Genomic DNA, 144,179 nt, shown 5'->3' on the forward strand with positions numbered 1-144,179 from the left:
TGATCTCACAGATGCCCACAATTAGCTAATGTTGCTCTGAATGACAGGTGAGAGAAAGTATACACTCCCTCCCAACCCCAGAGCATGGCCAGTTTTGCTCTCTTGGCTTCTGGGCATGAATAACTGTGGCATCGTTAGGATTCTAAGCTGTGACCCGTCAACTATAGAGAGCTTTTCTGTTGCGTCACTCAGGAAGCCCATGAGGTGTTTTGCATAATCAATTATTGACTTGTTTTACAACACCAAGAATCCTGACAGTATGCCAAGAACTCTGCCTCTAATGTTCTGTAATTCAGTAAACAGACATTTCTGATAGTGTATTTCTACTTAGAAAGACTTTCTCAGGAACAAACTTATGTGTGTGCGTGTGTGTGTGTGTGAGTGCGTGTGAGTGTGTGCCTGGCAGGAGAATGCTCCTTGTCAGCTAGAGAGTGAGCAGGAGAGTGTAAGTCTGGCAGCAGCGAGTGAGAGATGGGTGAAGCAAGCTGTCAGTCCAGCAATCTCTAACACTAATCACACACAACGACTCCAGCTACACAGCTTATTGGCCAATTCACACAGGTCACTTACCTTCTGACTTCCACAAACAAACAATATGTTGGAACCAGAGCACTTTTTTTTGACACTTTGTGGCATCGTGGAACATTTTCTATCCAGTTAGTGTACTGAATCTGAAAATTCATTATGCTGATTGATAGATCTATCAGCAATGCGTAATCAAAACACATTGACTCAAGCCCATGCTGAAACATTAAACAGTGAGAGTGCTTATTATTTCCTGTGTCGTAGGATTGATGAATAAACGTGTGGGCTTCATTACACAAGGTAGAGAGGGGGTGAGATGGACATGTGGGATTTCTTAAAGGGCACAGAGCCAGTGTACATTTAGCTCTGACTCAGTTGTGACTCAGGTTGTCTCAGATCCTCACAAAGAACGCAAGCTGAGAAACAGTAGCATGCACTCCAACTGTTACCATGGAGATCTCCACACCCAAATCTGATTTCACTTTATGTAAACATTTCTTTTCAAACAGTATTCTGTGCCTGGCAGCAGCCAAACCACCCGGAGACAACAAGTCTTATCAGTCACAGTCATTGTTCAGGTCATACAGCTCTGTAAAAGCTCTGAAAGAGAGAGTGAGAGAATCTGTTTGTGCTTTTATATCTGTCTGGTTTCCCTTTCTCTTTTCATTTACTCTGTCTGCTGCAGACGCTTTGAATCTGATCCTTTGAATACGGGAGTGCTCTTGTTCCCTGTGTGCCTTTGATGCTGATCCTATTTTGTGAAGATTAATAATGTAATTGTAAACCTTCACCCGCCTACAACAATGTGAATTAATAAAATAAACAGTATGACAAGAGGGTATAGGGATAAAGGTTTTTTTTTCTTCTTCTTCTCTTCCAAAGTTGGTAAAGTGCCTGCAGTGCTAAATTTACATTTATGGCATTTGGCAGATGCCCTTATCCAGAACAATTTATATTTATATAATTTATACAACTGAGCATACGAGGGTTGTGGGCCTTGCTCAAGGGCCCAGCAGTGGGAGCTTAGCGATGCTGGGATTTGAACTCATGACCTTCCTGTCAGTAAGCTGACATCTCAACCACTGAGCTACCGCTGTACCTTAAACTGTACCACTGTAAATGAAGTAGCATGTGGAAATAATTTGCACCTTTAAATATCTCTGTCTGTTTCTTTGTGTGTTCTTACTGTACATTTACAATAAGGACTTCTCTTTTCAGTGCAGGAACAATGCAGTGGAATGCGACCGGTGTGAATGCAGCGATGGAATCTTAGATGAACAGAACAAGATTTTTCTTATCGGTGTGTGGAAATTTCCATTCACTGACTAAGAATCTTCCTCTTCCTCGCTCCAGTTGTTTCGCTGTCCCAGAATGATGTAATAACAGACGTTTAGGAGAAGTCCTCTTTCCTAATTACTATATCGCCATCTCTTTACTGTGGGTCTCTGTGATTAGTTTTCACACCTCAGCTCCTCCTGTCTTCTCACTATATATATATATATATATACACACACACACACACACACTATCTATCTATCTAACTTAATATAACTCTAAGAGTTTGTGTGTGTATGTATATGTGTGTGTGTGTATATATATATATATATATATATATATATATATATATATATATATATATATATATATACAGATAGATAGATAGATACACATACAGTGAGGGAAAAAAGTATTTGATCCCCTGCTGATTTTGTAGGTTTGCCCACTGACAAAGAAATGATCCGTCTATAATTTTAATGGTAGATTTATTTGAACAGTGAGAGACAGAATAACAACAAGAAAATCCAGAAAAACGCATGTCAAAAATGTTATACATTGACTTGCATTTTAATGAGGGAAATAAGTATTTGACCCCTCTGCAAAACATGACTTAGTACTTGGTGGCAAAACCCTTGTTGGCAATCACAGAGGTCAGACGTTTCTTGTAGTTGGCCACCAGGTTTGCACACATCTCAGGAGGGATTTTGTCCCACTCCTCTTTGCAGATCTTCTCCAAGTCATTAAGGTTTCGAGGCTGACGTTTGGCAACTCGAACCTTCAGCTCCCTCCACAGATTTTCTATGGGATTAAGGTCTGGAGACTGGCTAGGCCACTCCAGGACCTTAATGTGCTTCTTCTCGAGCCACTCCTTTGTTGCCTTGGCCGTGTGTTTTGGGTCATTGTCATGCTGGAATATCCATCCACGACCCATTTTCAATGCCCTGTCTGAGGGAAGGAGATTCTCACCCAAGATTTGACGGTACATGGCCCCGTCCATCGTCCCTTTGATGCGGTGAAGTTGTCCTGTCCCCTTAGCAGAAAAACACCCCCAAAGCATAATGTTTCCACCTCCATGTTTGACGGTGGGGATGATGTTCTTGGGGTCATAGGCAGCATTCCTCCTCCTCCAAACACGGCGAGTTGAGTTGATGCCAAAGAGCTCCATTTTGGTCTCATCTGACCTCAACACTTTCACCCAGTTGTCCTCTGAATCATTCAGATGTTCATTGGCAAACTTCACACGGGCACGTATATGTGCTTTCTTGAGCAGCGGACCTTGCGGGCGCTGCAGGATTTCAGTCCTTCACGGCGTAGTGTGTTACCAATTGTTTTCTTGGTGACTATGGTCCCAGCTGCCTTGAGATCATTGACAAGATCCTCCCGTGTAGTTCTGGGCTGATTCCTCACTGTTCTCATGATCACTGCAACTCCACGAGGTGAGATCTTGCATGGAGCCCCAGGCCGAGGGAGATTGACAGTTCTTTTGTGCTTCTTCCATTTGCGAATAATCGCACCAACTGTTGTCCCCTTCACACCAAGCTGCTTGGCAATGGTCTTGTAGCCCATTCCAGACTTGTGTAGGTCTACAGTCTTGTCCCTGACATCCTTGGAGAGCTCTTTGGTCTTGGCCATGGTGGAGAGTTTGGAATCTGATTGATTTATTGCTTCTGTGGACAGGTGTCTTTTATACAGGTAACAAACTGAGATTAGGAGCACTCCCTTTAAGAGTGTGCTCCTAATCTCAGCTCGTCACCTGTATAAAAGACACCTGGGAGCCAGAAATCTTTCTGATTGAGAGATATACTTATTTCAAATACTTATTTCCCTCATTAAAATGCAAATCAATTTATAACATTTTTGACGTGCGTTTTTCTGGATTTTTTTGTTGTTATTCTGTCTCTCACTGTTCAAATAAATCTACCATTAAAATTATAGACTGATCATTTCTTTGTCAGTGTGCGAACGTACAAAATCAGCAGGGGATCAAATACTTCTTTCCCTCACTGTACATACACACACAAACCCTCCGAGTATGTGTGTGTGTGTGTGTGTGTGTGTGTGTGTGTGTGTGTGTGTGTGTGTATATATATATATATATTTATAAACACATACACACACACACATATACATATACATACACACACACAAACCCTTATAGAGGGTATATATATTAAGATAGATAGATAGATAGATAGATGGATAGATAGATGGATTGATAGATACACATATACATACACACACCTTAGAGTATGTTGATACGTCTGAGGAGATTTTGATGACTTATTTTAAAAGATCTTTGCTCAAGAAAGATAGTACTTAAATAATTTTCTGGTTATTCATTCTTTCAGTAGTCTACTAGTTCCCTAGGTTGCATGAGTTGCTGAGAGCTGCATGTGGATCTGCCATGGCACTAACAAGACAAGAATGAAATTGAAATCTGTGCAAATGAATGCATGTCTTTGACACAATTTATGCGTGTCACCTTAAATTGGCTGCTGACATCTTTTTAACATGTCCTAACAAGACACTGAGCAAATAATCGACTTGCCACATTTCCTCAGCGCATTCACACCCCGAAATTGTACTTTCCAACCTTCGGCCAGTCGTACCTGCAGCTCATACTACATCACACGCTTTTAATATAGTAACTAATGCCATGGCTGTATTTACACAACAAATATCTGTGAGAATGAGGTTCATGGTGTGCATTCTAAACTAACCTGTTTAACCTGTTTAAATATGTCTGTTTTTTTAGCCATAATATCACAAAATGTGACGCTGAGTATGTAATAGGACTTGTTTTATACCTAAAGTTAATATAAATAGTAACATATACAACTTTCACTAATAGCATACAACATAAATACAGGATAAAGGCATGCTGGAAAGAAAGAGAGAGAGAGAGAGAGAGAGAGAGAGAGAGAGAGAGAGAGAGAGAGAGAGAGAGAGAGAGAGACAAAACACATAGGAGTCTGTTTAAACCAAAGCCATAACTCAGTGTCTAAAATGATCAAAGCATTGCACGAAATGATCAGAACCGAAGCCTGTGAGAGCTGTAATAATAATATAATGCTTGTCTCCTTAAGGTGAATTTTGTTTACTCTAGCTAGTACAGAAGGATAAGAGAAAAGAAGCTTGCAGTGAACAGTGAACATGTGAGATATCAGGAGCGGGGAGAATGTCAGTTAGAGCCTGCAGCTGGAAGTTTGTTATCTCAGTTATCTTTCCTGACCTAGCAAGTGTGTTCCTGCTGCTGCTGATGCACTTCTGCCCTGGGCTTTGTCATAAGGGTTTGGAAGGAAGTGAGGGACGATTGGGAGTGGGCCACACACTAGATAAGAGAAGGACGCTGCAAGGGAATGTCTGCAAAGCCCCATCAAAACATCAGAATTATAACCACATCTGTGTAGTTCGTCATTCACAGAAGACATTTTACTCACAACATATTAAACTAAAAATGGCCGCACTGAAGGCTGACTAAGAGCAGCTGGAGAGACACACTGACGTACGCATTGTGCAGTATTTCAGTATATATTCTAGTTTATCTTAAAATGCTACCGGAACATATTAAAGCAGCTCATTTCCCAGCATGCAACCAAATAAACGTCAGTCTCGAGTTGTACTGTATCTAAGCGGTGTTTTTCATGAACATATCACAGCTTTTCATAGATTAAAAGCCGTCTTGCTGCCGCATTAAAAAAAAAGGAAAAAAAAAAGCAAAAACGAGAAAGAACGAGAGAAACTCCTGGAAAAACAGTTTAACACGGGAACTCAAGAGGTCATAGCTTTCTATGACTTTTCTATGAAAAGAAAAGGTTGTGCTTTCAACTGAAAAGTATTTTTAAAGAAAAAATATTTGCACGAACCTTCCAGAGGACCTTTCTCAGGACAAAGCTCTTGAGTGTTTAAGAACAACTGTTTCATTCATAAGGACTAACCTTCCAGCATTGCTTAGTGGAGAAAAGAGGGGGGAAATAAAGCATTTACTATGTATGAAAAACGGTCTGTACATTTGCTAGTTATTCCATTTTATTAATGTGAATAAGATATTTAACATGCTGACCTTTATGCTTCTTACACAAACAAGAGAAACTTGGTCTCGTTTTGTTTGTTTGAGTAGGGTGATGATTAAAACATACAAAGAGAAAATGTACCCAAGATATTTGCAGTGTTTTTAAAATACTGTTAGACTGCACTAAACAGGCCTGGACTAAACAATTCCTCTCAGTGTGTTCAGTGTTTATTTACTGTGATCTCTGCTGCAAACTGGATTGCTAGTATGTGAGGGAATGAAGCGCAGTATAGCTTTCGTGACACTCTTGGAGACAGCAGCACTATAGCAGTGTTATTAGTGTCTGTAAAGTGCGGAGTGTCTCTGAAGATCGGTGTCCCAGCTGCGATCTGATTCACTCAGACACTAAGCCCAATCCCGTCAGTGATGAAGTCTCTTGGTATTGCTCCCATGAAAGAGCAGCCGCCGGAGTATGCAAAACAGTCATCATTAATGAAGAGCAAGCATTATGACTTAATAGAGTTTTGCTATTCGTGCCAGCTGCCTTCCAGAAACTTCTTTTTAAACCTTGGGTCAGAGAGATATACTGGAAATTCTGTATAGTGTAGGAACTGAACACCATCATGTCTCCAGTCCCTATATTGATCCAGAGAACACAGAGCTTGACAGCGTGAGACATAGGGCAGTTAGCCCCTCGCTACCAGCTCTTCTGCTCTTCTGTCACACACCGTCAGCGTCCGCAGCTCTGTGATGGTGTGTGACAGTGAGTCAGTGCCTTGGCCTATGTGAATGTCAGCCTGATGTGAATGAATGCAGCAACTTCAGCTGCAGATGTCACCTTTCTCTACACATCAGCTCATATCTATCACCTCGTATCTGGAGGCTTCAGCAGGCTTCTTATTAGGTGAACTGAATTACCTTCACAAGCAATGTATAGAGACCGGTCTTCGGTGAATCAGGACAAATTCCGCTCACTTCCCGTGTTACTAGTGATAACGTGACAGTGATGAACTAAAATGCATGAGACAGGTAGGCCCTAGAGCACAAGTTTTGCAGACAGACTGTATATGTACAGTATATATGTTCTATAACTATCTATAGTGCTTCACATACTGTAAGTATTCACCCCCTTCCACATTTTGTAATGTGTCATGTCACGGCAAACCAGCGACTCTCTTTCCCAGAACTACAAACATGGCTGATGACTACAGCTTCATCTTCTCTTGAGAACTAATGAGACACACCTGTTCCCAATTACAATCTCAATCACACCACCCTACTTAAGAGACTCTCTCACACACACAGCCATTGTGAGGTATACGCTCAGTTACATTTTGTCTCTGCCGTTACCAAGCCTCGATACCTTGTTTGTTTATTGTTATATACCTGGTTTTGACTTTGTTGTTGTTTTCGACCTACTCTTTTTGCCTTGCCTCGTTTGGACTGTTTGCCTAATTGCTTGACCTCTGCCTGTCTATGTTTATTGATTTCTGCCTGATCCCTTGGATTTGTTATTATATTAAAACCGCCATACCTGCACTTGCTTCCGTCTCAGCCTACATCACGTGACACAATGTTACAACCTCAAACTGAAATAGACTTCATATGATTTGATTTACATGTGTCTAACATTTGAAGATAAAAATACTTCTTATTGTGATACAAAGGTTAATCAAACAATAAGCAGACACTTCTTGGTTACGTAATGATTCGCAGATCTAATGTGTTTCAAATGACTTCAATCCATTTGAGAATCTATGACAAAACAAGCTAGTTTGGTAGTCTCTCTCTGACAGAGCTTGAGCAAATTAGCTAAGAAAAATGGACAAAAATACTGTTCAGGATCCGGATGTGCAAAGCTGATACAGAAGAAGACTTGCAGCTGTGTTGTTTAAGCTGCTGATATCCTGGGAATTTCATACACGACAGTCTCTAGAGTGGTGCGGAAAACTAAAAACATTGAGTGTTCTGTGGTGGAAACGCCTCGTTGATAAGAGAGGTCAGGGGGAAATTGCGAGACTGGTTTGACCTGCCAGGATGGATATAGGAACTCAAATAATCACTCTTTATATCCATGTTGAGAAGAAAAGCATCTCAGCATGCACAAAACATCAAACCTTGAGGTGGATGGGCTACACCAGCAGAAGACCACATCAGGTTGCACTCCTGTCAACCAAGAACAGGAATGTGAGGTCATAATGGCACAGCCTCACCAAAACTGGACAGGTTGAAGACTTTTTCCAGTTTTTTCCCATGATACCTGTTCTTGACTGACAGGCTTGGAACCTGATGTAGTCTTCTGATGTTTTAGCCCATCCACCTCAAGGTTTGATGTGTTGTGTGTTCTGAGATGCTTTTCTGCTCACAATGCTCGTAAAGAGTGCTTATTGGAGTTACTCTAGACTTCCTGTCAGCTCAGACCAGTCCGCTCATTCTCCTGTGATCTCTCTCATCAACAAGATGTTTCAGCTTGCAGAATTTCTGCTCACTATATATTTAGTTTTTTTGTTTTTCGCATCATTCTGTAGAACCTCTAGAACCTGTTCCGTGTGAAAGTCCCAGGAGATCAGCAGTTTCTAAAATACTCAAGCCAACCCATCTGGTACCAACAACCATGCCACTACTAAATTTACAGAGATCACACTTTCCCCCATTCTGACGTTTGATGGATAACTGACTGGATAACTGCATAAATGAGCAGGTGTACAGTTGTTCCTGTTAAAGTGGCCAGTGAGTCTACAGTATATTTAGATTCAGGCTGTCTTACAACAAAGTAAAGTGTTCGGTGTGATCCCAGTTTGAATACTCCTTGCAGTCCCATTACAGGACACCAGATTGCTTATGTCTTACAATACACATCAACTCATACGAACACCTTTCTGCAGGCAAACTTTATAAACCGTACACATCTGTCAGAAGACTGCATCGCAGTTTATTACTTTGCTGGCTAATTACAGCGTGCCAAAAGGGAGATGCTTATTTAAAAACTCATGCTACAAGAAGGAGAACTAATTGGTGCAATGAGAGTATGTGGCCAGAAAAGTTGCAAGTCACTATTGAGGTCTAATGGATTATAATGAAGCTGTCAGTTTACTGATCAGTCTCTGCACTTGTCACTGCAGTGCACTTTATTGTGTTATCGCAGACAGCATATTACTCAGAGAGCCTGTTTTTGGAACCAGGAGTTGATAAATGGCTGAGACTAAAGCTATTTATGCATGACCGCCAGCTCAAACAGAGTGAGAGTGGAGCTTCATAACATTATAATATCAGCTTTTTGAAAGGTCACTGGGAGACATAATCAAACAGATCAGTGTAGAATCCATTTGATTAAGTTTCTCATGAAGAGTACACATTCAACTATGATATGAACGATACTGAAAAAGAAGTATGGAAAGACTTTTAATGGAAAGACTAGCACAATTTTACACAACCCTATGCAGACCCTCAGAAATCAGACAGATGGGTCATTAAATAATGATCTGGGGGAACTGACTCATGAGGTAGAAGAAACCATTTTAATCATACACAATAATGTGTATATATTCCATTGGCTGGACAAATCCCAGTATGCAGATGATGGCCCAAATGTTTTTCCAATGAGCAGTGTGATATCAGCAGGAAAAGTGTCTCGGCCCACTCTCGAATCACCACAGGGAGCGAGCCACAAAATGTCACATCAGCTGTGGCATTTCTCTCTTCAGCCCAGATTCATCTTTCAGTTGAAACACTGAGTGATTTGGCACCATGAAATAATGGGCTGTTGTCAGATAAGGGTTTTTAACTGAGGCAGCAGATGCAGTTGAAGATAAAACCTTCCCTTGTATGAGGATGAAGTGAGGCTTGTTAAGTAAGCACTGGGAATTGGATGATATATAATGAAAACAAATGCCTTTTTTTGTCATTTAATGTTTGATCCATTCTTTTCAAGTGTATTCTTCCTTTGTTAGATAACCCTCTCCAGTCTCTTGGCAAACTTTCCCATAGTCCTTTGAAGCACTTCTGATGTGCCGTGGTAGTGTCAACAAAACTTTAGCCATTTTTTTCCCCACCAGCATCTAACGCTTGTGTTTTTAACACTCATTGTGAATGATGCATAAAATGCACCACCGCAGCATTTGTAGAATGTGTCCTCATCACTTATTCATCCTCTCCTCATTCAGAAGCTACCATCATTTGTTTGTACAGGATGTTAGGCAATAATTTATTTAAGTCATATTCAGATGTATTCCTCAATATTATTATTATTATTATTATTATTATTATTATTATTATTATTATTATTATTAATAATAATAATAATAATAATAATAATAATAATAATAATAATAATAATAAATGATGGTGATAATGATTATGAATACAGATTTCACTACTGTTGGTTATTGTTCTCATTCTATTAATCTATTTATGCAGGTGTTGCATGACATTTTCATTTGAAGTAATTCCAAAGACTCAATATCACACAAAAGGAATCACTATACACAGTGGGGGGAAATAAGTATTAAATGCGTCCACATTTTTTTCAGTAAATATATTTCCAATGAGGCTATTCACATGAATTTGTCACCATCAGTATTAACTCAAGAAATCCACATATTAAAGTCCTTAAATGAAGTTCTGTGTAATAAAGAGGAATGACACGGGAAAAAAGTATTCAACACGCTAACTGAAATTTATTTAATACTTAGTGGGGAAGCCTTTGTTTGTAATGACGGCTTCAAGACGCTTCCTGTTTGAAGAAATTAACGGGCCGCAGTATTCAGGTGTGATTTTGGTCCTAAACGTATCGTCTTTAAATCTTGTTCAGTTGGATTCGAGTCAGGTGATTGACTGGGACATTCTAACACCTTGATTTTTTTTCTTCTCTGAAACCAATTGAGAGTTTCCTTTGCTGTATGCTTTGGATCGTTGTCCTGCGGGAAGCTCCACCCACATCTCATCTTCATCATCCTGGTGGATGGCAGCAGATTCTTCTCAAGAATCTCCCAGTAAAGGGCTCCATTCATCCTTACTTCAGTTATATGAAGTCTGTACCATGTGATGAAAAACAGCTCCACACCATGATGCTTCACCTCCACACTTCACTGTTGGTGTAGTGTTTTTAGGGTGATGTACCGTGCCATTTCTTCTCCACACATGGTGTGTAGTATGACAGCCAGAAAGTTGAATTTTGTTCTCGTCTGACCAGACTACACTCTCCCAGTATTTCACAGGCTTGTCCAAATGAGTTGTAGCAAACTTTAAATGAGCTTCGACATGCCTTTTCTTTAGTAATGGAGTCTTGCGGGTGAGCGTGAGCAGTGGAGAGCATTGTGTAATGTTTTCTCTGTGATGATGTCACCTGCTGCCTCCAAGTGTTTCTGGAGCTCTTTCTGAGTGGTCCTTGGCTCTTGGGCTACTCTCCTGACTATTCTTCTGACTCCCTGGTCAGAAATCCTGCCAGGAGCTCCTGTGCGTGGCCGGTTGATGAAGGAGTGATGTTGCTTCCACTTGCGGATAACGGCCCCAATGGTGGTCTGTATCCGATTCCATCAATATGTTTCGCAACAATAAGGTTGTGAAGGTCTTTTGAGAGCTCTTTTCTTTTACCCATCATGAGATGTTTCTTGTGTGACACCTTGGTAACGAAAATTCATTTAATAGACCATAAATTTCCTAACCCAGCAGATATTAATTTGCACAGATAGGGGGTATAATAACTTACAGATTTCAGCTGGTTCCTTGCCTTACCTTGCCTTGGAGAACTGCTTTTTCTTAGTGTGTTCAGTACTTTCCCCCCGTGTCATTCCTCTTTATTACACATAAATTTATTTATGGACTTTAATGTTGTGAATTCTTTATATTTCCATATTTCTTGAGTTAATACTGATGTCTGGTGAAAATTTCATGTGAATGTTGACGCATCCAATACTTATTTCCCCCAGTGTAAAATAAAAGTGTCATTGGTCTGAGGATAAGACATTATAGAAAGGCTCCTGAAGTCTTTTTTGTACCTTAATGTTTCATGATCTTTTCTTAATGATATTTACACAAAAAAGGCAACTAGTCAAAGCTGTCAGCATTAAAGGCACACTATATTAATACTTACGCTCCGTTTTTTAAAATTATTTATTTTATTTTTTTTCTTCGAATGTCTCTTCATATAAAGGAAGTTGGTTCACGACCTTGCTGGCTAATACAATGTGCATTTACCGTACCGTTTTGAGCGTACCCGTAGTGTATTCATAATCGATATCTTGAAAAACAGACCTTAACGTAGTACATTAAAGTTGTGAAGATGTGCCACTGTCTCCTCGGTTCGAATTTAAAAGTAGAGAACATGCCAGTAACAACAAGCAAAATTATTTTGATGCATAATCAAAAAGAAGAAATAATGAAATACACTCATATTCTGTTCTCCTAGCATATGCATATGATAGCTATGGAAGAAATCAAAAGATAATTTGATTCACTTCGGCCCATCGATATTTCCTTTATGAAACTGTCAAGCAGGATGCGTTAGATTTATGTTGATAAAATCTGGTTTTCATAAGCTGCCAGTATATCTCAGAAACAAAACAATCGCACTGAGGTAGCAGGTATTAAACAACAACAGCATGCAAGTGATGGTAAAGGGTTGCTACCCTGAATACTGCATTTGGTGGTAGGGGTGGGGTGTGTGTGTAAAAAGAAAGATAATGAAGAGGAAAATGAATATAGATATGAGACTAATTAAAAAGTGTAGATGGGCCCAGCTGTCTTCAGTGTAGATCATCACACTGACATTCTTACCATATTTACCATCGTTTTGTGTGAGGTTTTCAGAAACTTCAGCTAAATACACAAAGTAAGACAACATGTTTTGGCAATTCCCATGTCTTTATTGACCTCGCTTTGTGTTGTCACACTGGAACGTGTTTATACTATATTATAGTATAGTTTAATATTCTATATTAGTTGTCACAGACATTTCTAAAAGTTTATTCACTATATTTTATCATTTCTCTGTGTTGCACCATTTAGAGACTTTTTTTTTTAGTGCTATTGTTCTTTAGCATGCTCTGTCTCGAAGGATTCTCATCTGTCTTTTGTAGATTCTCCTTAAGGTAATAATGATCATATTTCTGCATCTACTGTATGTATAGATGCATGTGTCAGAAAATAAAATAAGAGAAGAATAGGATATACTGCAAATGACAATAAAAAAAGGTGTAAAAAATTAATTAGCAAAAAAAAAAATCCCTGAGAGAAAAATAGATATAAAAAGTGTGTAGGAAGAGAGAGAGAGAGAGAGAGAGAGAGAGAGAGAGAGAGAGAGAGACAAGGGAAGGGGAGAACAGAGCGAGAGGGGGCTGATAATGATTTGTGTTAGATGTGTGAACACACAGGTGTGAATATATATATATATATATATATATATATATATATATATATATATATATATATATATAAAATATAAGTGTGCGTTGGATAAATATCAGAAAATGTCCTTATTTGAAACCGTGTCAGATTGAAGAAGAATATGAGGCAAGATGCGAATAAGGGAGCACAAGATCACGATGAAGAGAGGAGAGAATGGTGAAGGGGTTGAAAAAAAAAGGAAAAGAAGGCAAAGCAGTGTGTGAGTGAGAAAGCAGAAAAGCTGGGGGATCAGGATAGTGGGAGGGGAGGGGGGGGTAGCTTTGATTTCATGCTGCTAAGAGTGTGCTGTCTCTTTGGAGATAGAAACTGAGGTAGCACAGTGCCATGGGAGCTTCTTCAGAGACACGTGAGAACCGTCTACCAAAATCAATCTCTTTCCCACCTCTCTCTTTTAATGAAATTACCAGCCACTTTGGTGTGCATCTGGAGATTCGTTTCAGCTTCGGTCGCGGTTCGATGTGCAGTAGATATGAGAGGAATATTTACTTTTTAACTGAACGATGCATTCACTTTAAACCCGATGTTGAGTACGTGTTACGCTCGATGAACGCAAGATTCGTTTTGTGAGGAAAAAAGTTAAATCAACGTCTATCGATAGATACAGAGTTTAAAATAAATCAAGAGACACTGCATATCTACAAAGTACAACCGTTATCTTCTGTAGCTTCATTCAAAACAACTCGGATATAAAAATTTAAAAAAGCATTTAAGTATCTGTGAAGAGAGGAATATAACACTGGTCCTAGACCGAGCCTCATGAGAACACATTTAACGTTCAGAAATTAATGAAAGAATTCGATACCTCATTTATTTTAGTGGCCTGGCATGCTTGGTTTTCTTTTACAGGTTAGAAATGGAGACAAATCCTGACTGAGCCATACTTTAGGCTCTCTAAACTCCTTCTTTGCACAAGGCTTTGTAAATGTGCCCTACCTGTGAGAGTCCAAACATTTATCCAACTCAGAGGGATTTTCTTTGTGAGGCATAATACTGGGAGATAGATAGTGAGTTTTGACCCCTCTGGCTTTCTATAAGAATATGGTATATATGCTGGGAGAAGATAGATCTGACATTTTTATTTTTTTTTTGTTACAAATCAAAACATGATTCCAGTCTCTACTCAATTCGGCAGCAAGTTGTAGTCATAATTCTGACCTGCGCACCCTGACCTCACAGTAACACAGCTCTCAGTTGCTTCACTTAATGTGCGTATAGATGTAGCGTATAGCTCAAAAGACTCTACCACAGCCCTGCTGAAACGCTACTGTAGCTTATGGCTGAAAAGGCACTGCACTTTTGTTCCTCAAGTGGATTCATAATTATAATATAGTCTCATTGGCCATACTGCAGGTATCTATTCAGAGCCAAAGGTCCAATTACTTCTAGTTAAATTCAAGGAAATAATTAACTGTTAGTGTAAAATAAAGTTCCAGAACGTAGAACCGAGAAGACTATAAACACCTGGGTATTAGCATAATTATTCATCGAGAAACAAAGAGCAGGATGAAGTTATCGGTGAATTCCTCAGTGCGTCCTTCTGGAAATGAATCTGCCAATATTTTTCCTTAGTAGTGGACTTATCAGAGCTAATGCTACTCAATCTGTCCTAATATACTCTTTACATAGTTCTATTCAGCAATTTCAATTATTTCTTACTCTTACATTACTATTAGGATTGGTGTCGTGAAACACTTAAGACTGCAGTGTGATAATGAATATGGCCTCACACTTGCCAACATGGCACAGGAGGACATATTGCTCCCAGAAAGACAATTCTTCTGGATGATGGGCCCAGAACATGCAAAACAATCTGTGTCCATCATCTAAAGAACAACTACAAAGCGCAAGGAAGAAATATGAGGTTGTGAACTATGAAGTGCACACCATGGGCCTCATTTATCAGCTGGGTACAAATGGATTTGTACGTAAATTCGTAAAAAGTACTTACAATCGCAATTCTGAAAAAGTTGGGACAGTATGGACATTATTTGATGTTTTACTTTTTTTTTTTTAAATATACACTCATTTCAAAGCTGATGACTGGAACACACTCCAAAAAAGTTCAAACAGGGACTGTCGACTGTTTAGCACCGTGTAACATCACCGTATCTTTTAATAGCACTTTAAATAGCACTAAGTTTAGCGAGCGGAATTTTCCCCCATTCAGCCATTATGCATTTCTTCAGCTGCGCAACTACATTGCACCACACATTCTCAATGGGAGACGGGTCAGGACTGTAGGCAGGCCATGCTAGCACCCGCACTCTCTACTTACGCAACCATGTAACGCTTGAATGTGGTTTAGTGTTGTCCTGCTCTGGATGGCAGAAGATGTCTACATATCTCCCTGCATTAATGATGCCCTCACAGATGTGCAAGTTATCCATGTAGTGAAAATGAGCTGTTTGGGTAAAATTGTTGTATTCTCCACCATTATATGTAACGAACAATTAGCTGTTTAAATTGAGCTATTGTATTCTCCACCAAATTTGCAGGATACAGTGAGACATCATTTGAAGAGCATGTAGCAGGATCGGCAAGTCAATTCAATGAAATAATTAGTGGTAACTTAGTGGTTATAAGAACAATAAGTACTGAAGGAAGCATGGCAGAAAAGCATGGCATGGTGGTTGCAATTGTTTTATAGATGTATTAATTTCCACAGTCATTGTTTCTGTGGAGTGCCTGATTGTGGAATGTGCTGATTCAACAAGGGAAGGGGGGGGTCCTCCCCCCTTTCTTCCTGCAGTTTTCACTTTATGGGTGAAGGACCTTGGGTTTTATCTGTTGGGTAAGCCGTCTGGTTTTGGTGAGTCCAAGAGAAGGGCTTGTTAATCAACCTGCTTGTGACATTCTGGGGGGTTGAGTTATGTTTTACTGCAACATTCGGCCAGGTGGCCACTCTGACAAAGGCCGCTAGCATTTACTAATGGGGGGTTTGTCCGTCTGCTCCAGTATTGCTGGTACCAGTCACGACAGCTTCTTTGAATTATGGTTTGAATGGTTGAGGACTGTTTAAATGGAATGTCTTATCTTATCTTGTTATCATCTCTGCTGCCTGGTTCAATCCTACACCCATGCCATGTGCACTGACACGCCCCCATACCATGACAGACGCTGGCTTTTGGACCTGACGCTGATAACAGCTTGGATGATCCTTTTTCTCTTTGGCCCGGAGAACATGACGGCTGTTTCGCCCAAAAACTATTTGGAACGTCGACTCGTCGGACCACAAAACACGATTCCACTGTGCTACTGTCCATCTCAGATGAGACCGAGTCCAGAGAAATGGGCGGAGCTTCTGGACAGTGTTGATGTACGGCTTCTGCTTTGCGTAGTAAAGCCTTAACTTGCATCTGTGGATGCAGCGGCGAATGGTGTCGAGCGACACAGGTTTACCAGAGTATTCCCGAGCCCATGTCAGGATCTCCATCACAGACTCATGACGGTTTTTAAGACAGTGACGTCCGAGGGATCGGAGATCACGCGCGTTCAGAAGTGCTTTTCAGCCTCGCCCTTTACGCACAGAGATTTGACCGGATTCCTTGAATCTTTTAATTATATTGTGCAGAGTAGAAGGTGAAACGCTCAAAATCCTACCGATTTGTCTTTGGGGAACGTTGTTCTCAAAGTGTCAGATTATTCTTTGATGCATGTGTAGGCAGATTGGCGAGCCTCGACCCATCCTCGCTCTTGAAGGACTCGGCCTTTCTTAGAGGCTCCTTATATACTATGATTAGACGATCGCCTCACCTGTTTCACATCACCTTCTTATTTCAACTTCTCACATCACCATTAGTCCTAAATCGCCCCTGTCCCAACTTTTCTGGAACGTGTTGCATGCTTCAATTTCAAAATAAATGTTAACCTTCAAATAAACTATGCAGTTGATTAGATAAAACATCAAATACCTCATCTTTATACATTTTTTTATTTAAATACAAGTCAAAGGACAATTACAAATCTTTGTTTTTATTAGTATTTTCCATACTGTCCCAACCTTTTTGTATTGGGGTTGTACACAAGGAATTTTGTATTCATGAAAATTTAGGGGGGGGGGGGGGGGGGGGGGGGGGGACATTCCAAACCTACGCGTGCTCCCAAGGGTGTGTAAATTTACAAATAACTAATGTAAACTTCAAATCACATAATTTGCATGGATTATTCCACTTTTATGTATGAAATATACTGTAGAGTATAAATTACTTTTTTTTTTTATATCTTATTTAGTAGACACCCTTATTCAGAGAAGCTTATAAAAGTGCTTTGTGGTCTCTATCAACAACACTAAATTCACTAAGAATACCATCATGAACATTTTGTGAAAACCAGTCATTTTATATTATTGGTATTAATTAAAGAAATTGAAAACTAAAGAAAGCAAGCCAACACAAACCCATTAATTAAGACAAATACAGTTTAATTATGACTAGAGAACTGTCACCATATAAATGGAGGACAGGCTGGTCTGTCTGCGTATAGCTGTAAGTCATAAACAAATGCCTCAAACGACAGAATTTAAGGCACAATTTATTATTAATATAATATATTATTCAGTATTTTTTATTGCCATAGAAGTGAGTGATTTTTGTGTGCGGCACTACACATGCAAATGAGCTGTGTCTGGAATGCACTTTACAGGCGATCAGCATATGGACGTGAGTATGAAGAAAATCAGCGTTTCTGAAACTTTTTTAAATCCAGTTTGGTTTATGCAAACATCTGCCCACAACTCTACTAAAAGATTGATAAATGAGACCCGTGGTGTGTTGAGACACCTGCTATGGTTTTGAAACGTGCCTAATTTTGTTTTGAAGGTCTCATACAATAAATTTACATGCATCCGAGGTCAAAAAACACTTTCATGTGATTATAATTTAAACTGCAACATTACCTTTTTTTCTCCAGTGTCTCAAACGACTCGTTAAATGATCCGTTCTAAAGGATTCATTCTAAACTCCTCCTTTAGGAGAGCATACTCTGCTCTGATTGGTCAAGATGTCCCAGCCTGTCGTGATCGTGGTCTACCGCTGTCAGCGAGCAGCCAATGAAGACCGGAGGCGGGGCTTTTTGTTACAAACCTACGTAGGTTCGTACAGGAAGTAAAGTCTGGAATCACTAACGACTCGTTTCAGCTGTTCAGAATCGATTCCTTCTTTTGCTAGTCGATAACGCCGTTTGTCATACGCTTTGATTTTTTAAAAAAACTTTTCAGACATTTTTACATTTACAAACAGCTCTATAATACACTACATGAAAGGTAATGTGTGAAAAACTATAATAGGTGTGCTTTAAGGCCCGATGTGATGGATGTTATGATCTTGACAGACATTTCTAAGCTGCCAACAGGTGATCAGAGGCCCTGCTATAACAATATCTGACAGCCGTGACAACCAGACTTAACCAAAAGGCTCTACAGTGAATGCAACAGTTAAGTAAATATCATTGCAGGAATGAAAATTGTCTTCCATCACCCTGGTAACCCACAGGTTCTGTTTCCATGGCAAACAATGCTGAGATGAATTTTGCAATGGGTTTCACCATCAACCGTGTGATCAGTCATGCTGCAAGTAGTTTTATCCTGCAGTATAAAATCTATTAAAAACTATATGGGACTATTTAAAGTAACATTATAACTTTAGGGATTTTCACTAGACAAAAGTTACTAGTGATTCACTAGTGATTGGTGCTCAGAGATAAAGATAATAGCAACAAGACACATGACAACAATGGATATAGTTGAGGGCTGCTTCAGAGGCTGTTTTTTTTCTTTTCTTTTTTTTTCTTCCATTTTCATTGTTTGTGTGTCTTCAATAATTTTCAACAGACTGACTGGAATAAGATTTCAGAAAACTCCTGTACCCTGTCAAAAGACTAGCTACCTTGGTATAGTGGACATTAAAATGGGTCTCAGATTGGAAAAATCAGATGTGATAGGAGCAGACACAACAAAATAAAGTAGCACAACATGGTAAATGGTCTGCACGTATATAGCGCCTTTTAACCTTCTACAAAGCACTTTACACAGTTTTTCATTCACCTATTCTCACACACACACACACACACACACACACACACACACACACACACACACACACGCACACACACGCACACACACGCACACACACACACGCACTAATGGCAGCAGAGCTACCATGCAAGGTGCTAGTCTGCCATCTGGAGCAACTTGGGGTTCAGGACACTGCCTAAGGACACTTCGGCATGTGGATTCATGTGGGCCAGGGATTGAAACACCAACCTGCGATTAGTGGACAACCCGCTCTCCCACCTGAGCCACAGCCAACCCCAACATAACCGGAATCATCATAACCTTATCATCAATTGCTAGATGATCCCTAATTATAGAGTATATTTATTTTTGTCTTTTTCTTTTAAATGGATATTCTATTGGTGGGCTGCATGGTGGTGCAATGGGTAGTGTTGTAACCTCACAGCTGTCTCTCTACTGTTTCACAGTGTAGTGTCTGTGTATATATTCTCCCTGGGGCTGCATGGGTTTCCTCTTAAAAACATGTAGGTGGATTGGTTATGCTAAAATTGCCTTGGGTGTGAAGGTGTGTGTGTGGATGGTATTCCCAGCTCATGCCCAGTGTTCCCAGGATAGGCCCTGGATCCACCATGACCCTGACCAGGATAAAGGTATTACTGAACACGAATTAGTGAATGATTTTTTATTGCTATGATGTATGTTTGTATAAGAAAATGCTTATGGTGCACTGACTTCATGACGAGACGTTTTGCAGTGTGTTTTGCTAATTACAAACGGTTTGTTCAGTGTTAGATTGAGTTTCCAATCAGTAGTCCAATGTCTTAACCACTGAGCCACCACTGCGGCATGGATATGGGTACCAGATGGGCTGGTTTGAGTATTTCAGAAACTGCTGAGCTTCTGGGATTTTCACACACAACAGTCTCTAGAGTTTACACAGTATGGTGCAAAATAAGAAACAAACATCCTGTGTGTGGAGATTCTGTAGGCTGGAACAGCTTGTTGATGAGAGAGATCAGTGGAGAATGGCCAGACTGGTTTGAGCTGACAGGAAGTCTTTAGTAACTCAAATAGGCACTCTGCAACCATGGTAAGCAGAAAAGCATCTCAGAACGCACAATACATCAAGCCTTGAGGTGGATGAGTCTTGCTTGTGGCCATGATAGCCTCAGAATCTTGTTTTTGGCTGACAAGAGTGGAACTCAATGTAGTCTTCTACTGTTGTAGCCCATCTGCCTCAAGGTTCAATGTTTTGTGCATGCTGAAATGCTTTCCTGCTCACCATGGTTACGAAGCGTGCTTATTTCAGTTACTATATCCTTCCCGGAAGCTCAAACCAATCTGGCCATTTTCTTCTGACCTTTCTGATCAACTAGGCGTTTCCACCAACAGAACTGTCCCTCACTCAATGTTTTAATTCTATCGCAAAATTCTGTATAAACTCTAGAGACTGTCGTGTGCGAAAAACCCAGGAGATCAGCAGTTTCTGAACTACTCAAACCCTACTCTGAACTTCCTAGCCCTTCTGGCACCAACAACCATGCCTTGATCAAAGTCACAGAGACGGCATCCCCCCCACCCCATGCTGATATTTGATATGAACATTACCTGAAGCTCTTGTCCTGTATATGCATGATTTCATCCATTGTGTATCCATATATATATATATATATATATATATATATATATATATATATATATATATATATATATATATATATATATATATGTATATATAAATAACCATATTACTAGTATAAAACAACGTAACTCAGTTTAGTGCTTGTTGGTGTGTGTTCACTTTTTAGGAAAAAAACCTCCCTTTATTCTGTCTGTGACCGTTAAAACAAAATAAATAAGCCCAATAAAATCCCCCTTCTTTCTCTTCAGCTCTTTTCCCTTGTACTCTGTGCTTTCGTTCCAGGCCCAGGTGAAGACTCATTTATTCATACCAGAGTCAAGTTCAATTACATTCAGCTCACTCAGTCTAACACACAAGCGGAATAAAAGGTGTTGTTCCCTGTGGTAATTGACTACAAAGTGCCTTATCAACATTCCTTCTTTTTCCTCCTCTTGAGCCTGTCATGAAAATCAAGGCCTCTAACACAACAAGAGCAACCTTGGAAACCAAATATTTCACTGGAAGTGGATATGGCAAGGTGCTGGTCATCCTTTCAGACTAATAAACAGAAAAATATGACACATGAACAAATGCCAGTCTGCCCTTCTTGAAGTACAGTGCAATATACAAACGGGAGAGCAAAACTGCCTAAGATCTCCTGCTAAAAGGTTTGCCAATTAAGCGAACACTTCACATTTTTTACACTCTAGTACACCACTAATAAGTCAACTAGCACTTAAGACCAACAATACAGTAGGCTTAAACAACTCTGGCCAGAGGAAATGATTCAGTTATTACTGTACACAGACTATAAAGTGGTACAATGTATGGAAATATTTACTTACATCTTGAGAACTGTGATATTAGTTATTACTGTACCATCTTACTCATTTTCAGTAACCTTTTGATCCGGATTAGGGTCATGACAGGTCATGCTGTAGGCTCCAGATCCGTCATGACCCTAATCCGGATCAAATGGTTAGTGAAATATCAGTGAAATACACACACACACACACACACACACACACACACACAATCCATTTGAGGACCTTCCATTCACATAATTAGCAATGCAGCTATAATTAATGTTATGCCTACACATTAACTTATCCCTATCCCCAATCTTAACCTCAGTAACCAAAAGGAAACACACACACACACACACACACACACACCGCAGAGACACTGTAACTGTATACATTCATCATAGAACTCATGAATCAGATCAAGGCTATCAGAGAGCTATTAAGATCTGTGGCTTTGCTTTCTTTTATGGTATGAGCTATAAAAACACAAGCAGGTGTGGCGGTACATCTTCTGACGACTCTCTGACACACACACACACACACACACTACCGCATGATAGGCAGTACTGCACTACACTATGAAGTAGGAAATGGATGGATGGATATATAGATAGATAATGGTAAATGATCTGCACTTATATAGCGCTTTTATCCAAAGCACTTTACAATGGTAGCAGAGCTGCCATGCAAGGCGCTAGCTTGCCATCAGGAGCAGCTTGGGGTTCAGCGTCTCGCCCAAGGACACTTCAACATGTGGAGTCACGTGGGCCGGGAATCGAACCACCACCCTATGATTAGTGGACGACCCGCTCTACCGCCTGATCCACAGCCGCCCCCAAGATAAATAGATAGATAGATATCGGATGAAGAAAGAATTTCCTTTGCTTCATTTGCCTTTGTCGTTTGTTTGCAGGTAGGTTGAGACGTGAAGCCGAACGTAGGCTTTAAGAGCAGCTGATCACCACAGACCTCCACACTTCTACTGTATGGTCTGCCAGAGCCCGGCCAGACGCATAATAAATGCGAATATTAATTTCTTTTCATTATCCCTGCAGTGTGAAAACAGAGGTTAGCTGCTATTTCTTCACTCGCTTGTTCAGTGACTTCTATTGGTGTGGCCAATTTTCATCACATGTGGGTGGCTGAAATGTGTAGTGCATTATAAAAGTGTGAGTGTTTTGAAAAGAAGTGGGTGGATTTCTTTGTGGGGAAAAAAGCAGAACGGATCTCTCTCTCTCTCTCCCTCTCTCCCTCCCTCTCTCTCTCTCTCTCTCCCTCTCTCCCTCCCTCTCTCTCTCTCTCTCTCCCTCTCTCCCTCCCTCTCTCTCTCTCTCTCTCTCTCTCCCTCCCTCTCTCTCTCTCTCTCTCCCTCTCTCCCTCCCTCTCTCTCTCTCTCTCTCTCCCTCCCTCTCTCTCTCTCTCTCCCTCTCTCCCTCCCTCTCTCTCACACACACACACACGTATATAGGGTGTCCCAAAAGTTTTTATTAACACTTTTTAGCTAAATGTCTTCCAAAACTTTGTTTATATTATATATATATATATGTTTTTCAAATAGCCTTTAAGAATGCCTTTGACAAAAGAGGAACGTATTGAAATCATTCTCATGGCTGGATCCGGAAGCACGTCATGGACATGTAATTACATGCATAACGCCAGATGTGTTAACACAAATTCATCATGAGTGGGAGAAACGACTCTATGTGTGTGTTTACAAGGAAATGGCAGTCATGTAGAGGATGTTTTGTAAATAAAGTTACATTTGACTTAAAAGGGTTCATTTCCCCTACGTATGGAGACTTTTGGGACGCCTCCTCTGAAAGTATTGGAAAAGCGAGGCTAAATCTATTGTTTCTGCTATACATCAAAAGATGAATATGAGACAATAGATCAAAATTTTAGCTTTAATTTAGATGATATTTATATCTAGATGTGATCATTAGCTCTCTAGTCCTCATGGTGGTTTATCTTTTTCTTTTCTTTTTTTTTTTTTTTTAGCAACAAATGCAGTCTTCACAGGCAAAACCTAGGGGTACACACACACACACACACACACACACACACACACACATATATATATATATATATATATATATATATATATATATATATATATATATATATATATATATATATGTAATTTATTGAACAGAGATATCAATAGATGTGAAATTCTTCTGTGGAAAAAGTAAGTACTCCCTTGGCCTCAGAAGCTAGTATTGCCCCTTTATCAGTTATCAGCAGTCTCTGGCATTGGCTTGCTGGTATTTTTGACCACGCTTCCTTGTGATATACTTTCAGTTGCAAGGGGTTTGAGCCAAACCTCAAATCATAATCACAGCTTGTGTAATGCAATAATATATTTGGCAGAGAAGCACCCTGAAATTCTTACATTGAATTATAGATCCAAAACACAGGTGCAAGAACTGCAATGTTGGAAAGAAAGATTGATCATGTGCGTTTCCAATGAGAGGACATTCATATGCAGAAACACAGAGCCATCTGTCAACACTTTCTGTCTCTGGTGATGCTTACGCAACAGACAGGCCAGTGACTTGAGAACGTGATAGCATGAACAAAACCTGGAAATGAAATTTACATCGAAAGAACTGCTGTAGGAAAAGGCACGTTCTCATCTACTCTATATACCTGCAGAAATCTATTTTGGAAAACTGAACACTAACTTTGAACGCTGTTCTTCGTGCACGCACAGAAATAATGAGCCTCACACCATGTGTAAGTGTAATTCCCTGCTGTTCTTCTGCCTAAATATAGACTCTACCTGGCAGCAAGAAGACTGTCACTCTCCTCTGCTCCCAATGAGATGGCCTTTAACTGTCCGACACATCGACTCTACACGGACCCCTATCCAACACCTCTCTCTCACACACACCTCCCTCTTTACCTCCACTCTACCAGCACTCTTCCCTCAGGCCATCACTCCCTCTGCCACCTTTAACACTTTCAAGAAGCACTTGTCAGACAGCTGTTCACTGTGTCAACTTGCTTAAGACCTCAGAATTCACACACTCCATGTACTTCACCAGTTCCTACGTCACGCGCCACTTTCCTATACCGCCCAGTTCCTCACAATCGTAAAGATAGGTTGGACAAGTCTCAATCACAGCCTAAATGCTAATGTGGCTTGGCAGTCTGTCACCTTCACAAATCAAGCTCTGCCAATACTTTGCAGACTTGCTTCTTTCTTCAACGACAGATGAAATCAAATAAGCTTATGTTTGCTCAGTTCAGAGAATTTACCCAAGCAAAATTACATAATCAATCTTGTGAAGCTATATCACTGGACAAGGTTCACGGTGTAAAGTTCAATTCAATTCAATTCAGTTTTATTTGTATAGCGCTTTTTACAATAGACATTGTCTCAAAGCAGCTTTACAGAAATATCAACACGGTGTACAGATATTAAAGGTGTGAATTTATCCCAACTGAACAAGCCACTGAGTGGCGACGGTGGCAAGGAAAAACTCCCTAAGATGTTTTAAGAGGAAGAAACCTTGAGAGGAACCCGACTCAGAAGGGAACCCATCCTCATCTGGGTAAAGTATTACTTAAAGGTATAGTCAATGTATAGATTTGGACAGAAGTTCACTAAAGCTAGCTATTTTGACATGTGTACCAACACGCCGCTTCCTTTATGCCTTTTCTTTAGAATACATGCACACATTGCTCCAGCTAGGCTAAAATAGCTGAATGCTAGTGCAAGAGGCAACAAAGACTGGTAAGAAAGCAGAGGTGCATCTATGGAGTGAGTTGGATGTATGAAGTCGTCATCAGTTCGTTTTTTTTTTTTTTTTCCAACAGACTGACAAAACCGTTTTCTTGTTTTTATACGCCAAAGATTTGAAGCACATTTCCAATAAATTTTCATCAGACTTCATCTAACACTGCTCAAAACAAAACAAAACAAACAAACAAACAAAAACAATGGCTAAACCATACCTATTTTTTTTTTACTTTAGCATTTCACTACTTTTAATTACTTTTTATTCTTTGTACTTTTACTGTACTATATAATAGATAGATAGATAGACAGATAGATAGATAGATAGATAGATAGATAGATAGATAGATAGATAGATAGATAGATAGATATTCTGCATACTTTTACTGCACTATATGATAGATAGATAAATAGATAGATAGATGGACAGGTATTCTTTGTCATGGGTATTTTTATTTTTCATTTGAACTATTTGCCTATTTGAATATTTTACTTTGACTACCCTTTTATTTACTTATTTATTTCTGTTTTTATTTTTAACACTGTGAAGCACTCTGAGCTGCTTTTTTACATATATGAAATATGCTAAATAAATAAAGTCAGAGGTAAAAAAAGAAAAAAAAGAGGAAAAAAAGGAGATATAAAACTGGGATGAAGGAATAAATCCCCTGACTCAAGACACAATCTAGCCATCTAATGGAGTAAGAAGGGAGAGAAGAGCAGAATTCCAGCACTACACATATTATGAAAGCCAGCGAGCTACCAAAATCTACTGCTGCCAGGAAGCAGTTGAAATATTACAGCTGGATTCTGAAACACTTCAAAGCAAGATGAGCCCTATGATTAAAAATTTATATTGTTTGAAAACATTCTAGTATGCTGCAGATGTAATAAACAAAGTGTTTGTGTGTGTGGATGTACATGAGTACATCTGAGTTCATCACATATTATAAACATAGTTACATTTTTAACTGATATAAACACGGGTCACATTTCTGAGATAATTCACCACCACGCCACCAGAGGGCCCCCTGCCTTGAATTCTAAGACACTTATTCCGTTGTCCTTGCCATTTCCTGTTCACGGACTATAAAGCTCATACATATTCATTGTCATTGTGAAGCCTTACCAATATTGCCTGGTGTTTCTAGTGTATGCCTTGTCGTGTTTTTTCCTCAGTCTAGTTTGACTGTTCTTTGGATTTGCCTTGCTGGTTTTTTGATCATTGTGGATTTCATGTATGACCTTGGCCTGTTTCCGGTTTTTCATTCTGTCTTGTAGACTATTGTTATTATTAACCTACTGCACATGGTTTGTCACACACCTCCCGAGTCCTGTTTATTACATGCTGAATGTAATAGCAATACCCATTTTGGCGCCCAGATCACATGTACATTTATTCATTTATTCATTCAGCAGACGCTTTTATCCAAAGCGGCTTACAAATGAGAAAAATACAAGCAAAGCGATACATCAAGCAGAGAACAATACAAGTAGCGCTACCGTACAAGATCTTTAATTGAGTTCTAGAGAAGCAACGTGCGCAGAGTTGAGGTGTAAGAGCCTGAGTACGTTTTTTTTCTTTTTTCTTTTTTAAAAATAATGTGGGGGTTGGCAGGTTAGGGGTTAGTTACGTGCTCATGGAAGAGGTGGGTCTTTAGCTGTTTTATGAAGATGGTGAGAGATTCTGCGGTCCAGATTGAGGTTGGAAGTTCATTCCACCACTGAGGAACAGTTAGTTTGGAGGTTCTGGAAAGGGACCTCGAGCTACACTGAGTAGGCACTACGAAGCGTCAGTCATTAACCGATCGCAGATAGTGTGAGGGAACGTAAACCTCAAGGGGAGTGTTAGGAGAGATTAGGGGGGTGCTGATCCAGATAAGGCCTTGTATGTGAGCATCAAGGCCTTGAATTTGATCCGGGCGGCTACAGGAAGCCAGTCGAGGGAGATGAAGACATGGGTTCTCTTGGGCTGGTTGAAGACGAGGCGTGCTGCTGCATTCTGAATTATCTGAAGGGGTTTGATGGAGCTGCTGGGAGACCCGAGAGTAAAGAGCCTGGACTAGTATCTGTGTAGCCTGTTCGGTGAGATAGGGGCTGACATTCTTGATGTTCTACAGAATGAACCTACAGGATCGTGCAGATTATTTTTCCACTCCTCCTTTTGACGAACTCTTGGATTCAGACTGAGCTTTTGTTCTGTCACACATCACAGTGACAATCGGAGACGACCGAGACTATGCAGTTTTATGAAATGTTCTGTTATGTTAAAAGAATATTTACTACAATGTGCTGGAATATACTTTTTGAAACAAAACAAACAAACAAAACAATGACTCAGCACTCTGATATTAACACCGAGACGTCTTTGCTGCCTGTAAATTCTTCCTCCATTCACAAGAGTTTCAGAACTTCCTATGGCTCCAAACAACTACAAATGTTATCAATGTGGTTCTTCATGTGATAGTGAGATTAAGTTTATGCTCATCTCCTTAATACAACGCACTTGGAGACCTGAGTTTTTGATGCTCTGCACGGATCTCGTCATCGTGTGCATCTCTATATAAGTGTATTCTGATGTCGCAATCCCTTACTTCACTGCAATAATACTACATATTTTTACACAGATTGCATTAATGTCTCATGTGCAACCGCGCACATTAACGACACGCTCGGTCACTTTATACACAGTCTCACACGGTCACTGTTTTGCTTTTCTACTGTTCCTTTTCAGTACTATCACTACGGTATTAGATTTTGAATTAGACAGTAAGTGGAAGTAAATATTTGGACACTTTTGTTTTTTGGCATTTAATACACTTCTAGTGCATATGTCTGCTTCAAACGTACACACAGGATGTCTTTCGTCTCTGCAATGATAAATATGTGTTTAAAAAAAAGAAGCATGTATTCATTAGCATAAACAAAGATATGTTCACAAATGAAATCGAATAAAATAATATTTACACTCCACCAAAGAGCAACATTAGTACTTCAGCTTGAGGTATAGTGTACACAACAGCGCATGCTCCAAACATCATTATTGCCTGAATTATTGCCAAAGAGTTCTATTTGAATGATTTTTTTGTTGTTGTTCTTTTGTTGTATTTTTTAGCAGAGGGGTTTTGCGTGTGGTTAGAAACGGAGATGAATGCAGTGGATTTCACTGCTGATTGTCCTTACTCTAACCGTTCTTCGTTCTGCGACACTTTTTCGAGCGACTGCTGGCTTCTTTATCGCTTTCCTTATCATTAGTCCGAGAGCACGTTTTGAAATAGTGTGTAATAATGTCGTCCCTGAAAACTTTAGGAAGCTCCTTCCCCTTCACCATGATTGCTATTTGTTGTGTGAAATCTTCTCAACCCGTGTCTTTTATAATGACACCATGTGCAATTCGCACAAGAATATTAATTTTGGCTTTTTTTTTTTTTTTTTTTTAAAAAGGTAACTATTTTAGATGCTCATGAATATATATATATATATATATATATATATATATATATATATATATATATATATATATATATATATATATATATATAAATAGTTAGTATTTATTAGTATAAAAGACACATAATGCACAGGAAGGACATATAATAACAAGAGCAAAAGTGTACATATTTCCCCTGACTGTATACGTTAATGTCCTTTTCTTGGATCCAACATGCACTTGGGCAGCAACATGCAATGTTACAAATACTTGTTGGGGCAGTATAGTCCCAGCTGTATTGTACAGTCCTAGGCATATAACACAGCATACTGTATTCCACTACAGACTAAAATACAATGCAGAAATGTATGATGATTAATACAATTATTCCTTTACATAGTTCCTTTAACAAGATCAGTCAGGCTGTGTGTGTGGTTTGTGAAGCATATTAATATTGATTGCCACTTCCTTGGTTCTGTTGCTGTGCCAGACAGTCATTAGAGAATTTTACTGAGGCAAATATCTTAAAACACCACCCACACTAATATTAGAAAATATCTGTGTCTTCAGGATGCTTAATTAAGTTCATGCCTGATACTGGCTTGAAAGAGACATGCCATGTAACTGAAATGATACAGGGTGCAAATAAAACAAAATTACTTCATGATTTAAAAAAATGATCTTTTGATTTAGATGTATAATTGGCATAGATAACAAAACCAAGAAAAGTACATCACTACAATAATAAAAGGTTAAGGGTCCTTCACTGTGTCCTTCTTGGAAAATCCTTAATGGATCTACATGAGAGTGAGTCACAATTCAAGCAGAACTTCTTCAATGGGCCAAGAACCTTTAACCTTTAAGAGCGTCCAGGAAGTTTTCCATTAAACATGTAGGTTGATCCGTTGCTAGGTGTAATAATGTCCTTAACCACCAGAGGGAGCTGTCTAACTGGCACTTGCTTGATTTCACATAAAGCACGACGCATAACTCCTACTTTAACGAATGGCTAATACTATCTCAAAAGTTCTTTATTTCAAAGTATTATGTCATGAGCCATTTAAAATAAATAAATAAATAAATAAATAAATAACTAAATAAATAAATAAAAATAAGAGCGTGCCAAAGTATCCCCTGATGCAACATACCACAAAGAGTGTATTACAACATACAAAGAAAGAGCAGTTCCAGTACCAGTAAAACAAAGTTCTCCCTCCACTATAGAACACAGAGCCTTCACATAACACCACACTGCCTTGAACATCTCCAAGTCTCCCATACCCCTGTAAAAGTTCAAATCAATCAGAATCCGTGATTTGATCAGTCTGGAGGGGACTTTTATGGCATCGCAGTCTGTGTTCTGTGCCACTTTGTTTTTTCTGCTCAGGTATATCACCATTTTTGCCTGACCAAAGATAAAACTGATCAGCTGACAATTGAATCTGTTCTTTCTGATGTACTTAAAACCAAAGATAAAAAACTGAAAAGTAAAATCCACATAAAATGACCTCAGGTTTTTTTTTGTTTTGTTTTGTTTTTTTTTAAACACAAACAATGGCTGCAACCTGGAGCAATGTATAAAAGCATGAAAACACACTCTCTCTCTCTGTGAACAAAATGGACATTCCTGTGTGACCTCGGGGTTTAAAATGGAGATAAAAGAATTTACAGAAACAATTCCATGTAAAATCCTCCATTGGAGGTCAGCAAATGTTTTGGTTAACGGTGGTTTGTATAGTGTCCTCCACTCTGGATTAATATCATCATTAAAACCCAGTACACTTCGCCATGGGGTGTCCACTCTCCTATTCAGTTTTTTCTTATTTAAAACTTTCACACAGGCTTTGAACAGAAGCTTACCAGACACTGTCTCAATGTTCATGTCACCGCTATACTCCAGGAGGGGGCCCCCCACACCCATCTAGGTCTGGAGCGATGCCCAGCTGGGGAAAAGGTTCTTCCTCTGTAGGCCCAGTCTCGCTTGTTTCGTTGTCCATCAGCTGAGCACGCTCCTCTGACGTTAGAGTGGACCTTCAGCGATGTTGGAGCTTATTCACAACACGTAGGGACTGTAGTCCCAGGCGCGCTGCTAAGTCCTCTGCCCATGACAGGTCTGTTCCTGTGATGTTCACCAGCTGCCAGAGTGTCACAATCCCTGATGAGACCAGAATTCTGGATAATGAAGGAGCGGTCACACCAGAGATGTCTAATCGCCCACCATGAACCAGGGGTTCCTCCAGGAGCCAGTGTGGTGTTCTTCACCCCTTGATTTGTTTTTTAAAAAGGTTCCATATTTTAAAAAGCCCACAATAAAAAACTGGTAATCCAGCAAGGTCTAGTGCTCTTGTGTCCATTAAAAACAAAGTTCTGTCCAACCCCAGTCCTCCTGCTGTGTGTAACAGATTATAGGCTGCTGCTCTCCATACCAAACTCCTGGGTCCAGTGAGGAGTCTCTGGATGAACTGGAGACTAAACGTTGCAGTTCTGCTGGTTATGTGGTCTGAGAGATTTGGCAGGTCTTTAAGGAAGCTCTCCTCCACTGTCTGTGCCCCTGACCTCACTGCTGTACAGCTTCGAGTAGAAGCTAACTGTCTGCTTGCGAATTTCTGTGGGATCTGACAGAAGATCTCCTGATTCTGTTCGCACAGCATGTATGAATCTTTTCTGTCCATTCTTCTGCTCTAGACCAAAAAAGAACTTAGAAGGAGCGTCCATCCCATTCATGCTTTTAAAGCGTGAGCGGACCAGCGCCCCCTGTGCTGTGATGCCCAACAGGTCATTCATTATAGCTTTTTTACTTTTGAGGGCTTCAATCTGCCCTCGATCTCCTGTGGTCTCCAAACACTGGAGTTGCACTATTTCAGTCTCCAGGGCTCTCAGAGATCTGACAATGTCTCTTGAGACATTAAGCCCCACCCAGAATTAAAATATCGGCAGTGCTGCAGTCAACAATGACATTGTCTAGTTTATTTAAGAAACTCATTCTCCCCACTGCACTGGTGGGAGCGTACACACAAATGAAAACAAAACTTTTTAAAAAGCCTCCCATTTAAAACCTCATCTACTGTATAATAACTGGGAATAAAATTGCGAGCAAACAGTAAGGCAACCCCACCACTAACTGATGTATTGTGACTTAAAATTGCCAGCCCACCCACTCCTTCATCCAGCTAGTAGCATTGTTGTCATTACTATGTGTTTCCTGTAACATCGCTACATCAATATTCTTCTGCTTTATTAGCTCATATAACTTTACACTTGCAATACGAATCCCAGTCATAAGAACAAGGTGTAGATAAAACAAGCAGATGATAAAGCCCATTCTGATATAAAACACACCAAACACTCTACTGGTCATCATCAGAAGTTTCCTTGCTTACTTTTAGTAATCACTTTCTTCAGTCGAAAGAGCTCAGTGTCAATAAAAGCTCCTTCCCTTCTAAAGTGTTTGACATCATGAATAAACTGCTTTAGATCTGGGAAATAGTTTTCTAGCACAACATTCTTTTGCCGCTTGGTGCTTCTTAAGAACTCTTTAATGCTCTCAGCACGGTATACGACTTCTCGCTGTTCTTCCTGAGAGCCAAAGTTGAAAACAGAATCTGACATGTAATCACCGCTGTCTGTTTCTTTTTCATCTATTTTAGTGTCTTTTTTGGCCTGTTTGCTCCCTTGTCCCTTACTTCGTTTTTTCCACTTGTTCGTTACTTTAAAGATGGATTCGTCCTCCATCTCCATGTCTCCCCCATCCCCCGGTGTAGTGACTGGTGCTTCTGAGCGACTGCTCTGCGCCCCTGTACCTGTCTCCGCCAGCGCAGGTATCTCCAGCACTGGGCCAGAATCCACCATGCCTTTATCGGTCAAGCAAGATTTCTCCAGTTCGGCCAAGCAAGGCCTCTCTGGAGCCAGTTCAGGCAAGCAGGGCTTCTCTGGGGTTGGTGTAGCCCTCGTGGGTTCCTGGGCTACAGGCTGGGATTGGGGTTCGCTCTCACTTACAAGAATATTTTCTTTATGGAGGAGACCAACCGCCCGTATCTAGACAGTTCTTTAGATATTATCTCATTGGAGATAAAAGGAGGGACATTAGACAGTATAATCTTTTTGGATGGGGAACTGAGGGAAGAGACCATCGTAAGTTCATTGTTTAGTATAATTCCTTTCTGGACTAGCTTGTTTGCTCTATCGACGTCATTCACAAACACTACAATCGCATTGTTCATGCAGGGGGCAGAGACAATGTTCTCATGTCCCACCACTTCTACCGCTAACACACACTCCTCTACACTCGCCCTGCACACCACTCTCACACGACCCTCACATGACCCTCACACTGTGCCCGCGAGTTAAACTCTCACACAGCTGCGTGTTCGGAGCCGCCATGTTCCTCCACCGCGACGCACGCATGCACTTGCTTGCTTTCACCCTCGTTCACACACACAAAAAAAGTCATTAATCCGAGATGATGCAAAACGCTCTCACACGCTCAACACGCCACACTCCCTCCTCTACCACGCATGCGCAGAGAGAGAGAGAGAAGAGGGAAAGTGAGAGAGAGGAAGAGAGAGAGAGAGGAAGAAAGAGAGAGATGTGTGAGAGAGAGAGAAAGAGAGCGGAAAAGAGAGAGAGAGAAAGTGAGAGCGAGAGATGTGAGAGAGCGGAAAAGAGAGAGAGAAAGAAAGAGCGAGAGATGTGAGAGAGCGGAAAAGAGAGAGAGAAAGAAAGAGAGAGAGATGTGAGAGCGGAAAAGAGAGAGAGAAAGAAAGAGAGAGAGATGTGAGAGCGGAAAAGAGAGAGAGAAAGAAAGAGAGAGAGATGTGAGAGAGCGGAAAAGAGAGAGAGAAAGAAAGAGAGAGAGATGTGAGAGAGCGGAAAAGAGAGAGAGAAAGAAAGAGAGAGAGATGTGAGAGCGGAAAAGAGAGAAAGAAAGAAAGAGAGAGAGATGTGAGAGAGCGGAAAAGAGAGAAAGAAAGAAAGAGAGAGAGATGTGAGAGCGGAAAAGAGAGAAAGAAAGAAAGAGAGAGAGATGTGAGAGAGCGGAAAAGAGAGAGAGAAAGAAAGAAAGAGAGATGTGAGAGCGGAAAAGAGAGAGAGAAAGAAAGAGAGAGAGATGTGAGAGCGGAAAAGAGAGAGATTGTGTCAATCGTTTAATACAATTTTATTAGGAATAGGAGAATTAACTTTTTACCTTTGGCTCAAAACAACACCAAGAACAAACATTTTATGGAAAATAAAGCAACAATTAAACAAGCCAGGCAGCTCTCACCAGCTGAAAGTCTTTTAGTCATGCAGCGATGTTGTGGACGAATCCATTATGCACTAAATGATAGTTATAGCATTCGGGGGAAAACCTACTGCCATTAATGTCTATTTATCATAGACAAGGTCCAAAGATCCAGCTACAATCTTCTTGAAGGCAGATTTCTAACAGAGTTCTAACAGAAATCTGTAAATTGCAATGGAAAAAAAGAGAGAGATGTGAGAGAGGAACAGAGAGAAAGAGAAAAAGAGAGAGAGAGAGAAAAAATGAGAGTGAGAGAAGTGTGAGGCAAAAAAAATTAGAGAGAAGTGAGAGACAGAGAAAGTGAGAGATAAAATGAGAGAGAGAGATTTGTGTCGCAGATAGACTGCACAGCACACTGCGGTTCACACACACACACACACACACACACACACACACACACACACACACACACACACGCACACAGCCAGCCGCAGAGTGTCTAGTTCATTCCATTTAAGTGTCCTTCTGCTTTACACAGCACTTTGAGCTGTTGAGGTAATTTCCTCCTGACATTTCTTAACCAAATGTCTTACTGCTCATGTCTTTATTATTTTAATTGATGTATGTTTTCATCCAAATACATTTTATTTGACAGAATTCTCACATCAAAAACACCAAAGAAGGTCAGGAAACGTTTAAGTTTAAGCTGAAGGGATTTGTTTTAAGGATTACGTGGTACACTGTACATCTCCTCTGATGAACAAACTTGCATTAAAATGGCATCAAAAATGCGAGTCAGCAAAGAACATCGCCTACTGCGCCTTAACATCAAATACTGAACATAGAGACGGGACCAGGAAGAATGCTCACACTCAGCTTTTATTTTCAAAAACATTTCCTCTAGACATTTCATAAATAGCCAGGTTGGTATATTATTCAGTTTTAATGAAAAACTCTTGTGACTCATAATTACTTAATCACATGGTGCATTATAAATAGCAAAAGACTGCAGAGAAACAATTATACAGAAATGAAGACTTCTGGGGAATCACCAAGGTCCATGTACACAACAAAACCTTTAAACCCCTTCCATTAAAAAGGATACTCTATTTACACACACACACACACACACACACACACACACACACACACACACACACACACACACACACCCCTCTAAAACAAACTGAATGTACACCATACATTTTCCAGATCACAGATATGCCAGCTATTAATGCATTAACTTCATTTATCCAAAGCAAGTAGATATATTTTGTTGAAGCAAGTTTTTTTTCCCTTCCTCACTGCGTGTTTGTTGTACTGCCTACGTGAGAGACAAAGACCACAAGACGTTACAGAACACTTGCTCAGCTCACATTACCACAAGATCTAACTTCCCTTTTTACAAGGTGGTGTGACAATTACAGCTGTCTGACACATTTAAATTTAAATAATTGTTCCACTGACACTCAGATAAAATCATACACAGGAACAGAATCGTACCACTTAATAAGCCTAGTTTTAAGTCGTAACGTATTATAATACTACTACACCATGGAAGTTAAAAGCATTTTTTATTCATTGTAAAGCTTCACACCATATAACATTACTCCTTATAGATGATTGATTGTTGCCATCACCCTATGGTGCACTTTGTGAATCGAAAACTCTAAACTCGTTATAATGGTAACGCTCAAAATGATTTATTTATTTATTTATTTTACTTTTTAAGGTGTAAAAAAAAGTGCATATGTTAATCTTATCAGTCTTTGAGACATGCTCGTTGATATGCTTTTTCACACTGAGAAAAATGCCCGTATTCATGACGTCACTTGATATTCTAGAAGGCAGATGTATCACTGTCTTAACTCCCATTTAGCAAAGTATGGACACAAACACTTTTCTACTGCTAAAAAAACAAAAAACACTGCTAGTGCATCAGTGAACTTTGACTTGGTTAGCTTCAGGCACCATCATTATTACCTGTTTCCGTCATAGCCTTGAGCGGGGTATTCTCAACCCAAAGAGAGTCCTTCTGTTTTTTTGAAATGGACTTTGTCTTCTGAGCTTTAAACAGGAGAATTATGATAACCATAATCAGGATGCAAAGCAGAGGAACGAGGGTGCTCAGTATTACTCCAGAAGAGCATGCATTTTCATATGAAAGACCTATCAAATTGAAAAGAAATATGAGTATATTCATAGACAGTCTATAAAATATATGAGAATGTTTAAAACGTCTGAATTACCTCCGGCATGAGCATGGACATTGATAGAAAGTTCTCCTGATTTGTCTTCAGCCACCTTCCTCCAGATGTTAGCAGCTGTCTGTATCCATTCCACAACCTGACACTGGTACTGGCCGTTATCAGAGGGATCGACGTTGGGGAAAGTGAGTGTGTAACGGGTAGTACTGGGCCGATCAAATACCAGCGTTCTATCAAGGATCTTGCTGTCTAGAGTGCCATCTCGTCTTGCGGTGAAAATAGTCAGAGGCCGCTCATCTCTCTGCTTCCTGGACCAGGTCACTTCAAACACAGACTTATCACTGGAGCGGGAGCTGATCTCGCACTTCACCACAAAGCCGGGCTGAATATCACTAACGTTGAGAAAGTGGCTGGCTTTGTGTACTTGCAGCTTACTCTCTGAAGAATGAAAGCCATAGTCATCGTTTATTTATGTTATCTACAATGACTTACAGATATTATTACGTGTACAAACAAGAGGAAAGAACTTACCTATAAAATGTACACTGAGATTGGTAAAACCTGATATGTCGCTCGCCTTCCTTTCCCATTTGCTTTTACAATCAGCCTGATATTGATCTACCTGACAGTAATAGCTTCCACTGTCAGATGGGATGGAGTTCAAGATGGACAGATGGAAGTCATTAATAGTGGGTCTAGTGAAATAAAGTCTACGTTGAAGTTCTGGATCAGATTCTTGGAACTGCAGACGTCCGTCATGGCTGTAGGTAAGCAGCTTAACGGTGGACAAACTCTGATCTTGTCTTTGAAAGAACCAGCTCAGAGAGTACCGAAATGCGGGGTCAGATCCACCAAGCCCCAGTGAGCAGATTAGTTTCACCTCTTCTCCCTGCGTGGCTTCTAGCTGAACATTAGATTTATCCATGCTGAAATCACTTTCTGAAGAATAAATGATAAAGATGAACAGATGTCAATACAAAGGAATTACAAAAAAAAAGACATTTCTATACACACACACACACACACACACACACGTTAGTAAATAGCCAGTGTAAGCCTAAACAAAGAAGGTACATGAAGGTCATCAATTTCTGCTCTTAATGCTAGCCAATTCAGGACACCATATACCATGCACATTTCTAAAAGAAATGTGGCAGCTTGAAAATATGCAGGTTTTGGCAACACAATTATCAGCAGAAGTGCATGTTGGCAACCACAATCTTGGCATAGCAAGTGGAAAGTGGCTATGACCAAGACTGGAGGAAAATTAGGCAAGTAAAAAAAAAAGAGAGAGAGAGAAGGGCTGTCATAACGATAAATATTGAAATCAATCGCTAATTAAGAATTGAATATTGAAATGATAAATTTGAATATGTCAGTAAACAGGGTTTACAAAAAAAAATCCTTAAGCAGTTTATGTATCTTCTTCTAATTAAGCGTTTTTTCCCTTCAGTGCTCGTGTCAATCGTTTAATACAATTTTATTAGGAAGAGGAGTATTAATCTTTTACCTTTAGCTAAAAACAACACCAAGAACAAACATTTTATGGAAAATAAAGCAACAATTAAACAAGCCAGGCAGCTCTCACCAGCTGAAAGTCTTTTAGTCATGCAGCGATGTTGTGGACGAATCCATTATGCACTAAATGATAGTTATAGCATTCGGGGGAAAACCTACTGCCATTAATGTCTATTTATCATAGACAAGGTCCAAAGATCCAGCTACAATCTTCTTGAAGGCAGATTTCTAACAGAAATGTATGAATTGCAACTTAGAACTGACTGAAAAAATATGGCAGTTTGAGCTTTACTCATAAAAGTGGTCATTATATGTTTGTAGATCCCAGTATCTACACAAAGCCATGCTCTAATGTGCCAGAATATAGAAGATGCATTTCTAGATTTTGGAAAGTCCTACCATTTATCATAGAGGTGAATAAATTCTACAAATATCCCATGAGCATTGGTGAGATTTGCCAACTGACCAGCACATCAATTTACTGTGTATGGCTGAGTTTTCTGTTATATTGATCTGTAAGGCTCTGTAGACCAACAGTCTGTGATCAAGAAAAGAAAAGTGCAATGCAGTCTGCAACATACCGTTTTCAAAGACATCTAGTTCCATGGTGACAGACTTTGTATCAAGGCTATACCAGATGCCATCAGGGTCTTGAATCCATTCCTGTACTGAACAGCGGTAATGTCCACTGTCTGTTAACTTCACCTGTTGTATCATCAATTGGAAGGTCTGTCTCTTAGTCCTTCTCAAGCTGATCCTTTCGTCCATCTCCAGAGTGACCACCCCTTCTGGGTCCATTTTCCGCAGAGTCTCTGTACCATGTGTCCATGTTACTCCAAAACGGGAAGTATTAGAAGTTTCTGAGGTCACCAAGCAATCAATCACTTTGTCACTGTTGGGTTGGATTTTCAGAGGAGACTTAAGGGTGGTGGAGACAGACAGTTTGCTGTCTAAAATGCACAAAGTAAGAGAAGAGCAGAATTCGATTCAGTTAATGATGTAAACCTTCAATTTTTCGTACAAACTTAAAGATTTACAGCATGAATATATGCCACTTAGATGTCCTAAAGCACAGGTTCCAAACCCTGGTCCTGGAGTACCCGGAGCGGCTGTGGCTCAGGCCGTGGGGTGGCTGTGGCTCAGATGGTTGAGCGGGTTGTCCACTAATTCCCGGCCCATATGACTCCACATGCTAAAGTGTCCTTGGGCAAGACACTGAACCCCAAGCTGCTCCTGATGGCAGGTTAGCGCCTTGCATGGCATCTTTGCTACCATTGGTGTGTGAGTGGTGTGGGTGAATGAGAACCAGTGTAAAGTGCTTTTGGAAAAAAGCACTATACAAGTGCAGACCATTTACCCGCTTATCATGCGCATTTTAGTGGTTTCCCTGCTCTATCGCACCAACTTTAATTCAGTAAGAGCTGTTAATTAGCTGATTAACAAAATCAGGTTTGTTGGGAACAGGAAAAACACTGAAATGTACAGTACAGGGGTCTCCAGTACCAGGGTTTAAAACCTGTGCTTTAGAACATCTAAGTAGCCCAAGGTTGGGAACCTGTATTCAGAAAGGTTTGCATGAATAATTGTACTTAATTAAATTCGTACCAGGTCTGCGTACAGTGACGGCCAGTGGATTGGACAGTTTCTTGGTTTTCTGAACATTTTTTTCGTATGCATCAATCTGGCACTTGTAACGTCCCTCTTGCCGTTTTCTTGCTCTCAACACCTTGAGAATAAAATCTGTGCCTGATTCTTGCACTCGAGTATCTAGCTGATAGTCCTGCTGATCTGCTCCACAGGATATTCCCCCAGTAGGATTCATACAGATAATGTTTTTCTCAACAGTCGAATTACGTGATTCAAACTTCCACGTCACAGCTAAGGAAACTTTAGGGGCTTTTACTGTGCAAATCATTTTTATTACCGAGTTCTCGATTACATTTACATCACGACTTTTCAATCCCACGTTTATGAGAGAATCTAAAAAAAAAAGAAAGAAAAATGTTTAAGCGACAAAGTCAGCAATCATGAAAGGCTTGTTATTCAATACAGTAAGTTAGAGATACTAATGAAACACTTTCTAATGATATTTTGTTCAATAAAACATTGTCAAGGACACATCAAATGAGACTCATATAAGTATATTGTCAATGAAAGTGCCCCTGCATTTATTTATATACATTCTTCAATGTTATTTAAGCCAGCTTAATAACACTAGCATCAACAGTAGAATCAGAAAAACCGAGAAAACTATATCTCAGTACTGACTACTTCTTTGCACATCCTGTTGACCCACTTTCTCATTCCTATCTACAAACCAATGAATAAACAAGCATAAATAAACATTTGACTTACCAATAGAATTAACAGAAACCTGGCCTTGCTGTGATTGGCTGTTTACTTTCTTCAGGTTGCCATTGCTCTCCATGCTCCACTCAGACACGGTGCACATATATTCCCCGCTGTCAGACACAAGAGCTCCACTTAACTCCAGAACGAAATCAGCAACATTAGAACGAAATGTGCGTAAGCCCCTGTGCTGATACTGAGCCCCTACATCTCCCATCACCCCCTCACGACTCAGGGTTATGATATCACTGAAAGAGCTGCTTGTGGTTTTTTTGTGCTGCCATGACACAGACAGCAGCCCTTTGGCTCCAGAGACACGGCAGTCGATTTGTAGTGTTTCTCCTTCACTCACATTAACCAGCTGCTTTGTCATGGCCACAGCCAAACCACTCTCTTGAATCAAAATACAGGAGAAATACAGATTAGTTGATGCATAGTATATTGTATAGGTACGCATGAATTCTGATATAATTCTGATGTACAGTTGCAAGAAAAGGTTTGTGAACCCTATGGAGTTCCCAGGGTTTTTGAATTGGTCATTCAGAAAAGTCATCTGATCTTCATCCGCAGTACATCACAATTATAGACAAACACAATCTGCCTAAACTAATAACACTGTAGTTTGTACATTTCAAGTGATTATTGAGCACACTGAGTAATCATTCACAGTGCAGGAAGGAAAAAGTAAGTGATCCCTTGAATTTGGTAACTTGTAGATCCTCCTTTGGTAGCAACGACCTCCACTGATCGTTTCCTGTAGCTGCTTGAAAGACTGACATAACAATGAGGAGGAATTTTGGGCCATTCTTCCTGACAAAACTGTTTGGGTTCATCCAGGAGCGATAGCTGGACTGTTAATCATCCGGGATTGAGCCGAGATTCTTCTCCATGCATTTTTTTCTAGCTCGGCTAGTAGCCTAAGTTTTGTTTTATGGAATCTGTAGTAACTTCGCTGTCAATGTACGACATGATCGGATAAAGTCGGATTTATCATAAAACCTGCCTCGGGTGTTGTTGCTGTTTGTATGACTACCAGACCGATTAAATATAAAACCTTTCTAACTAGGCTAGTTCGGTGTCGCTAGGCAAGTGGAGGCACAGCTAAGCTATCACTGTATGGGTTTAGCTGCTACAGAGGCATGTAGAGTACATTATCTTTCCTTCTGCTCTGCTCATATCATGTTCATGTAAACTGGAACTCATATCGACATCAGAGGATGTTACTGTTTCAGTTTCAATCTCTTTACTGGTTTAAAAAAAAAATCCATTTCCCCCTCACACCAACTGTGAGCTAGCGTTTGGCAGAAGTGAGAGCCAATAAGACACGAGTATTTCCACGTATTGTCCTGTAAACCCTGTCTGATTGGTCTCGCCTCCGTTCGCTGAAGATATAAAATGAATATAAAACACCGCCGTCTTCTTTTACTGACGTTCAGTTACGTAATGACGAACCGCTCCAAGTGGAGAATTATTCGCGGCTACAGAAAAATTATTTGGAGCTACAGCCCCTAATGACCAAGCCAGGTTACGCACCTGGGTTCATAAATATTTTGGGGCTGTCTGGATTGAGCAGCCCTCTTCAGGTCAAGCCACAGAATCTCAACTGGGTTAAGGTCAGGACTTGACAATTCCAAAACATGAATTTTCTTCTTTTCCAGCCATTATTTAGTTTATTTACTTGTGTGCTTTCGGTCATTGTCTTGTTGAAACACCAAACCTCTCTTAAGCTTGAGTTTATGGACTCTTACTCTGACAAAAAAAATTTTCCCTTAATGACTGCAAGGCATTCGGACTCATTGCCGAACCTTGATGCTACCTGCACCATGCTTCACAGAAGGAACGAGGTTTTGGTGTGGGGTACAGAGCCTTTATCCTCTAAACATACTGTTTGGCACATTTTTGCCAAATTTTTTTTACTTTTGTCTTATCTGTCCAAAGAATTTGATTCCCAGAAGTCTTGTGGAACATTCAGGTGTTTTTTAGTGCACTTGAAACATGTTGCCATGTTGTAGTTGTTTTTTTTTTTTTTGGACAACAGTGGTTTCCTTCACGGTGTCCTTTCATAAACACCATTCTTGTTCAGTATTTTTGAGTTTTGTAGAGTTTTCTTCAGGTCTTTTGCTGTTACACTTAGGTTCTTTGTTCACCTCTTTCAGGATTGCCTATTGTGCGCTTGCTGTGATCTTTACAAGATGCCCACACCTACTGAGAGTACCAGAGGTGGGAAGTAACGTGCTACATATACATGAGTAACTTTTTTTTTTTTTTAAACAGTACTTTTAATAATAGGTTTAACTGGCCGTACTTATACTCTTACTCATTCATTTTTAATCACAGAAATGTACTTTTACTTTGCTACATTCAGTGGCGTTCCTCCAGTATGTGTGAGATTTTGTGTTGAAAATGACAGGTTGTGTGTTATTGTACACATCACAGGACTGGGATATGCTGCTACATCTTGAACCCAGGATTTATATCATATAAACAGAACAGACAGACTTTCAAGGAGAGGTGTGACGTACAGTTCTCCATGTAGTCTGAGATTCAGGATTTTCCCTTCAGTTTAATCAGATCCGAAGTGACTTACTACTTGAGTAGTCTTCTCATTGGATACTTTTATTTCTCTTACTCAAGTAATTATTAATAGCATTGCTTTTACTGTTACTTGAGTAATTATTTTTTAGTAAGTAGTTTTACTTATAATAAACTTTCGCCTACTCTACCCACCTCTGGAGAATAGCAATACTCCTGAATTTCTTTCATTTGTAGACAATTTGTTTGAGCCTCTTCCAGTTTGGTGCACCTCTATAATGCCTCTTCTACGGTCCTATGAAAGTTAATAGGATAAAGGCATGGTTCACACTAATCAGTTTTGACTCTGTGTGTCTTTATTTGAAGGGCAAAGCACCTGTACAACCCACACTTCCAATCTCATCTCCTTAATTCAAACACCTGACTCCGGTTAGCTTTTGGATAAGTTGTTAGCACAGAGGTTCACTTAACTTTTTCCAGCCTGCACTGTAAATGATTACTCAATATGCTCGATATAGACCTGAAAACTACCAGTGTATGTGTGCTATTAGTTTAGTCAAATTGTGTTTGTCTTTAATTGTGACTTAGATGATCAGACCACATTTCATGAGTAATCAATGCTAAAACCTTGGAAATTCCAAAGGGTTCACAATTTTTTTTTTCTTGCAACTGTATTTAATTTTTACTGTGTACTTCATTTTTGTTGTTTGTAATATTCCTTGAAAATCACTGAATCCAATGTTATACTACGGTAATGATCATAAATAGTTACCTTTGGCTCTGATGTGCACAGTTTCTTCACGTGATAGCTGTTTTTTTCCTTTGATGAAGGACCCAGTCTCAGTCTTCTCCTCTTGTACAGCTCTACACTGATATATCCCCTGATCTTCAGCCCTGACTGGTTGGATAGTGAGAACGAAGTTTCGATCCTTGTTCTTCACAGTTCTTAGCTCACCATCATTGTTTCTTTTCTCATAGGTGTTAGTTACAGACAGCACGCCAGAGGGACCAATTTGAGCCACTTCCATGTTGTTTCTCAGCCAAGTCATGGAGAAGAGCTGTTCAGGAAGATTCTGTGCATCTATGCTGCAGTGGATCTCCAACATGTCTCCTTCCTCAAGGTCCCCATTCAGAATCCGAATTTGAGCAACAAAAGATCCCCCTACATCAGGTGTTTCTGACACGCAGAAAACAGAGAAATCGAGATATAAATTCCCATTTTCTGATGTGCCATCGTTAAAGGATCTTAATTAGCATGATACAAGCACAATAAAAGTACAGGACAAGTGTACAGTTCATAAATTTTACCTAGCGCTTTGACCTCTATGTTGGAGGCTGTGGTGTTCTTGTGGCAAATCCTAAACCAAGAGTAATCTGGGTCTTGGATCCACTCCTCAGCCAGGCAGTAGATCTCACCACTGTCAGACTGCTTTACCTGACTTATTTTGAGTCTGTAGATGGTGTCGTCTATCTTCTCCATAGCTATAGCCCCAGAATGATATCTATCTTCAAACAGTGGCCCAGGCCTCACAGTTAAATCTCGGTCCAAACTGATGATGGGTGATGAAGAGTCAGTGCTACCACGCAGATACCAGGTGACAGACAGATGAGTGTGTTGGAAGGTTTGACTGGAGACTAGGCAACGTAGTTCAAGGGATTCACCCTCAGTGATGCTATGAGATGCGGGTCCAGTGTAGGAAGCCTTCAGAGTATTCTCAATCACTGTAGAACGTATACAATTAATCACACTTGGTTATACATCTTGTCTAAAGTGTTGGGCTAGGAGGTAACAAATAAGCCTTAATGTGTTTTTTTATGACACATGTAGAAAAAATCTAAGCCTATGAAACGATACCAAACACATTATGACTAACATATTTGATCACCAGGCATATAGAACAAAGAGAATAATAAAACAAGTTACCATTCAGCGTTGTATCTGCACTGTAGCTTCCAAAATACCTAAAATCTGTATTTGGAGTTTCGCATTCATATTTTCCAGAATCTTCTTCTTCCAGGGACTTAATGTGGAAGAGAACTGAAGTATTTGACAGCCTTTCAATCACAATGTTTTTCTCATTCACTCTTTTACGGTACATTGCATAAGCATAGTTTTGGTCATTAGTGCTAATAATCAGGATTTGAACCTCTGGTTTCTTTGGTTTATAGACTGAAAAAGCAAACTCTTGAGTCTTTGAATTCTGAAGGCCACTAACATTACAGGAGATGGACATTGGAAATCCTTTCACACGATACAATGGACCACTCTGGATCTGTACCGATTGCTGACCTCCACAGACATCTGTAAGGGAAAGACAAGAACTGTCTAGTAAAGCAAGTTCATTTATTTATTAATAAAATTATATTTAAACAGCTGTAAAGAATGATTGCGTTGGTATAAGAATTTAACATATTCACCAACGTGAATTCTTGCTTTTAATGTCTGCATCCAATATATAAATGAGATGTGAATCTCGTAGAGAATATTAATTTCCAGTCTCTGCTCCCAAATTCTCAAACACATAGTTTTGTGAAACGGTTAACTACTGTAGCCTGAATTCCCTTTGAGTCTGCTTGCGCTTACTATTCCTCAGTACCCTTCTTCTGTTGAGAAGCTTCTCCTCTTTCTCCATTTGGTTCCACTGCACAGTGGTTAGAAGCAACATGGTATGTGCAATCATTTAATACAAAAATATTGCGTGGTTTTTAAGTAAATAACGATTGGCTGTTTGTGTCACCTGACTATTTGAGTAAATACAGATTTAAGTCTTTCCCGATTGCTTACGTGTTTTTCAGTAACCAAAGCTCACTTTTTTTTTCTAAGAGCCTGACACAGTTCACTGGAAGTCACTCTCCTTATAAACCTAATCCAGGGTTCGTACAGATGCTTCATAATGAAATTCCAGGACTTTCAGTGACTTATCAAGCACCAACAAGCACTGACAGTCAAACATATTCTTTATTTCTTCTTTTTAAATATCAAAACTGCTTTGTCTTCACTATAATGTCAAGGTGAGTGACAGGAGCACTGTTGCCAACAACTTTCAATGGAAAGTTGCTAAATGTCACTATTGTAGATGATGTCATACACTAAATAATAGGGGGCAGTGGTGGCTCAGTGGTTAAAGGCTCTGGGTTACTAATCAGAAGATTAGAAGTTCAAGCCCCAGCACTGAAAGTGCAGAAAGTCCACCGCCAAGCTACCAGCGTTGGGCCCTTGGGCAAAGCCCTTAACCCTTAATTGCTCAGTTGTCTAAATGAGATAAATGTAAGTTGCTCTGGATGAGGGCATCTACCAAATGCCATAAATGTAATGTAATTAGCATATTTATTGCGTCGTATTTGTATTCTGCCTAGTGTCAACCCCTTACATCTGTTTCCAGGGTTCGTACAGATGCTACATAATTAAATTCCAGTACTTTCAAGGACGTTTTGTTTTGTTTTCAAGAACTACACAAGATATGTCATTCAAACATATATCCATCTTCTATACCCCAGGGAACCTGAGACTATCCCAGGGAGCATTGGGTACAAGGCAGGGTACACCCTGGACAGGGTGCCAATCCATCTCAGGGCACAATCACATACACATTCACACACCCATTCATACACTACGGACACTTTGGACCTACCATGCATGTGTTTGGACTGGGGGAGGAAAACAGAACACCTGGAGGAAACCCCCGCAGCACGGGGAGCACATGCAAACTCCACACACACAGGGCAATGGCCAACCCAACCTGTGGAACCCCCAACCCTTGCAGTGTGAGGCGAAAGTGCTAACCACTAATGTGCCCTATAGCCACCATGCGCCTGTCATTCAAACATATTCTTATATATTATAATAATATAACACAACCAATTTTAATATGGTGTTTATTTTGGACTAAATGAGCATTTCCCAGGCGTTGCTTCATCTTCAGAATAACGTCAGTGTACTCAAGGTGAGTGACAGGAGCACTACTGCCAACAACTTTCAATAGAAAGTCGCTAAATGGGAATTCGATGGAGTAGGACGCGAAGTTGGAGGCTCCTGCTGATTTCAATTAAAATTGTAATTAATTTGCGCTTTTCGGTCATACGATAGATTTTGACTTATTCTACTCTGTTTCCTTGTTTTTTCGATTTTAACTTTGCGGTACGTTAAAATGTCTGGAAAGAACACGAAAACCCGTGGTAGCATTCAGACACCACTGAGGCCAAGTGTGCGTGCCGCGAGCGAGTCTCCGTCTCCCCCTGAATCCACATCGCCGAGCGGTGACCCTGACTTCTCCGAGCGGTGACCCTGACTTCCCCGAGCGGTGACCCTGACTTCTCCGAGCGGTGACCCTGACTTCCCCGAGCGGTGACCCTGACTTCCCCGAACGGTGACCCTGACTTCTCCGAGCGGTGACCCTGACTTCCCCGAACGGTGACCCTGACTTCCCCGAGCGGTGACCCTGACTTCGCTGCACTCAGGCTCGAGCTGCTGGCTTTACTGAGGAAGGACGTCGCCGATATTTTTAAAAAGGAGTTCCAGAAGCTCCAGGAGACTCTCGGGGGTGCGCTGTCTACTATCCAGCTTGACCTGCAGGCCGTGAAAACACAGCAGGCTGGTGATAAAGTCGCTGCCGAGGCTACCATATCAACACTGAAAGGTACTGTTGGGGAAATGGGGCACGCGCTCTCCGGCCGCACCGATGACATAGTTGACTATTGTCGAGTCTCTCACTGCGACCGAGACTCAACTAGAGAATAAATGTGAGGACTTGGAGTCGAGGTCACGGCGCAATAGCGTTAGGATAGTGGGAGTTCCAGAGGTCGCTGACACATGTACAACCACTGCTGTAGCGGCCTTGTTAAAAGAGGCGTCTGGTCTGGAGAAGGAGCCGGTTTTGGACCGGTCCCACCGGACCCTTCAGCCTAAGCACAAGCCTGGTGAACGACCACGAGCTATTGTGTGCAGATTCCACTATCACAGTGACTGTGTTAACATCTTATGCCGTGCGAGAGAGCGTGCGAGAGACCGTCTCCGTTTTCCCTGACTACACAGCCGAGACCGCCCGGGCCCGGGCCGCGTTTAACGAGGTTTGGCATCAACTTTGTGGTATTGAGGGCGCTCTCTGTGGAATACTTCACCCGGCTCGGCTTCGCATTACATATCACGGTGTTCAGAAGGACTTTATTTCAGCGGAGGAAGCAGGAGACTATGTTAAACTCTTGATATCGGGGTGAACTGCATCACCTACACAGCGGAATCTTTTTTGCTCTTCTATTATTTTATTTTTTGCACTCGGCCTTCCAGCTCCACAGAATTCGTATTTTTATTGAAGATATTGTCGCTGCATTACTTCACCTAGATTTTGTGACTCACTCCTCTTAAATCTACTTCTGTATTAATGTGCTTCTCTGTTTTGATGCTCTGACCGGGTTAGAGTTTCTGTTTATTTAATTTTATTAGTGTTATCTCCTCGGCTTTACGTGCTATACTGTTATATTATTTGTTACAAGTCTTTAAAAGGGTAAGGACATTATATTTATTATTCCGCGCAGACTGTTTTTCAGTCTTGGTAATTTTGTTGGTTGGTCCAGTTTACTCTCCGAGTTGTTTTCACATTGTGGACAACGTTCGGGTTCTGTAGGATACACTGCCGTCTCATTAGTTTATGGAGACTTTGGGTGTTTGGAGGATTGTGAGAGTGAGCAGAACATGCCAATGCTTTGAAGGATGTGAATTGGAACAGAGTAATGTTATTTAATTGCGAATAATGTTTTTTAGAGGATTTAAACTTAACATGGTGAACAAATTATATTATAGAATTCAGGCAGTCTTACTGGGGTTATCTCATACAGTGTAGCAAGTGATAATCTGGAAAGACCTTTGTAATATCACAGTCTAAAACTGGATTTAAAGAGAAGCAAATTAGTAAATGAATCACATGTAAATTAATCATATGTAAATGAATCATATGAAAATGTATCACTTGAATATGAATCACATGAAAATGAATCACATGTAAAGGAATCATACGTAAATGAATCACATGAAAATGTATCACTTGAATATGAATTCATGAATATGAATCTCATGAAAATGAATCACATGTAAATGAATCATAAATAATAAATAAATTATAATCATAAATAATAAATAAATAAATTAAAGACAAAAAAAAGTCGCTAAATGTCACTGGATGATGTCATGCGCTAATTAGCATTAGCGACTGTGTAGACTGTGATCATTACCTCATTCGCACATTTGCATTCTACTAGTGTCAGCCATTTATACCTGTTCACTTCTCTCCTACTCTCTGTGCTCACATGCTGTATTTTAAGACAGCCGAATTCACAATAAAGCTGTTCTTATTCACATATTTTTCTGTTTTCAGACACCGGAATGAATATGAAAACAGTGACTGAAACGCGGTGCATTAAGAGACTACATGTTCATCAGAAGTCGCTTCCAAAATGACCATACACATGAGTTAAAAACAATGGCTGTGCTGTGATTTGGGCGATATTTACATGTAAAATGAACACTCAGTGCGAAAGTTAGAAGAGACAGAGTGTCTTTCTTATTCTTTCTCTCACACCGAGAAGTGTTTCTGCTAAAACGAGTGAGTGAATAGCGAGGAAATACCGAGCGAGTCATATTTTGAGTGAAAGGAAATTCGTATATATTGACTTTTTATAATTCAAGCACTTTTTAAGCACCACTAGAATGAAAAGTGGCTATTTTCAAGGTTTTCCAGTACTTAAATTTCAAAAAGCCAAATTCAAGCACCTTGTTCGAGCTTTCTGTAGACAAAGAAACGCAAAGAGACAGACCTAAGTGTCTAAGGAGATATAACACTTGTATTATATATAAATATATACATTTCATACTTTTTTTAAAAATCAAATAACATGTTCATTTAGGTTATTATGTTGATACAGAAGATCTGTGTAGTAACAGAATGTATGAAACTGCTACGCCTGCTATCTAATGTTCAGCCAATGAGTTTCCATTTTTACATACACACATGAATAAAATCAGTAATGAAAGTTATTTTAGAGAAAGACAGAAGTGGTTATACAGTGTATACTGAGTTAGAGGTGGAAGTAGAGCTTGAGGAATCAAAGTAGACTCGTTCTTAAAGAGACAAACAAATTTTAATTAAATTCAGATAAGACTAGGTGACCATTTCAGCTATTAGAATTTCTCCTCATATAGACAGATTTAATCATTCATTTGTTCATCTACAGTAACTGCTTTATATTGATCAGGTTCACAGTGGTCCCAGAGTCTAACCTATGAACACTAGACTTGAGGTAGGAATACACCAGTCTATTGCAGGGAACCACGTACACATATTCATAGCTATGGGCATTACATTTACATTTATGCACTTAGCAGATGCTTTTATCCAAAGCGACTTACAAATGAGAAAGATACAAGCAAAATGGGCAAATATAGTCGAGTCCATTCATTCATCTCTTCATATCATAGTTCATTGTACTGGAACCAGTATTTCAGTTTCCTCACAATATGTTGCACTGTTGCATTGTAAGTGAAAGTAGAGCAAAGTTGACAATGTTGCTCCACCTTTTAAAGGTAATACAATATTTGTGTTGCATACAAAAAGTATGTAATGTGATTATCTACGTGAACTAAACAGTGTTCTTTCATCTTTCCCCAAATCTCAAAGGTCATACACATATTCATGGCACTCTTCACATTCACTTTAGAATAACTCGATTAGTAGCATTAGTTTGTTATAGATATGATCTCACCAGTCTGGAGGAGTCCTCCGAGGCACATCAACAGAATCAGCTTCCACGACCGAGGCTGAAGAAAATCCATCTTAAACTGCACGGGCTCACTCTGTCACCGTTAGACCATTAAAACGTTTAAGCAGGATGTGTGCAAGGTATAAGTGAAGTCATCTCAAAGCGTCATGAATGACAAGAGGAAATAGGAACAGATGTGGCTTTACAGTCATCACATGCATACAAAATTTCAAAATGACTCATTCCTATTTTAACCAAATCCTGTGTGTAAAGAAAAACATTAGTTTAATAGCAGAAAGGGCATATTTTGAAAAAATGCCTAGTTATTTTCTGCAGTAGTAGAAGGACACAGTAAAAGTCAGTCATTAGAAAACAATACAATTCTTCACTGTGGTTGTAATTATCTGACTTAAATTGTGTTCGTCACTTAATATAACTAATTTCTACCTTATTTATTTATTTATTTATTACAGTATTTCCACTTAGGACTTTTTTAGGTTTACAGGTAGAGAGGAATCTTAGAACGGTTATTAAGAAAATAAAATCAGATACTGTAACAGAATATGGCAGCTACAACATTATCCACTGGTTAATGCACACACGATAGTGCGGAAGAGCTTTTTATACAAATCCAAAAAAGTGTTTTTTTATACACATTGATTGGGGTAGCCAACTTTGCCATTTAGTGGTTCTAAAGGACAGGTACATTTTCCATATAGAATCTTTCATAACCTAGGTGTTTTTTAAAGTTGCATGTTTATGTCTGCAATGTTGGACTTCGTTATCTATCTTCTAACCATGTAGGTTAGGTATGTTATCCTTTTCATTTTGGACCCTCATTTGCTCCCTAACTTGGAGCTTCTGAGGATGCTGACCAGTTCCTCCACGATTGAGCGATTTTGCGATCACAGACATGAGCGCAAAATCAAGGAAAATATTCTGAGCTTGCAATTTTTCATAATTTCCACCGATTTTCCACAGATATGGGCCAGGATGTGTCGTGTGATGTCATCACAATGCGCCATGCAACGTCATCAAAATGTGCATTCAGCCAAAGCTGTCTTCGATTTACATGCATCGAACATGAGTACAGTTAAAAGGTCTCATTTACCAACAAGCGAAAGACCGTACAAAACAATTGAGCACAACTGCACTGTCAGCAGTTCAAGAAGTTTTCCACAAAACAGCAAAAAAAAAATAATATATATATATATATATATTGGGAAAAAAATGCAGGAAAATCAAGCATAATTGGCCGCAACAATCACAGACACAAAAAAACCCCTCTGTGAAATCCTGTACAGACTGACTGACTTGTAGGAATTAGCTTCAGTAAGTGGTGTGACAGTAAAAAAGTGGGAACAACTCATCATGAGAAGATATTAGACTAAAAATTCTAACGTGAAAATACAATTATTACATTGTAATTATTATCTGGTTATTTTACTATACAAAATTACTAGGAAAAATGCACAACCACTGAGGTCTTGTAAATCCAGTGGTTTTATTATCCAAAATGAAGACAGGAATAAGGATGAAATCCAAAGTTCATTTCAACAGACTTGAACTGTGTGTGAAAAATACATCAGGTCAAATGAGAACACAGTACTTCCTGTAGATCAGGATGTGGAGACACACCACAAAGATCTCACTCAGTTTAGACACCAGGTACTTGCATGTCTGAAATGGTTTAAATCTAAGATCACTGAATGCAAAGAACAGCATCAGCTTTTGTGAAACACCATGTCATCTTGAACGCCTTGTGTAGGCTTGTATAGCTAAAATACTGCTTGCGCATACTCTTAACTTTGCCAGTGCATGGATGATAGAACAGAAACATACTGAATATACAGTATCTCACGAAAGTGAGTACACCCCTCACATTTTTGTAAATATTTGATGATATCTTTTCATGTGACGACACTGAAGAAATGACACTGTGCTACAGTGTAAAGTAGTGAGTGTACAGCTTGTGTAACAGTGTAAATTTGCCGTCCCCTCAAAATAACTCAACACACAGACATTAATGTCTAAACCGCTGGCAACAAAAGTGAGTACACCCCTAAGTGAAAATGTCCAAATTGGGCCCAAAGTGTCAATATTTTGTGTGGCCACCATTATTTTCCAGCACTGCCTTAACCTTCTTGGGCCTGGAGTTCACCAGAGCTTCACAGGTACACTAGTCGTGTACAAGTCCCTCAGTCGTCCTCAGTGTGAAAAGATGGGTCTCAACAGATGCTGGAAAAGCAAAGAACGTGCAGGACCTGGAGGATGTTTCTGAAGAACAGCGGGCAGTTTAAGTGCTCAGGACAAACAAGGGACTCATGAACAACTCCCACAAAACATAAACACAGCAGTGCATCATCCAGGTAACGACACACAGGATTAAGAATTACAGGTATTTAAACTTTTGAACAGGATAATGTTTATAAATTCAGCCATAGGCTTGTCTTGTGGACTATATGTAAACATCTGTTATGTGAAATAGCTTATTCAGGACAGAACTAAATAACAAAACAACATCATGGGATTTTTATGATCCGTCTTATTTTGTTACCAGTATTTAGATTTTGTATTAAGATACAAACTTTTGGGCACAACTGTTATATATATATATATATAACAGTATATTTATAGAGAGAGAGAGAGAGAGAGAGAGAGAGAGAGAGAGAGAGAGAGAGAGAAAGAGAGAAAGAGAGAGCGAGCGAGAGCGCAAGTGTCTTATTTGTAACGACTACGCCACCCCGTGGTGATGGGGAAAACAACTCAAACAAAGGCACACAAATACGATCCACTTAGAACAGGCAAGAGGCATGGGTTATACAAAAATAACTTTTATTTGAAGTTAAAAAGACTGGCCAATAATAATAATAATAACAATAATTATAATAATTATAATAATCATAATAATAATAACAATAATAAAACAGCAACCAACGCAGTCAGGCATTGGTCAAATAAAAGAAACACAAGGAAGCACTCAGCTCCTACAAGGAGAAAACAACAACAAAAAAATCACATTAAGAAAGAACACAGTCAAATAGGCACCAAAGCTACAAAACAGAAAATAACAAATAATAATATCACATTCTGGATAAATTTACTACAACAAAACCAAACACAAGAAATATCAATTACAATATGCTCAAAGCAGGCAAAAAAAAAAGAGAGAAAAAAACAAAAACAAACTTACTGTCACAAACACAGATAACCCCGAGCTCAGAGTGATTACAGCTAGAATGTTTACCAACACTGACCAAAACCACTACTACCACATAGCAGTATCAGCATAACTGATGAAGACTGTTACAACACAGTTTAATTCAAGAAAACTGATCTTAGTGACAGTAACCAACACAAATAAAACAACAACAACAAAAGAAGAAAGAAGGGACCTTCCCACTCACTTGGGTATTAGACGGAGGCCTGGCTGGACACCAAACATGAAGCGAAGCGAAGCATAGCAAAACAAAACCGAGCAAAACAAAACAAAACAGAGCAAAACAAAACCGAGCAAAACAAAACAAAACAGAGCAAAACAAAACAAAACAGAACAAAACCGAGCAAAACAAAACAAAACAAAACAGAACAAAACAAAACAGAACAAAACCGAGCAAAACAAAACAAAACTGAACAAAACCGAGCAAAACAAAAGCGAGCAAAACAAAACAAAGCAGCAACGTGGCTCCACGAGTGAGGGGGAGGAGCTATACCGAAACGACCACACCCACTCAGCCTACCTTAACGCATGCAAAATCAAGGACCCTAAGAACAACAGATGTTACAACCTCAATTTGGAAAGCATACGAGATCATGTAGCTCGAATAACAGAACTAAACAGAACTAAACAAACGACCTACCGTGATCTGATGACATAATACTCACGATGGCACATAGGAAAATCATATGATGGCTTCTTTAATAGCTGTGACAGCAGCAGCAGGCGCTCCGACCGGGACGACTTTAAACTGCCAGGCCACACAGACGGGAGCCTTGACGGCACTCCGCACATGCACACAGTCTCGGTGACCCAACGGCACACGAAACAAGTAAATCACATGATAAGCAGACAACGCTAGCGTCAAACAGCTAAGCGACTAAACTCAGAACACATACCTCTGTAGTCCATAGCAACGAAAGGAAGTGGCGGGGTTTCGACCATGATGCAGTCAGTGAGGCATAAACAAGAGCTGTGGTAGGGATGTAGCTCACTGGCCACGTGGTTAATAATGGTGACGTTTTAATCATGGCACACACCCCACTAATAAATAAAAAAATTAAAATAATAATAATAATAATAATATAATATTATATATATATATATATATATATATATATATATATATATATATATATATATATATATATATGTATGTATGTATGTGTGTGTGTGTGTGTGTGTGCATGCATACACACTCATGACCATCGCATGATTATTAGTGCCAGACTGGCTGGTTGGATCATTTCTATAACTGCTGATCTCCTGTGATTTTCACACACACACACACACACACACACACACACACACGTCTCTAGAGTTCATACAGAATGGTGCAATAAATGAAAACATACAGTGAGCGGCAGTTCTGTTTCAGAGGAGAACGGCCAGACTGTTTCAAGCTGACAGAAAGGCTACAGTAACTCGGATGACCACATACAATTGTTGTGAGCAGAAAATCATCTCAGAATGCACAAGACCTCGAACCTTGAGGTGAATGGGCTACAACAGCAGGAGACCACATCGGGTTCCACTTCTGTCAGCCCAAAACAGAAAGCTAAGGGTGCACAGGCTCCCCAAAACTGAACAGTTGAAGACTGGAAAAATGTAGCCTGGTCTGATGAATCTCAATTTCTGCCTGAGGTACACAGATAGTAGGCTCAGAATTTAGAACAGTACGAATCTATGCACCCAAACTGCCTTGTGTCAACGGTCCAAGCTGGTGGAGGTAGTGTAATGGTGGTGAGTATTGTTGCTGACCATGTGCATCCCTTCATGAACATCAATCTTTTTGATTTACCCATCTTCTAATGCCTACTTCCTGCATGATAATGCTCCTCCTCACAAGGTCATCATCTCAAAGCTGGTTTCATGAACATGATAATGAGTTCAGTGTTCTTCAGTGGCCTTCCCAGTCACCGGATCTGAATCCAATAGAACAGCTTTAGGATGTAGTAGAACGGGAGAATTGCAGCATGAAAGTGCACCTGAAAAATCTGCAGGAACTGCATAACGCAATCATATCTACAGGGACCAGAATCAAAAATGAATGTTCCCAGCATCTTGTGAAAACCATGCCAGTGGTTTCATGAGACTTGAGGCTGTTTTGAGAGCAAAGGGAGGCCCGACCCACTATTAATATAGTGCTTCTAATAACGTGCTCGGTGAGTGTACGAGTATATACACTTACAGTTTAGTCATCATTGTCAGATAGTATTTAGCAGGTACATGTGACAGTAGTTCAACACGTATTCTGTGATTGTAATAATTACCATCAATCTGACTCACCATTCTAAATTATCTCCAAACTCGGGTTAAAAAAACCTGAATCCTTTATTTTTATTATTAAAAACAGGAGTCATTATGTTGACTTGCGGTTTTTGTTGTGCAGCAAGGACAACCTGGTTACACATTACATAAATTAAACCTTAAACAAACTATAGAGCAAACTTCAGTACTGCTGTGGGCAGGCGGTCAGAACGGCACATAACGTCTCTTGGTGTCACTCTGAATGGTGAATTAAATAAAGAAGTACGATTCACTTAAAAAAAAAAAAAGTAATTGGAATGAACACTTCAAAGTGGTAAGGTTATTTGTAACTATTACCCGATTTTAACCGTAAAACGCTTCACGGAAAACAGACTGGTTCCTTTCTTGGAGATAGTATTCATTTAGTTTACATTAGTTTACATATTTGGTTAAATTAGATATAAAACTATGCAACATAATTAAACCTTGGGTAAATAAAATGCCTTGTGTCAATTTTCAGAGTAAAAACCATAATGCTGTGCATATCTCAGAAAAATATTAACCAAGCAATTCACATCTTCTGAAGGGACATGCTGCATTTAACCAGTTCAGCAAACACATTCCCTGAAAACAGTACACTTCAGGAGGAGCGCTAGAGCAGGACAGAAAGAAGGTAAGTCAGGAAAAATGGTTAAAAAAATAATAATAATAAAATAATAATAATAATAATAAAATAATAATAATAATAAAAATAATAGAAAGAAAGAAACTTATCAAAGGAAAAAAAAAGTCAGAGTCTGAAGATGGAAAAGTTAAATAATGACGGAACAAAGAGAGATGCAAGTGTAAAGTAGCGAGAGGGAATCCTGTTTTGACTACCACCAAGACATCGTGTCATGAACATAAGAAAAACAGTAATTTATTCAAACCATGCAGAACAAAGAAGCTAGGAAGAACTAAAAAACAAACAAAACAACAACAACAACAACACAAAAAAAACCCCCACAAAAACAAAACCACACCAATCTTACCTTGTGGTTATTAAAAACTTTTATTATGGTATCAGTTTTTGGAGGAATTATTTCCTGTTTTATGAATTAAACACTGTTCAAAAACCACTTAATCAAAAGACAGGAAAGCACAAAGCTGCACTCGGTTCAGCATCAATTATTATTTTTTTTTAAAAACACCCCCGAAATACTACTTAAAACAGCAATAAACCAAAAATCCTAAAAGTGATTTTAAAAAGTCCCGCCATGCAGCAATATAGTGCAGAATGTTTGCGTGTTCTGGGTCCACTTCATCCTAAAGAACTCTTTACCGACAAGTACATAATCTTACTTTAAATCAATACAGCAAAGCTCACATTCTAGACGGTTTCTCAGTCACGTAATGGAGGACTGCAGGCCAACAGCTGCTGCAGCTTTCAAAGGGGACACAGCTTGTAATGGACGAGAGAGCAGTTGAATGCAGTTTGAGGGCAAGGACAGTGCAGCTGTTGTATTTTCTGGGAAGAAAAATGAATGCATTATAAAATTAGTATGTGACTACATGAGGATGTGTGCTATATGTGAAAAAAGGGAACATTTGTGAGCATGAAGTGGAAGATCACTTATTAGGGCTTTTGCAAGGCCAGTGTGTTGTACTAGCAGAGCAAGCAGGACACATTATCTCCCCCAAAGTGCCCAACTCTAGTAACTAGTAGCCTCTAGACAATGGGCTCTAGCTTGTAGCGAAGCATACCCTAAGAGATAGCAGTGTTTGCACAAGAGAGACGGATTGTGGGAGCAGATCAGGAAACTATGGCCCAGGCCATTAGTGACGGTCAGCTGGAGTCCTGAATAAAACTCTTCTGAACAGCAGGAATCTGCTCTGACTGACAGGCAGGCTGTTTAGATGCAGGATATGCATGGCTGATGTCATGAAGTGACAGGGGATGAATCTGGATCGGGACTGGGGCAATGAAGGGAGACGAAAGCCGACTATAGAATACGCTTCCCTACTTGTTCCATGTGTCTTATACCCTCTGCATCTCTTTCACGAGAGTCGTTCATACAGGAATAAAAATCTGCTCCTCATTATGTAGCTTTGATAGCTGCACCACAATGCAGTTCTATGCCTGTAAGGAGCGCAAAATGTTGTTCCTGATGAAGTTCTTCCAAAAACATTGAAACCCAGGACAGATTCCGGGAACAGTCATTAAGGTGGATGGGGCCACCATCAGCAACTTGATCCTGAGTTACGGCAAGTGTGTCTCACTGGAGTGACCACCTCCTCCTGAGTGCACATGAGTAGTAAAGATTCTCCTAATCTCCCGTGGAACAGTGCACTCACACACATATTTGAATACTTTTGGCTCAATACAATTTCTAAGGACATTAGCAGCCATGCTATCTTGAAGTGGGTTAAAATAAAATGAGGTCACATTAGCAGGAGGAAGAGGACTGGTTTGGGTCATGTGGCTCAGTCCATCTCCAGGTCAATGAGCTTGTTGCGTGGTGTGTGCATCGGATTTCTGGAGAAGCAGCAGCGGGAAGTGATATGTCCAAGAAGAATGGACAGTAAGGCAACAATTAGAGCTGCTCCAAGGCCATACATCACTGGGTTCTTCATGGAGTCCCACACTAAAGAGACACAAACACAATTGTTATAACACAAAACATGGATGCAGAACACACGTCTGCCAAATTACTTAACACATTTGCAGTTTCTTTGTAAATATTATATATAAATCTACAACATGTCAGAATCCTTACATGCTTGGTTGATGGAGAGAAAGACTGGGCCAGAAGTGAGTTTCTGCCCCTCACTCCAAAGTCGAGTGTCAGGAGAGAAATGCCAGAGCTTGGCCGTGCAGTAGTACTCGCCCATGTCCCTGTCCTGAATGTGGTAAACACTGAGCACAAATCTGTCCCTGTCTGTGCGCTCTACACAATACTGTGTGCTCTCATTTCCTCTGCTCTTCTTTACCACTCCCCAGTGATCCATGCTGATCAGGGGCACAGCACCATTCTCCATTGCCTGTGCTGGACTCTGGAACCAGTCAACGTCATACCCCACCTCACCTGAGGGACAGGGGGAGAAGAGAAATGAACATCTGAGCACAACGGAGAAACTCCGCTAAAAAGAGACTTTCAACGTTTTTATGAAGCACAGCGTCAATGAAATGCTGCATAGGAAAGAGCAAAAATAAATGTAAAAGTTCTTTTCAATGTATTCAACATTTCTACTTCAAGAGGAAGAGTGCTCAACTCCTTGAGTATTCAAAGACTGAGACTCAGTCAGACAGGCCCCTGCATGCATGCCATCTGCTATGTGAGGAATCTCCACAAAGGCCATAGTGCAATGCTAAACACTGAGCTGCCACACCTCTGTGTGCTTTTACCGGAGCCAAGTCATTTTGTTCCAACACAGACTTAACTACATGCATTCACATCAAGATACATGTACAGTCTCCTCCGAGCGTATTGAAACAGCAAGACCGATTATTACTTTTGCTATTCACTCAAGACATTTGGGTTTGAGATCAAAAGATGAGACAATAGATCAGAATTTCAGAGAGCTGCCAATGGGTGAAATGCGAGCCATTTTGAAGCTGAGAACTAAGGGAAAATCTATCAGAGCTATTGCTCAATCAATCCTGAAAAAAAAAGCCAAACCCCTACCCCAAAAAAAGCAAACAAAAACAAAAAAAACACTGGTATAATAACCAACAGGCATATGATTGTTATTATACCAGTCAGATATAACTGGTATAATGTAACGAAAACAACAAGAGTTGAAGGAAGAAACATTAAGAGCTGTTAGGACCCCCCCCCCCAAAAAAAAAAAAAAAAAAAAAAAAAAAAAAAAAAGGGAGGTAGTGTCATGGCTTGGGCTTGCATGGCTGCTTCTGGAAGAGACTCACTCATCGTTATCGATGCTGGAACTCATGATGGTGATGATGTTTAACACAACTAGATGTAAGGAAATGAAAGCTGAAATTCTGATCTATTGTCTCATATTAAGCTCTTGACCTCAACCTAAATGTCTTCAGAGAACTGCAAAAACAATAGAATTGGCCTTGCCGCTCCAATACATTCGGAGAGCATGGTAGGTAAGGTCATATCCATCCAGAAATGAACAGCCTTTGTCTAGATAAGATCAAGGGTGTGAAGTAATCATAATGCTGGTGATGAAGATAAGGACACACTTTTCCCATCTGAATTTAAAATAGAGCCAAGACAAACATCCATTTTAATATATTCTTGCCTCAAACTCCGTTCCAAGGCTTCACTAAACGCCACACCTCATTCCCATCCGAACCACTTGTTATTGCTCAGGTCGCTTTGAATGTTGTTAAAAAAAAACAGTCAGTGCTCTCCTTCTATGATTTCAAAGTACAGCAGATCTTTCTTTCGCTTCTCTTGATCTGCGACCGAGCCGAAAAATATAGCTAAAATCACTCCACAGTCCATCTTCCTTCCACCAGATGATTCAAAATACAAAATTAAATGACAAATTGTTGAAAACTATAATGCATCGAAAATGATTCTCCAAGATGGATGGCTTCAAGCACTTCGCGCTATTGTGCTATTTGCTTTTTTATGGAGTGGTGAGCTCAGTTCTTTCCATTACAGTGTACAGTCCTAGTAACGGAATGGAAACGAGTGCAGAGACGACAGCAGGAGCAGAGCACTCAGACAGGAATAGCAGGAGCTTTCTATGAACCATAGATAATTTCAGGGCCTTAGGGGAGAACAATGGCCCTTATTCTGAATCTATGAATAACAACTAGGCCAATATTAGCCTTGAAATAAGTGTGCTATTCTCTATAGTGTTCAATTTTTTAAAAAAAAAAGAAAAAGATAGCGATACAATGGGAAACTTTGTATTACATATTGGCATTTTATTTGGACACGTATTGCTGTATTGGTGGGTCAATTCACTAGATAGAAGAGAAAATTGTTCAGGCTTAGTGTTAAGCAATGACGATTCAGATCTGAATGAATGCATTACACCATAGAACAGGCATTTACAATTTTACAAGTAAATAACTAAATAAAGCAAACTTAATATGTTCTGAATTCATGTTTTAGAGCCGTATAGTGCTGGGAAGTCGCTGCAAGTTCCTCCCCACCAAAAAAGTAGTTATAGTTAAAGCCCAATACTGCAGACACAAACTTGCACCATAATGAAAGCACAATTTGATTCTCCTATAGACAAAGTACAACGACAGATTATTTAAATGCAGCATTAAAAAGGATTTTTCTAAAAATTATACAACCATCCCATTTAAAACAGTATAATATTGAAAAGGTAACAAAAACGAATCGTGCAACTCGGTTAAATTCACTAGTCTGACGCACATGGATTGCATTGTCATTCCAGCCTTTCTTTACAGTTTTCAGGACAAGAGATTAATGGAATTATTCCAATTAGTAAAGGATTTTGTATATGAAAACAGATATACACACAACATTCGGCACTTCTGTCCAAACTAAGAAACAGGAAGTGAGTTTACACACCTGGCATCACAAAGACTGGATCAAGGAAGGAACATTGCCTTGTATTACTTAGCAACATAATACCCTACAACAATGAATCTTCTGCAAACACGCAACTCAAACAGGACCTGGAACTGCAGCCCTCCACATTACTCCATGCTATTAAGCTACAGAACGACAACTGCAAAAATTTTTTATATGTGGGCAGACAAAATAAAATACCCTTACAAAAAAATAAATAAATAATAATAAAAAAAAATTAAAACAACAACAACAAAAAAAACCCCAATATGATTGATGCTCACAACACGAAACATAGTGGAGATGTAGTGGAAAGTCTCAAAATCCCACGTCTGTCTTCAGAGTGTACATACATCAGCTGTACTCACCTTGCTACCTGCTACAGGCAGAAACAAGACTTCCCGCATGTTCTTAGAGATACGTGATATTTGTTTTCTTATGTTTACTACAATACAAATGACTGACTACTTGCCTGTTATGGATGTAGCCCCCTGTACAGACATGATGCACTCCATTTTGAATGTGTCCCCAGGCTTAACCTGACTGCTCTCTGAGTAAATGGAGACATTGAACACTGGACCTGTGAGGGAAAGGGACACGAACACACACACACACACACACACACACACACACACACACACACACACGATTTTAACATCACATGATTTCTTATCGACGACTCCTAAGTAAATCAGACTGTTAGATCAGTGATGCAGTGAAGAAAACTGTAGGCTGGTATGTCTAAACCTTTCAAAGTGTTAAGGCAGCTTTTGAGAAGTTATTTGTGTCATTCTGTTCCTCTCGTTATGTTAATTAGCAAATAAGCACTTTAGTGCTGGGCTGGAAGCCTGAATGGGCTTCAGTTTTGCCAAGATGAGACACACACACACACACACACACACACACACAGTGTTGAAAAGACAGTCCCTACAGAATTGTTCCATTGTGGCAATTAACGAAAAATAAAGGAAACTTTGCAATATTCAAAATAAATATTTTTCAAAATGACCACAGATTTGGACCAAGACGTGTCATGTGATGTCATCACAAAATCAAGCATGGCCGCTAAAATCTCTGCAAAATCTTGTATAGACTGAAAAGACTGAAGGGCTCTATAAGCAGCAGCAGCAGCAATTTGCCCCGAGGAAGTTTATATCTAGGGCTGATCAGGGCAATGAAACAGCCAATGAACAATGAACTATAAATAGCAGTAACACTCAGGCAGCCTCTCAACTGTTCTAAATGTAAATCAGATTTGCAGGGTGATACCTGTGTCAGCAAAGGCAAGCTGTATTTTATTTGACTCGGCACTGACTCTGTTGTTCCAGGTGTTGCTTTGATCACGTGTCCAAGCGGTCACATCACAGTAGTAGAAGCCTCGGTCAGAGACTTGAGCCCCATATAGACGGAAGCGGTACTCTAGTGGGCCAGTCTTATCTAGAGCCACACCATCAGCACGGCTTCCTTGCTCCAGCTGCAGTGTGGAGTCTGCACTCAGAGACAGAACTTTACGCGACTTTCCACCTGCCGTCTCTTCAAAGCGGATGAGCACTGAATAGCTGGGGTTTTGCATGTTCTGACCAGTCACCTTGCAGCTCATCTCGAATATGGAGCCACCTGTCGAGGCCCCTCTCACTTGGTCAGCTGCCACACTGAGCACTGGTGCTGCAAGCAAAGGTTTAAAGGTTAACTCCAAAACATTCCATGTTTTCTACACTGAAGAACAGTTGAAAATCAAATCTACTGCGAACAGGTCCACAAGCCAGCAGTAGAACAAATGAACCACTAATACAAATTATTAACACAGTGTTACTCCATAGCACTGGAATTTGAGGCTTAGTGGAATGAAAAGTGGATCTTGTTCACTCTCGAAGAGAAAGATCTTTGTGTGTAGAAACTGTTGTGAAGCAGACCTAATTATTTCCACAATTAAAAGCCACTTATTCTCATGTGTGATTGCATTATGAAACAGAAGTCATAAGGCATGTTCAATCATCATCATCTTTCATGTCCATTACTGTGACCTTGCTAATTTGACTGAATTTGCTGCAGCGAGGAATGAATAAGCAACTAATTACCCAAAAATGCAAGAACATAACATTTGTGTATTTGCCAATAACCATAAGATGTCTTATCCCACAAACACTTAACAAACCTATGAATTGACCATAGCAGATTTCTTATTTAACGCCAAGGACATGATTAATTTTGAAGTGAAGAACTTTAAGATGATGTGAAATGATCAACTCTACAGAGCGAGAAAAAAGGAACTTTTTGGTGCTTACTCTTAGAGGACCACTGTACTCCGACAGGCTTGGACTTAAGCTCTTTGGCCTTGTTCCATTTTTCCTGGTGGCCACGGGTCCAGGCTGCAACACTGCAGGAGTAAAAGCCCATGTCCTTGTCCTGAGTGTGCAGCAGTTGCAGCCTGAATGTACTCAGATCACTGCGAGTCACTGCTATATTTCCATTACCCAGCTGCTGTTGATACAGATCTCCTGGTACAAGTATCCCTTGATGATCTATGGAAGCGATGGTGGTTATGGTCTGAGATGTGTTATCCTGCATTTTGCTGTAGGACCAGGTCACACCCAGACGACCACCCTGCAGGTTTAGTAGATCGGTCACCTCACAGAGCAGCACGGTGGGGTCATCTGTGAACTGGGGGAGCTGACGGCCTGTGAGACCCACCTTAAAATCTGGTTCTGTGATACAGAGAAGTGAGAATCAGTCATTTGTTGAAGGTCATTTAAAAAGCATTAACTATATCTTGTCAAAAGTCCACATCTGCTTATCTTGCTTGCCACTACAATACGAACGGTAGATGGTACCATACAGTTGACCTCTGATAAAACAGCCTTATGCTAGAGGAGCATAAAGGATTTACATTCTTGCTTGTTCCAGCTGTCGTTGTTCAGTCTCAGCATACACGCACACGCAGGCGCAGACACACGCAGGCGCAGACACACGCAGATGCTGGCGCAGGCACACAGGCACAGTGTCACACAGATACAAGCAGGTACAATTACATATGCAGGCGGAACTTGTTTTTCTGCAGTAGCATAAGTACTGTTGGTAATGAAGCTGCAAGTGTTTTAGCTAAAGTGGTGAAGAAGAAAAACAACAACTACAAGCACACGGGAAAAACTACAGAAGTTTAGCTCCACCACGACTCGTTGAGAGGAAAGGTGCTATGGAATATGTAAATACGTCGCATTTGAGGTGGATGACAACAAAAATAACTGACGCTCTGACGCAGGTGTGCAACCATTCAAGCAATCATTCATTTCAAACAAAGCGAGGAAACACCTGGAATTTGGTGAAGCACCTGAAAGACTGGTCCTATATTATGTTTGTTTGAGGCGGCTGCATTGTTGCCATGAAACCAACTAACGTTATGCTCCATGTAATGTTAGCGATAGCCAGTTATTTGTCAATGACGCTAACACATTGCAGTGTTATAAACCACCTCCTAATGGACACCATGCATCTCCATTCAGCCCGTGTCCTGTCAGCTAAACGTGGCCTCATGTCACTCATAATTATTCACATGCTCATGCTTTTAATAAATCTTTTTGGTCTGCCACCATATCACTGAATTTAAACTAATGCTTGCATCCAGAGTATAAGGTGTGTGTGTGTGCGCGTGCGTGCGTATGTGTGTGTGTGCGCGTGCGTGCGTATGTGTTTGTGTGTGTGTGTGCGTGCGTGCATGTTTAGGAGTGCACCTCCACTCATTGTCAGACAGTGTTTGATAACTAAAATATCCCCCTCTCTCCTTATCTCGCTCTCTTTTTAGTTTTGGCCAGAGGAGGATGTCCTCCAGCAGAGTTTTGTATTTTATTTTTATACCACACCGTGGTATCGACTTTGGTATCGAGTACTTTTGGTGGTATCGGTACCGACTACTAGATTTTTGGTATCGTGACAGCCCTAGTACAGATACACACACACACACACACACACACACACGCACACGTAAAACCACATGGCCTTTTGGACTTGAAAACATGATAACGAGTAATAAATGAACACACTGGACTATTTCTAGAGCAGACATATTCACAGAGCGTTTAACACACAGACACTGAACTAATACAATATAGCTCTTGGCAGCACAGAACACTTCCTTCTACATTTGCAAAGAGGAACCAACCCACAGACAGTAGTTGTACTGGTTCTTCCTCTAACCTTCACCATAGGCTGGTGTGCAAGAGAAAGAAAAGCACAAATGCAAAATGAGTTACAGCAAACAGAGGCCCATTACGACTGGGATCACAGGCAGAAACAGTGGCTCAGTGTAGAATCCGTGTATTTAAACAGAAATGAACATGAACCTAGGGCAATTTTATTGTCTTCCCCCTCCATTTGCCAATTTTGTAACATCATCTACTGTAAAATAAAGATTTAAAGTTATGTGACTGTTGAAACTTAAACAGTGCTATGCCATTACTTTGCCCCAGAGAGGACAGACAGAGCACTAAATCCAAACCCAACAGCACTAACTAACAAACAAACAAAAAAGAATGTATGATTAAAAGCATAGCAGACAGAATAATGCATCCTGAAAAGGTTAAAATGTTTGCATGGTGTAATTAAGAACTTTGTATAAAGCCACTGATCTGTATCCATATCCCATAGTGATCTCAGGATATATTTTCGAGATCTACACCAAACTGCATAATGTGTTGTGGAACTTACAGGAACACAGGTGTACTAGAAGGTAGGTGGACATTACTACAGTTTATCAGAGGGAAAGTGAAAGGAACTTCTTGGTAATACTTGGGGCTTTCTGCAGCCTCAGGCAGACTGCAGCCTGATGATGTAAGGGGTGAGGACACAGCTTAGCTAGGAGTGCTTTTAATGTGTTAAAAACATCTTCAAGACCTTCTTCCCTACAGTGCGAAGGATCCAAAATATGTATGTAGTTCACTCTTCTGATATATGGAAAACAACAAACAGCAAACTATTTTCCCCAAATAAGAGATTTGAGATCGTATCAGACAACATACATCACCTACTCATACTTTTTGTAAACTTTAAGAGGACCAACAGGTTTTTTAGGGTGGCTAACTATTGCACAACCCACTGGTAAGGCTTGACTGGATACTTAATACTATATGCACACAGTGTTTATAATGTTCAAGATGCAGAAAGTAGAAGTGTATGCGATAAGGTGGTTGTGGAGGAGGCAAACACTCAACCCAACACCGCTGAAGGCAAAAGGCTGGAACAAGGAAAATGAGCAGGATTTTTATGGTACAAGGGGAAGCAAAAATAAAAAAGCAAAGAATGTGAACTGATTTAAATAAATAAATAAATAAATAAATAAATAAATCTTCTTACCCAGCTGTATTACCCGAACTTGGATAGGATCAGAGGTTTTCTCAGCGGCCCGGTACCATCCTCCACTGCCCTGTGGCAACCAGCACTTCACCTGGCATGAGTACAGGCCGGAGTCAGAGTTCTGCGCTTTGGGGAGGAGAAGCCTGAAAGTGCCTGGCTGAACCCTGCTCATGCTCACAAGCTCGGAGCCAATCAGCACTTGACCGTCACGTCCAACATGGAGCAGCACCCGCTGGTTGTCAGCGCCGCTAAATCCCTTGACACGCCATATCACCTCCATGCCCAGAGAAAGCAGGCCATTAGCAGCTACTGAGCAGGTCAGATTCAGAGTGTCGTCCATACTGAGTGTAATATTCTTCTCCATTGAAACCACCAGAGATTGGGCTAAAACACCAGAGAAAGAATTCGGTCACAAAGCGCTCAGCTGGACATGAAAATATTGCCTGAAATCCATTTATTAAACCAAGGCAATAACTTTGAGAACACTGGATTACTCTCTCTTAACACTGCTGGGTCTGCACTGCATGGAATGGCTGTAAATGCGGGGGGGGGGGGGGGGGGGGGGGTTTAATAAAATGCTATGAAATGGTCATGCCGCATCCCTGTGCACTTTCATGTCATTCTTCATAGTGCTTCAAAATGAAAGAGAGGATTTATAAAAGAGCTCATGGCTGAAGTCTAGAAGTCATTCTAGATTTGAATCCTAAGATATTGGGTACTGTAGATTATACCCACACTTTACACAAAAGATACTAGCTGCTAAACTAATGGAAAAGCAGTGAAAATGACAATCATTAAACGTAATTTGCACAAACGTAGCCACAATATGTACGTTTATTTATTACTAACAAAGGTTTGTATATTTTTTCAATTAATGACTCAGCTGCAGCAGTTAAACAGAACAGATTAATGTGACCTGTTCTCTTTTGTCACTTCAAACTCTGAAAAAAACAACAAAAAAAACAAAACAAAACCCTGTTACTCACCTAAGGGTGTGACTGAAACATTCCCCATTTCTTCACTCCTTTCTAGAATAGTCTGCCAGCCCTTCCCTCCTCCAGGCTGCCTTGTCCACTCTCTGCCTGTGCATACATAAGCACCCTGATCCATTGGTTTCATCCCCTTCAGGATCAAGCCATAACTGCCACCGCCAGACAGCACCAAGATAAGTTCACCATTTGCATAACGCTCAGCAAAGGCCTGTCCCAACTTCATCCCATCGTCTGGTCCAAACGTCAAGAGCTCTTCCAGTGAGGTAGCATCTTTTCTAACAGACCAAGTGACCGACAGGGAAGTGTGTGCTGTGTAGGCCCGACTGATGTTGCACTGCAGCTTCACTGACTCGCCTTCTGAGACTTCAGGCTGAGAAATGGCTGTAGCCACTTTGAGAGAGTCACCAATAACTGTACAAAAAGAATTACAATTCATTTCATGCTTCAAACTGATTCACTGTCTGTTAGAATTTACAACGTCACACATTTAACTAATAAACTTTACTAATAACAAATAACTTTACGGGGTACATCTGCTGTTCACATAAAAGGGGAAACGATTAAGTTTATCTGACCATTTCTGATCATCCTGACCAGCCACGTTTACCAAATAAGTAACAGATTATATTATAGTACGGTAAATCCTAGTTCATTTCCTCTACTTCAGAGATATACAGCAGTTAAGCAAACTCTCTCTTTTCTTAAGTTCTGGTGGTTACTCAAGGGTTCCTCATCCTGGGAGGTCATGTCTCAAGGTATGTAGTAAACGTCCCATTTAACTTTCATAGATCAATATGGAAATACGTAGTTCATCAATCTCCCAAAATTCACATTTTAACATCTCCAGTTTGCCCCAATGTACATTACACTGTAAAATTATTTATAACATATTACAAACAAACTAAAACACACAACGTCTTTCCAGTACATTAAAGACACATTATGTCATTCTATTGCATATATAACAGAATATGATCTGAACAACTATAAATCCTAATGATCATTCATGGAATGTGTAATGATGTCTCAGTTGACCCCGGTCATTCGGTTGGAATGAAAGCTCCATGCCGTTTCCTGTTGCACTGAGACGTCATAGCCCCGTTCCCCAAGTTAACCCATAATTAGCTAAAAACAGATTTCACAACTGACTGAACAGATACATTTATATCTTTTCTATAAGCATTACACAGTTAGTTCCACCTTGTTTTTTTTAATTCCTTATTGTTTATTTTTAAAACGCCATCATTGCCCCGTGTGATTTTGTTTTATGGTATAAAAACAGCTCAGTAAAAACAGTAATGTAAAGAGAGTACAATACAACAACCCACCTTTAAGTTCCACATCTGCATGGTAGTTTCCTTTGACGGACGAATCAGTGCTGGGTGTACTGCACCGATAGGTGGTGCTGTCCGAGGCCCTGACTTTTCTTATAGTCAGTTCTACTGAGTCATCTGCCAGTTTCGTAATGCTGATATCGCCACTCTTGACCCGGTCAACCATTGCTGCGTCTGTGTACGTCGGATCGAAAGTGGAGATGAGCTGGAGACTGTTTTTGCTATCCAGCATCAGGTTCCATTCGAAATCCTGCTCGGGCGGCCCCTCGTAGTCCGAGACATCACAGCGAATGGACACAGACTGGCCCTCGACCCGCACCAGTGGACCAGCAGGCACTTTCACCACCCTACTCTCACACAGCACAGCTGAAACAGAGTTATGGAAGTTATTTACATGTACGTCATTTTAACATTTAAATCACTCGACTGCAATCCTTGAGCTGAGCTTACCTACACACATGACTCTAACGATGGAAAGAACACCACAATCTAAAGCAGATTTTAGTTATTTTGAACAACTCCTCCTATGAGAAAAATTGTGAGAAGTCGGCCGAAAGGTTATTGAGCAAGGAATCGAAGAGAAACGTGCGTTTCCACCGCTAGGCAGTTCTCTTCTGTGGGCTCATCTTCAGCCGTTGTACATATGCTTTCGCCACCATAAACACGGGTGCAGAAATGAAAATGATGAAATTACACCATACAGGCTATAAAGTGAAACGGAGAAATGGGGTAGTAGTGACTGCTAATTGGCAAGATTCGGTAGAGTGTCAGGCTGAGGCTCTAGCCCACCACCACCACTGACCCTAGTCAAGCCCAAACTCCCTTTACAGTGCAGAGGAGGGGGATGACATGGATGAGATAAAATGAAATGGACCATTCATTAAAGTGCCAAAGGGTTGCTACACAACATATTTGAAAACCGGTATTGCTTTTGTTTCAAAATAAAGAAAAGGGACCGATAAATTACAACGAACGGTGGGAGGAAAAAAGATCGAATGGTAGTTAGAACAGAATAGAGGTACTCATTGCACAACTATTAGCGCACCGTATAAACAAGGCCTGTCGCAGGCACTTTAGAAACAAGTGCCAGAACTCTCAGGCATCATTTAAAAGCCAAATACAGAAAAGCACACCATTTATGGAAACGTTAATTGTAAGCAACCTTCTATGGTCCTCAACTTGTTCTAACGACTGAATCAAGAAACACATTACTATAATAAATGTTTAGATTTTTTCCGTTGTAGTTATAAACAAGTACAGGCAGCAAGGAAGCCATAGACTGAAATGAACAACAAGATAAATCACGGATTGAGCAAGACCATGATAACCCTGAGACTGTTTCTGAAAACAAGGAAATACAAAAAATAAAAAATAAAATAGGCAGCGAAACAGAAGCACACAAAGACAGCAGACACGTAAAGGCTTGCCTCTACATGTACTGGCAACATGTTTCAAGCCAAAGAAATCAAATAAATAAAGATTTTTTAATTAATTTTTTTAAATGAGAAGAGCAACAATATTTAACGATACAACAAGAGGAATTGTGATTCTATTGGTGCCTCTGACTAAGCCTGAATTTCAATTACTGGAACAAATGATTTCTGTTCCTTTTTTTCCCAACCAAGTGTTAATCAGAAATGACACACACACCTATCCACCTACACACTTTACTTATTCAAGCAACAGCTCTATGAGTAAACAAAGAAAAATCCAGGCTAGTGTAAAATCATCACATCAATTACCCTTTGTATAAATTGTATCTGATAAAAGTGAAAGTGTGATCAAATAGATAATGATTAAGACTCGTTAATAAATGCCCCCCCCCCCCCCCCCCTCCTCCTCCTCCTCCTCCTCCTCCTCCTGGTAAATACACTTTAGCTCAAGGAAGAAGAATCAAAACTTCAGAAAAGCCATACTGTGACACAAAAAGAACTCAATGCTAAATATTATTACAGGAGGCTCCCACAGTACAAACCCAACACACTCTAGATATCCAGATAAACATTTCTGCCAGCTCCCAGCTACTTAACCATTCTAGGCTTGTTTCCAAAACACCTCATACCAGCAGTAAGCACTGTCCTTTATATATATATATTAATAAAACTAAGAGGAACGTTCCCTGGACTATCACATGACTTTCAATTAACTGATACAAACTTTCTTTATCTTGCTGCTGGTGAGTGTATATATTATGTTGTGTTATGTTATATTACATATACACAACTAAGAGGAACGTTTCCTGGACTATCACATGACTCAATTAACTCATACAAACTTTCTTTATCTTGCTGCTGGTATATATATATATATATATATCTCAATGATCCAGCCTAGCGATCAGCACCCTTCCATTTCCCCAAGGCTTTGAGAGGAGAGGAGATGAGGCCAAGAACCGCGAGCGTGCTCTTAAACCCACCCCAAAAAACAAAAACCTCCAAACTTTCCAGCACAAACACATCGGAGTGGGACGATCGCGTAGTTCCGTGATCAACGAGGCAACTTACCGAGCGCCGTGAACAACCCGAAAAGACGGAAAGCTCCTTTTTCTTTCCGCATCTTGACAAAGCGCTTGAAATGTTCCCACGGGATCGCCTTTGTGAAACCAAACCGCGCAAAGATCTGCGTCTGTCCTGCGCGTAAACGTTCCTCTAATCGGCCACTCAGACCAACCAAAAGCGCCGCAAACTCGTTCCAACTTCTCCAGGAACCGCAATCCGAAAAACTTTCACAACACAAAAGTCCCGAGGATTTGGCGCATGTTTCGTGGAGGTTACCTACACCAGAGTGTGGCGTGAACGCTGTGGCCGGAAGTTAGGTTTCGGTGCTGTTTTTCAATTGGACGAGACGCTGCTTGAGACTGCGCGCAGTCCGCTACCCGCAGGTGAATCACCGCACCCCAGGCACCAAACGTTCGCGAACAATGCCGAGTGCGCATGCGCAGGCGCAGCACGCCTGCTAATTAGCTCTCCTATAATAACTTCAAACGTCTGGAGACAGTGTGCACGTTTTAGCACCGCCTCGACTTCTGTGTTCGCATCTCCACTGAACAGCACGCAATGCGTCGGCTATGACTAGAGGACATGCAGGATTCAGTGTGGATTTCTCTTTGAATATTTATTTGAATGTCAGCAGTCTTATACAAAGTAGCTCTGTCACTGGTATTAAATATCCAACTTAAGAGTTTCGATTAATTTAATACTTTATGTTTGCTCAGGAGATTTTGCCTTATGAGTCATGGTTCTATGCATAGTTTCTGCACTGATGACATTATGTTCTGCCGCGCCCTGAATTATTCACTCATCCATCCATACATCCATCCGTTCATTCACCCTGAGTAATAGCTTTATCTTAGTCAGGGTCTAGTAAGAGCCTATCCCAGGAACACTGGGCAACACAGGGTGGACACACCCTGAATTGGCATTATGCACGCACACACACACATGCACACATTCACACCTAGGGGCAATTTTACCATAGCCAGTCTACTCACTGGTATGTTTTTGAGAAGTGGGTGGAAATCAGAGAACATGGAGGAATCCCACACAGACAACACTAGAACATGCACAGAACCTCTACACAGACAGCTCAGGATCGAAACGGGACCCTGAAGATATGAGACGGCATCACTGCACAAAATAAGTACATGATCCACCCGAGAGTAACTCCTGATCGAGTTACCCATCGCAAATCTCGCCCCATATCACCCAATCAACCAATCAGTCTAAAGATAAAGTCAGAAATGGCACATACGCAAGAGTTTAATAGATGAAGGAAAAAAAACCCCAAATAATCTGAGTTTAATATTTAGAATATTATTTAATAATAACTACCTCATATCTCTTTTGCATCCTTTGAACAACTTCTTAGCTGTAAATATTCAGCCATGACCAGACCCCCTCTCATCCTGTTCAAACTTGCTTGGCAAATGTTTGCCCATTCTTCTCGACATACTGTATATCATACACTTCATTCTTTAAATAAGGCAGAGATAGAGAGGGTTTAAAAGTACTTTTCTGTTGGTTTTCCTTATGTTTTGGGTAGTTGTCAGACTGTTGCTGAATACAACCCCACTTAATGTTTAATCTTGAAATACTTTTTAAGATAAGAGGTGCTTCTTCTTTCACTGAAAAACCATGGGGGTGCAAACTTTTGCAACAGACTGTATGGGACAACAGCAGGGGAGTATGTATGATTTTTTTTAATCAAAACAAATACACTTATTTATAACAGCATCAGTACAAGACAAATGTAAGCTATTCTAAAGACTTGTCATAAGAACCATCAAATTTGTGTTTTTACAAATAGAATAGAACTATAGCGCCATCTAGCGTCAGATACTTGTACGAGTCTTTGGAATTGTAACATTTATGTAGCCAACTACAGGTGCAATAAAAAAATTAGACTATCGTTGAAAAGTTCATTTTTCCCCAAGCATACAGCAAAGAAATCTCTTAATTGGTGTCAGAGAAAGCTTTAGAATGGACCAGTCAGTCACATGACTTGAATCCAATTGAGCCAGATTTAAAGGCAATATGTTTAGAAGAACGGCCCAAAATCTCACCTGAATGCAGCAGCCGAGTAATTTCTTAATGCAGGAAGCGTCTTGACGCCGTCATTACAAACAAAGGCTTCTCCACTAAGTATTAAATAAATTTCAGTTAGCGTGTTCAATACTTTTTTCCCCGTGTCATTCCTCTTTATTACACAGAACTTCATTTACCAACTTTAATGTTGTGAATTCTTTATATTTCCGGATTTCTGGTGAAATTTCATGTGAATAGCCTCACAGGACATATATTTATTGAAAAAAAAAATGCTGACGCATACAATACTTCTTCCCACTGTAAAACATAACAGTGATGAAGGCTGGTTGGAAGGGCCCTATGAGAATTTTTTGCCTAGGGCCCCAACAGACTCTAGAATCACCCTTGGTCATATGATTGCACTGTATAATTAATGTTAATATAAAGATTTTTAAAAAGTATTACAATACTACAATTAGTCTACAAAAAAAAAATCAATAGTACTTATATTATATGTCAAAATATTGTGGCAATACTGTCATGCAGGGGAGGAGTAATGCACAGGCTAACCTAGGCTGTATCCTAGAGGCCCACAGTATTTTTTTAAACCGTTTTATCAAATCTCAAGCATGTATTCGATTTATCTATAATAATAATTATTTATACAGTAGTAATTAGGCTACTAGTGTTACTCGATGGAGGTTTTAGCCAATTGACAAGTGCGCTACATGCATGACGGGTTAACGTCGTCCCTCCCTACTTCAATTTTAATTGCATAATCATTAACCTGCAAACAACAGATACAGGGCCTTAACCACCATAGACATTGAGGGGGTCACGCCCCCCCCCCAATCAGATATGGCCAAATGTTTAGTAGGCCATTCAGTGCTGCTAGGCTGTCTCATTCCAGCATTCAATGCTGAGAACTCTCGCCTACAAGCCTCAGAAGGACTCTTCTAGGATGAAGCCTTCCTTTGAGAAACACCCACAGCAGTTGCCAAAATGGCGTACTCAAACAAAGGAATCTTCTTTACTAAATAGGGACAAATAAAATATCAAAATGGAAATAGGCTCAGAGATATTTCTTATCAGGTCCGTGCACAGACATTTTAGGGGGCAGGTGCTCAAGCGAAAAAAAGAGCATCCCTCTCATAATTATTTATTTGAAAAACAAAAAACAAACAAACAAACAAGCAAAAAAACATAAAGTTACATATTGTAGATGTAGAACATCTTTTAATTACTTGCATATTTATTTATATGTGAAACTAAAACCGCCAGTAGGTGGCGACAAGTCACTGTCTTACTAAATGAGTCAGTGAATCATTCATTCAACAGATTCGTTCAAAACGGCTGATTCATTCATGAACGAAGCAAAAAATCACACTTCTCCGTACTCAAACTGATGCTTCCTCGTTTCCTCGCTCCTCCGTCCTCCAGCCCGTGACCCGGAAATCGATCAAAGTCAACCATCTTGAAGGACATATCAATTCTCTAATAATTGCAACCTGAGGTGTAGGATCTCCATAAAGTCTGAGGAAATTACAAGTCTGGCACTGATACACATCACCAGATGCTGGGTTTCTTTTCTGGTGATGTTCTGCCAGGTGTTTACTGCAGCTATCCTGCTTGTTCTTGGGGTGTTTTGCCTCCACCATGTGAAATGAATAATCAGTTGGATTCAGGTCTGGTGCTCGACTTGGCCATTGAAGAACATTCCATTTCTTTGCCTTAAAAATGTCTTGAGTTGCTTTTGAAGTATGTTTTGGGCCATTGCCCATCTGCACTGTGAAGTGCCATCCAATGAGTTTTGAAGCATCGGTTGAATCTGAGCAGATAATATAGGCCTATACACTTCAGAATTCATCCTGCTGTTTTTGTCAGCAGCCACATTAGCATTAAATACAAGGGAACCAGTTACACAGTGTAGCACAGATAAAAAGTGCTGTAAACTCTACACCTTTCATCCGATTCAGATGTAAATTCTGAATTAAAGTTGAAGGTCTGCATTAAACTTTATTTCATTTCAGCTCCAATATACTGTATTAGAGAAATAACAGTAACTTTATATAGATATAAAGTGAACAACTGCAATTCAGAAAAATTAGGCCTTCACGTGTTCACTTGTACAACTGTTTTATAGTACATATAGTGTGGGAAATAAGTACTGGACGCATCAACGTTGTTTTTCAGTAAATCTATTTTCAATGAGGCTATTCACATGACATTTTCACCAGACATCAGTATTACATCAAGAAATCTGGAAATATAAAGAATTCATTTCAACATTAAAGTCCATAAATAAAGTTATCTTTTTTTGTTTTCTTTTTGTCAGTTCCTGATGGAAAAGACTTCATTTTCCTTCATTGATGTTGTTTTCTGATTATTGTTTTCAATGTTACCGCTGAAAAGTCAATGAGAATGACATGGGGCCCCTTTCAGGAAGTTTCTGACTGTCATGTCATTGCAAGTTGTCCATTGTCACTGGGGTTGTCACATTTTTGCTACACATTGCTATGGAGTAAAGCTTGTCAGCCCTCAGGGGCCCGATAACGGCCTGGGGCCCCAAGCAGTTGCCTGCCTTGCCTGTTCACAAGCTACGCCCCTGCATATGACAACCGTCTGTGGTCTCCCAGTGATTTATAACATAGGCATTTAATTTACAACAAAACAAAACAAAAGAAAACATGAATGAGTACCTTCCGGTACCATAACGAAGATGAACTATATGTCGATACATGAAATTCTGGAGGGACGTCGGACGGCGTGGCGCGGGGACGTAATGACGTGTCCCCTTAATCCATCTATATTCTATAACATGAAAAACCTGAACATGAAAGGAATATTCTTAAAGCAACTCATGTAAATAACTTAATCAGAATATTGTCTTAGTCAGAATAAGATCAATAATAATTAGATTATTGCTGTCCATGTAAATGTAGTCAATGAGAAACATTAATTCATAAAAAATTAAGTGGGGAAAAAAAAAAAAAAAAAGCTTTTTATGGATTGATCTCACATGGTCCCAGTTTGGGTGAATGCTGACAGCCCCTGGATGACAGGCTTCAATAATTTCTTCACAGCCCTTCTTCACACACACACAGTTATTCCATGCAACATTATATACATTTAACAGCTTTTAAAATGCAAATGAGGCATCTACGTGTGTGTGTGTGTGTGTGTGTGTGTGTGTATACAATTTCAGAACAGCCAAAAGATATTTTTGTTTGTCTTTCTGCCAAAAAGAAAGAATACTTGTTTGATGAATTTTTTGACTCATCATTGCCCCTCAATGCTTCTTTTTGTTAGGAAACTGGGACTCACAGTGGGTTAGTGGTTAGCATGTTTGCCTCACACCTCCAGGGTGGGAGTTTGCATGTTCTTGTGCTTGTGCATGTTTGCATGTGTGTGTGAAAATGCATTTGGCCTCTTTTTATTTTATTCATTATTGCTTATAGAAAGACATGTTTCCCACACATATGTACCACAGTTCAAGTCAATCAAACCTATGGTTCATAAGGAGAAGATTTTTGTAGTTAAGGACAAATTTTCAATGTAGGGAAAAATCTATCATGGCACATATTATGGGTCCCAAAGGCTTTTTTGTTCCTGATGAGAAATAAAGCATGTATACCTATTTTCAGACATTTTGGACTGATGGGGCAGAAGGAAAATCACATCAGTATTGTATGAAAATTATCAATAATAATAATAATAATAATAATAATAATAATAATAATAACAACAACAACAACAACAACAACAACAACAACAGGTTCCTCCTGACAGAGGAGCCCTAATAATAATAATAATAATAATAATAATAATATTAATAATAATAATAATAATAGGAATACTATATACAATAAGAGAAAAAGAGGACCAAGAAAAGAAAGGGCTCCAGCCGTTCCCCAGGTACCCAGCAACGAAGACGGACTGGAAAACCGGTTCGGGAGCCGCTAAGAAAGCTGTTCCTGATGTTCTGCTCCTCCAGCAAGACCTGTGAGATTTACAGCTCAACACGCTGGATGTGAGGAGAACTGAAAGGCTGATATTAAAAAATTAACGTTTAGAGAAAGAATGTGATAGCATATTAGTTGTTTTAAATCAAATGAGAGCTGAAGCTGAGAGATTGAAGAATCGTGCTAAATACAGGAGAGCCGAAGGCATTAGGCAACTAAATCAGAGATATGGGCAAAGGCACACAGAAGAAATAAAAGAGCCGCTCGTGATTGTAAAAAAGAACCCAGACCCCCTGCCTACGTAGATGAATTAGAAAAAGTGCTAGGGCGCCTAGAGGTAAAACTGAAACGAACCAAGTAAAGCGTAACATCCTGTTTTTCTGCACACAGCTGCAACGCCAGAGTTCTAAATTTCAGTTTCTTGCATTTGTCCCTTTCTGTTAAGCCCAAATAAGGGCATGCATCCTGTTTCTCTACAGATAACTTGAAAACGACAACACCTAACCGAATTCTGTGAACTTGTGAAAGTGGTGGTTTTGTGGGCTAGCCTGGACCCTGGCGCTCAAAACTACACTCAAAAAAATGTATAAATATTGAGGAGTGTTTAGTTGCCAATTTCTCGGGTGAAGACTTATTCATTTTAATTTCTTCTTAAAAGAAAACCATTATCAGACTCAGCGTAGTCTACGGTTGTTCTTTATTTTTCTTTATATTCTGAGTTAAGATATTTGTAATCCTTTTGTTCTTTAATAAACTGAAGTGCTTATAAAGGGCAATTCATATACTTACTTCAAGAGTGAATTCCTTTGTTACCAACTTCTTCAGAGAAAGAGAAAGCACGTCAAGGGTTCTCGAGCCCAGCGGCACGAAGAATCCACTTCCTGAGAAGGTAAGATGGAATAATTCTACAAGCTCTATCAGCTGTATGACAGTGTAGTTTGTAGAAGACTAAAAACTGAGATACGGAATTCCCAGGAAAACTCATCATGCTGTACGTTATGAAACGGAAAGTCCATCCAGGGTTACTTTGTAATCAGAAAACTTACTTCTAGCTACACGTGGTCCTAGTACAAGTACTTCTATCTTATCAGAATGTTGGATGTTGGATGTTAATAAGCATCCAACATCTAATGTATTTTACACATTCCTCAACTTTATTAAGCTGCTGTCTGTCGTCTGGCTTTGTTGAAACATATAACTGTGTATCATCAGCATAACAGTGGAAGCTAATTCCATGTTTGCAAATAATTTGACCTAGAGGTAGCATATATAAAGTAAAAAGCAGTGGGCCTAAAACAGAACCTTGTGGAACACCAAATGACCAAACGACCTAAATAAGATGCTTAAAATAGTATGTGATCTTTCCCAGACGTCTTCTAGACAATTTTGTGTGCTGACTGGGATATTTGTAAACCAAATATTTATTTGTGAATTGCAAAAATAATTGTGCATTTGTGGATCATATTTTATAATCGTGTGAATTCGATTAATTACCATTCGTGAATTTGTTATTTGAGAGTTAAAAACATTCTGACAATGACAGCACGGTGTTTCTGTAGAACCACACCTGTCGGCAAATCCATGAGTTTATAATTTACAGTACAGACACATCACGTCCTACATGGTACACGGACACACCCTTCATGTGACCATGGAGAGATAGGCACAGGGATGGGCACAACACATAACTGTCAGGATTCAAGCTTGACAGTGCAAACGCTTTTCAGTTGAATCAATCGGGAGCTCATCCCTTTAACCTAATTGATTTAATTTTAATTCTACAGGTACATATTTTATTAAGAGTGATATTATATTAAGCTACTGGATTTTACTGAGTAAGGTCAACTTTGAGGTTCTACTAGGAAACGCACTATTATTATTACTATAAACGCACTTTATTCCAGCTACTGGAATAAAGTTGGTTGGACGTTCGATATTGGTGGATATGCGGAAATTAAGGGACTGTCTCTAAAGTTACATACGACATTGTTATAGACGTTTCTAACTTCAATAGCATTTGAAGGGAATGACTTACAGTCATATAACCAACTGTTCAGTGTTCATCTAGGTGTCAGGTATGATGCACACCTTTTAGATTTTTGTTATTTATTAAAATAAACTATTAAATCATATATAAATATTTCCATGTATTTTATTACTGCATGGGCTCATACACACAATATACCATAATTTAAAGCTCAATAGCATTTGAAGGGAATGACTTACAGTCACACAACCAACTGTAGAGTGTTCATCTAGGTGTCAGGTATGATGCACACCTTTTAGATTTTTGATATTTATTAAAATAAGCTATTAAATCCATCCATCCATCCATCCATCCATCCTCTATACCGCTTATCCTTTTCAGGGTCACGGGGAACCTGGAGTCTATCCCAGGGAGCATCGGGCACAAAGCGGGGTACACCCTGGACAGGGTGCCAATCCATTGCAGGGCACAATCACTCACACACTCACACACCCATTCATACACTGCGGACACTTTGGACACGCCGATCAGCCTACCATGCATGTGTTTGGACTGGGGGAGGAAACCGGAGTACCCGGAGGAAACCCCCGCAGCACGGGGAGAACGTGCACACTCCACACACACAGGGCCACGGTGGGAAGCTATTAAATCATATGTAATATTGCCATGTATTTCATTACTGAGTACGCCCATACACAAAATATACCATAATTTAAAGCTCAATAGCATTTGAAGGGAATGACGTTCAGTCACACAACCAACTGTAGTGTTCATCTAGGTGTCAGGTATGACGCACACCTTTTAGATTTTTGATATTTATTCAAATAAGCTATTAAATCATATGTAAATTAGATATGAATTTCACTACCAGATGGGCCCATACACAAAGTATACAATTATTTAAAGCTCAGTAGCATTTGAAGGGAATGATGATCCTCATTTTAGGATGCTAGTTCTGTGGGTGAGATTTCAGGTGTTAATTTTGCTCGTATTTTTTTATCTGGCAACCAAGATGGCGGCGCACACCGTTGCTGCGGCTCACGGCTCTCCTTTCCAGTGCTCTTTTTCATTGTTTTTGTATTATTTCTTTATTATTTGTTTGAGCATTATCGATTCCACGAACATCCGCTATACAAGTCAGAACCTTATGGATATTGGGGATCAACACCGCATACCTATTACGAGAATGTTTCATCACACGCACAACATCCCAGACGACATAGCGAGATTGCCGGGCTCTCCGTGGATTGTTGTCGGGTCCAGAAGGCGGCGCAGACGGCGGAGGGAGAGGAAGCAAAAGCGGGGATGCAGGTCCGGTATTATGCTAAGGCTAAGAAAACAACCACACAAGCCACCTTTAACGAGCCTGTTTCTCTCCAATGCCAGATCCCTAGTGAATAAAATCGACAACTTGGAATTACAACTAGCTGGAAATCGCTATGTTCGCGACTGCTGTGTTTTGATTATTACTGAAACCTGGCTTCATCCGAGGATACCCGATGCTAGCATGCAGCTAGCAGGTCGTACTATGCTTCGCTGGGACAGGACTGAGGACTCCGGTAAGAGCAGAGGGGGGGGGCTCTGTATGTATGTGCATGAGAATTGGTGTAACAACGGAACAATGATAGACAAACATTGTTCCCCTGACCTCGAGTACATGTCCGTAAGATGTCGGCCCTTTTTTCTACCGAGAGAGCTTACAGTGGTGATTATCACGGCTGTGTATATTCCACCTGATGCCAATGTGAACACGGCGCTCTCTCTCCTGTTGAACACCATAAACGAGCAGCAGAGGGCTTACCCAGACGGTGTTCACATAATTGCAGGAGACTTTAATAAGGCGAACTTGAAGACTGTACTCCCGAAATTCTATCAACATGTTAAGTGTTTTACTAGAGGGGCGAACACTTTGGATCATGTTTACTCCAACATCAAGCACGCGTATAGAGCCATACCTCTCCCCCACCTCGGCCAATCAGACCATCTCTCCCTCCTGCTCTCCCCTGCCTACACCCCCCTCAGACGCAGTGTCACGACCACTATAAAGACTGTTACCACCTGGCCTGATGATGCATTCTGCAAACTACAGGACTGCTTCGAACAGACAGACTGGGATTTGTTTGAACATCAAGAGCTAGAAACATTAACAGGAACGGTACTGGACTACATCAAGTTCTGTATCGGAAATGTGACTGTGGAAAAAAACATCCGGGTTTTCCAAAACCAGAAACCATGGATGACCAAACAGGTCTGCACACTACTCAAAGCCCGCGACGCTGCCTTCAGGTCTGGTAATAGAGCTCTGTACAGAGCTGCCCGTGCCAACCTGAAAGGCGGTATTAAGGAAGCTAAGGCGGCCTATAAGAGGAGCATAGAGTCCCACCTGTCCAGCAAAAATAAACGGGAGGTGTGGCAGGGTATACAGAACATCACAAACTACAGAGGCCGTGAGGCGACAACAGGAGTCCTGAGTGCGATTCTGGCAGAAGAGCTAAATTGCTTCTTCGCTCGCTTTGAAACATCACAACAACAGCACTCATCTGCTCCAGCCCCACCTCCACCCTCATCTGGCCCCCGTACCAGTCCAGCCCTGCCTCCATCCCCTTCTGGTTCCTGCACCACTCTACTTACTGTGAGGGAACACGATGTTAGACGGATGTTTCTGGCAGTGAACCCCAGGAAGGCTGCTGGCCCAGACGGTGTACCTGGTAACGTGCTCAGATCATGTGCCCACCAGCTTGCCCACATCTTTACCAGAATTTTCAATCTCTCCCTGGCCCAAGCAGTCATCCTGCCCTGCCTAAAATCAGCCACAATCATTCCAGTGCCAAAGAAATCGCCCACCACTAGCCTGAATGATTATCGTCCTGTAGCCCTCACTCCAGTTATCATGAAGTGCTTTGAGAGATTGGTTCTTCAGCACATCAAGGACTACCTCCCCCCAGATTTCGATCCTTTTCAATTTGCTTATCGTGCAAACAGATCCACAGAGGATGCTATCGCCGTAGCTGTCCACTACGTGTTGAGACATCTTGAGCAGCAACAGAGCTACGTACGGATGCTTTTTGTGGATTACAGTTCGGCTTTTAATACAATAATTCCGGACATTCTCGTCACCAAATTGGTCACCCTTGGTCTCCCCCGCCTCACGTGTGCCTGGATAAAGGACTTTCTGACCAACCGGTTCCAGACAGTGAGACTCGGGCCCCACCTCTCCTCCACTCGCACGTTGAGCACAGGTTCTCCACAGGGCTGTGTGTTGAGCCCCCTCCTGTACTGTCTCTACACATATGACTGTAGACCAGTCTACAACAATAATATTATTATCAAGTTTGCTGACGACACCACAGTGGTCGGACTTATCTCAAAAGGAGAGGAGGCAGCCTACAGAGAGGAAGTCCTAAACTTGGCAGCCTGGTGTTCAAAGAACAACCTGACTCTAAACACCAAGAAAACCAAGGAACTTATTGTAGACTTCAGAAAACACAACACGGAGCTGGCCCCCCTCTTCATCAATGGGGAGTGTGTAGAGAAGGTCCACACCGTCCGGTTTCTTGGCGTCCTTATCTCTGCTAACATCTCCTGGACGGACAACATCACAGCGGTCATCAAGAAGGCTCAAACGCGGCTACACTTCCTGAGGGTTCTCAGGAAGTACAATCTGGACTCCAATCTGCTGCTGATCTTCTACCGCTCGTCCGTCGAGAGCTTGCTGACATACTGTATCACGGTGTGGTATGGTAGCTGCACCGCAGCAGACAGGGAGAGGCTTCAGAGGGTAGTAAGAGCAGCACAGAAGATCATTGGCTGCCCTCTCCCCTCCCTGATGGATATTTATACTTCCCATTGCCTCAGCAGAGGAAAAACTATCATTAAGGACAGTTCTCACCCTGGCTTTGATCTGTTCAATCTGTTGCCCTCAGGGAGACGTTACAGGTGCATCAAAACAAGGACTAGCAGATTTAAGAATAGTTTCTTCCCAAAAGCTATTACCATGATAAACAAACACATGTACTGAGTCCACAGCATATGTATATATTGTCTCAAACTGTGCATTTCATAGTACCTCCGCCATCCACCCTAATATCTATCTATCGTGCATATATCTTGCATATATTGTATATCTTGTTTATTTATTTTGTTTATTTATCTTATTTATTTATCTGTGTATTATCTGTTTATTCTTCTTGTGTATTGAATGTATATGTTTGCACGGAACAAAAAGGAGTGGCTCTTAATTTCATTGTACATGTGTATAGTGACAATAAAAGGCATTCATTCATTCATTCATTCATTTTTCTCATTTGTAAGTCGCTTTGGATAAAAGCGTCTGCTAAATGAATAAATGTAAATGTAATTCCTGTGAGAGTCCTTTTCCTCAGAGAGCAGTTCTCTCTAGGGTCAGACATCTTGGAACCAGTCTTACAGTTTTCCCCCCTTGGCCCCATGGGCTATCCACATGAGTCCTTGTGGGGTCATTATATTCTGTGTATGAGATGTACGAGATGTTTGCGTTGTTGTCCCAGATGACAATATACCTGGGCAGTTCTGGTCCACCTCTGTGCTCAACTAGAATGAGGATGCCATGTAGTATGTCCAGGAATGTGATGAGAAGGCCGGTGTTGAAAGGACCAAGGTTGGCATGGTGATGGAGAATGCCTTGCTGGTTAACATCTGCTCACATGGTGATATTCCCTCCATGCTGTCCAGGGACATTCACAATGGCATGGTTGGCAATAATGTTCTGTCCCCATTACCTTTTTGATTAGGTTGAAGCCAGCCTCATCAATGTAAATATAAACGGGGAAGTGGTAGCTCAGTGGTTAAGGTGTTGGACTTCTGAACGGAAGGTCTTGTGTTCAAATCTGTAATATTTGTATATACTCATTACACTGTTCTTTAACCTTCTGAGAGTTTTGCTCAAATGCCATTGTCATATCACAGCAAACCAGGGACTGCCTATTAACATGGCCACCATGGACTACAGCTCCCAAACCAACACAGACACATTCACCCTCTCCGGAATACTAATAATACAAACCTGTTTCTAACTACATACCCACCCACCCACACACACACACACACACACACACACACACACACCATCCTTTAAAAGAGAATGTTCATCTACACAGACTTTACAAAGTATATGCAGAGTTGGATCTTTCTATATCAAGCCATTGATTGTTACTGATTCTCTGGTTTTTGATTCTGTTTTGCTCTCGACTATGATTCTCTGTCTATCTTCATCCAGTCTGTTTGTTGGATCACCTGACCCTTCCTTGTCTAACATTTATTATTTTTGCTCAACATATTGGACATAAAAACATAATGAGTTATTTACTCATTAATGCTGTCTTATCTGCATTTGTCTCCATCTGATCCTCCATTATATGACAACAATCCTTTAGACCTTTTTAATCTGGATTTGGTTGAGCTGTAATACACGGTCCAATGTAAACAGGCCCAGCCGGTTAATGTTATTGAATATTGTGTTGTCTGCAATTATGTGTTTCTGGATTGCTTGGTGTAATGGTATTGTTTGTCACCAACCTATTCACATTAGCAGTTTCCGCTCTGGTGTGAATGCCGTTGTCTTCCACCATAGCCTAGATGTCTCTCAGTCCTGCAGAAGATCCACAAATAGGATAGGATCGGTTACAATAAGCTACAATAATCTCTTAATAATAATTATAATAATAATTTCTTTCAATTTGAAATGACATTACTGTAACACTGGCCATCAATCACTGAGAGAGAGAAATAGTTTGTATATATTGTAACCGTAGTTTTGACAGGTATAGGTCAAAGGTCAAAAAGATACACATTCTAACTCTCTATATCTAGATCAAAGGTCATGATCATAAAAATATGAATAGTTATGTTAAATCTGGATCACATCCATTCGTGACCATACATGGTGCGGCCATGTGTGTTTTTCCGCCCCACACACGTTGCACACATGGTCCTTCTTTTCACATAGAATATGAAACTCTCTGTGGTAGGTCATAAAAATATATATAGTTATGTTAAATCTGGTTCACATCCAAATCGTGACCATACCTGGTACGGCCATGTGTTCCCCGACCCCCCCCCCACCCCACCCCACCCCACACACACACAAGTTGCACACTCATGTTTTTTCTAACACTCTGTGGTAGGTCATAAAAATATATATAGTCATGTTAAATCGGGTTCACATCCATTCGTGACAGAAATGTTGCTAGTTATGCTAAATAGGGGTCCCATCCATTCCTGACACAAATGTTACTATACATGGTACGGCCATGTGTATCACACATCCAAACAAAAATATGACGCACACAAATGCACTTTATTTTCACATTATTTAAAAAGAATTTAAGTGTTATGTACTAAATTACCATAATTATGAACACAAGTTGTTAAGTTGACAATTATTTTTAAAATTATGTTTCTCCATTTAGATTGTCTGCAGTAGAATGCAGTCTTTTAAACCAGGAAAAATTACTGCCTTTAAGTTTTATAACAATAGTAAGTAAAATCCAGCGTGATTTACATTACAAATCTCATACGTAACATCTCTGCAGGATTTATAGACGTTAAAGCACTGAATAAAATGAGCAATATAGACAAAAAATAAACACTCTGTGTCTACTACTTTTATCTCTCATAGAACTGTCCACAGTCCAAAGGCTGTGGAGCTCGAAGGCTACGTGTGCGAATGACAAAAGATTTTTAAAAATAAAATAAAAAATGTATCAATACATGAAATTAGATTACACAATGTAGTTGAGGTTTACATGAATAAGCAGAAATGTAATCATGCTTATCTTTCCTATAGCACAAATGAAAAGCCCTCTCTAGATGAACAGATTTGTCAAATGAAACTTTTTCCTTCTTTTCCACTGCTACGGTAAACTAAAGAGTGGATATTCAAATGACACTGCTAAATATGACTAGCATTAGCTACGTGTACTAGTGCAAAATAGTCCATCAAATGTATTAGCCGGTGTAGCCTATACACGAGTCCACTATCGGTCATATCGCAACTGAGAACATGCCCCAAATTCATTGCTTTAGTAGAATTTAATGGTAAGTGAAATGATAATCACATTGTAATGTACTTAGTATTTGTTCAGTCTACAGGTCCTCTAACACGCTGTTAAATGAATAAATGTAAATGTACTACAACGCAAATTTTGTTTTAAATCAATTAACGCAGAAATTACACACAATTTTAAGTTGATGTAATTATCAACATTATTATGTCAACACAACTCATCAAAATAATGTGTACGACTTAAAATATTTAATTAATTCAATAAGTTAGAATTTTTATCTTGCAACCCCACATTAAATTTAGATTGTGGGGGTTTGTTTTGTATAGCTCCGCTGTTAGAAAATACACGATGGTTGAATGTGAACATAAATGAGCAGAATGTAAGCTTGTGAAATAAATTAAACTTTATTGATTGCACTTTTTGAGAAAATGGCATGACTTTGAATAAAAATTTACTGAAATAAATACTCTAAAACATTGATATACCTGAAGAAATGTAAAAAAAGAAAAAATAATAAAAAAATACTTTTTACATACCTTCTAAATAGGTCCCTTTAGGAGGTAAACGTTTTAAAGACGGTGTTTTATAAGAAACGCGCATATTACATGCCTTCTAAACCTAACCCTTTAGGATGTAAAATGTTTAAAGTGCTGCTTAAAAGAATCGAGAGTTTTGTTTAAACTAGAAGACACATTTTCCGGGGAATGTCTTGTAGGCCTATACACAGTGTCCTACACATCTGAAGTGTGTGTGTATGTGGGTGTGGGGGGTGTGCGTGCGTGTGTGTGGGTGTGTTAGACAGAGAGAGAGAGAGTCATGTGTTTCCTGGGGGTTTGCTGACCAGACTGCTTACAGTGTGTTTATGTTAATGAATTAAGGGACGAGTCGTGTGTTTCAGGGTTTAACGATCCCTACCAATGTGTACATTTGTGGTTTAAGTGAATCTTTGTTTCTGAAATTACTTCTGTGGTAATTATCAGTTTGTGTAACTAATCTAATCTAATCTAAAATACTAGACCTGGTGACTGAATGTGGTAGATGTATTAGAATTTTGGACATGTTATGCATGTGTAGCTCCCTATGTGTATGATCTATGTGTAATCCTTCTGTCAAGAAATGAGCAGACTGAGGTTTGTGAAATAATTGAACTGTTTATTGGCTACGTTGTTGAGAAAAACACTGTGATGTGTAAAACATTTCTACAGTCCTTCAAGGCTGTATGATGTCGTTGTTCTCTTTTACTGAAAGAAAGGTCAAAACCATCGGTGTTATTCGTTGTGGAGACTGAAGTGACAATATGTCTGAAGAAAATGAAAATATGTATTACATATCCTACCTTCTAACCAGGTTATTTTAAGGGTGAAAAACCTTTTTTAAAGATGATGTTTTAAAAGAATCGTGCATTTTGTTTAAATTATAAACGAGATTTCAGAAAATGGTTCGCCAACGAGGATACTTACACAGAACTATCGCTAAATACATAAGCTTTTGTCTATGCTTTGACATCCCGTGTCCCAGCAGTACATTTATGACCTCTGATGACCATGTGGGTGTGTGGGGGTGGGTGTGAGAGAGAGAGAGAGACACACAGGTGTTCTTTCGGGGGTTTTGCTGACCAGAATACTTACAAATGTGTTTGTTAACGAATTAAAGGGAGTCGTGTGTCTCAGTGTTAAAATAGTGGTTAAGACGTCGTAGTTAAAACACAGAAGAAACTCTGCAACTATCTGTTACTATGTCTGCTCCGAGAAATCCTAATACCCTTAGAAGATTGCTGTGTATTCACCAACAAGAGGACCTGTTGAAATGAGAGAGGACCTGACTTTTGCTACAAAAAAAAACAAAAAAAACCAAGAGGTTAGATTGACAATTTATTAATGAAGGTAATGTAAAGACGTTGTTGTTTAACCCTGAGCAGGGCGTCAACAGCTCCAAAGATCGTGTCTTAAGTCCGAGGGTTTAGTTAGGAGGTAGAAAAACATTTAAAGATGACGTTTTAAAAGAAACAAGTGTTTCATCCTTAATGGTAAAAAAGAAAAATGGTTGTACTCCAATATGAAATAAAACGGTGGAGACACACTGAGTACATTTCTGTTCCACAGTCTATAAGGATCCCCAAACTTCATGTAGTGTGGAAAAATATATACACCCTCCGTGACTACGTTACTTAAGGTTTAAACATTATTATTTTGTGATGGCAGCAAGACAAAACGGTTGTGCATTTGGTATGTGGTGATTTTAGAATAAGGCCCCAAATGTCAAATATGTTTGTGTATGGTTTCGTCAGGCAAAGATCACGATGGTACGGAAAGAGTATACAACAGTAATTGGGGTGATCTAATGCTTAGGACTTGTACAGTATTTCAGCTCGGGAACGTCCCACCATGGCGTTCAGAGAGGCGTTATCTAAGGTACACGTATATATGATATAGATCAGATCACCAGTCTGTCTTTACCCAGTCCTGATCTGGGGGTGGGTGGGATGGGGATAACAGTTCAGGCATATTTCCAACAGAACAGAATATTAGACATTTAGTGTAAAATAGTGAAAGAAAAAAAAAAATCTCTGAATCATTTCAGTGAAAATAGTGGTCCATATTTAATGCATTATATTAGAAATGATAGTACAGCATTTGTTGATCAGTTACCAACTCATACTTTATAATAATTTGTTTAGGAGCATCTGAATCTGGCAAATAATTTTTATTGCATTTAGGCATATGTAGGCTGTATGCATCCTGCTCTGCTAACCAGTTTTTTATTTCAGTATCATTAGCTCTTTTACCTATTTTCTCAACAATAGCTCTTCAGAATACTTTGGCTCGATATGTAATCAGACTCATTTATATAGCGTGTGGGAGGAGTCTTGGGGAGGTGGAGTTTCTGATCAAGAATAGTATATTGACGATCTCAGAATAAGACTTCTTCTAGCCTTATTTTTATTTGCATCATTTCTTTGTCTCTTCCAGTTTTTTGGAATAATTCATCGATTTGCCGGAAGTAGCGTTGCAAATCGTGCCAGCTGGTTCGGTCATACCTCACTTCACAATTCTCTTTGTTATCAGAGGCGTTGTCACCGGTTAATACAGCAGCACAGTGCAGTGAAACTTGGTTCTTGGAGAAATTTGTTGCTCTGATACAGTATTTGCATTGAAGAGACGTACTGTTCCATTTACGTCTGTACACATACGGGGAAAAGAAGTCCATTCTAACAATGTAGTCAAAATCCTTGCACCATTTTCTGAACTTTTTCCAGTCACCTTTGTTAAAAGTTACGTTCTCTGTAGCACGGCTCCAGTGGATGTGTCCCGGGACCGAGACCTTGAAAAGCAAAACGGTTCCTTTTTCTGCATCAGGACAAACATCAGCCATGTTGTAAGATCGCACACGTTGTTCTAAGTACAGAGTATTATAAAGCCTAGAGGGATGCTCGACTTTTATAAGCAAGTTCGTATGCATGCGTTTGTCTGTACATGCACGTGTGTGTGTGTGTGTGTGTGTGTTTGTGTGATATTTTTGTTTGGATGTGGGATACACATGGCCGTACCAGGTATGGTCACGATTTGGATGTGAACCAGATTTAACATAACTATATATTTTTTCATGACCTACCACAGAGTGTTAGAAAAAACATGAGTGTGCAACTTGTGTGTGTGTGTGGTGGGGGTTGGGGGGGCGGCGGGGGAACACATGGCCGTACCAGGTATGGTCATGATTTGGATGTGAACCAGATTTAACATAACTATATATATTTTTATGACCTACCACAGAGAGTTTCATATTCTATGTGAAAAGATGTACCATGTGTGCGCAACGTGTGGGGCGGAAAACATATGGCCGCACCATGTATGGTCACGAATGGATGTGATCCAGATTTAACATAACTATTCATATTTTTATGATCATGACCTTTGATCTAGATATAGAGAGTTAGAATGTGTATCTTTTTTACCTTTGACCTATACCTGTCAAAACTACGGTTACAATATATACAAACTATTTCTCTCTACTGAGTAACATAGCCCTAGTGATATGTCGGACTGCAGTATACTACAGTATACATAAGTAAAGAGTATAATCAAGATGGTAGGTGACTTACTGGTTGTAAGGTTGAGTTCTGAATGTACGGATGATAGATACAACCGTGTAGATCAGAGGTGTCCAATCTTATCCGGAAAGGGCCGGTCTGTGTGCAGGTTTTCATTCCAACTATGCAGAAGCCACACCTGAGTCTATTAAAAGCCAAGATCAACTGACTAAACAGGTGGAATCAGGCTCCTGCTTGGTTGGAATGGAAACTTGCACCCTTACCGGCCCTTTGCGGATACGATTGGACACCCCTGGTGTAGAGGCTCAGGTTGGGGTGAACTCTCTGCCCTGCCTATACTCAATCCATGGTTGAACACATGGTCAACCAATGTGGCCCTGATCTGAGACAACTTTCCATGCTCATCCTCATCCTCATCTTACTCTTAGTCATTCACCACTAAAACTATTATTTGACCAGTCGCTATCTAAACATATCAGAATGGCCTCAAATTTTCAAAAAACATTATCAAATTACATTTGGTACTCCTTATCAACTCTCCTTCCTCGTGATTTGTCATTCACGAACAAGGGAACTGTATTTGAAGCGTAACAACCCAAATGCATGATAAGACATAAAATGTGTATGACCCAGTGAGTAGCATAGCTTGACCAGAACTCAGTAGTTATTTGTCATACGTGTAAAATCATGTAGCCCTGCACAGCCTATAGTTTGTATAGTGTGGATCAAGGGATCTCAAACATTTTATAATCTGGACTATTTTCACAAAACCTCTCAGTACAGTAAAGTATTTCATGAACAGTATTTAAATACAATTACAAGGATGTGTTAAAAATGTTAAAAATGTGATGCATTGTTCATTAAAACAAAAATAATCATAGCCCAAGACTCACTGTTAAAAGGATTAAAGGATCTGCTGCTACCGTCTTGGTGCCAGATACCACAGCACACCTTCTGAGATCTTGTAGAGTCCATGCCTCGATGGATCTGAGCTGTTTTAGCTGCACAAAAGAGGCCTACACAATATTAGGCAGGTAATTTTAATATTACGGCTAATCGATGTAAGTGATATTACTGCGCTTCAAGGTACCATCTACAGGCACATGAAATAACTGCTGGACCTTTTAATGTGGAACGAAAAATCCAAATAACATGTACTCCATGTAATTAAAAGTGATGCCTAGAACTAATGGGTTTTTCTGGTTACAAAAAAAGTACATAATTCACTATATGTGCATGTAAGTTGTATTTTTTCTAAAAAATGCAAAGGACACTTTGCTTAATAATGAAATGTATTTTCTCACTTAATTCTCATGCATATTTATACATATAATGTGCATGGGATGGAAATGTCACCTATTTGGTTGAATGGCTCAGAACAACAATGTAGCCCCAGTTGCAGTGAGAATAAGATGTGTGTTCCACTGCCATCTCCATGTCTGAGTCGGTTTTGTTGTCCTTTTCTTCATGTCAGGTTGTGAAAATTGTCCACTGTAAGTTTAACTGATTGTAAACTGGCATTCTGTACTCTGATCATAGAGATCTCAGCCATGATGGGACACAGGGCAAAATTTGTGGTCATCTTTATTTTGTTGGCACTATCAGGGTTTATGTTGCTTATCTCCAACATCAAATCTCTGGAGGTGAGTATAGCTCTTTAAGACCCATGTCCAGACAGGCAGCACATTGTTGTTGCAATTGTACTGCAGCTGGACTATTTCCTCCAATTAGAGTATCTCTGAATGCTGTTTTGATTGTATGTGCAATTCAAATGTCTCTCTTTTCATGGTTTGTAGAATTTTAGAGGGCTGGTCATTTTCACCATCAGTGAAATCCAGAAGAGCGTCCATTCAGTCTTTCAGCCCACTGAAATCTTGTTGCCACTGGAGGTAAACCACACATACTGTGCACACCTTGGCCCGGAGCTCACAGCAGAAGAGGCCAAAGAAGAGAGATCTCTGCTCAATTCCATTGCATGGCCTGGTCCCTTGGTGCAAGGCCTTCCTGTGGAGTTCAGCAGCGACCCTGCCAAGAGCTACTTTGTGATCCAGGGCCCAGCAGAGCAACGTGTAGGTGGTCAGCTTGTGGTTGAAGTCCATGTGCAGAACTTCCAAGGTCTGCCTAAGAAGCATGGTGGAGATTTCCTGATAGCCCGGCTGCATTCACCCAAGCTTGGCGCTGGGGTTGCAGGGAAGGTGCATGACCACAAAGACGGGAACTATACAGTGCTGTTCCCACTACTGTGGGCTGGTGTAGTGCAAGTGGAAATCACAATGGTGCACCCCAGTGAGGCAGTCGCGGTGCTCAAGAGATTTCAGAAAGAACAACCTGACCGAGTGTTTTTTAAAAGCCAGTTCCGTTCTGGTGCCCTCTCAGACTCCACTGAGTGCAATGTGTGCCTGCCGCTCAACCAAAAGCCATTCTGCAACTACACTGACCCTTTAACTGGAGAGCCCTGGTACTGCTACAAACCCAAAATTCTAGGCTGTGACACACGAATACAACATCATATAGGAGGATATAGGACCGACGGCATTACGGAATATGATGAAATGTTCTTCCAGAGGTAAGTTAGCAGTGGGGTGTACTTGAAGAAATCTTGAATTTTCATTATCCAAAAAATAATAATAAAAAAAACAATTACAATCAGTTATAGTTAAAATGCAGCACTACACAGAATAAAAGTACCAAACTGTAGGTTTTTTCTTTAGGGGTGTAAATCTCAAAGTTCGTATACCTGCATCAGTGACGGACCAAGTGACTGTATTACCTGAAGCACCAGGTAAATTTATTATTAAATCTCTAGGTCATACAACATTGTTTAATATTATTCCTTCCTATCTTGTATTATGCATTGTGTGAATTTTAAATGGAAAAATGTTTAAGAAATTAAAACCTAATTGCAGCTACATAGCAATTATGCGGCATATGGCAGCTGAAAATATTGAAGTAGTCCTGAAATATACTGTGTACATTACAGTAATCTCTGAAACTTCATTTATGTTTTATTGTTGATGAATTTTTCTTTTCATCACCAAAAAAAAAAATCAGTCTTTGTTGTTGTTTTTCTCTCAAAGGACAAATTAAATTAAATTACACTGCTGCTGGATATTACTATCATGATGCCTGGAGGCCTTTGAATGGTGCAGTAATGCGCGAGTTTCCTGATTCAGCAGCCATAACACAGTGTCTTAGAGGGAAGATTCTATACATGTTTGGAGATTCCACTGTGCGGCAGTGGTTTGAGTACCTCACTGCATTTGTTCCTGGTAAGAGCAGGTTATTAATCTATTATTAATCCCTGTCTTTCTGTTTTAACACATTTTTTCTATTTCGTTTGAGCTAATTTGCTCAGGCATTTATGTTTCATCCACTTTTTTCATCTGTGTTTCCTCATGTTTCACCCAACACCATGATTCCCTCAACTTCAGAGTTCAACACTCACAGCCCTAAAAGAGTGGGGCCATTCATGGCTGTGGACTTCAGAAACAACATACTGATGCACTTCCGTCTTCATGGGCCACCCATCCGCTGCAACCCTGTTTTCACTTCAAAGCTGCGGTACGTAGCGAATGAGCTGGACAGGATCCAGGGTGGGCCAGATACAGTGGTTTTCGTGAGTGTGTGGGCTCACTTTAACAATTTACCTATTGAGATGTATATACGCCGCCTCAGGCACATCCGGAAAGCATTGGTTCGTCTGCTGAACCGTGAGCCAGATACTTTGGTGGTGATTCGTACTCCCAACCTGCACAGTATAATGTCAAATAAAGGTCTGTACGGCAGTGAATGGTACTATCTACAGATTGATGCTGTGCTGCGTGCCATGTTCCGAGGACTCAATGTGCAGCTGCTGGATGCCTGGGAGATGACGCTGGCCCACCACCTCCCACATAACATGCACCCACCTCCCATCATCATCAAAAATGCTATGAACTTGATCCTCTCCCACATCTGTGGGGACGGGAAAAATAGTTAATAAAAAGGCTAACATTTTCCAATTGTAATGATAAAGTAGGTGGAGCTCTAGGGCTAAATCAGTTGACACTCTTGAGAATGAAAAAAATCTTGCTTTAGAGATGCTTCACACATCAGTGATTAAATTTGATTGAATCTACTTTTGAAGGTAATTCAGAGAATAAGCACACTTAAGGAAGTTTAAAATAAGGTGGAGCAAGTAATTTAATCAAATCTGTACAGTATGGTCCAAAAATGTTTACTTTACTTCATTATAAAATAAATGAAAAGGAAGCTCACACTGGAAATATAGGACTGTGTTAAAAGTTGAGATACAATTGCAGGTAAATCTATACAATGCTGTTTAACAATTCACAGGTAACTATGCGGGAACTAAGCAGGTCACAGATAATTCTTCATTAACAGTTATCTTACTCCAAATAACTATTAAGAACTAGAAAGTTTGACTTGTTAAAAGCTATAGCTCCTCAGCCATATGCATGGAAATGCATATTCTGATTTGACATTAAACATCAAAAATTAATGATACGACATTTTGCTAGTATGTAAAATAAAAATTTTTAAAAATTGTTTGCAAATATATGGAGTGATCATATGGAGATAAATTTGTGCCAAATAAATATACCATTTCGCAAACACAATCTGCTTTGAAAGGAAAACTCGACTCTCAAACAAACAGAAAGCGGTTTTCTCACAAATGCGTCGGCTTGTTTTCTCACAAACACAGCTAAACAACTTCCTCTTCCAAACCAACCGATCTGTGAATTTACACTAGTCTCCTGGGAGAAGCATTACATTACATTACACCACAATAGAGTACAGTAAATAGTTATATATTTAAAAAAATCATATTTTTATTTCAATTTTTATGCAAAGAAATAACAATAGTGCTTAGACACCGCTTTCAATCACACACATACAATACACAGGCTATAATTCCAAGCAATTGTATACGCATGAACAGTAACAGTGGCCAGTGCCAAGAACAAGAAGAAAAAAAGGAATATCCGATGATCAGGGCTGGTTATATCCTGTCAATCAAAAGAGGGCGGGGAAACACATTGATTCCGTGCTGTGTATAAAGAAGATGTCTCTTGTGTGGAATGACGACAAAACTGCAGTTTGCAATCTCTGCACTGCTAAAATTTTACACCGGAAGTGAGCAGCAGTGACGCTGGGTTGAGTCTAATTTTTTTTAGCTACTCGCTGCTGAATTAAAGGGCCAGTACACCGTTGAAATGAAGATGAGTGACAAAAAAGAAGTATATATTACACAGAAAAATATATTTGAAGTGTAGTACATTTGCTATGCAGTTAATGTTAATACGAGTTAATATCATCAAAAAAAGGTTTATATTAGTACTATATATGACCAGTTTGATTTTCAGTGATGAAGTAGAAGTGCTTGTGTTTGTGGTGAGTGAATGTGAGACTAACAGGTTTTTTACAATTCAGTCGATGTTAATATGAATTAGTAACATTCAATAAGTTAAGAAATCTTACTTTAATCTTCAGAATTTAGTTAATGTGTTAATGTGAATTAGAGAAACAACTTGTTGAAATGGTGAGAATAAAGTTTTATTTGCATTTCTTTCAGAATTGTGGAATTAATTATTATTAATTTAAAAGAAGGCATAAAAGGCAGAACTATCGGTATCGGCCGATATTGCCCTGAATAATAGGTTATCGGTATCGGCTGATCTCTAATATATATATATATATATATATATATATATATATATATATATATATATATATATATATATATATATATATATATATATATATATAGTCTCTTAATGAATATGCAATAAATGTTATGCTTATTGATAATGATTGTTTTTACACGTGGCAATAAGAAAATATCATTTGGGGGTGCTGGCTTGGACCCAGAATACAAATTAGCCAGGGGCCCCAGAAACCATTGCGGCCTCCGTGATCCAGACACTGGAAAGGTCCTCAAACACACGCTTGTAAACTTTGTTATGAAATGCATTGCTGAACAATCACAGACTGATATTTCAATGTCAGATGATGATGATTTTCATGGGATTGGAAATTACCCTCCAGGCCAAAAGATGACTCGAGAGTCTAAGATTGAAACTTCTGATAGTCCAAGTAGTGCTCAGAAAGAGGAAAATGACCATAATGCATGTTATCCTAAAAAGAGCTCCTCTGTATTTGACTTAGGGAAAATGACACATTAACTTTACCCACACCACCAGCGGGTGTACATGCAGTGGGAGTAGATAGGTCTATGCTATCAAAAACAATGCAGATAAGCTGAGATGCTAAAGGTTATAGATAAGTGAGTAGTCTACAAAGACACTTCTCTCCAACGGCAAATATTGCATCAATAAGTGCCTTGATGCAAATGGCAGCACAATATGAATTTGACCTCCACCAGATGGATGTGAAAATAGCCTACTTGCATGCTAGAGTTTACTGTAAGATTGAGAGGTGGGTAGTAACGCACTACATTTACTTTGTTACATTTACTTGAGTAATGATTTGGAAAAAAAACCCCAACTGTACTTTTAAGAATAGGTTTAACTGGCCGTACTTATACTCTTACTCAAGTTCATTTTTAATCACAGAAATGTACTTTTACTTCGCTACATTCTGTGGCGTTCCTCTGTTACTGTTAAATATTAATAAATATATGTAGTTTTAATCATTAGTTTATATCACATACAGTATCTCACAAAAGTCAGTACACCCCTCACATTGTTGTAAATATGTGATGATATCTTTTCATGTGACACACTGAAGAAATGTCACTGTGCTACAGTGTAAAGTAGTGAGTGTACAGCTTGTGTAACAGTGTAAATTTACTGTCCCCTCAAAATAACTCAACACACAGACATTAATGTCTAAACCGCTGGCAACAAAAGTGAGTACACCCCTAAGTGAAAATGTCCAAAAATGTCCGAAAATGTTTTTAAATCAAGTTTGTAAAAGTAGTCGGAAGCTCGTGATGGTGATGTTGAAGCCGAGCGACCGTGGAGGAGTTCTTTTATAGCATACAGATAGCTTTTTATTTCTGGAGATTGTATTTAGGCTTCAAACTTCAAAAAGTTGTGTTCATTTGTGAAAATTATCTTGATGGAAAAAACGTGTTAGTATTGTAAACTTTTGTTGATCACAGAGTTTATTTTTCGCAATAATCCAAAAGCCTATGGGGAAAATCCTATTGGGTTTTTGTCGAGGGAACCAGCGTGAGGCTAACTTCCGGGTTCCGGTACAAAATGACATCACCCCTGCACCACTTTATTGGGTAATTTGGCTGCGTCTCTCCTCCTGTAAACACTGTTACTGCCTTTTATTTGGTTGCATATTGTTCTATTTGATATATTGCATATTTTCATTTGGTTGATGGCATATTTATTTTTACTTCTCCTATATTTTGGGTACAATTTTATTTATATTTTTCTTCTACAAGATGATGCAGTTTAAGGACCAGTCTAATTTGCTGCAAAGATTTGTACATTAGCAGGAATGTAGCACAACATGGAGATGAAAGCAGCGGTCTGTTGATTTAAATGACTATGTTTACATACGTTTACAACTTATTCTGAATAAGACAATATCCTGATTAAGGTGTTTACATGAGTCACTTTTAGAATATTCCTGTCATGTTCAGGTTTTTACATGTTATAGAACATAGATTGATTAATGGCACACGTCATTACGTCCCCGCGCAACGCCGTCCGTCGTCCCTCCAGAAAATTTCACACATCGACATACAGTTGGTCTTCGTTATGGGACCGTATACAGTTTTGAGTGTTTCATTTTTAATTTTACGAAAGCTTCAAGTGCAGTTAATTATTTGTCAAGCTATACGTGCTAATAGACGACAGCTTGAAGATGTGGGCTGCGTCCGAACCACCTACTTACCTACTACATTGTAGCTGAAATACGTGTATTTTGCCTGTAGGTAAGTACGGGGGTTTGGGACACAGCCGTGCTCTCTTGTTTGTCATCAAACGGTTTAGCGCTGCCGTGTGTGTACGTGTCCTGTCACACAATGTGGTGAAAACTCCCACATGACGTTATTAGTGTGATTAAGGTGTGTACACGTCTGTAACGCGACTAAAACAGGAATACTCCACACGTCTTAATTCCGTTTGTGTTTACTTCGAGTATGACTTTAGTCGGATTAAGGTCATCAGTAATCTCTGTTTACACGCTAGTTTCTTAATCAGAGTCTCGTGTTAATTGGGTTAATATCGGATTATGGCATTATTATATGAGATTATTATAATTCATTATAAAAATGTATATCATTTATAATAAAAATGAATATAAATTAATTATAATATATTATCCTCCTCCTCGCTCCGCTCTCAGGCCTCGCAGAAAACTTTGCTCCACCCTCTGGCCTTGCAGAGAACCTCGCTCCCCCTCTAGCTTCTTGGGGAGTACTGATCCACCTTGAATTCGTGACAGAACGTAAGACCATGATGCCTTCGGCTGAGGACGCCACTCTGAGTTCCTGCTCAGCTGAGGATGCCACTCCACCTTCCTGCTCGGCTGAGGACGTCGCTCCGACTTCCTGCTCCGCTGAGGACATCGCTCTGCCATCCTGCTTGGCTTAGGATGTCGCCCTGCCTCCATGCTCTGCTGAAGACATTGCTCCACCACCTGGTGTGGCCAAGAGTTCCACTTTTCTTCCTGTTCCACCTAGGATGCCATTACGCCAGGCTCCACTTCAGACATTGCTCCACCTTCCTGCATGGCTGAGGACGCCGCTCCGCCTTCCTGCTCGACTGAGGACGCCGCTCTGCCTTCCGGCTCAGCTTAGGATGCCACTCTGCTTTCCTGTTTGGCTGAGGACGTCGCTCCGCGTTCCTGCTCAGCTCTTTGCTTCGTGCCATATGTTGCTCCCCCTTTCTGCTCCATGGAGGACATTGCTCTTTCTTTGCACTTTGCGCCACCTTCTGGCCTTGCGGAGGACTTCGCTCCCCCTCTAGCATATCGGGGAGCATTGCTTCCCCCTCAGGCTCCGCCTTGAACTTCACTCCTCCCACTAGCTGTGCAGTAGCCATCACTATGCATTCGAGCCAGGCCGGGATATCATGTCGTCTCTCCGTGGTGTGGAAGACATTTTGCCAGAGGGCCAGGACCACCAGGGAAGCGAGTGTTTTCTGTCACTCCGGGAGCAGCGCCTTTTGGGGCATGTAAAGCAGAGAAGGGACTCTGAACTACAGCTCCCAGCAGCCACTGCACCTCACTGCGTCACAGTCACATGACCACCTGTACCTGTATCACGTTCTTGTTAATGAGCACTAAGGTGTATATTGCCACAGTTTGCACTGCACTCTTTGTCTTACGCTTGTCTTTCTTTGCCATTGTCTTTGTTGCTGTGTTGAAGTCTCTGGTTTATGTTTATGGTTTTTGCCATAGTGTTTTGCCTCAAACTCATAGGGTATTTTTGTGTTTTGTTTTGTTCTTTATTAAACTTTAGTAATTCTGCACTTGCATCCGTCTCCACCTTCCATTTGGAACATTTTACAGTTTTTGAAAGGAAGGGAGTGGGACTCCTGTCTTCCTGAATGGCAGGGAGATTTATAAGATGATGCAACTCCACTGCAGAAATGTCAAATGTTTGAATGATTTTACTAAATGTCACCTGAAATTCACGTGTAATTGTTTATTTTGTGAACATTTTAGCAGAATTTTAGAAAGAAAAAAAAACAGTATAAACAACACATCTCTGTGCTATTTTTTTTTTTTTTTTAACACATCTTTGTGTGGAAATTCTTTAACACCCAGCATGCATAGACGCAAATTTACAAGGGTAAATAAAGAACTGCTTGTTTCAACAAGTACAGCATCTTCTTTACTCTTTACTTTAAAAACTGTCCATAAAAGGTGATATTTTATGTATTTGAGGTCTGAGGTGTGGGAACAGTGAAGAGAGAGAGGGCAGACAGTTTACAGTTTAGCTTAGCATTTCTGTCTAATCGGCCAGTATTGTCTTAAATAGCCTGTGCATAGCACTTCATTTTTTATAACATGAGATTGGTCGAATGTTTTCAATCTTGATTTTGGTAAAATGTTGCAATAATATGTTAAAGCAGTGTTTTTTTTGTTTTGTTTTTTTCGTTTTGTGTAAAGTGACTGAAAGGAAATTCTCTTGTATCATGTACTCTTATATTATGAACCGTATTAAGACACCTTGGATATGGAGAATACTGGGTTATAGTTTCTGTTTGTGTGTCTCTGTGCTATCAAATACCTATGATGAATGTATATATTTAATTACCTCTTTGAATAAGCTGATCAACTGCCATCCTTGACTATATCTGAAACATGTAGACTTATTTTGTAGTATGACCCTGTGAGCTGTGTGTTTTGTCTATCTGTCTGGCCCATGCACCAGTACAAACCGCCTACGCACTGCTCTTATCAATATGTATAAGTACTTCTACTCTGCATGAATGAAGTGGGATGTCTGTGTGAGCATGCATGAAGTCAGTGTGTGTTGATTTTAGACCCCCCAGGCCCGAGCGCTCCACGGTAAACCAAACTTTCTAGCTCATAGCAGCGCAGAACTAAGAGTAAAGTTAACAGAAGTAATTGTAGAACAGGCTAAAAGGGCTGACGGAGGTCTGGAAGACATAAGCCGAGATTTGGAGATTTCTAACAATTTGGTCTTAAGAAGTGCGATTACTCCGGGCCTGGGTAAGTGTTTTTCTTTCTTCGCTGGTGTGGTGTAATTCCGAACTCATAATTATAAATAAGTGGAAACCTAACAGTGACTGTTTTGGACATTTAAATAAAAAACTATTAAAAAACTAGAACAACAACAAAACACGTCTCGTGCGTGACAGTGACAACAGCACAAGTTCTCTGTGGACTGTTCACTGCATCTGTTTTATCTTGTTGTGATCTTTGTTTTCACGTTCCAATGCTTGACACCCCGACCTGCAAAAACTCATTTCAGGGAGGTGGCTTCACAGGCTACTGCGCCACACACACACACACACACACACACACACAAACTAGTTATTGGCACTTTCAAAACACTGCTTCATGAAGCTTTGTAACCTTTATGAATCATTTGTTTCGAACCAGTGGTTCAGAGTGCATATCAAACTGGCCAAGTCACGTGATTTCAGCAAACAAGGTTTCATTACGTCATACTGTTTCAAAACGTTTTGAAAGTTTGATGTTTCGGCGCTAGTTGGTTTTGCTCTCCAGGTGAACCAATGAGCCAGTGTTTAATAAATAATTTGAACTGTTCTCCGGTCAATTTTACTATGTAGGTTTATAAAACTGAAACGATTCAGTAGTGTTTGTACTGATCCATAGTCAGTGCTCGTCTCAGGATGCCTTGTTAATCACCTGACATGAAATCCCAACAACTTTCCTGATAAAAATAAAGAAGACATGGCCAGATATTGTGAATAACCTATAGTTATTCACAATGAGGAGCCTACAGTTCACAAAACCAAGCTCATGTAGTTGTCGGATGTATTGTTAAAAACTCAATACATAAAAATAATAATAATAATAAAAAAACAGCCACAAATTTTTAAAAGGCTCTTACAACAATGTGGACAGGGACACTTCACCTAGGATTCACACCCAAGACGGCAGCATAGCAGTCAGGAGCACCACCACATACTTCATTATTTCATATAAACAACATGTAGGTTATAATTACCTTCGCTTCTCTGAATCGTTGTCAAGGTTGTTTCAGATCAACACCTGCAAGTGTCCAATAGGTGTCACCGTGGAGACGTGTTAGTTCAGTGTTAGTTGCGGCTGTAGCAAAAGTCACTCACGAATGCATGCAGAGGATGATTTTTCCAGTAATTGGTCCCGTACGATCGTGGATGTAACAGTGTACACTGACCTCCCGTAGAGCAGCAACCAAATCCTTCACTGATTCATCTGACCTTTGGGTGTGTTTTCTGAATTTGTGCCATTCAAAGACAACATTTGTAGCGGGCTGAAAATGTTCCTCTAATGCTTTGAAGGCATTAGCAACAGTCTGACCTTTATCAGGCAGCATGTAGAAGACTTTTAACCCTTCAGCTCCCAGGCACTGTAGCAGAATGGCACATTTCCTCTCTTCCGTCCACTTATCTCCAGTGGCGTCATTTAAAAAATCATTTTAAAAAATCATGTTTAAAAATAATGATATGACCCCTTTAATATATTGCTAGGTCAGATGATATTTATTTCTGTCTGTCACCAAGTGAGGTCAGAAGACTTGCCTACCAGTTTGCTGTGGCACACCAGCTGAAGTTTGCTCCAATGTGGGCAGAAAAAGAAAGTAATGCTGTCATTCCCACCACACTGCTTTCATCGCCACAAAAGAGGTACATCAACACAATGTGTGATGCCTGGATGAGGAACAATCCTGGGAAAACAATGTCAATTTATGACATTCCCGGAATTGTGGCAATTGCCTATCCTCTGGTTGCAACCCGACTTGAACATTCAGGCTGGCTTTAGGGTGGGATGTACAGGGATGTACTTTTGGAAGCCATACTAGGTCCCAGCACCAATCTAGACATGCCAGGCCCTGGCACCAATCCAGCCATGCCAGGCCCCAGCACCTACGTAGCCATGCCAGGCCTGAGAGCCAAACCATTCATGCCAGGCCCCAGCACCAGCCCAGACATGCCAGGCCACAGCACTAATCCAGCCATGCCAGGCCTGACCACCAACCAAGCCATGCCAGGCCCAGCACCAGGCCAGCCCTTCCTGCCACAAGCTCAGACCCAGAACTGCCCAATTCCTATGCTAGCATCAGCTCACCCTTTTCCAGCAGTGTCAGTGCTGACACAAGTCTACAAACTAAAGAGGACATCTGGCTCTATCCAGAAGCTGGTCCCTGAAAAAAAATACTTGGAGAGGAAGAAAATGGTGCAAAACAGCATTCTAACTCACACACCACTGAATCATCCATTCACAAACAGCCACCCAAAGGAGACTTGGATGCAGTGTGTGAGGTGTAACAAATGGCCCCATGATGCTTGCACCTCAGGCCAGGCAATCCATGTGTGCCAGAGATGTAACTCGGAAGATAAGTATGATTAGTCAGATAAAGATGTCGCTTTTTTTGTAGTTGTTGTTATTTACAGATTTTTACATCTTTTTTTTGTTATTGTTATTCTGAGTTCTGTAATGATATTGAATTTGGTTTTGAATTTGGAAAAATTACCAGTATTCACAATTAAAAATAGCTGCAAGCAGCAATGGCAGATTCCTCCTCAATATTGCGAACCATTTCAAAATTGACATGGTACAGAAATTTATCCCACAGATGAAACATTTCCGAACATTCCGTTCATTTTTGTAGTTTTCCACGAATTATCATTATAGAGAAAAATCAGGAGTCAGTGAGAATTTTAGAGAATTACTTAATGCTGATACAACATTACTTTAATTTGAATTTATTGAATTTATTGTTCCCCATGAGAAATAAGGCATGTTGACAAATTTACACAAATTTAAAAGATACACATGGCCTGTACTATCAATGTGCCAAATTTAAAAAAAAACTTTTTACCATTCAGATCTTCAGTTATTGGGCACTTTAGGGAGGTAAGGAGAATAATAATAATAATAATAATAATAATAATAATAATAATAATAAGTAGAAGAACTGCGATGGACTGGCACCCTGTCCAGGGTGTACCCTGCCTTGTGCCCGATGCTCCCTGGGATAGACTCCAGGTTCCCTGTGACCCTGAAAAGGAGTAAGCAGTAGACAATGGATGGATGGATGGATGGATAAGTAGAAGAAGAAGAATACTAACAATGACAATAGGTTTCCTCCTGATGGAGGAATCCTAATAATTATAAGAATACTACCAATAACATAGGTTTCCGCCTGAATCCCAATGAGTTTCTTTCATGTAGTCTGGCGTTTATACCATTGTGATGTGTTATGCCCAGACAATATAAGAAAGAGTGAAAAGTGGGACAACATACCCCGCTCTCTACTTTGTTAATTCGTTACTGTTGAGCTGTTACAATGGAAACAATACTTTATAAGAATGATCGTATTACTGAAACATCCCGATTCCGGTGATGATGTAGTGCTCTCCTGCAGGTTTGTGAATTTGACTGTCAGAATCAGTGAATGTGTGAATTTAACACGACCTAAATAAGACGCTTAAAATAGTACGTGATCTTTTCCAGACGTCTTCTAGACATCTTAGTGTGCTCACTGGGATTATTTTATTTTATTTTATTTTTTAACCAAATATTTATTCGTGAATTGCAAAAAATAATTGTGCGTCTCACTTCATTTATTTGTGGATCTAATTTTATGTTTGTGGCTCGCCTTCTATTTATTTGTGGAATTCGTGGAATTAATTTGAAAGTTATGCAGTAAAAACACTCCCACAGTGGCAGCACGGTGTTTCCGTAGGACCATACCTGCCAACAAAACCCTGAGGTTATAATTTGCAGTACAGACACGTCACGTCCTGGATGGGACTCAGACACAGCCTGCATGTGACCAGGTGTAAGAGGAGTGGATTCTGCTGGGGGATGGGTACAACACATAACGTTTTTCACACTTAACACTCTTCCGCTGCATTATTCGGGAGCTCATCCCTTTAACCTAATTGTTGTCATTTTAATTCTTCAGGTACATATTTTATTAAGAGTGATATTATATTATACCAAGCTACTGGATTTTTTTTGGAGTACGGTCAACTTTGAGGCTCTACCATAAACACATTACACCTATTCACTAGCTGCTTTATAAACTGGATCATAACTGACTTGCTTGGTAGGTGATTTATTTCTTGATTTATATTTACAACACAAGCAGGTTGCAAGTGAACTACATTACTGAACTGAGTTACCTACTTAGCCTAAAATAAGCTAACAGGATATTTTATTGACTGCACATTTCTTGGTATGTATTTAACTTACAACTACATGGTTGCTGGACTTAGTGGATCCTTTCTTTCTCTTTCTCACACTTTGGCTTTACATCACTTTGGTAGAGGTTAATCTTGGTTCCACAGCTTTTGAGGCTCATCTCTGTATTTCTTTACAAATTCCACTCTTTCTATACAGGTCTCACAGTGTTTCTGCTGTTTTCCTTGGCTGTCCTGTTCAGGATTTATACGACAATACCTGGAAACACTCTAATGGCTGACTGCCCTCAATTCTGCCAAATTCTTGCCAGAGTCTTCTCTACGGTATCCGATATGTGCAAAACAAAACATACATATGAAAGCAAAATAACAATTCCGAAAATAAACCAACGAATTATAAACACCTTAACAAATCCGAAAACACATGAACAAATCAGACAAAATGGAAAAGGTAGATATATTTTACGAACGGATTACTTACCGCTGATTGGATGACTGCCAATCCAGATATAAAGGAAATAAGAAATTGTAACAACTTTGTTTCTTGTACATTAGTGGAATTCTGTGTTTACTTTAAACCATTTTTTGTCCATAGCGAAATGAGAAAATGGAATTTATTCAGCACTACTTTGAGGAAGGACATTCATATGCTGTCATTTTGTAAGTAGTTATATCGTTTGTGTAAACACACTGTTAGAAAAGCATTATGATTGAAATGTGCACATGTATGAGTAGAATATTTGCTTTGTGAAATAAATGAAAACAAATGTTGATCACGTTTAGGGAGGCTGGTCTGCCTTTGAGTAAAAAGGTTTAGGAGGTAAAGCGTTTTTTTTTAAAAAAAGATCTGTTTAAAAGAATCGCGTGAATTACATACCTTCTAAAACATAAACCTTTAGGAACTAAAAAGATTTAAAAAGTTGTTTAAAAAGAAATCCGTATTACATGTCTTCCAAAAAAAATCAAACAAAAAAACCCACATAAAACCTTTAGGAGGTAAAAATGTTTAAAAGAGTTGTTTAAAAAGAATCGCGCGTATTACATGACTTCTAAACAAAGATCCTTACGAGGTAAACATGTTAAAGTGCTGGCTAAAAGAACCTCCGTAAAGTTTAACCTAGGAGAGAAGTTTTTTCCAGAGGTGCATTCCATTCGCTGTGTGAAGCGTTAATGAAAGTTAAACCGAACCCACCTCACTCTCTCGCTAAACCCCGCCCACACATAGGTGTTTTCAGACACGCCCCTCTCTCTCTCTCTCTCTCTCTCTCTCTGTCTCAACATGCCCTACAAGTGTTTTCATCGCAGACAGTACTTTCTGTCAAGCTGTCAGTCGTAGAGGTAAAAGCAAATATTCTACTCATACATGTACACATTTCAATCATAATGCTTTTCTAACAACGTGTTTACACAAACGAAATAACCCCACACAGTAACACAAACACATGCCCATATTAAAACATTATTTCTTTTCAGACGTTTTTCACTCAAACCAAAAAAACAAACTCATTAACATAAACACCTTTTGTTGGGAGGGGGATAATTCCCCCCCCACACCCCTCTCCACCACTACCAGACACAAATTAGCCAGATTGACCCACTGATACAGTGGATAGGGTTACCACCCAGACCTGTCATAAATTCAAGTGTACCTACAGACCTGTCAGTCAGGGAAAGAGAGGAGCCATAAATTATCAAAACACACTACTTTGATTGACAGTTTGACAGAAAGTGTATGATATAACTACTTTTGTATATGCTGTTTACATCACATGACATATAGATTAGTTTGAAACTGAAACATCCTCTGCTGCTGAGCAGGAAAACCAGGTGTGTAGTTCCAGTTTACATTAACATGATGTGAGCAGAGCATAGGCAAAGTAAAGATCATGTACTTTGCATGGCACTGTACCAGCTAAACACATTGCTTAGTTGTGCCTCCCCTTGGCTAGAGACGTCAAACTAGCCTAGTTAAAGTTTTATATTTACAAATATTTTATATCTACATATAGTGACTACTTACAGTGACAACACCTGAGGCAGGTTTTAGGATAAATATTTTCTGATCAAGTCATACATTGACAGCTAAGTTACCTCAGCATCCATTAAACAAAACTTAGGCCACTAGCTGAGCTGGAAAAAATGCATGGAGAAGAAATTGGGGTCAGCCCTGGATGATTAACAGCATCAGTTAATCAGCAATGAGCATGCGCTTTAATGAATTACCAGAGAACACACGCTAAAATTACTGAAAGAACTATGAGTTTCAATTTGTAGTGTATTTTTGTAGGTTTGATAGTAACTTGAAAGTAAAGTATTGACTAATCTGATTACTTTTTATATGCAGTAATCAATAATGTAATCAGGTTACAGTTTTAAAGTAGTAATTAGAAATCTGTAGTGGATTACCTTTTTTGAGTCACTTACCCAACACTAGCCACGTTTCCATCCAAGGTTTTTTTTGTTGTTGTTGCAATAAACGGTTTAGCGCATTAAAATGCTTACTAATACCCTACAGCTGATGGAAATGTAAATTATCGATAAAATTTCACGTGTCTACAATCTTTTTTCGTTTAACTTTAGTGCGTAAGCTTTATGTCGATACTTTAAATGTTGGGGAAAAGATAGTTTGGAAATAGTTTTTGTAGCTGATCGATATTAGTTTTTATGGCTGATCGATATTAGTGAGCTTCAAGGCACCATCTACAGGCACGTGAAAATAACTGCTGGACCTTTTAATGTGGAACAAAAAATCCAAATAAGACGAATAAGCGAATTTCAGCCTCGTGAAATAACTATTAAGAGATGAAACTTTTCCTCAAGAGGACGATGGTAACTACTCCATGTAATTAAAAGTGATGCCTAGAAATAATGTGTTTTTGTGGCTACCAAAAAAAAGTGCAAAATATATATGCATGCAAGTTGTTTTTCTAAAAAATGCAAAGGACACTTTGCTTAACAATAAAATGTATTTTCTCAATTAATTCTCATGCATATTTATACATATAATGTGCATGGGATGGAAATGTCACCTATTTGGTTGAATGGCTCAGAACAACAATGTAGCCCCCGTTGCAGTGAGAATAAGATGTGTGTTCCATTGCCATCTCCATGTCTGAGGCGGTTTTGTTGACCTTTTCTTCATGTCAGGTTGTGAAAATTGTCCACTGTAAGTTTAACTGATTGTAAACTGGCATTCTGTACTCTGATCATAGAGATCTCAGCCATGATGGGATACAGGACAAAATTTGTGGTCATCTTTATTTTGTTGGCACTATCAGGGTTTATGTTGCTTATCTCCAACATCAAATCTCTGGAGGTGAGTATAGCTCTTTAAGACCCATGTCCAGACAGGCAGCACATTGTTGTTGCAATTGTACTGCAGCTGGACTATTTCCTCCAATTAGAGTATCTCTGAATGCTGTTTTGATTGTATGTGCAATTCAAATGTCTCTCTTTTCATGGTTTGTAGAATTTGAGAGGGCAGGTCATTTTCACCATCAGTGAAATCCAGAAGAGCGTCCATTCAGTCTTTCAGCCCACTGAAATCTTGTTGCCACTGGAGGTAAACCACACATACTGTGCACACCTTGGCCAGGAGCTCACAGCAGAAGAGGCCAAAGAAGAGAGATCTCTGCTCAATTCCATTGCATGGCCTGGTCCCTTAGTGCAAGGCCTTCCTGTGGAGTTCAGCAGCGACCCTGCCAAGAGCTACTTTGTGATTCAGGGCCCAGCAGAGCAACATGTAGGTGGTCAGCTTGTGGTTGAAGTCCATGTGCAGAACTTCCTAGGTCTGCCTAAGAAGCATGGTGGAGATTTCCTGATAGCCCGGCTGCATTCACCCAAGCTTGGCGCTGGGGTTGCAGGGAAGGTGCATGACCACAAAGACGGGAACTATACAGTGCTGTTCCCACTACTGTGGGCTGGTGTAGTGCAAGTGGAAATCACAATGGTGCACCCCAGTGAGGCAGTCGCGGTGCTCAAGAGATTTCAGAAAGAACAACCTGACCGAGTGTTTTTTAAAAGCCAGTTCCGCTCTGGTGCCCTTTCAGACTCCACTGAGTGCAATGTGTGCCTGCCGCTCAACCAAAAGCCATTCTGCAACTACACTGACCCTTTAACTGGAGAGCCCTGGTACTGCTACAAACCCAAAATTCTAGGCTGTGACACACGAATACAACATCATATAGGAGGATATAGGACCGACGGCATTACGGAATATGATGAAATGTTCTTCCAGAGGTAAGTTAGCAGTGGGGTGTACTTGAAGAAATCTTGAATTTTCATTATCCAAAAAATAATAATAAAAAAAACAATTACAATCAGTTATAGTTAAAATGCAGCACTACACAGAATAAAAGTACCAAACTGTAGGTTTTTTCTTTAGGGGTGTAAATCTCAAAGTTCGTATACCTGCATCAGTGACGGACCAAGTGACTGTATTACCTGAAGCACCAGGTAAATTTATTATTAAATCTCTAGGTCATACAACATTGTTTAATATTATTCCTTCCTATCTTGTATTATGCATTGTGTGAATTTTAAATGGAAAAATGTTTAAGAAATTAAAACCTAATTGCAGCTACATAGCAATTATGCGGCATATGGCAGCTGAAAATATTGAAGTAGTCCTGAAATATACTGGTGTACATTACAGTAATCTCTGAAACTTCATTTATGTTTTATTGTTGATGAATTTTTCTTTTCATCACCAAAAAAAAAAATCAGTCTTTGTTGTTGTTTTTCTCTCAAAGGACAAATTAAATTAAATTACACTGCTGCTGGATATTACTATCATGATACCTGGAGGCCTTTGAATGGTGCAGTAATGCGCGAGTTTCCTGATTCAGCAGCCATAACACAGTGTCTTAGAGGGAAGATTCTATACATGTTTGGAGATTCCACTGTGCGGCAGTGGTTTGAGTACCTCACTGCATTTGTTCCTGGTTATTAATCTATTATTAATCCCTGTCTTTCTGTTTTAACACATTTTTTCTATTTCGTTTGAGCTAATTTGCTCAGGCATTTATGTTTCATCCACTTTTTTCATCTATGTTTCCTCATGTTTCACCCAACACCATGATTCCCTCAACTTCAGAGTTCAACACTCACAGCCCTAAAAGAGTGGGGCCATTCATGGCTGTGGACTTCAGAAACAACATACTGATGCACTTCCGTCTTCATGGGCCACCCATCCGCTGCAACCCTGTTTTCACTTCAAAGCTGCGGTACGTAGCGAATGAGCTGGACAGGATCCAGGGTGGGCCAGATACAGTGGTTTTCGTGAGTGTGTGGGCTCACTTTAACAATTTTCCTATTGAGATGTATATACGCCGCCTCAGGCACATCCGGAAAGCATTGGTTCGTCTGCTGAACCGTGAGCCAGATACTTTGGTGGTGATTCGTACTCCCAACCTGCACAGTATAACCCCAAATAAAGGTCTGTACGGCAGTGAATGGTACTATCTACAGATTGATGCTGTGCTGCGTGCCATGTTCCGAGGACTCAATGTGCAGCTGCTGGATGCCTGGGAGATGACGCTGGCCCACCACCTCCCACATGACATGCACCCACCTCCCATCATCATCAAAAATGCTATGAACTTGATCCTCTCCCACATCTGTGGGGACGGGAAAAATAGTTAATAAAAAGGCTAACATTTTCCAATTGTAATGATAAAGTAGGTGGAGCTCTAGGGCTAAATCAGTTGACACTCTTGAGAATGAAAAAAATCTTGCTTTAGAGATGCTTCACACATCAGTGATTAAATTTGATTGAATCTACTTTTGAAGGTAATTCAGAGAATAAGCACACTTAAGGAAGTTTAAAATTCAATTCAATTCAATTCAATTCAATTCAATTTTATCTGTATAGCGCTTTTTACAATAGACATTGTCTCAAAGCAGCTTTACAGAAATATCAACACGGTATACAGATATTAAAGGTGTGAATTTATCCCAACTGAGCAAGCCACTGAGTGGCGACGGTGGCAAGGAAAAACTCCCTAAGATGTTTTAAGAGGAAGAAACCTTGAGAGGAACCCGACTCAGAAGGGAACCCATCCTCATCTGGGTAACAACAGATATTGTGAAAAAGTTCATTATGGATTTATATGAAGTCTGTATGGTGTTAAGAGCAGCCGTAGTCCCAGCAGTCTGGAATTAGAGAAGATTTGAGCTCCATCCAGAGGCTGAAAGGATCAGGATCTCTAGTATCTCCATAAATTCGTGTGGGGCTCGGCGAAAGGAGAGAGGGAGAAAGTAGAACAGAATCTAGTCAGGGTAGGCTTGAGTAAACAAATACGTTTTAAGCTTAGACTTAAACACTGAGACTGTGTCTGAGTCCCGAACACTAATAGGAAGACTGTTCCATAACTGTGGGGCTCTATAAGAGAAAGCTCTTCCCCCTGCTGTAGCCTTCACTATTCGAGGTACCGTCAGATAGCCTGCGTCTTTTGATCTAAGTAGGCGTGGCGGATCATATAAAACCAAAAGGTCGCTTAGATATTGTGGCGCGAGACCGTTTAGTGCTTTATAGGTTAATAAGAGTATTTTATAATTAATGCGAGATTTTACTGGGAGCCAATGCAGTGTGGATAATATCGGTGTGATATGGTCGTATCTTCTAGTTCTAGTTAGGACTCTAGCAGCTGCATTCTGGACTAATTGGAGCTTATTTATATTCCTACTGGAACATCCAGACAGTATGGCATTACAGTAATCTAATCTAGAGGTGACGAATGCATGAACTAGTATTTCCGCATCATGTAGTGACAATATGTTTCTTATTTTAGAAATATTTCTGAGATGAAAGAAGGCTATCCTAGTAATATTATCTACATGAGCATCAAATGATAGGCTGGAGTCAATAATCACTCCAAGGTCTTTAACTGCTGCACATGATGAAACAGAAAGACCATCCAGAGTAACCATGTGATCAGAAAGGATACTTCTAGCTACACGTGGGCCTAATAAAAGTATTTCTGTTTTATCAGAATTAAGCAGAAGGAAGTTAATTAACATCCAATGTCTAATGTCCTTTACACAATCCTCAACTTTACTAAGCTTATGTCTGTCCTCTGGCTTCGCTGAAACATACAGCTGTGTATCATCAGCATAACAGTGGAAGCTAATTCCATGTTTACGAATAATTTGACCTAGGGGTAGCATATATAAAGTAAAGAGCAGTGGGCCTAAAACAGAACCCTGTGGAACTCCAAAAGTAACCTCAGTACGCATGGAGAATTCACCATTTACATCTACGAACTGATAACGATCGGTCAGATAAGACCTGAGCCAGGAGAGGACTGTTCCCTTAATACCAACAACATTTTCTAATCTATCAAGGAGAATAGTGTGATCTATAGTATCAAAAGCTGCAGTAAGGTCGAGTAACACAAGCAGCGAGACACAACCCTGATCGTAAGTCAGTAGAAGGTCATTTACTACTTTAACTAACGCTGTCTCTGTGCTATGATGAGGTCTAAATCCTGACTGATACATTTCATGAATGTTATTCCTATCTAAGTACGAGCATAACTGCTTTGCTACAACCTTTTCTAAAATCTTAGAGATGAAGGGGAGATTTGATATTGGTCTATAGCTGGACAATTGAGACGGGTCAAGATCAGGTTTTTTAATCAAGGGTTTAATAACTGCTAATTTAAGTGATTTAGGTACATAGCCAGTGCTTAGGGAAGAATTGATTATATTTAGAAGTGGCTCAATTACTACTGGACCAATCTGTTTAAACAAACATGTAGGTACGGGATCTAGTATGCAAGTTGATGAATTGGCTGAAGAGATTAATGTAGCTAGTTCGGTCTCTCTAAGCGGAGCAAAACACTCTAAACATTGATCTGATATTGCTACACTGTCATGTAATGGGTTTGTTACAGTACTGTCCAGTTTTAATTTAATGGCCTGTATTTCACGTCTAATATTTTCAACCTTATCATTGAAAAATTTCATGAAATCTTCACTGCTATGTAATGATTGAGTGTTTCTCTCTGTAGTGGTTTTATTCCTAGTTAATTTTGCTACTGTGTTGAAAAGGAATCTAGAATTGTTTTTGTTGTCTCCTATTAAGGTGGAGAAATAGATTTTTCTAGCATCGCCAAGAGATTTCCTATATTTCAGTAGGCTCTCCTTCCATGCTGTTTGAAATATCACCAGTTTGGTTTGACGCCATTTACGTTCTAATTGCCGAGTTGTCTGTTTTAAGGTTCGCGTTTGATCGTTATACCAGGGTGCTAATTTTTTTTCTCTAATTATTTTCCTTTTGAGTGGAGCCACTCTATCTAGCGTGTAGCGGAGTGTTGACTCCAAGCTTTCAGTCGCCTGATCGAGTTCTGTGTGATCTGACGGTGATCCAAATCTAATTGATGTTTCTGCGAGGTTATTTATGAAGCTTGGTGCAGTAGCTGAAGTGTAGGTACGTTTTACACGGTAGCGAGACGAGGTGGAAATATTATGATCAATACGTATTATGAACGAGATAAGATAATGGTCTGAGACAACTTCAGACTGCGGAAAAATGATAATATTTTCTATACTTAGTCCGTATGTTAGTATGAGGTCAAGAGTGTGACCACCATTATGAGTAGGCCCGATTACATTCTGATTAATCCCTACTGAATCTAAGATGGACACAACCGCTATTCTTAGAGGGTCTTCCAGGTTATCAAAATGAATATTAAAGTCTCCGACGATTAATGCTTTATCTACAGACACAACCAGGTTTGAGACAAAGTCTGCAAATTCACTAAGAAATTCAGTATATGGCCCTGGGGGTCTGTAAATAATAATTAGAGGAATTGACTTATTTTTTGTGGCTACATAACTTATACTGGTATAAAGAATTTCAAAAGAATTAAATTTATGCTTAGGTTTTTGTGTGACGACTAGATTTTGACTATGGATGAGTCCAACACCTCCTCCTCTACCAGCTGAACGAGGCTGATGTACATAACTGTATCCAGGAGGACTGGCTTCATTTAAGGCTATGTACTCGTTTGGTTTAATCCAAGTTTCCGTTAAACACATTAAATTACATTCCTGATCAGTAATGATGTCGTTAACAATAAGAGCCTTAGACGCAAGAGATCTAATGTTTAATAGTCCTAGCCTCAGATCAAAAGTGCTGGCTGTGCATTCAATATGATTTAATTTTATGTTAAAAATAAGGTGGAGCAAGTAATTTAATCAAATCGGTACAGTATGGTCCAAAAATGTTTACTTTACTTCATTATAAAATAAATGAAAAGGAAGCTCACACTGGAAATATAGGACTGTGTTAAAAGTTGAGATACAATTGCAGGTAAATCTATACAATGCTGTTTAACAATCCACAGGTAACTATGCGGGAACTAAGCAGGTCACAGATAATTCTTCATTAACAATTATCTACTAGTTAATTACTAGGAAATACTAGTAAATTACTCAGAAAGTATGTTAGTATGAGTTCAACCACTAAAGAACAGCACAGCACACTTCAGTCATTAGTAGTGTATAAAATACATGTAAATAACATTCTTAAGTGATTCTTAACTCTGAGCAGTTATAATGGTGCAAAGCAAGGTTGAATGAATTTAAAAGTAAAAAAATAATTTAAAAGTAAATTTTTTATTACTAAAACAATAAAACAAAATAATAATAATAATAATAATAAAAAAAACTATTAAACTTTACTAAAATGTATTCAACTTTATAATATGCTGTCACATTTATTCATTTGGCATACACTAGTAATATCATACACTTTTTGTCAAACTGTCAAAATTCAATTGAATTGAATTGAATTGAATTGAAAAATGATTGATTGATGACTCTATGATTTATAACCCTCTGTGTTCCCCTGACTGACAGTTCTGTAGGCGCACCTAATTTATGACCCATGGTAACCCTATCGATCTCATCGTATGTGGGTGTATGTGCTACTGGTCGTTGTGTGTATGTGTGAGATAATTGTTTCATGGTTTTGTTCACCAGAAATATGCGTAGGACATATTTGTTAAAGAGTTTAGTGTGAACCCTACTTTTTACAGTTTTAATCCACACATAATGAGCGGTATAAGTGAATATTTGGTTCTGAAATTACTTTTGTGGTAAATATTGTAAGCATAAGCATGGTTTAGGTGAATATGGATGACGTAAGAAAGTGCATCAAATGGTTATCTATGATACGTGAATGTATTAAAGCGGTCGATCCGTTTTGTGTAACAAGGGTGTAAGAACATACATTCTGACTGAGTGTGGTAGATGTGTTCAATTTCTTAAATTTGTGAGAAAATCAAGCCGACGCATTTGTGAGAAAATCGCTTTCTCACAAAGAAACTCACTGGACTCTGAAACAAACAGAGTCCAGTTTTCCTTGCAAAGCAGATTGTGTTTGTTTGTAAAATGGTATATTTATTTGTTTAGCTTTGGCAGAAATTTGGCAGAATTGAGAGACTGTCAGCCAAGAAGACACGAGTGTTTCGATGTATTGTCCTGTAAACTCTGTCTGATTGGTCTTGTCTCCATTCACTGAAGATATAAAATTAAAACACCACAGTCTTCTTTTACTGACATTCAGTTACGGAGTGATAAACCGCTCCAAGTGGAGAATTATTCACGGCTAGGGAAAAAATCTTTGGGGCAAAACGTGACTTATTTTAAAAACGCATTTTACTTAATATTGTTTTCTTAACAATACATTTGTAACAAAAGTAACGTAATTTTACTGACATCAGTAACTGTAATCAAATTACATACATTTAAAATGTAATGGGTTAAATTCCTGCATTACCAGAAAAAGTCATTAGATTACATTAACACGTTACACCCAACTCTGGTGTTGTGTAAACTGTTCGGAGTCTGATATTATTTCCGTACACAGCAAGTTTTCACGCATAGAGAACCGTCCCCAGAGTGAGTTCAACAGAAGTTTGTTAATAGACCAACGTGTGGGGTTAAGACTTATCTTGTCAATATTCATCTTAATCCCCTTTGTCTCAAAGTAATCGGCGATGTAGGATTCTTTGCCTGCATCTGTCACAACGTGAACAGGGAATCCGGTACGGTAAAAATGTGTAACATAATCACAAAAAATTGTTTCTGACCGCTGAGGAAAATGCTATGCCTCGTCCACATTCGCTGCATCGTAACCCTTCTCCACAGCCTTTACCAGCTCAATACTGACCCAACAGCCTGAAATAGCTCTTTCTTCATCTGTATGTCTATAAGGGATAGTCTGATTCTGCTGTTCCGTGCATGTATGACAGAGTGGATCCATAAGCTTGCCATCAGTAATATAGGGAATGACGGGGTGAAGCAGTTTTCGCGGGGACAGCACTGTGGCTTTGACAAATTTTCAAAATCCTTGAAAATTATTTGCCCTATAGTGTAGCATTTCTTGGCCTGGCAAAAGGGATACAAACTTGTAAAGTCCATGTATCATATTTTTTCACCACTGTCAGCTTTATGATATAATTTGTACGTGTTAGTACGACCACCAAATAGAGCGCTGTATGGTTTCAATCTTTCAGGATATGTGTAAGTGGCCATAAATGCCATTACATCAACATCAGTCTGTTTAGCATTGTCCCAAACACATTCCCACATCACTTCAACAATCAACCCATACGCACGCTCTAAAATTTCAACCATGTCATCAAACGGTCTTCTGTGCCTCTCCATGTGTGTGTTTTTTTTTTTTTTGCGTCCAGAAGCGCCAACCTTGTTTACGAGTTTGATAAATATTCTGGGGAAAACAAACAAACAAAAAGAACATAAGAATGCTTTAAACAATTCCATTAAATAATGTACATTAAATAATGATGCATTACAAACACTTACTGAGTACGGGGTCATTCGTACTGGCTCACGGAGACGTACAGCCTGGAGGTAAAAGTTAAAAACATGATAATTCTACACATTCACAATACATTATACATAGACATGAACACATATAGGCTACACTACTTATACGTACCACTCGCCTGGTTCAGGAATTTTATTTCATCAACAAGGTCAGGAATGTTCACTTTGTCAAACACAGCCCCCAATTATCTCACACATACACACAACGACCAGTAGCACACACACCCTACATACACCCACATACGATGAGATCGATAGGGTTACCATGGGTCATAAATTAGGTGCGCCTACAGAACTGTCAGTCAGGGGAACACAGAGGGTCATAAATCATAGAGTCATCAATCATTTTGACAGTTTGACAGAAAGTTGTAATGAGAGAAGCAGAGAAGGAGTCTCAACTTTACAGAAGGACATGATGAACTTATTATCACGAAGAGTACCAAGTTTGACATAAAAGAGTACAATTGACTTTACTATTCGAACACTGTAAGAGACCAGAATGATAGTTGTCATGGGTGTTATGACATTAAAACCTTACATGAAATCCTGGGTCATTGCAAATGATGATGTTTCCGAATTGCAGAATGTTGCAGTGGAATGAAAATCAAGAGCAAGATTGATAAGTCTAAACGAAAATGTGGAATCTGCACACAAGGGAAATTTGTCCAAAGTAGAAACAGAGAACCTGATACATGAGCTAAAGCAGCACTTGAACTAGTGTATACTGGTTTAGCTAGTCCTATTGACTCAGAGACTAAAGATGGTTTCAGGCATACTCTGGCATTTACTGACGATTATTCAGGTGCAGCGTTTGTGTACTTTCTGAAAGCTAAGCGTGACACTGTGAAAGCTGCTGAAAAGTTAATTAGTGATATAGCTCCTTGTGGAAGCATAAAGTTCCATAACTCTGCATGAGTTTCAGTGTTAAGAGTTTCAGTCACTGCTTAGCAAGAATTGCATAAGGCATGATACCTCAGCACCGATATAGTGAGCAACGTATATGCTCTTGGAGAGCAATTTACCCAAGTTGTTGTGAACATATGCTGTAATGACTGTTATAGTAATTCATAACAGGTGCTACAGTAGTCAAGTACAGCAAACCTCAGACTATATGTTGACAGAGTGAAAGCCTAACCTTTCTATCCGAATATATGTTCACAAATTGATATTTAAAAAAAAAAATTAAAACAGTTTACATAAAAGAAATAACATGAACTGTGTTGGGGTTGTAGGTTTTCAATCCGTTTATTCTCATTGTGAGCATATAAAAAGTAAATTTATGCATTTACATAATTAGCAATGTTCCCGAGCTTTGGCAGCCGCAACAATAACTATGTTTACATGGACAGCAGTAATCTAATTATTGACCTTACTCTAATGTGATTAAGGTGTTTACACGAGTCGCTTTTAGAATACTCCTGTCATGTTCCTGCTTTACATGTTCTAGAACATAGTTAGATTAACTGCACACGTCATTACGTCACCGCGCCATACTCTCTTGTTCGCCGTAAAATGTTGAGCACTGCCGTGTGTGATCGTGTCGCAAAATGCGATGAAAACTCTCACACGACGTTTATAATGTGATTCAGGTGTTTACATGTCTGTAGTACACTGTAATGCGACTAAAACAGGAGTACTCCACGTGTCTTAATTCGATTAGAGCTTAATTCGAGTTTGACCTTAATTAGATTAAGGTAAGTGAAAATTGCTGTTTACATGCTAGTTTCTTAATCAAAGTATGGTCTTAATCGGGTTAAGCGTGGATTATTGTTGTCCAGGTAAACGCAGCGAGTGCTGTTTTTTGTGGTTAGTGTAGGTTTAAATTCCTCATATTTCCGAAAAATAAATTATTGCTTTTCAACCGGAAGTATGCACACCTGCCCCCCAACCCCCACATGTTGAACATTCGTCAGCTGTGATGCAATTTTTATTGCTGCTCTCTCTCAAATTCGCTTATTCCCTATTTTATATTTTAACCACAGACAAAAAATAAATAAACTGAACTACATTAGTGAACTAAGCTAACCGGTTGTTTCATTTTGTAGTGTGCACATTTCTTGGTTTTCATTGCAATAAATCTCTCTTGCGCTCATATTATTATTATTTTTTTTTAAATATGTATTTATGCACAAATAATTTTACCGAGGTTTAACCAGATCTATGGAGAACAGAGGGTGCATCACACCACCATGACTTTATAGAAAAATCACATTATTAACAATTTATTTAGAAAAATATAACCATTAAAACATTCAAGAAAGTTCAACAAACATTTACTCTGTACGCCCTCACGAGGCCAAGCAGCGATACACAAAATGAAACTAACTCTGCACTGCCCTCTGGTGGTTATTCCCCGACCCACACAGCACAATAGAAATCAAACATTAATCAGTGTGGAAAAATCAGCACTCCCCCAGTCCAGCGTACCCGGAGGAACATGTTCTCTCTCTCTCTCTCTCTCTCTCTCTCTCTCTCTCTCTCTCTCTCTCTCTCTCTCTCTCTCTTTCATGCATTCATTATCTCTCGCGCTCTCATTCATGCATTCATTCACTCTCTCATTCATTCTCTCATTCTCTGGCTCTCATTCATGCCTTCATTCTCTCTCATTCATTCATGCATTCATTCTCTCTCTCTCATGCATTCATTCTCTTTCATTCATTCATTTTCTCTCTCATTCATTCATTCTCGCTCTCTCATCCATGCCTTCATTCTCTCTCTCATTAATTCATGCATTCATTCTCTTGCTCTCATGCCTTCATTCTCTCTCTCTCTCTCTCTCTCTCTCTCTCTCTCATGCATTCATTACCTCTCTCATTCATTCATTCATTCTCTCTGCCATGCATTCATTCTCTCTCTCATCCATGCCTTCATTCTCTCAATCATTCATGCATTCGTTCTCTCTCTCTCTCTCTCTCTCTCTCTCTCTCATGCATTCATTCTCTCTCTCTTTCAATCATGCTCTCTCATTCATTCATGTATTCATTCTCTCTCTCTCTCTCTCTCTCTCTCTCTCTCTCTCTCATCCATGCCTTCATTCTCTCTCATTCATTCATGTATTCATATTCTCTCTCTCTCATTCATGCGTTCATTCTCTCATTCATTCATTTTCTCTCATTCAATCATGCTCTCTCATTCATGCATCCATTTTCTCTCTCATTCATTCATTCATACATTCATTCTCTCTCTCGCTCTATGAATGTGCAATGACTGTTCAGTTTGATCTTTTTTCTCACTGGAATAAAGTTGGTTTGTCGTTGGAAGTTCGATATTCGCGGAAATGCGAATATATGACTGTAAGTCATTCCCTTCAAATGCTATTGAAGTTAGAAACGTGCATAACAATGTCGTATGTAACTTTAGAGACGGTCCCTTAATTTCCACAAATAAATATCGAATGTCCAACATCACACCAACTTTATTCCAGTTTTTTTCTCTGCCTCCGCCATCTCTCTTTACCACTTTCTCACTTTTCTATTCTCTCTCTCTCTCTCTCTCTCTCTCTCTCTCTCTCTCTCTCTCTCTCTCTCTCTCTCGTGTTAAGGTGAGGGTTAGGGTCACGTTTCCCAGCCGAACCCGTCTCCTCTCACCTGTTGTCTCTTAATTATCCTCCACTCCAGGTGAGTTTAATCATCTCTGCCTTCAATGGGAAGAGAGCATGCTGTGGGAAGGTTCAGAAAGACGGGGCCAACACCAAACAGAAAAGAGAAAACCCAGCGTTCATCACAGTATTTAACTAATGTAATTGTTATATATTGTAATTATGTCGTTATTCGTGGAAAAAAAACATTTTTGTTTGTTCCACATACAAATTGTCACATGCCTGGTATTATCTAATGAAGTATATTTGTGTCTAAATAAACGACCCTATAGGGAAAAAATGCTATAAATAATCATATAAATCGGTTGAGAAATGTAAACATTATTGTTCTTTTTATTTTAACCAGAAAACCCGCAGCTTGTATTTGTTACTTGTACTTTATTTCGTACCCGGAAGCGTTGGCGTATCCTAGCAACGGGCCACAGCGTCGTTTATGTATTTATATGTCTCCGGTAATATTAGCTTGCTATAGCAAAATAAAATTTGTAAATGTGTAACTTCTAAACGCACTACCAAACAGTAACAAATGTACACATAGAATTAGGCGTTTAATTTATTTCAGCTCCATTTCACGTGCCGTAACTACGTAGATGTCTCGTTAGACTTTTCCTAAGTACACTGACGGCCATGTTCAACCCACGCGTCTTCCTCAAAGAAAATGACGTCATTTCCTCGACCTGGGAGGCGCTAGGTATGCTCAGGTAGACAGAGGGAGGAGATCTGCAGCCAGACACCTTTTCTTGTTCTGGTTTGTTTGGAGGCATCGTAAGGATTCAAACTCCAGATAGGGCGATTGGTTTTAAATGCCACTCAGGAGCCCATTACTTTAATTGTATTTTAACTTTCATTCTGTATATGAAGAATAATGTGATAATGTGTGTATGTATATATATATATATATATATATATATATATATATATATATATATATATATATATATATATATATATATATATAATATATGTGTGTGTGTGTGTGTGTGTGTGTGTATGTATATAAGTATATTACTACTCACGCTTGTACTGAGTGGGACAATGCTTCTTCCACAAACTGGTTTTTACATGGATTGATCCAGTAAGTCATTCATTTCCTATTTCAGCCTATATTTTCATCTCCGACAAACTGATAACCAGTCTGGTGTACTGAGTTATCTGTTTGTTTAAGATAAGCTAGCAGTTTAATCATATAGAATAAATTATGTATAATAGGAATACAATGAACAAAGTAAGATATACAATGTACATGAATGGGGAAAGAAAGTGAAAGGGGAACTCTGTCATACACAAAACAAAGTAATGCACTAAAATAAGGTGTAGTGACCAAGTGGCACGCACATCAAATTCCGTTTAAGGTCTATATTCGGGTTGCAGCCATATTCCGAATATGATGTTTATGTGCGTACAAGCATCGGAATATTCCTGGTTGTGGTAAGTATGCCTGAGTTTACGTGCTATCAGAATTATCGTAAATAGGAGTTTCCCACTAGGAAGTTGCAAATGAATGGCCCCATAAATCGTAAATATGAGAGGGAAACTCTGAGATCATTTTGTGTGAGTCCAAGTCATGTCGAACAGATAGTATTTACAGGTTGAACGCATATGAACGCCACCACAGAGGCATAATTATGAGTGGGGAAACTCTGGGTTTTCCCGAGTTGGGGGTGTGTCAGTAGTTGTGATGGGAAGTACGGATCATTTTACTGGCTCGGATCTTTGAATCTCGCTCAGCAAAGTGAACGAAACTTTTTACGAGTCATTTCGTTAATTTCAGCAGAATATAATTAAAATGTTACATGTTAAATTCCCAAACACATCTAGTACTTATACAAACGTTGTTCACATTTGGAATAAAAAATAAACTATAGGCTAATGAAGCCAAGGCCGAATTTTGAGAAACAGAAATGATTGATTCATTATAAATTAATGATAAATAGCTGGGTCTTCAGGCTATGCAGTCCATTAGTTCACCCCACTTCCCAATCCGAGTCGTTCTTTTTGTCACATTTGTCGTGTTTATTCCCCGGAAACAGAAATGATTAGTTCACCTCTCGAGTCTTGGGGTTCGAGTCATTCATTTATCCCGTGACGGCCCTATAGGCTGAATGCAGTGGGGCTGTGACATGATGAATGAATGACTCGAACCCGGAGACTCAAATGATGAACTAATCATTTCTGTTTTTGGTATTGCATGGGGCATTGCCTATGGGGCGGTCACCGGAACAACTAATGACTCGAACCCGAAGACTCGAGATGTGAACTAATCATTTCGGTTTCCTGAACAGAATCTATGGGGATGTTGCAGCGCATGCGCGGTCACCATTGAACGAATCACTCAGACAATACGTTGTTCCCTAGTCATCCTAAAGATCCATCCAAAATGAACGAATCGTTCATGAACGACGCATCACTAGTCCGTAACAAAACATGAATCAGAATCAGTGGATGCACTGTCTGTAGTTGACGGTATATCTGTGGAAATCGAATGTTTACTCGCCTCAGAAGCTGATTGCTGAGGAACATTTAAATTCAATTGAATTTTAACAATTGACATTGTCACGAAACAGTGTTACAGAAATAAATACATTCAGGATATAATTTTTAAATGTATGTACCCCTAATGAGCAAGCCAGAGGTGACAGTGGCAAGGAAAAACTCCCTGCAATGATATGAGGAAGAAAGCTTGAGAGGAACCAGACTCAAAAGGGACCCTATTCCCAGATAGTGCAATTATAAATAAATCCCTTCTATAGCGGTGTACTATATGGTCAAATCGTGCAATTGTGTAACCAGGAAATTCATCACACTTTTCACATGAAGTCTGTTTTGTTGAAGTTATCACCTGTTAACTGATGAAGTGAACTTTGCTAACACACATGCCTATATACTCAGTGTATTCTTGCTGTGGTTAAAATGCTCAGCACTCAAGAGGGCGATAAAGAGTCGTTTTGAAATGTTTCTAGTAATATTACTGAATCATGAAAGTTGCAGTCAGTAGTACAGTGCTTTATTAAATCAAAGAGCCATCCAAGTATTTCCAAGCATACCCAAGTACTGTGTCTGTATAGCCCTGTTTCCACTGCAGGAACTTTCCCCAGTAACTAGGGACTTTTGGAGGTACTCGGTGTGTTTTCCACTGGAGGGACCAGGGTCTAAATTAAGTTCTGGGTAAAATATTTCCCCCCGCAGAAAGTCCTCACTCGGTAGGTGGAACTTTTTCAAAGTTCAGGAACTTTGGGGGGTGGGACTTGGGTGCTGAACCTGCTGATTGGTTGAGTGCACGCAGCATTTTTTTTTTCAACCACCATTTTTAAAAGTCTGTTGCGGTGCGTACTGTAACAGTTGTTTCTTGCGATTTGAATCAACAAATTGGAGTTTCTTAAAAAAAATACAACCGACGACAAGGTTCAGGCCTTATTAAGTATTTATGCTGAGGATGAAATGCAGCAGAACCTGGAAACAGCGACCAAAAAATGAAAAAGTATATTTAAAAAATATTGTGAGCTGGGCATTGTTCACACAGGAAAACAGTGCAGAGGGAAGCAGGGGTCTCAGCAATAGCTGATAAAATCCGTTTGCTTACTTTAAGTCTAGCATTACGAGCATTCTGAATACACTTTACAACCACTTCTCATCACTTTTCCAGTGTTTTCTCAATGACCTTTTTAGCAAATATATCAGTCAACAGCAGCACAGCTGAATCTCCTCCATTCTTGTTGTTGTAGTGTCGCCATCAGATTTCAGAAAACAGACTGTCCGTTTTTAACACATGAACCTTTATCCAAAGATAAAAAAAAAAAAATTATTTCATTCTGTGACGGGGAATCGAATCCGGGTCACGGCACTAAGAGCGCCAAATCCTAACCAGTAGGCCATCATTTTGGCTACAGCAAACTTTTTTGTTACTGTTCAAAGGTTTGTGTTCCAATCAGAGCCTGCAACGTGTTTTTATGAGCCGAGCAAACAGTTTACATCATTAAAATCAGCTTAATTTGTGTCAGTAATCAGTTTCATTGTAGCATGATTTGAGGCTTCATATCCTCGCCAAGGGCTTGACGCAGGCAGTCATGCGTCACTGGACTAATTTGACTAACCTTCACGGTACTTTAGACCACGATGGAAACGCAGACAACAAAAGGTCTGGAGGTACCAAATGGTCCCTTGAAAAAGTTCCTGGGACTAATTGTTCCGGGTAATTTTGGTGGAAACGTTGCTTACATTAACTGATCTAAAGCCAATACTGCTATAACCAATAGTAGAGAATGGACACTTTACACTGGTCACAGTGTGAGTGGCCAAATTGATTTGATGACAGTCCGTAAACAGGGAAATAGTAGTAGAATATACTGGTTGTGGGTGGGGAATAACATGTTGCATGCTTCCTGCATGACGGTAAAATGCCCCCAATCCAGTCCCAATGCACACCTCTGCTCAAGTTCTATTTAGCTTACACTGGCTGCCTATTAATTTGTGCATTGACTATGGCATGCCGCTTATGACGTGTAAAGGTTGAACACATTTATCTCCATCATGTCATAATGATTTGAACCAAAATCCTGATCATTTTGTTCAACTGTGGAACACCTACTGTCAGTGAGAGAGTCACTTGCAGCTGCTATAGGATGGAGTATTAAATTTATACTTAAACTCTGTAATATTGTTCCATTTAAACTCCTGTTTTTAAAGCACGTTTTTGGAAATGATTTGACTAAAACCGAAATTATGACATAAGAAAAAGAAGAAATGTATTATTATTATTATTATTATTATTATTATTAGTGGTAGTAGTAGTAGTAGTAGTAGTAGTAGTACTGATTAGGAAACAGTTTGAAATAGAATAAGTACTGAGTATTCCTGCCAAATTCCTAATCAAATCATGCCTGCAACTCATTGGGGAAAAGTCATAAACGCACAGCAATGTTCATTTGTGTTTTATGTCCTTTGCTCTCTCTCAGTTTGTTGAAGCTGTCCCTTGTGAGATTTGCTGATGGCTAACCGGCACTGTGTGTTGTGATCCTGGCACCCAGTCCTGGACAGACACATACCCAGATTGGAGCTTGTTGTTATTCTATTGGTACTATCAGGATTTGTATTGTTTATTCTCAACATGTTAACGGAGGTGAGTACAGCTTCAGAACCAACGATGCCCACACAGGCAGCTGATGTGTTTTCAGTAGCAATGGAGTTTTTTTCCTCCAGAAGGAGTTTCCAGTGAATGTTTCCTGGGATGCGTTCTGGATGTAAACTAAATGCATTACTTCAACATTTCTCATAGTGACCTGAAAATTTTTTTTGTTGTTGAAATTATGGACCATATTCATATATCGGATATATCAGGTTTAGATATCATTAAAATATAAATACATGATATTTATTGGATAAAATGATGTACAACACACATTGAAACTGCGCTATAAGCATAGTAGATGAGTGATTGGTCAGTTTATACATCAAAATACAGGCATGTTTTCTTTACATGAGAGTGTAACAACTTTATTAAAATAAAAAAAAAATCAATATTGTTAAAATGCTAAAATAGCAACTTGAGGTAATATCTTGTGGTTTAATATCTTTATTAGGTTGTGCTGTTTGTGCACTATTTTTTTTTTTTTTTTTTTAAATAATAGGATATTCTGGATCAAGTGCTATTTATAAGCTGCTGAATAATGTTCAATTAAACCAGATTTACAATAGTTGATATGATGATTACTACTACAATTACAAATTTTTATATAATTGCAAAAATATTTGTGCGTCTTATTTCATTTCTTTGTGGATCACTTTCTGTTTATTTGTGGATCTTACTTTTATATTTGTGGAACTCATGTCATCTATTTGCAAGTTATACAAGAGTTAGTTGTGGTCCACTGATGTGATTGGACGAACGGAAATCCAAGCGTGCTTATATTTAGTAGAACCACACTGAGACGTTTCACTGTGTGTATCGCTCCACTCGTCCGTGTTCCCCACATAAAATTCTCATTCTAGTGACCTCATCAATGGACATGGTAAACAATACCGGTTTTCATGACTATAACTTTGACTTAAAATATGACCACCTTGCTGCCTGCCTCCCTGCTCCCACCCCTCCTTGCCTCCCTGCTCCCACCCCTCCTTGCCTCCCTGCTCCCACCCCTCTTTGCACACCCCTCATCCACACATTCCAAGTCTACATTCAGGGGTGTGCACTCTCCACCCTCTGCTGCTCCTTCTAGTCTGCACACTCTGTCCCTCCCCTCAGCTAATCTACACACTTTACCTCTCCCCTAGGCTTGCCTTCACCCTAGACCCTCCAACCTAACCTTGACTACACCCTACCCCCATCCCCTTTGTCCAACCTACACACTTCTTCCTGCCTGCCTCCACCCCATCCGCCACCCCCAAGTGCACACCCCTCATCCACACATTCCTAGTCTACATTCAGGGGTGTGCACTCTCCACCCTCTGCTCCTCTTTCTCACCTTCACACTCCAACCCTCCTCTAGGCTTGCCTTCACCCTAGCCTTGACACTCTAACCCTACTCTCAGCTAACCTTCACACACTACCCCTCCCCTAGGCTTGCCTTCACACCCTAGGCTTGCCTAACCCTCCCTTTGACACTTCAACCTAACCTTAACTACACACTCCTCCCATCCCCTCATGCTAGTCTGCCCTCTCTCATCTTCACACTCCAATCCTCCCCTCATCCTATACACTCCTCCCCTCAGCCCAGCCGACACACTCCTCCCATCCCCTCAGCCCAGCCGACACACTCCTCCCATCCCCTCAGCCGACACACTCCTCCCATCCCCTCAGCCCAGCCGACACACTCCTCCCATCCCCTCAGCCCAGCCGACACACTCCTCCCATCCCCTCAGCCCAGCCGACACACTCCTCCCATCCCCTCAGCCCAGCCGACACACTCCTCCCATCCCCTCAGCCCAGCCGACACACTCCTCCCATCCCCTCAGCCCAGCCGACACACTCCTCCCATCCCCTCAGCCCAGCCGACACACTCCTCCCATCCCCTCAGCCCAGCCGACACACTCCTCCCATCCCCTCAGCCCAGCCGACACACTCTTCCCATCCCAGCCTACACACTCTTCCCATCCCCTTAGCCCAGCCTACACTCCCATTAGCCCAACCCACACACTCATCCCATCCCCATTAACTGATAACTCTGGTTGGATTTTCATTACACCAAAGAGGAACAGAGACAACACCTGTGTGCGACTGTGTGTTTTTTGAACTTCACAATGCAACAGCACAGTTTATTCTAAAACCTGCCAAAAAGAGGGTTTGAACCTGCACAAACTACACCATAATCGCTGCCCCACTAACCACTACACCACCGAGGGCCAGTGTGCAAGCTGTGTGTTGGACTTTTGTCGTCAAAAATTCACCTCTTGAGGCCACAGAAACTTTTAGATTTACATCAGCCAAAAGGCAGAACCGAACCAACAGCTTCTAGAAGAACCCAACAGTGACACAAACTCTAACCACTACACCACAGAAGGACTAAACCAGGTCTAGTGTGTTATACTTCTGTTGTTATAACTTCAAGAAGACGCAGCAACTTTTAGTCTCGAACCAACCAAAACACAGACGAGAACCCACACCTTCTGGACCACCAACACTGACCGCTACACCGCAAGAACAGCAACCATGTGTGTGTGTTTTTTGGACTTCATGAAACACTTCACAATACAACAGCACAGTTTATTCTTGAACCAGATAAGAACCTGAATCATCAGGAGCCGCCGTACCGGCACTCTCTATCCACCACGCCGCAGAAGGAACGGGTACGGGTGCATAATGCTAATGAGAAGAAACCCGGACCCGACGCCGATATGAGGAATGTTAGATGAGAGTAAGTGTCAGTGTTGTGGTTACTGAACCTTCTGGGTCTAATCTGTATTTTGGCAGGTTTAAGAATATAAAGTGGTGCTGTAGCAGTATGAAGGTGCGATGAAGGCAGTGGTGTGTACAGACGTGTATAAAAACCTCTCACCCACACTACCACTGGTCACTCGCCCTCCTCCACCTTCCTCCTGTCCTCCTCATTCTCTCAGACAGGTCTCTTTGGAAAGATAAAAGACTCCCGCTTAAGGAGTCCATGGTAGCATCCCAGTTCCCAGACGTCTTTGCTGTTATGCTAATGAGGTAAACCCTGATTGGATGCCAGGCCCAATTATTTGTTCTATGTCATCCTGTGTTTTTATTCTTAATGATTTAAATAGCACACGGAGATCATTAATCCATAAAGGAAATCATGAAGACACAGAGGGAAAGACAAATAAAATGATATTTGAATATAAAATGTTCCAAAATACCGAGAATTGTGGAGGCCATGTGGTCAGATCAGTAAATCCTTTTACACTGGCCATTTTCTCTGGAGGCTCCACCGTGTCGTTATTAGGGGGCCAAGCACCGACTGAATGTGAGTAGTGGAACTGTATTTTTCCTTCTTATCATTATTTAGATCAGAATTTGTTCTCTCAATTCAGTAATAGTTTATTCACCTACAGCCCTGAAGCTCCAGAACCTCACCGCTGAGAACCGGATGTAGTAGAGAACCTACCGGAACCTTTCCTCTGAAACAATCTGTGTTTTCCTACATTCAATATACATACATTTGAATACATTCAAGTGTTGCAGGGATTAATTGAGCAAATAATTACACTTAACCACAATAAAGCATCAAACTGCAATAATCATAGACAGATCCTGTGAATAATAATAATAATAATAATAATAATAATAATAATAATAATAATTACATCTTCATATATCACTTAATCTTTTTTTTAACAGATAATAAATGTTCAAAATAGTGTTTAATTGATAATCCTTAATGAATTATATGGAAATCTATGAGAATTAACAAGATTAAAAAGTATATTAAAGTACATTTACCAAGATAGACACGTGTGCAATGCTCTAGCCCGACCAGCAGGAGGCGACACAGCGCCTTTACACACACACACACAAACAGTGACTTGCAGAGAGAGAGAGAGAGAGAGAGAGAGAGAGAGAGAGAGAGAGAGAGAGAGAGAGAGAGAGAGAGTTTAATGGGAATGTGTGTATTGTTACTGGAACTGTGCAGATGTGTTTATCACAGACATTTGTTTTTTTGTATTCTGTGTATTGTGTAGTTGTGTGTATTGTATTTCCCATTGTGTTTAATGGGGAGTGTGTTTGTTGCGTATTTGTGTGAAGCTTTGTAATGTGTAGTGTTTAAGGGAGGATGTGTGTAATTGTGACTTTTTGTTAGGGTTGAGTGAGGGCTGAGGGCTGATGTAGGGTTGACATTATGGTTGAGTGTTAGTATTAATGTCAGTCAAGGGTTAATGCTTGAGTTAGTAATATAATTATATCAAATATAGTTTGTATATCAAAACTTAGTTTTATTATTATTATTATTATTATTATTTATTATTATACAGCTGCTGATGTAGGACTCATTAAAATGAGATTTCTGTGAATCAGCACTCTATTAAATCATCTCTGCAATATTCCACTCATCTATTTGCTGTCTCCGTTTCATTCTTGAAAAATCTACCTAATGTCATAGTGGCTGAGCTGAGGCGCCCTCTGGTGGTGGAACACGTCACTCATCTCATTTGAAAACGCCTCTTTTCTCTTATCTCTACATATAGGTGTGCAACAATTATTGGCACCTCTATGAATTCATACGAGAAAAATATATTTGAAGTATATTCCCACTGATATTGAATTTTTTTTAGTACACTTGGGTGACTAGAAACAGGAAATTGACTTACTGTTTCACAGGGGTATAAATATGAGGTAACACACAGGCCAAATTCCCTTGGTCATTCATAACAATGCGTAAGAACAAGGAATATAGCTGTGATGTGCAGCAAAAGGTTGTTGAGCGTCACACAATGGGGCGTGGCTATAAGAAAATCACACAAGCATTGAAAATGCCCATTTCCACCATCAGGGCAATAATTAAGAAGTTCCAGTCAACTGGAAATGTTATGAATCGAGCTGGAATTGGACGTGTGTCTATATCGTCTCAACGCACTGTGAAGAGGACGGTTCGAGTGGACAAAATATCTCCAAGGATCACAGCTGGAGAACTGCATGTTAGTTGTGTCTTGGGGTCAGAAAGTCTCCAAAACTACAATCCGAAATCACCGACATCACCACAAGCTGTTTGGTTTCAAGAAAAAAGCCTCTACTCTCATCCAAAAACAAACTCGAGCCTCTTCAGTGTGCAGACACTACCGGAACTTCAAATGGGATCGGGTTCTACGGTCAGATGAAACCAGAACAGAGCGTTTTGGTAATAAACACAGAGGTGGTTTTGGAGCACACAGAGAGGTAGCCGTATGGAAAAGTTCCTCATGTCCACGGTTAAATATGGAGGTGGATCTTTAATGTTTTGGGATGTTTTTCTGCAGAGGACCTGGACATTTTGTTAGGATACATGGCATCATGGACTCCATCAAATATCAACAGATATTAAATGAAAACCTGACTGCCTCTGACAGAAAGATTCAAATGGGCTGTGGTCGGATCTTCCAGCAGGACAATGATCCAAAACATCATCAAAATCAACACAGAAATGGTTTACTGACCACAAAATCAAGATCCTGTCCTGACCATCCCAGTCCCCTGACCTGAACCCCATAGAGAACCTGTGGGGTGAACTGAAGAGGAGAGTCCACCAGCGTGGACCTGAAATGTGAAGGATCTGGAGAGGTTCTGTCTGGAGGAACGCTCTCACATCCCTCACCGTGTATTCTCCAACCTCATCAGTGTTATAGGAGAAGACTCAGAGCTGTTCTCTTGGCAAAGGGACGTAGCACAAAGTATTGACTAAAAGGGTGCCAATAATTGTTGAACAGGTTAAAAAAAAAAAAAAAAAACACCAACAACCTGTGTTTTGTTTGCTTTGTTTGTTGAGTAGAGTATTTTTGTGAACTTTTTTAACAAAAGATCAAAAGGTTCAACAACAAAGATAATTTTTCGCAGGTGTTTAATACACAGCTGTGTGTTTCTGTGTCCTTCACTTTCATTATTAATTTTTAATAAACAGACTATAAAGCAGGACTCACAACACTGTGAAACACAGTAAGAAGCTCCCTCTGTCCCTGCACACACACACACACACACACACACACACACACACACACACACACACACACACACACACACACACAGAGCGTTTCAGTGGGTTTGTTTGCTCAGTGTGTGTGTGTGTTTGCTTAAGGGCAGGTGTGAGACAGAGCGAGAGGAAAATGGTGAACAGCTGCTGCTCTCCTGCTCTGACAGATCCGATCTCCTCATTTCCCTGGAAAATAATAACGCTCATTTCCATCTTGCCATGGCTGTGTTTCAAACTGCCATCTCCAGCTCCATCCTCACAGAGAGAGAGAGTGTGATGAAATGTATCATCACTACAGCTCGTTCCCTCCGTGAGGAAGGGCGGAACAGATCGAATAAACACGGCACACTTTTACACTGTAACTCAATATCATAAAACTGTGATATAATGTCAGCTAATTATCTCAATATAAAAAAACTGAACACCTGCCACATTGTTTTATTACTTTCAGAGGATTCAGAATTAAACCGTCACGGAGTGAGTGCACTACGAAACAGAGAATATATTCCAGTGTCTAAGAGGAGAAAAACTTTTTACACACGTCCCTGATTACAAAAAAAAAAAAAAAAAAAAAAAAAATTTACAATCCATGAGGAAAATCTCTAATGGTTTCCATTATGCAATTATTCAGCTTCAGAATAAAATGATACAGAAACCATTAGGAACAACATTTTCCATTAAAATATCATTACATCATGCTAGATGTAGTTATAAATTATTCACAAGTATGAGATTAGAAGAGAAGTGTTTATTCTACAGTGTGACTGGGTTTGAGGAGTTAGGTGATCATGATTATTAATTCCAATTTATAATTAAAATTCAGTACAAAGCAACAAGATGAATGAAAATATACCGTAAATACACAAACTGACCATAAGGCCATAAAAATTCATAAATTTGAGAGAGTTATATTTAATATAAATGAAAGATAAAACTTTCAAATAAAAAATAATATAAAATATATATTAATGCAGATTAATTCTTAGTCTAAGGAGATAAACATTACACAAATATAAAGGAAAATTTTATATAAATGTAACGATTTAAAAATCATGAAATGGGTAGATATAAATAAACGAAATAAGTCTGAGGTGATAACGAAAGTGCACGAATACGAATTAAAATATAACATCTTTTACAATCAGTGTCCAGGGCAAAAGCTTTCATAACAGACTAATTCATTTGACTTGCAAATGAGTTCATTTGCATATCAGGAAGTAGATTGTAATCATCTACAGTCATGTGAAAAAGTAAGTACACCCCGTGGAAATGGTTGGCTTTTTTTAAATATTTGGACGAGCAAACATTTGATCATTTTTGAAACAGTGCCGATTAATAAAGTTGATATACTCGAACAAAACCACAAGGAAATTCAACAGAAATATCAATACATGTGTGTGAATCTTCTGTGGAGTAAAAGTAAGTACACCCGTGACATCAGAAGCTAGTGTTGCCCGCTTTAGCAGAAATAACTTCTTGTAGGTGTTTTGCATGATTGTCCAGCAGGCTTGCTGGAATTTTTGACCACTCCTCCATGCAATATTCTTGCAGTTGTAAGATGTTTGAGGGTTTTCTTGCATGTACTAACTGTTGAAAATCCTCCCACAACATTTCAATGGGATTCAAATCTGGGCTTGGACTCGGCCGTTCCGTAACCCTCCATTTCTTCTTTCTGAGACGTCCCTTGGTGGATTTTCTAGTGGGCTTAGGATCATTATCCTGTTGAAAGGATCACTTTTGGTTCAGCTTCAACTATCAGACAGATGGCCTCACGTTATCTTCATGTGCTCTTTGATATGATGCAGAATTCATAGTTGAACATTGAATACAAGCTGTCCAGAAGCAACCCCAAACCATAACATTTCCACCACCGTGCTTCACAGTTGGTATGAGGGGTTTCTCCTGAAAAGCTGTCTTTTGTTTGCACCAAACATGTCTGCTGTTACTGTGTCCAAACAACTATACCTTTGATTCGTTTGTCCAGATCACACTTTTGGAATACCAAAAGGTCTGGTCTTTGTCTATATGCTCATTAACAAACTGTAGTCTTGCGAAGGCTTTTTCGTGACACGCCTCCCATGCAGGTCAAATCTGTGCAATCTCTTTTAGATTGTAGAAGCGTGCACTTTGACCCCAACAGCTGCAAGACTTACTGCAGACCCTGTGATGAAATTTTGGGGTCCTTGGAGACTTTTTTTTTGCATCAGACGCTCTGCTCTTGGGCTGAATTTGCTGGGACGGTCAGTCTTTGACTAATCAGCAGTCGTTTGAGATCTGCGCCATTTCTAGATGACGTTCCTTACAATAGAACGATGTATTTCAAATTATTTGGAGATCTTTTTAGATCCCTTGCCAGACTCATAGGCATCCACAACCTTTTTTTTTTTCCTGAAGGCCTTACAGAACTCTTTAGATCCTGGCATGGTGACACCACACACCTCAATAACAAAGGGAACACCAGACACGAGATATGACAGCCGTATAAATAGGACCGGTTCCACCTGCACTCCCTCAGCAGGTTCCCTCCTATCACTGGAACCCGATCTTCAAGACCGGATTCTAATTTTATGGATTTGAAAGTGTGATAAATGTAGGGTGTACTTACTTTTTCCATCTGCCTGATCTGTTTTTTTGTTCATTTAAATTGTGAAAATTGCTACAACATGTCAGTTTTATGTGTCAGTTGATAGAGTTCATCACCTTTATTAATAGGCACGGTTTCAAAGAGGATCAAATGTTTACTTGCCCAAATATGTCAAATAAATAAACTTTCCATGGGGTGTACTTATTTTCTCTCATGATTGTATAACAAGGCCATTCAACACTGTATAGTCAGGTGGGTTATATTCATGCATCTCTCTCTCTCTCTCACACTCACACACACACACGTCTGGTTAATAAAACACGTCATGCGAGTTCCTTCATCATTCGTTAACTGCAGTATTAATTTATTTAATTACCTTTGCCAGATGTGAATGTGGAGGTCAGGTGGAGGTGCATTGAGGTCAGGTGGAGTGTGTGAGCTCTGACATTAATGCGGGTGTGATGAATAAACAGTGAGCTGTATGTCACTATGGAAACTAATCCTGTAAAACATTCAGGTGGCTTCTGCTAACATCTGCTTCATCAGTGAGCTTTATCTCTCTCTCTCTCTCTCTCTCTCTCTCTCTCTCTCTCTCCTTTATCAAATCTCTCTGTGAAGGTGAGGAGGAGTCAGCTGTCCTTTGACTAAAGCCTTTAACTAACACACACACACACACACACACACACACACACCATTAAAGCTTTCATTTAGCAGCGACTGAGCTTTATAAAAAATAAATGACATTTAAACCAAAGAAGTCAAATAAAAAGTCAAACTAAAAATCAAGCTAAACAGAGCATCATGCTGAAACACAAACCTTATTAATAATATAATAAAACATAATAATAAAGGCAACATGTTTAAATATTAAACAAATATTTAAATCAGTCTGTCTCCTTCATTAATAAAAGGGATTCTGTTAATATGAAGAATTGTTAGCATACTAACATACTACTAGTAATAATAATAATAATAATAATAATAATAATAATAATACGTAAAATATTGACATTTAAAGCACTAAATAGATCATGAAAACTAATATACTTAAAAACTTAAGAATTTTTTAAGTGTTATTTTGAAGATTGTTAAAAATCTGGAAATAAAAGTACCACCAACACTGAAATTTTATTCAATTATATTATATTAATATATATATATATATATATATATATATATATATATATATATATATATATATATATATATATATATATATATATATATATATATATATATACACACACACACACACACACATACATACACACACACACACACACAATTATTTTATTTTATTTTTTTTTTCAAGCTGACATAATATTTAAAAAGCAGAAACTTCATAAAAAACAGTTGGTAAAGATGAAAATAAAGAAGCGTTATCCTGGCAGTGAGCTTTGAGTTCTCTGAGCCAGGAGGTGATGCCATTATGCAAATGAGGATTGTACAAGTAGGTGGGGTTGTGGGCGTGGCTATGAGCAGGATTTGAGCTGGAACATCTCTTTCACTGAACTAAAGTCAATATGTACAGAAACATAGCCACAGGGTTCAACTGAACACACACACACACACACACACACACACACACACACACACACACACACACACACACACACACACACACACACACACACACACACACACACACACACACACACACACACACACACACACACACACACACACACACACACACACACACACACACACACACACACACACACGGATCTACGCTGCTAACTGTCCTGGGGGGGGTTGTCACCAGGATAAACTCATACACACCTTTAAACTGCTGCAGTTTAACCGGCACCTGCTTATTTACCTTCACACTCATTAAAGTCACATGACGGTAATCACACCTGACTTTTAGATTTGCACATCAAGCACAAAAAAAAAAGCCCTTTTCTTGTTTTGCTTAGTTGTATTGTATTAATGTCATTTAGGGAAAATGCAACTTATTTCATTTTTGTAATAAAAAGAAAATTAACAAAAAAATAGTGATATTACAAAGCACTAACAGAAAGCTAATATTTATTTGAAAAAAATCGAAAAGGGAAGATTATGAACTCACTTCACCTCAGGTGATCTTTTTATTCATTATAATAATCTTTTAATATTGAAATAAGTGAATGAGGAAGCGTACATTACTCAGCGGAACTGCACCGTGGAGTTTACGCCACACACGTGACATTAAATGAAACGCTCATCATCGTAGCGTTAGATATTAGTGGTGTATTTACATAGAAATCAACTTTTTGTTCACATTTGGCAGGTTTTTATCCCCCAGTCATCATGGGTGTTACAGTACACATACATTTTTTTGGTTGTGTTTCACAGCATTTACTCCAGATGTTGAAGTTGTAAAAGGTTACAGTAGTGAAATAAAAATAGTTTACTGTGTGTGTTCTGGAGAATAAGGGCAGAGAAAGAGAAGTCAGGTTTGTGTAATTCAGTAAAAAGGCAGTGAGTCGGTTGGAAGTTTGCATGCGTGTTGTAGAAGTTTTGCATATCTGATAACAGCTTGTATCTCTTATTATATTACAGACATTAGATTATCTGTGACATTTAAACGAGATGCTTGTCAGATGAAGTGAAGGAAAAGTTTAAATACACTGTGTGTAAAAGATATAGATAGATAGATAGATAGATAGATATGTATAAGAGGAAGTGGTGAGCCGTGTGAGGATGAGCCAGGGTGTGTGTCTGTTGCACACCTGTACCTGCGTAACGCGAGCCGAACGAACAAAACTCCAGCTGCAGGTATTGTGCGTGTGGCTCAGCGTAAGGCAGATACAGACAGAGAGAGAGGGGACGGTACGGTACGGTACCGGTTCTCCTTTAACCTTACACCTAGAGACAGGATACATAGTCACTTCAATTACACAAACTAAACCCAAACACAGACCAAATGGCTAAAGATGAGTAAAGGATGCATAATATGGCTCGGAATTTGATAAAGGAGATGTAAAAACTGGCAAAAACGCACAGAAAATAAACACAAAGGAACATAACCATGAAGAAAAAGTCAACAAAATGGACAACAGGGTTTTAGACAGTGTAAATAAAATGAGTTAAACGACCAAAAGGTTGGTCAGGCAAGAGTACCTAAAAATAGGTAAAAGGTGCAGACAAATGGACAAGAAGTACCTAAAAGGAACATAAAAGGAGGCAAAACTGAGATAAGATGCATAAATCTAGGCATAATGGTACTTATAAGTGACAAATGTACAAGCAATGCATTTACAGTCCTGAAAAAAGGACCAGATGTCCTAAAGAGTGGATGAAGGGTACTTAAAATTGTCAAAGGAGCTTAAAAGTAGAAAAAGGATGCTCAAAGAAGGATTACGTGATAAAAAGCTGTAAGAGTTGTGTATATGGTACTTAACAAGAACAAAGGGTACTCTAAAGCAAGCAGAGAACGACTAAATGGATTCAGTAAAAACTGAAAGTACAAAATGCTTACAAATGGACAAAATATAGAATTTGAAAAGGAGGTAAAGTCTATAAATTCATTTGTTATTAAAAAATTAAATATATAAATTGGCCAACGATGAGCAATAAGGTGACAATACGAGTAGACAATACGAGTACAGAAGCGAGTAACTAAATGCGTACCGGTGTATAAAATGGATGCACAAATAAGGATGAAATTTGGACAAAAATGACACGAGAGATGATTAAAAGTGGACAGTGATCAATAAGGGTTTTCCAAAGTGTTCCTAAAGTGGACAAAAATTGCACAGAATTAGACAAAGTGTACAAAAGGTGATTTTAGTCGACAGAGGACACAGTAAATGGTGACAAGAGAAAGACATGTCACTACAGGCAGGACAGCGAGTGTGTAATAGAGGAGTGAGTGTGAGTGTGAGTGTGTGTGTGTGTGTGTGTGTGTGTTGGACATACCTCTTTCTCCACAGGAACAGGACTGCAGAGTGTGTTGTGCGAGTGTGTGTGTCTTCATGCTGTTTGCATTGTGTTTAAAAGGAGAACAAAGCTTAGGACACACCTGGTCAACTTCTCATCCAATTACAATACAGAATACAAAAGTGGGGCGGAGCCAGTGCGAATCTGCATACCTGTGTTTAAACGGTGTGAAAGGGCAGATTTTCATCACAGAAATGATTATCAGGTGTTCATTCAATAATGACTGGTATATTGTAAACACACACACACACACACACACACACAGAGGAAAGTAGTAGAGTTTGAGTATTTCCTGAGCTTGCACAGAGCTAGGACTTCTATCTGAAACGTCCAGTTTCGCAGGAAACTTTTATTTCTTCTAAAGAGTCAGTCAGTCACCTAAACCATACACGTACAATTCATAAAAATGGTCAAATACAACATAAAATGTACCAAAAGCTGACGAAAATGACTTATGAGTGCCTAATAAATTCATACTTTTGGCACTAAAAATATGACAGCACGTACCTACAAGTGGACAGTTTGTTCCTAACAGTGAATAAACATATCTAAAAGTGGAGGAGATAGAGAACCTGCAGACAGGGAGGGTTCTAGGAAGATCTACATTTATACTTCTAGCTACGCTATTGGTTCAGACAAGTGCCTGGTCAAAGCTGATTTCTAAAACTCAGTTTATTTCAGATAAACTTTTGTTTAATTGACTTGAAGGGACGTTTATGTGCAAGCTGAATTTTATCTGAAGTACAGGAACATGTGCTAGAAGTGCAAGAACAATAAAAAAATACAATAAAAACACAAAAACTGACTTTTTTATGAACACAGATTTATTGTACAGTAATTCCGCTTTACACTCGACAGTGTTACGGAGTTCCACTTCATCACCGTGTGTCTTGAATTTCAGTAATCATCATCACTTCTTTATAAAATCGCTAGTTGCCTGGAATCTTTTTACCAACAAGGATTTTAATAAAATATTTTCACTGTGTGTCTGAAGCGTGTTGAGACTTTGAGGATGTTACCACTTCCCCTCGCTTTGTCGCCATGTTAACGGCACTACTTTATATCAGCTCGAGCGAGTGTGTTAGCTGAGGATCGAGTCGCCAACACTGTATACATAACACTGGATTGTTAAAACTGGTTTTACTGCCAAGCTAAGTATCACCAGCAAATTATTAACTATCTAGCAGCAAATTAGAGCCGATAAGTTAGCATACACAAACTGCAAATCAGCTAGGTAGAAATCCAAGTACGTTGCATCCTAGCTAGTCAGATATTAAACAAATCAGTGAGATTTCATGCTAGCGAGACAGACAGCAAAGCTGCAAGTCACCATGGTAGGTAGATGGCAACCTGGTCAATTACCAAGCTAACTACTGGGCAAATCAGCTGGTTAATGTTAGCTAAAATAAAATAATAATTCTCATGCTAGCTTGTCAGCAAGCTAGCTGTTTAATAAACTTGTTATAGTTATGATAGCAAGATAGCAAATAAGCTTATTCCTCAGCTAGCGAATCGTAAGTCTAGATAGCTAGTCATAACCTGCTACAGAGCAAACATGCTAGTTAGCCTGCTACCCATTTTAAATAAAAAACAAAACAAAAAGAAACATTAATTTCATCATTTTCATTTCAGCTTACAGCATGAGATCATCTGTATGCTAATTAATCAGCAATAATACATCAGTAGTTATAGTAACTATACTTTCAATGCAGGAAATAAGCTAATTAATCATGTTGGCTGTTAGCACTTTGTCATGCTAGCTAGAGAGCAAAGCAGCAATTCACCACAGTATCAGTCCTATCCGGTTAAGCAGTTAACGAGACAACTATCAGATAAGTCGGCTACATATCACGGTAGATAAGTAGCGAAATCGGATATCTATTATACTAGCTACATAAAACACGGCTAGTCGTCACCCCGCCCAAACAGCAAACGTCAGTTACCCTGCAAATCAACAAACAGGTATTCCACACGACAGCTGCAAAACAGCAGTTTGATATACCAGCTAGTTATAATGACAAATAGAAAATCAGCTTGTTAACACAGTTACACTAGCTACGTATTAACTACAGCAGAGTTTTCCATAAGATGGTTGAGCGAGCATCATAATTCTCTCTCTCTCCCACTTTATATTAGCTCTATAATGATTTTGGGAAACCGGTCATCGATCATTAGCACCTGTGTTTCTGCCGATTAATCCCTAAACACTACACACTAGTCCCCTCGTACAGCAAGTCCTACTCGAGTTAGGGGAAGTGAGCATGGACGCATTAAGAACAGCAGAGAAAATAGAATTAGGATCAGGATTACAATAAGACTCAGGTTTAGGTCCAGGAATGTGATCAGAATTTTATTGAGGATCAGGATTAAGATCAGGATTAAGGATTGATCCTGATCTGGTTATCAGGATAGTCACAGTCTGCTGAGATACGCTTCCCATCCTGCTTTCCTGTACTTCTCCGCTTCCTCCTTCCTGTCAGACGCAGACAGAATTCCCCGTCCAACGATGATGACATCAGAGCCTTTAGAGCGAATGACCTCGTCCGGGGTGGTGTACTGCTGCCCGAGGTCGTCTCCTAGGAAACGGCGTGAAACAAAGTACCACAGATTAAACAGCAGATTAACTTCACTACAGACTCAATTCAGCAAAATTAAAGACAGGAGTTCATATTTTACTACATTTTATTTATTACACCATGTTCGGTTTAATCTGATCATTTAATCTCATGACTTTATCTAGTGTTAGTATCTTAAATATAATTTCATTACTAAACTCTGATACCGGAAACATTTTATGTCGTTGTGTAATATAATTTAGATTATTATTTAAGATAAGTGTTTAAATATATTCTTACTACTAATTAACCAGCTCTTAATTAAATATTTTAAAATAAATATAAAAATGTGACTATTACAATATTTTTAAAAAGAATTTTAACCATGTATTATTATTATTATTAAAATACATATAATTGTATATTAATAAATTTACAATTCTTAGAAATATGGTGCCACCTGGTGGTCAGAGCTGAATTTACATCCTGTGACATGTATGTGTACCTCCACTCTGTAACCTCACTCCTGGGGTCATGTGCACGTGCTCTGGTTTAGCGCTGACCTTTGACCCACTGATGAAACCGAACACAAAGTCTGGGTGATCGTCCGCCATTTTTACCTACACACACGCACGCACACAGTCCAAGTCACAAACACAAACAAAGAACACTCTGAAATTCAGTGTGTGTGTGAGAGTGTGTGTGTGTATTACACACCGTAGTTTGTGTGTACTGCTCGGTAGTCAGCGCTCCCTGTGAGCTCATCTGGGCGATGAGTAAACAGCCGTGACCGAGACTCCGCCCCACAGCCTTCAGCCCTGCGACCACGCCCGGGCCGGGCACTGAGTGAGCGTTAATGATGTGTGACCACGAGGAGATACAATACACACCACCTGAACCACACACACACACACACACACACACACACACACACACACACACACACACACACACACACACATTAATACAGAAATACGAACTCCAATCTCTCTTGCCTCCTTCCATATTTACTTTTCTCTCTTTTCCTCCTTTCTGCCTCTCTTCTTCTCCCCAGTTTCCTCTCCCTGACAGCCTTCATCTCTTTTTACTTTCTTCCCCATGTTCACTCTCTTTTTATTCCTTTTCTCTCTTGGACCTTTCCCTTTCTCCCACCTTATCTTCTTTACTTTCATCCTTCCCCTTTTCTTTCCCTCATTTCCATTCTTCCCTCCATAACGTTTTTTCTTTCTCTATCTCTTTCTCTCTCTCTCCCACTCATCTCTTCCTTTCCCCGATCCTTGCTTTTTTTTTTATTTCTTTAATCATTTACTTCCTCCCTTCTTTCTTTATCTCCTTCACTAACTATCTATTAACTTTGTTTAAGTCTTAAAACTCTTATTTCTCGCTCTTTGAACATCCCCTTTATTAAACTCTCTCTCTCCCCCTCACACACACTCTCACACACACACCTTCGTACTGGTGTTTGACGGTGTTTCCGATGTCAGCAAACTTCCTGTCCTCGAAGATGAGGAAGTTGTGTTTGGCGCTCAGCTCCTTCAGCTTGTCGATGGCGTCGCTGCTGAAGTCCTGCAGAATGTCCACGTGTGTCTTAATCACGCAGATGAGCGGCCCGAGCGTGTCCGCCAGCTCCAGCAGCTCGTGAGTGTGTGTGACGTCCGCTGAGACACACAGGTTGGTGCGTTTCTCCTCCATCAGCATGAACAGACGCTTGGCGATGGGGTGTGTGGAGGAGAGAGCAGCCCGGGCGCTGTAACTCATCTCTCTGCTCACGTTCTTCTTCTCCTCTTTCTCCTTCATTCCCGCCAACGTGAACGTCTGGTTCTCCTGGATGAACTTCTCCACGCTGCTGAAGGTCTGCTGGTCGATTCGACCCGATCGGAGAAGAACGTCCAGGAGCTGAGAGACAGAGACGACGGGGTGGAGAGCGATCCCCTCGCTGGACAGTCGCTCTTTACCGCCCTGCTCACGGTCCAACAGTACCACGGCGTCCGTGACCTTTAACCCCTGAGCCTGGAGCTCCTGCGCCGTCTCCATGACGCTACTGCCGCTCGTCACCACGTCCTCCACGATCAGGCAGACTTCACCAGGATGCACCGTGCCCTCGATCAGACGCTTCGTCCCTGAAACATCAACAATAATCAGCCAGTTGGTCTATGAGCGATTCGGACAAGAAACAGTCAGGCGAGAGTCGGGTGAGACAGAGAGGGGGAGAGAGAGAGAGAGAGAGAGAGAGACGGGCGAGAGAGAGAGAGTCAGGCAAGAGAGAGAGAGAGAGAGAGTCGGGCGAGAGAGAGAGAGTCGGGCAAGAGAGAGAGAGAGAGAGAGTCGGGCGAGAGAGAGAGAGAGTCGGGCGAGAGAGAGTCGGGCGAGAGAGAGTCGGGCGAGAGAGAGTCGGGCGAGAGAGAGAGAGTCGGGCGAGAGAGTCGGGCGAGAGAGAGAGAGTCGGGCAAGAGAGAGAGAGAGAGAGAGTCGGGCAAGAGAGAGAGAGAGAGAGAGTCGGGCGAGAGAGAGAGAGAGAGAGAGTCGGGCGAGAGAGAGAGAGAGTCGGGCGAGAGAGAGTCGGGCGAGAGAGAGTCGGGCGAGAGAGAGTCGGGCGAGAGAGAGTCGGGCGAGAGAGTCGGGCGAGAGAGAGAGAGTCGGGCGAGAGAGTCGGGCGAGAGAGAGAGAGTCGGGCGAGAGAGAGAGAGTCGGGCGAGAGAGAGAGAGTCGGGCGAGAGAGAGAGAGTCGGGCGAGAGAGAGAGAGTCGGGCGAGAGAGAGAGAGTCGGGCGAGAGAGAGTCGGGCGAGAGAGAGAGAGTCGGGCGAGAGAGAGTCGGGCGAGAGAGAGAGTCGGGCGAGAGAGAGAGAGAGTCGGGCGCGAGAGAGTCGGGCGCGAGAGAGTCGGGCGCAAGAGAGTCAGGCGCGAGAGAGTCAGGCGCGAGAGAGAGAGAGAGAGAGAGTCGGGCGAGAGAGAGAGAGAGTCGGGCGAGAGAGAGAGAGAGTCGGGCGAGAGAGAGAGAGAGAGTCGGGCGAGAGAGAGCGAGAGAGAGTCGGGCGAGAGAGAGAGAGAGAGAGTCGGGCGAGAGAGAGAGAGAGAGAGAGTCGGGCGAGAGAGAGAGAGA

At 39.9% G+C, this 144,179-nt stretch overlaps 5 protein-coding genes and 2 long non-coding RNA genes across 13 annotated transcripts in view; 2 read left to right on the forward strand and 5 right to left on the reverse strand.

Moving 5' to 3' along the window:
• Positions 1-34,910: 34,910 nt before the first annotated feature.
• On the reverse strand, positions 34,911-51,557 carry LOC108266368 (immunoglobulin superfamily member 2). 2 transcript variants are annotated; one of them, XM_017469553.3, is made up of 11 exons: positions 50,408-51,557; positions 44,580-44,957; positions 43,964-44,377; positions 43,428-43,832; positions 40,130-40,516; positions 39,380-39,754; positions 38,356-38,724; positions 36,788-37,195; positions 36,299-36,694; positions 36,033-36,218; positions 34,911-35,373 (listed from the first exon to the last, which is right to left on the reverse strand). In XM_017469553.3, exons 1-11 carry the CDS (start codon positions 50,475-50,477, stop codon positions 35,351-35,353), a joined length of 3,411 nt encoding a protein of 1,136 aa, XP_017325042.1. In that variant the 5' UTR covers positions 50,478-51,557; the 3' UTR covers positions 34,911-35,350. The 2 variants fall into 2 exon arrangements, with proteins under 2 accessions (XP_017325042.1, XP_017325043.1); XM_017469554.3 differs by having other exon boundaries at positions 34,911-35,889.
• A 1,665-nt stretch (positions 51,558-53,222) lies between these two features.
• On the reverse strand, positions 53,223-54,648 carry LOC128632886 (uncharacterized). Its single transcript, XR_008396504.1, has 2 exons — positions 53,812-54,648; positions 53,223-53,391 (listed from the first exon to the last, which is right to left on the reverse strand). It is a non-coding gene; the product is annotated as an uncharacterized LOC128632886 (long non-coding RNA).
• Positions 54,649-56,903: 2,255 nt separating this feature from the next.
• LOC108266370 (prostaglandin F2 receptor negative regulator) lies at positions 56,904-71,954 on the reverse strand. Its single transcript, XM_017469558.3, has 9 exons — positions 71,555-71,954; positions 69,045-69,416; positions 67,711-68,127; positions 66,725-67,108; positions 63,664-64,083; positions 62,648-63,043; positions 61,851-61,958; positions 58,628-58,936; positions 56,904-58,495 (listed from the first exon to the last, which is right to left on the reverse strand). Exons 1-9 carry the CDS (start codon positions 71,604-71,606, stop codon positions 58,335-58,337), a joined length of 2,619 nt encoding a protein of 872 aa, XP_017325047.1. The 5' UTR covers positions 71,607-71,954; the 3' UTR covers positions 56,904-58,334.
• A 6,134-nt stretch (positions 71,955-78,088) lies between these two features.
• LOC128632887 (uncharacterized) lies at positions 78,089-84,481 on the reverse strand. Its single transcript, XR_008396506.1, has 2 exons — positions 84,061-84,481; positions 78,089-78,416 (listed from the first exon to the last, which is right to left on the reverse strand). It is a non-coding gene; the product is annotated as an uncharacterized LOC128632887 (long non-coding RNA).
• On the forward strand, positions 78,268-100,331 carry LOC108266688 (NXPE family member 3). Of its 2 annotated transcripts, XM_053680615.1 has the most exons (7): positions 78,268-78,424; positions 92,153-92,256; positions 92,410-93,179; positions 93,325-93,395; positions 93,691-93,882; positions 94,045-94,174; positions 98,942-100,331. In XM_053680615.1, the coding sequence occupies exons 2-7, from the start codon at positions 92,164-92,166 to the stop codon at positions 99,027-99,029; spliced, it is 1,344 nt and encodes a 447-aa protein (XP_053536590.1). In that variant the 5' UTR covers positions 78,268-78,424; positions 92,153-92,163; the 3' UTR covers positions 99,030-100,331. The 2 variants fall into 2 exon arrangements, with proteins under 2 accessions (XP_053536590.1, XP_017325826.1); XM_017470337.3 differs by lacking the exon at positions 98,942-100,331 and having other exon boundaries at positions 78,271-78,424; positions 94,045-95,427.
• Positions 100,332-100,678: 347 nt separating this feature from the next.
• Positions 100,679-111,205, forward strand: LOC108266687 (NXPE family member 3). Of its 5 annotated transcripts, XM_047155840.2 has the most exons (8): positions 100,679-101,278; positions 105,647-105,771; positions 106,043-106,107; positions 108,660-108,763; positions 108,917-109,686; positions 109,832-109,902; positions 110,199-110,390; positions 110,543-111,205. In XM_047155840.2, the coding sequence occupies exons 4-8, from the start codon at positions 108,671-108,673 to the stop codon at positions 111,088-111,090; spliced, it is 1,674 nt and encodes a 557-aa protein (XP_047011796.1). In that variant the 5' UTR covers positions 100,679-101,278; positions 105,647-105,771; positions 106,043-106,107; positions 108,660-108,670; the 3' UTR covers positions 111,091-111,205. The 5 variants fall into 5 exon arrangements, with proteins under 5 accessions (XP_047011796.1, XP_047011795.1, XP_017325825.1 ...); XM_047155839.2 differs by lacking the exon at positions 106,043-106,107; XM_017470333.3 differs by lacking the exons at positions 100,679-101,278; positions 106,043-106,107 and adding an exon at positions 104,222-105,353.
• Positions 111,206-140,860: 29,655 nt separating this feature from the next.
• The window catches only part of umps (uridine monophosphate synthetase), a 14,836-nt gene continuing 11,517 nt past the window's right edge, over positions 140,861-144,179 (reverse strand). The window contains exons 3-6 of the mRNA XM_017469774.3: positions 142,527-143,198; positions 141,796-141,971; positions 141,584-141,698; positions 140,861-141,099 (exon numbers count right to left, since the gene is read on the reverse strand). Coding sequence (XP_017325263.1) covers positions 140,936-141,099; positions 141,584-141,698; positions 141,796-141,971; positions 142,527-143,198 — 1,127 coding nt within the window. The 3' untranslated portion in view covers positions 140,861-140,935. The remainder of the gene's footprint in view (positions 141,100-141,583; positions 141,699-141,795; positions 141,972-142,526; positions 143,199-144,179) is intronic.

The sequence above is a fragment of the Ictalurus punctatus genome, chromosome 6 (assembly GCF_001660625.3).
Source record: "Ictalurus punctatus breed USDA103 chromosome 6, Coco_2.0, whole genome shotgun sequence".
NCBI lineage: Eukaryota > Metazoa > Chordata > Actinopteri > Siluriformes > Ictaluridae > Ictalurus > Ictalurus punctatus.

Excerpts from the sequence above, each read along its gene's own strand:
- LOC108266368 (XM_017469553.3), bottom strand. The coding sequence starts at position 50,477 with ATGGATTTTCTTCAGCCTCGGTCGTGGAAGCTGATTCTGTTGATGTGC. Across the intron at positions 44,378-44,579 it reads TGCAGATACAACGCTGAATG|TGATTGAGAATACTCTGAAG; the intron begins GTAACTTGTTTT and ends TACGTTCTACAG. Across the intron at positions 37,196-38,355 it reads ACTAGATGTCTTTGAAAACG|AAAGTGATTTCAGCATGGAT; the intron begins GTATGTTGCAGA and ends TTTATTCTTCAG.
- LOC108266370 (XM_017469558.3), bottom strand. The coding sequence starts at position 71,606 with ATGCGGAAAGAAAAAGGAGCTTTCCGTCTTTTCGGGTTGTTCACGGCG. Across the intron at positions 69,417-71,554 it reads CGGGTTGTTCACGGCGCTCG|CTGTGCTGTGTGAGAGTAGG; the intron begins GTAAGTTGCCTC and ends ACTCTGTTTCAG. Across the intron at positions 61,959-62,647 it reads GCTTGCCTTTGCTGACACAG|GTCCAGTGTTCAATGTCTCC; the intron begins GTATCACCCTGC and ends TTTCCCTCACAG.
- LOC108266688 (XM_017470337.3), top strand. The coding sequence starts at position 92,164 with ATGATGGGACACAGGGCAAAATTTGTGGTCATCTTTATTTTGTTGGCA. Across the intron at positions 92,257-92,409 it reads CCAACATCAAATCTCTGGAG|AATTTTAGAGGGCTGGTCAT; the intron begins GTGAGTATAGCT and ends CATGGTTTGTAG. Across the intron at positions 93,180-93,324 it reads GATGAAATGTTCTTCCAGAG|GGGTGTAAATCTCAAAGTTC; the intron begins GTAAGTTAGCAG and ends TTTTTTCTTTAG.
- LOC108266687 (XM_047155840.2), top strand. The coding sequence starts at position 108,671 with ATGATGGGATACAGGACAAAATTTGTGGTCATCTTTATTTTGTTGGCA. Across the intron at positions 109,687-109,831 it reads GATGAAATGTTCTTCCAGAG|GGGTGTAAATCTCAAAGTTC; the intron begins GTAAGTTAGCAG and ends TTTTTTCTTTAG. Across the intron at positions 110,391-110,542 it reads CCTCACTGCATTTGTTCCTG|AGTTCAACACTCACAGCCCT; the intron begins GTTATTAATCTA and ends CCTCAACTTCAG.